At 40.0% G+C, this 140,716-nt stretch overlaps 7 protein-coding genes across 13 annotated transcripts; 5 read left to right on the top strand and 2 right to left on the bottom strand.

The window, feature by feature from the left end:
- Window positions 1-19,844: 19,844 nt before the first annotated feature.
- On the bottom strand, window positions 19,845-25,660 carry lipg (lipase, endothelial). The gene is made up of 10 exons (XM_083912332.1): window positions 25,367-25,660; window positions 24,107-24,294; window positions 23,677-23,856; window positions 22,610-22,721; window positions 22,302-22,520; window positions 21,895-22,137; window positions 21,580-21,700; window positions 20,915-21,142; window positions 20,720-20,824; window positions 19,845-20,591 (listed from the first exon to the last, which is right to left on the bottom strand). Exons 1-10 carry the CDS (start codon window positions 25,455-25,457, stop codon window positions 20,579-20,581), a joined length of 1,500 nt encoding a protein of 499 aa, XP_083768458.1. The 5' UTR covers window positions 25,458-25,660; the 3' UTR covers window positions 19,845-20,578.
- Window positions 25,661-28,921: 3,261 nt separating this feature from the next.
- LOC310946398 (E3 ubiquitin-protein ligase KCMF1-like) lies at window positions 28,922-41,979 on the top strand. The gene is made up of 7 exons (XM_083912845.1): window positions 28,922-29,054; window positions 31,477-31,644; window positions 34,879-35,018; window positions 36,309-36,410; window positions 38,365-38,545; window positions 39,732-40,050; window positions 40,432-41,979. The coding sequence occupies exons 1-7, from the start codon at window positions 29,039-29,041 to the stop codon at window positions 40,757-40,759; spliced, it is 1,254 nt and encodes a 417-aa protein (XP_083768971.1). The 5' UTR covers window positions 28,922-29,038; the 3' UTR covers window positions 40,760-41,979.
- An 8,618-nt stretch (window positions 41,980-50,597) lies between these two features.
- On the bottom strand, window positions 50,598-92,562 carry slc20a2 (solute carrier family 20 member 2). 6 transcript variants are annotated; one of them, XM_083912426.1, is made up of 11 exons: window positions 92,326-92,562; window positions 65,581-66,154; window positions 62,460-62,600; window positions 61,670-61,755; window positions 60,587-60,683; window positions 60,241-60,360; window positions 58,760-58,993; window positions 57,523-58,159; window positions 57,083-57,268; window positions 54,179-54,263; window positions 50,598-50,896 (listed from the first exon to the last, which is right to left on the bottom strand). In XM_083912426.1, exons 2-11 carry the CDS (start codon window positions 65,867-65,869, stop codon window positions 50,732-50,734), a joined length of 2,040 nt encoding a protein of 679 aa, XP_083768552.1. In that variant the 5' UTR covers window positions 65,870-66,154; window positions 92,326-92,562; the 3' UTR covers window positions 50,598-50,731. The 6 variants fall into 6 exon arrangements, with proteins under 6 accessions (XP_083768552.1, XP_083768555.1, XP_083768556.1 ...); XM_083912429.1 differs by lacking the exon at window positions 92,326-92,562 and adding an exon at window positions 92,179-92,308; XM_083912430.1 differs by lacking the exon at window positions 92,326-92,562 and adding an exon at window positions 78,809-78,879.
- Window positions 92,563-98,606: 6,044 nt separating this feature from the next.
- mthfd2l (methylenetetrahydrofolate dehydrogenase (NADP+ dependent) 2 like) lies at window positions 98,607-112,572 on the top strand (the record flags this gene model as incomplete). Of its 2 annotated transcripts, none has more annotated exons than XM_083911947.1 (8): window positions 98,607-98,752; window positions 100,729-100,913; window positions 101,101-101,223; window positions 101,817-101,969; window positions 103,792-103,899; window positions 109,800-109,892; window positions 111,992-112,117; window positions 112,457-112,572. In XM_083911947.1, the coding sequence occupies 8 exons, from the start codon at window positions 98,610-98,612 to the stop codon at window positions 112,570-112,572; spliced, it is 1,047 nt and encodes a 348-aa protein (XP_083768073.1). The 2 variants fall into 2 exon arrangements, with proteins under 2 accessions (XP_083768073.1, XP_083768072.1); XM_083911946.1 differs by having other exon boundaries at window positions 98,610-98,752; window positions 100,729-100,922.
- A 1,943-nt stretch (window positions 112,573-114,515) lies between these two features.
- On the top strand, window positions 114,516-116,210 carry epgn (epithelial mitogen homolog (mouse)). Its single transcript, XM_083912095.1, has 5 exons — window positions 114,516-114,594; window positions 114,849-114,971; window positions 115,080-115,200; window positions 115,377-115,529; window positions 115,940-116,210. The coding sequence occupies exons 1-5, from the start codon at window positions 114,561-114,563 to the stop codon at window positions 115,992-115,994; spliced, it is 486 nt and encodes a 161-aa protein (XP_083768221.1). The 5' UTR covers window positions 114,516-114,560; the 3' UTR covers window positions 115,995-116,210.
- A 2,193-nt stretch (window positions 116,211-118,403) lies between these two features.
- Window positions 118,404-126,117, top strand: LOC310945633 (proepiregulin-like). The gene is made up of 5 exons (XM_083911785.1): window positions 118,404-118,640; window positions 122,803-122,886; window positions 123,773-123,899; window positions 123,991-124,137; window positions 124,868-126,117. The coding sequence occupies exons 1-5, from the start codon at window positions 118,601-118,603 to the stop codon at window positions 124,932-124,934; spliced, it is 465 nt and encodes a 154-aa protein (XP_083767911.1). The 5' UTR covers window positions 118,404-118,600; the 3' UTR covers window positions 124,935-126,117.
- Window positions 126,118-130,863: 4,746 nt separating this feature from the next.
- areg (amphiregulin) lies at window positions 130,864-138,122 on the top strand. The gene is made up of 6 exons (XM_083912334.1): window positions 130,864-130,971; window positions 131,700-131,876; window positions 132,664-132,892; window positions 133,120-133,290; window positions 134,902-135,015; window positions 137,935-138,122. The coding sequence occupies exons 1-5, from the start codon at window positions 130,935-130,937 to the stop codon at window positions 134,993-134,995; spliced, it is 708 nt and encodes a 235-aa protein (XP_083768460.1). The 5' UTR covers window positions 130,864-130,934; the 3' UTR covers window positions 134,996-135,015; window positions 137,935-138,122.
- Window positions 138,123-140,716: the final 2,594 nt, after the last annotated feature.

The following is a 140,716-nucleotide window of genomic DNA, read 5'->3' as shown; positions in this document are numbered from 1 at the left end:
GCTATTTTTTTTGGAATTAAAGATGCAATATGTAATATATGGCAGGATTTTTTGTTTAAAACATTTTAAAAATGAAATAACATTATTAACAGAGTGTGAAGAAGTTTAGCCCTGGCCCCTCACCGTAACGTCCAGTCTGCCAACATGAGAGGACGAAGAAGTAAAGCTGCCCCAGCTCACAGAAGCAACTAAACTGTAAACAGTGCAACAGTTAGCAACGTAAAAAAATAAAATGATTTACACCTGAGCTGAGATTCTTCACCAGGATGGAGCTTGACCCGTCCATTGCAAAAGCTTCTTAAACATGATGTCTTAGTTACATTTTGGAGGATATTGTAAGGTACATTGCATATCTGACTGCACTCGATGTTGAACAGAGTCATTAAATCATGAAATTTGTGTCAACCTTTTTTATTATCCTGTATCTCTGCAAAAATAAAAATATTGAACGCAAACACACAAGTACATCATGTTTACTTTCATCCTTTGCGTTGTTGTTACAGCATGTCCAGAAGAAAAAGTTTACATAAGGACTTAATAGTTGAACTGAAATAGGATGTAATTACATAGAAGCTCCATGTGACTTTCAGACTGCTAAACATGAGTCATATAGTTTAACACCTTAATTCATACATTGCCTCAGGCTACAATTGAACATGTATGGTATTTTTGCCTTTGCAGATGACTGTTAATTATATACTGACTGCATACATTAAAATGGTTCCCTTTAACTGTAAGTCGATCTGCAATGATTATTTCATGCCAGCAGTTGTTTTATGATGTAGACAAGACTTTCTACAGGAATGTGAGAAATCCACCACCAGACAACAAAATGTGTCTGGATGTGCAAAGGCGTAAGTGGTTTTTTACTGTGTTAAAATGGTTTCCATCCATCCAGACTGTCAGCACTGTCCGCAACCACTTGGTGACCATGGTGACATTGTTGTTTGTGAATGTGGTTGCAGCCAGAGTCTACATATTGAAACAATTTCAGCAAGTTTAACAGTGAGGTCAACACCAAAACCATCTTTCCTGAACCAAAGGTAAGTCAAAATTAAAAGATTTGACAGGATATGGAGGGAAACACACACACACACACACACACACACACACACACACACAGGGGGCCAGCCAGCTTAACAAACTCTTTAATCCTTAACGTACTGTACAACAGCTCAAGAACCCCCCCCGAACACACACACACACACATATATTGAACACACTGCAAACAAAGGGAGGTATAGATGTTATTTGGCACTGGAGAACTTGACAGAAGATGGTGAACAATAAAATAACTGAAGGTGAACCAAGAAGGTGATTAAAGATTAAAATTCAAATTAAAAAAACTTCAATACTTCAATAAAACACCCTTTATCTAAACAGAAAAGTAAAAGCTTCAGGGCTGCCTTTCACTGTGTCAGTTACTTAAGAATGACATCTTGTGCTGCACAAGCATGTACACACATAGAAAAACACCTGTTACTGGAGACTCCCTGACCCAATTGGTGAGAGGTGGCGTGATGTGTTTGTGTGTGTGTGTGTGTGTGTGTGTGTGTTTGCAGTTGTTGCAGAGGTGGGTGGTATCAGGGGCTTTTTGCACGACAAATTACGTGACAGACGGTGGTGTGATATCAAGTCTATCTTTCAGATGACTGAACCCACACACACACACACAACACACACACACACCGGAACACACACACACACACACAGGCTCGTTGTGATAACCCCAGTCTGCTGGGAACCCTCGTCTACAGCCAAACTTTTTGTCACAGAGAACAAAGGTGTTATAAGCACGCCAGATTTTTCTCTGAACAATCTGATCTGATGAGCACATTCCTTTCGGCTGCTATTGCCTTCGTTATATAATCGAGGATTATATGCTAAGTTTGTTTTTGGCAATTTGCGGTGGAAAGATGATTTAGGGGAGAGAGATTGGAAACAAAATGCAACAGAGGTCTGCAGTTGGACTAAAACCAGGGATGCGGCAGTGTAGTCAGTGCCTTACACCCCTATGGGCCTCCAGGGCACCCAATGCTTTGGAAAATCACCAGAGAACTCTGGAATAGAAAAGAAAACACCCTGGGAAGTGTCCTGATGTGCAAAAACAAAGGATCAGGTGGAGAAAAGTGTATAATAGTAATAGTTGCGTACCAAATTCAAAACTTTGCCTGTGGTCATGGTTTGGTTATAGTGACAGATAAGTGGTAATGCACCACAAAGTAGATGCAACCATGTTTGAGGTGTCCTGTTATATAATTTGAACAGATACCTGGATCAGAAACAAGTATTTTCCATGATCTTAATATAATTACAGTACAGCCACTTCTTAACCACTGCACCTTTAGCTGGAGGATACCTCACTGACTTGTTGACACTTGATTGAACAATTTCCTTCAGATGCAAAGCACACAAGACGACTCTGATGCGTATCTGAAGTGCTTTAAGATGGTTGAGCTCTCCAGAACTCTGGGTAAACAACCTTTTTTTCCCCCGTCGTTCTTAAAAAGTTTTCCATCCACACAGGCTTGACTCAAGAAATATCTGCGTCCACACAAACCAGTAAAATTGACTAAAACGCTGTAATACACATGCCAGGCCTTGGTGTGGCTCTGTAACTGCCACAGAAATACACCAACAACAGAGAAGAAGAAAGGGAGAGCCGCTGTGTATAATTGTGGACACAGAAACACCGGAGACTTTTTTGCCAAATCTGGCGACTTCCCAAATCCTCATCCATCCTAGAGAGAAATCTGTCGAATGTTTCTGGTGTAAGTGGAGACTTTCGTGTTGTTTTGGACTCTGATGCACGAAACACTCTGTAGTTAGTGTCCTCAACGAGCAGAGGGTGCTGCTGTGAGCCCCTTCCCCGTACCTAAGCACTCATAGGCAGGCACTGTCTCGCTAGAGACGTTTCAGACCTTCTTGGCAACTTTATTCATAAAAAGCTACTAGCGACCAATTTAGCGACTTATTCAGACCATCAGGGAAAAGGGAGAAATATATGGTCGGCCTAATTCATTCCCATGCAAATCGCTCAGAGTACAGTTCAGTATACCACGCAGCAGCACTGTTGTTGTTATGTGACGCCGCAGGGGTTAGAGGTACGAGGTGGAACGATGACGTAATTGTTTAAAAAAAGGATGCGGTTTGGCCGTCCAGACGACAACTCCATGGGGGTGTTTTCAAAAGATGTTACAAGTTGTTACAAAAGATAAAGTTTTCAGGCTCCGATAATGCTGGCTGCGTGTGGATGGTCGGCCAAAACGATACTAAAGTTGTGCGGTTACAGGAAAACGCGTCTTCATGTGGACAGGCCCTCAGTTTTTCTTTTTTTTTGTCTCATTTCGTTGATAATTTAAGTCCTGTCGTTCATTGACGGAGGGTTTGGCTGCAGTCTTGTACATGTGATGGCTTTCTTGTTAGCAGCCAAGATTATTTCAAAGAGGTATTCATCTTGAGCCATGAGTTTGTCTGGCTTAATTTAAAGAGCAATAAACTTATATTCGAAAAATGTTCATAATTTCTTTTGCAATATCTCCCCAGTATGAAAAAGAGAAGGGAGTCAAAATATCATATTGTGCTCTTCAAACAGCTCTCTCCAGAAATTTAGGCTGGTAGTCTAAGTCTGACTTGCCACTTTTGTCCTTATTATGTGTTTTTTATATTACTACATGTCTGACTAGGAAGATGCAAAGGAAAGGGACGTCTGCGCCACTCTGACTTGGATGGATAGATGGGCTTAAAGCAAAAGAGCTCTCCTTTGGTCTTTCTGGCTAATCAAGCGGCAGTCAAAATGTCAAGTTGTTCCTTCAGGCAGACACAGACAGGTTGTGTTTACCATGTAATTACTGTAAAACACCCCTCCTGCACAGTATTGCACGAAGGTAAACCCCAGTTGCTAAAAGTGTTTGACTGAATTAAGTATGTTCTTAATTGACCTGGTTGCACACAATTGTGCAGGAATTCCCCATGAATAACTTCCATCATCTTTCTGGCTTTCAGTTATTAACTTTGCATCATTCACATCATTTAAAAAGAAAAGAAAATGGTGAACGTCTCATCATGGAAAACTAGGCAAACTAATCCTTAGGGGATAGAAGTCAATAGCTGCATGGCATGCTTTTCAAACTGCTCTTTCCTTCAAGCCTCAAAAAAGAAAAGGATTTTTTAATAAACCTTACATGGTAAAAAAAGCTCTAATAGAACAAGTAATTACCTAAATGGGTCAAGGTGTGAAGAACCTGCACTGTGAGGAGATTAAAGACACACACAGTTTTGTCACATTTTCTTTGGCATCATCCGTTGGGTAAGGTGTGCCCTGAATGGTGTGAAGTCTGTGTCTTTTGTGTCATGTGTGTGTGTGTGTGTGTGTGTGTGTGTGTGTGTGTGTGTGTGTGTGTGTGTGTGTGTGTGTGTGTGTGTGTGTGTGTGTGTGTGTGAGAGTGTGTGTGTGTGTGTGTTTGCGTGTGTGTGTGTGTTTGCGTGTGTGTGTGTGTGTGAGCAAGATACATATCCAGAGGTGGACAGCTGCAAGCTCATGTGTTCTCTGGCTGTCCAGAAACAGCCCTGCAGACCTGTCAGTACTTCTGTTAACAATTCGACCTCCTCTCATGTTCAAATCCGCACACACAGATGTGTTTGAAGGGTGAGTCACTAGGTATGCATACTGTATAGTATATGTTGCACACGTGTACAGGTACATCTCTTAAAAATAATTGTTGCCTTTTTTGTTCCATGGTTCTGTGAGGTTTTTGACAAAATAAGACATCATTTCCGAATGTAGAAAATAAAACCTGACCAATATATTGATATATGAGGGGCGGAAATACAGCACTGACTGAACAAAAGCTACAAACGAAAAGAGGCCACATCAACTGGTTTGCTGTAAATTCACGTAAATACACAAAGTTGTGGATTAAACCTCTTCTGATGAAGTCATGAGGCATCAGAATCAAAACTTCTCTCAGGTAAATTCTGGTCCAACCCATCTTAGATTCTCAATTTCAACATTAAACAGCAGTGGGTGAGATCATGACTGCAGGCAAGAAAATCAATCTTTGCTCTGTTAGTGTTGGCAACATCCAAACTGCACAGAGAACTCCAAGCCGAAGGTGTCATTTCACACTCTGTTTACAGGAATCCTGCCTTCCAGCAGTGAAGATTTCGGAGGCCTGTACATTAAAGATACATTTCCCTTCAAAGTCGATGCCTAAGTAATGTTGATGAGACAATCCTTTGAAGTTGCAGTGGTGTTTTAGGGTATCCAGACTTCATAGCTAATATGCCACTTAATACCAAGGTTTTATTTACTTAGATACCACCCCAAAAATATTGAAAAGTTCACAATACCACAGAGAATGCTGACAACCGTTTTTTATTGAGACAATTACCACCACTAAGGAGGTTATGTTTTCGGCTTGGTGTGTTTGTTAGCGAATAACAGAAAAACTACTGGCCTGATTTCCATGAAACTTGGTGGAAGGGTGCAGCACTCGAACGAGGAAGGAATGACACATTTTCATTTAGGAGTGGATGCAAACCTCAGGGTATATACACAAATTATTTTCAACTTTCATTAGCATTGGGAGATAAGGCATGGCCTTGGCGGAGGCCACTCTAGTTACTACTAATATCTTGATATTCACTGCAACTGTATATCTGGACAGACACGTTGCTGTTGAATTTTTTTAATGTTTATTTTAACTTTGTGCACAACACATCTATTCACCTTCATTATATGAGAGTGGAGACAAAATGATTGTAAATGTACATCTGAAAAAATGGTTGAAGTAAACCAACAGTAACTGCAGGTAAGTGAGAAGATATGTGTTTTGTAATTGGGTGAAACAAGCCTTTAACCATTTAAAGCTGAATTAAATGAATTACATCAAATGGCTGAGACAATTATTTGACTGAAAAGCCATTTGTCTCATGGGCTCCTCGACTGATGATTCGAATCATCAGTGTTTCGTGGGCAGCCGAAAATGTTGGTTTGTCTAGAAACAAGACTACACATGAATGCTAATGCTGCTCTGTGTCTACTGGACGTATAAACAGGCAACTGTTCTCTAACACGTGTGCACAAAAAAAAAGTTATTCACAACTGAGCCAGTTCATTCGTTCGGTCATTACTGGGAAGTGTGAAGCAATTATATTTGTAAGTAATTACTCATGTAATGAAGTTCTATTGTGACATTTTCCTCAGAAAAATACGAAGCATGTCCGTAAATTGTAATCAAATGCGGGGTGGTGGGGAAATAACTCATCACCCATCAGCCACTTTCCCACCAAGCCCTCGACTTGGATTTTACACAAAGTCCCTTTGTTTGGCCAAGTGCCACACATTCAATGGCTAACATTCAAAGCCAGCACGGGGTCACGGTCCAGGGATTAGGGTCAGTTTAGAGGTTTGATGGAGGAGAGCGAAGAAGGGGTCAGGGTTAAGGTTAGAATTGTTATGGGGGGGGGGGACTGGCTCGACTACACAGAGAAGGAATGTGTACATGCCTACAAATGAATTTAGTCTGAATGCTGATTTTATGGTCCCTGGTGATGTTTTCTAAGCGATTACTTTCCTTGCCATTGCTGATTACACTGACACACTGCCTGTCACATTCAAATGCTTGAAAGGAGCGACCAAGAAGGAAGTTATTTGTTAAACCTTGCTAATATAACACATCAAACTGCTTTAGCCTTTCTCAATCAGGTCTCTTCAGTTTAAAATATTAGTGTTAACAATGGTCTTCTCTTACAAGTCCGGATCTTTTGCTGTTTGATCAAAAGCTTTCAGTCATTTTCTGTATTAATTCTGTATTCTGTATTTATAGTGAAAAAGGAATACAGCTGTATAATACAGTAACCGAAGGATCAGGAATGCACAGATCGATGCCTGCACATGCTGGAATGTCTACTGCTGTTTTGAAAGATACGCCTTTGTAATGAAGCCCCACCAACACACGCAACACAAATCTCAATGTCATTGAACTAGAGTAACCCTCTTTTAAGGTGAGGCCATACCTCTCAGCCAATCATAACAGACCTAGAATCAGGCACCCTGCCTGAGCCAATCAACACGTTTGTGCTTTTTTCTCCCCCGCTCTCTTCCTCGGCTTCCCCAGCTCCTTTTCATTCTTTCTGAAATACTATTTTGTGAGTAACAACCCACCCCCAGAGCCGGAAGTGGTTAGCATTTGTTGGTGTGTGCCAATCACTCAGTTGTTTTCTCTCCCAAAGCTCTTGTCCTTCTATCTCTTGAGCTTGTCTGCCACGCCATTGTCTGCCACTCATTCATTCACAAAATACACAATACACAGGGGAAATCCCTCAACCTCCGAGGCTATTTTGTTCATGACCATGTCTGTGTTTCCACTGAACTGGACTGTTTGCCGTCCATGGTCACCTTTGATTCTTTCCTCTTTGGAGGGGTTGTAGTGGGGTTATGAGCCGCGTGTGAGCTAGAGTGTATTTAGGTATGTGCACAGATGTCCAACTGGGAGTGTAATTTGAGGTGGGAACACTGTCATCTGCCTTCATGGGTTGCGTAATCTATGTCAAGCCACGACAGGGCTGATTCTTACTCAACACAGATTCCCACAGAATAACAGAACATACAGTACATCTTAGGGGGTCCGGTCCCATACATCAGGACGATAGGAAGGTTGACAAGTGAGCTCTTGATAACAAGTCATTGTTTTAGCTGGAGCTAGGAGGGTAACACACACCTGTTTTTTGGGGAAAATTGTCATGGGAAAGAAAAACTGAAAAAATTATATCAATACAGGTCGAGACAAGTTCTGTTTAGTAGCCCTAAATTAAAAATTGTAATCACTGGTCACAGAACCATTAAGGTCTCTAGCAGAGCTATTTTTTTCAGGTTGTAAAATGCGAAGTGCGCCACAGGGCCTATTTTGTTGAAGCCTACAATCTTGGGTGCAGAGACCGGGGTCCTGTTCCCTTCAATATTTAGAGCATGTGCATTCAAACACACATTTTTGTACGATATCCTATGAACCTGTTGATGAGAATACATTGCAGAGCATTAGGGCAACTGTTGAAATAACAAAGAAATCTAACAATCACAGATTTTCCAGAAAAAAGTCATAATAGAAAGGGTTGTTTTGATTTTTATATTTTAAATTGTCACCTATGTTTTCCCTTGCATAAACAGAAACATTTCCACAATAAATTGTTTCGTAAAAAATCCACCCGAATGCAGGAAATTAAGTGTTTGATGTTTAAAATTTGACGAGGGTGGACCCCAGACCACCACTTAATATGGGCAGGGGTACATATGATGTAAGGAAGCTTGAGATCTTTCCTACAAGTTAGCAAAAATACACCTGTATTAAGTTCTCCATAATACATCCAGGGGCTAACATGTTAGCAAAACAGTCGCTTAATACCACATGCTGAAAACATATAGCCACATTAGCATTAGCTTTTTTTTGGTCACCAGGGAAATATCTAAATACTCCACTGTTTTCACTAGCTAGTTGCTTACTGTGCCTCCTGTCTCCTTAGTCCCTTACTATGAGTTACACTGTCTTTCACATATATTCTCTTTTGACTCATGGCTATTAAATATTGATAAAATATTGATTAGTGCAGCTTTAAAATCCCTTAGCACTGCAATTTAATAATTTGCGCTGGAACAAAGAGCCTTAAACGAACATTTATTAGGACACATCCTCAAACCAACAGCTACATTAATTGCGGTTTGACAAAGTTCTCACGCTTATTGCGCCAGAATTTACCTGGTTTGCCTGCTCTTCCAGGAGGGCGTGCCTCGGATTTGATCTGCTGATTCATTGCTAACACAGGTAAATGAGGACACTTTGAAGGGTGGGACTTCTTTGCATAGAGACAGCAGATAAGCAGTAGTTTCAGGCTCCTCGCTAACAGACAGACGGGTAATATTCCAATGAGAGGTTTTTACATTGGTACATGTGATCGTAGAAACAGAAAGTATTTAAACTGAATGACTGAAAGGCAATCTAACAATAAAGTTCCTCCGTGTTCACCTGTTTCTAATGAAGACAAACTGAAATCTCAGTCCAAAATATACAGAGACACATCTGCTCCTCTCCTCATTGTCTTCTTTTTGTTTGGTGATTTCCTGTCTTGGAAATATAATGCAGATGTACATTTGGATCAAAGACATTATCCTTTTGCTCCACTGCTGTCCTCTAAATGACCTTTTCTTCCTTTTCCTGTAAAAATAAAAACATTTGAGTGTCTGAAGATGCCGTTCTTGCCTTTGGCTGTTCTGCCATTACTTATCTGTTATTGATTATTTTGATTACAAAATTACTTTTTAAGCTGTTACTGCTGCCAGAAACAGAAAAGACATGACATAACTTGTGTAAACATGATGTTTCTGACACAAGTGAGTCACTCACAGAGGTGTAGAACAGAAACGATTCTCTTAACAGCTACGCTACCTGTTATGTTTTTCAGCGCCTATATTTATACTTCTACTGTCTATTATTGATACACGAATGTCACGTGTAAAAAACATTTTTGAATATCTGGCATTTCCACACAGGACATGAGAAAAAACACAAACAATGTATTAAATATGGAGGTAGAAATGACATCCTGTAAAATAAAATGTCACCAATTTATTATTCAAGGATGTAAGCATGTGATGAGTGGATGACCTCTCTGAACCTACAAACTGCCCCTCTCTGCTGTCTTCCCCAAGAAAAAAAAGTGTCTTTGGAGAATCTTGTGTTGGTATTAAAAGATTAACAGTAAATCCTCATTACACACCAGTGTAGCTCTGATGAAAAGAGAAGTTCCCTTTGAGGTGGGATCTGTCTGCTGCTACAGTGAGTTTGATCTACTGTACAAGTGACTTACAATCTTCAAATCATATGAATCAAACCATGTGATTTCAAAGCCGAATACCTTCATATACACTTATTTGGCTCGGCAGCAGGCAGCACAGTGCGTCTTTCGACCTGAATCCCATAAAAGTCCAATGTCCGTTTGCATGTTGTTCACAATTTTTATTTAAACGTTAACATGACCATATTTACAAAACCAGCGAAGAACCGCATGCAGATTAGACTAAACCACAAACAATAGTAAGTGGTTTGTTTCATGCTTTTGTCATAAAGCTGCTTATTGCATTACGCAGGCAAAATAGGGGCTGTAATCATGAGAGTAACAAACTTCTCATGTACAAACCAGCTATTTAAAGAGGTGACTGGTCTTAAATTATTATACTGTGTGTGCAGAAAACTCACAGCATCAGTAGTATTATTATTTTAATGTGAAGAACCAACAGTTAGAAAGCTGATATATATGTCCAAACCCACATTAAGTAAGTCCGGTCAAAGCCTTATCAGCTCCATATGAACTTACTGGCCTTCATTTCTTCTTAAAATCTCAATATCCATGGCCAAGATTATTTAAAATCCACAAAAAACACCAACAAACTTTTATTTAAATCATTAAAATAGTAAAAAAAATATTTTTATATATAATATATATATAATATATATAATTAGTCTCTTTTGCAAAGTGATTTTGTAAGTAGCATCCCATCTATTTGCTGACCTGCTTTCTCGTGCCCAGACTGTTTGTGACCCTAAAGCTGATTTCAATCAGTGGACAAATTAAGCCAAATCAATGTGCCCGCTCTAAAAATTATCCCTGGACGGAGACTGGAAACCTTTTGTAACATGTGAGAATTTTTTATAAATCCTATTCATGGCAGATTATAGTTTTTTTTACCCCCCACTTTTGTTCAGCTAGACGGACATTTCTTTGCATTCCTTAATTCTGGTCTGACTCGTTCTCATGAGAAGTCTCAGCCATATTATTCTGACACCATAAAACGGCAGCGGAGACTCTGTGTGTGTGTGTGTGTGTGTGTGTGTGCGCGTGTGTGCATTTCAATCTGGTATTGTCCCATTAACAGTGAGGTCCTCTGTTATTCTGTGGGAGAGCTTCAGGATGTGAAAAGCTGAGTAAGAAGAAGAAGGAAGCATGAATGTTTGTGTGCGTTTGTGCTCTTGTACTTTTGTAAGGACCAATTTAACAATTCCCAAACTTGTTGGTGCCATAATCTGATATAAAAAAAAGTAGACATAATGTTTAACATAATTCAGGTTGAAATAATTTTAAAGACATACACATTTCATCTACCAGTGATCTCGATAAAACATCCAGGCAGGCGACTCACTGTTGTGGAAACAGTGGCGTCAGAGAACACGTTGCCATGTGACATATTTACCTTTTTGTCTTGGGTTGGACATGCTATGACTCAATTTGACACCATGTTGTTCACAGATATGTTTCCTGAGCTACTTAGTAACCTGAATGAATGAAGGGAATGTGTCGGACCTGTTCATCTTTGACCTCTGGTCCTGTGAGGAAGTGGACAGCGGAGTGACGTATTGTAAAAGGCGTCAAAGATGAAAATGGATTTGTTGAAAATTTAAGGATGCTTTACTCATAATGACTTACAACAAACTAGATTAAAAAAAAATTAAAGAAACAGCTTTTGGGATATACATGTATTGTCTCTTCTCTGAGAGTCATGAGAAAATCAATACGAATCTTGTGTCTTTAAGCTGGAGCGCCAATATGATTATCTTAGCTTAGCATAAAGACTTGAAGCAGGGGGAAACAGCTAGCCTGGCTCACACCAAAGATATAAAAAACAAACACCTAAAGGTTAGTTACTAACACTTTCCATCTAGTTTGTTTAATCTGTACACAAACAGAAATGTAACAACAACAATTTGAGGAGTTTGACAGTTGGGCTCTTAAACACAACCATGCTGGAGATGCGACACAGAGGTGAAGGCCAATGGATAAGCTGATGTTTCTACAGCGTGTAACTCTCACTAAAATTCTTGTATTTACATTTCTGTTTGAGTGCAAATTAAACAAACGGGTTGCAGCGTGTTAATTAGTGAGCTTTAGGGGTAGTAGGCACATTACTGAACTATGTTGAGCGCCAAATCAATTGTTTTTAGTCTTTATTGGCTAATTATTAGTAATAGTAATCCTCTCTGGGGAACCATCCCCTTATCATGGTGGAGAGGTTTGTGTGTCCCTGTGAACCTGAGGGCTGTGTTGTCTGGAGCCTGGTGCTCCTGGTAGGGTCTCCCATGGCACAGTGGTCTCAGGCGAGGGGCCGGACTAAGGACAGTTCACAAAGACTCTATGGAAGGGGTTTGCCACAGAGCCCGGCCTGGCACAGCCCGAAAAAGTGACATTTGGGCATCTAGTAAGGATGCTCCCTGGGCGCCTCCCTAGGGAGGTGTTCCAGGCACGTCCAGCTGGGAGGAGGCCTCGGGGAAGACCCAGGTCTAGGTGGGGAGATTATATCTCTACACTGGCCTGGGAACGCCTCGGGATCCCCCAGTTAGAGCTGGTTAATGTGGCCCGGGAAAGGGAAGTTTGGGGTCCCCTGCTAGAGCTAATGCCCCTGCGACCCAACCCTGGATAAGCGGTTGAAGATGAGAGAGAGTGAGAGATTAATTGTAATTCTAGCAGCAGTGGTGCTAATCTAATCTAATTTACAGAATAAAGTCAATACATTTATTTACCAAAATGTAGAATATTCCTTTAAGAAGTGAAGGACTGTTCACACAAGACAAGATCACAAATAGTTAAATGAAAACTGTCATTAAAATTAACGAAACAGTTATTGAAGTTTCAGCAAAACTTTGCATACATCATGTTCCGGATTTCCCCCGTAAACAGGAATTGCTGAAATGTGATTTTCTGCTTCACTAACAAGTGAGTGTTTTCCACACAGTATAATAGATTCTCCGACAAGCAAGCATTGTACTGTTCGCAAGATCATTCTGTAACTGACATTTGACATCTCTAAGCAATAAGTCGTGGCAAATATGTGACATTTGGACTTCGACAATAATTCTCCTTTTAATTGGGGAAATCCCACAAGAGAAAGTGCTGAGAACGGATGCACACAGCTGACTGGGTCAACTGGGTGCACCATCGCTCTTCCATCATTGGCTCACCAGTCTCTCCAGTTGTGCTTCTGTGTTAGTGATAGGAAGCGTGGTCATGGCTGGATATGGTATGATATAGAGTAACTCCCGGTCCAGGGGTGAAGGGAGGACAGCACAGAGTGGGAAGCTCAGCCAGGCAGAGGTCCAACTGTGTAGGACAACGACCGGCAACCCAACCATGACCCATTTCTTCTCCATTTGTTCCTGTTTGAGAAAATCAATTTGTTTTGCAAGACAGCAAATACAAATACACAAAATCAGATTCCATAAATGAGCTTTGCAGTGATAACAGTCATCCCCAACAGTATCATTTCAAAGAATCATTCCACAGTAAAAATGAGCATCAAGAGAAGACAAAATACGTCTCTCATCATCTCCTCATGTCATCACTTGTTATTTTAAATGAAAGATGTATCTTTTTTTTTCATGGGAGCTGTAAATGATTGAAGAATGTAATGTTATTTTGTCTTTAGTGTAAAAATGAGTCTCATTTATCATGTGGTCAGTTAAACTTACCATAAAGTGACCAGGAACCCAAAATACAAAAATAAAGAGAGACAAATAAAAAGTGTTAAGACGTTACCAACAAGAGTGTTTCATATAACATTTCAGTTACTATATTTTTTTCTGTTAGAAAAGACATATTTAGATAATGTATAAAAACAATGTGTTGTGGCACAAGGCGGCGGCCGCTGGTTCAACTCCATTGAACGGCCCTTTGCTGCATGCCCCCCCTTCTCTCTCTCACCCCATTTCATATCTGTCCTCTGTAATAAATAAAGACTTGAAAACTGCCCAAAAAATAATCTTAAAAAAAACCAATGTGTCATTTGTGGTGCCAGTAGAATATCATGTTATTATAGACAAACATGCTAAATGTTGTTAACCAAGAATAGCTAGAGTTTCTACAGCTGCCATAAAGTCATAACAGCGTTACACCTGTCAGCCTGACACTATGGGAAAATGCATCTTTCATTTAAACCTGATAATCCCAAAATAAACTGTACACCAGACCCCACACTGTAAATAGAGGAGAGTCACTTTCCAACGTCGATAAACATTATATAACTAATCTCCTGAACATTGTTTCTGATGACCTCTGTCTCCTCCATTGTACCAAAGGGTAACCTCTGATTATAAACTTGACCCCAGGAACTCTTGCATGGAAGTCGTAAAAAAAGATGCCTCGACGACGTAAACAACAGCTGAGACCCTGACGCACTTCTCAGGCAGTGACAACAACGCACAACACAGAAGTGATCCCACACGCTCTGGACGCCGATGTAAACACAAAGGAAATGACACCATAACTGTACAGTGGTGTCACGTTCTGACACCAATAGGAGCTGAGGGGACTTGTGGAAAATTGGCCACCCTCACATACAAGGACCAGGTGACAGTGTAATTATAGACACCTGTAGGCAAACAGGGTGTACTGTCAAAACATAAACAGAGACCTCAAAGTATGTGATGTCTGATTGGATATTCAATTTGGCTGGCTATGATTGGTTAATAATTATACTCGACTTGCACCTTCCCCTATAGAAAGAGTTCACACACGTGAACACTGTTCTATGCTTTCCATTTGACGTCATGAAATATATACATACATTATACGGTGCAGTGGGAAAGGGCAGGACAATAAATAAGACAGGGAGATATTTGGAAACTATCTAAAACACGTAGCTCCATATGTAAAGCTTACTTGTCAACATCCTCAGGCTAATTTCACATTTAAATGCAGACGACACAGATGATTATTAGCTAGCTGGCTTTAGTGGTAGGTCAGTCCAACACTTTTTTTAAAAATTGAAAAATCTAAACAACTATTGGATGGATCGGCATGCAATTTGATACATTCCACTGACTGTTCTTGTGTCCTTGGTGATACCCTTAGTTTTAACTAGTGCCATCATCTGATCAAGATTTTATTAAATCCAGTAGGTTGGTTTATGATCAAATACCTGGAAAAATACATTCCCATCAGCTTTTTATCTCCTCGATTTATTAGAACGAGATGAAAAGCTGACGATTCTATCTCGCCGATCTGACCTCAATGTGATGTGTGATTAATATTCATGACACAGACTCACTAACTATTGACAGTTTGGCTTCTTTACTGCCAAAGGGACAACAAACTTCAAGCTTTGTCAGGGTAAAAAAAAAAAAAAAAGAAATATTTTATGGACGACTTATCTGGTGTAACCTTCCACAGCTCCAACCTTTTATCATCACAGCACGTTCCCAACATAAACATTGATTCTCAGATCAAATATCCAATGGATTATTTGTTTAAATAATCATATGTAAGAACATATTCCTTGAAAACAAAAGTCTTCACCCTTCACGCCTCTCACATTCTTAGAAGATTTGGAGGACGTCTTACTTGGAAACACAGAGAGTCCATGTGAGCTCCAGGCTTTCAACTCTGGCCAGAATCTTACTGGCTGGCTGCCACAACCACTCAGCTGACATCACATGAGTACAGTACAGGACAGGTCAACAGCCGGCTCTGCTGAGAGTGTTTTCCACTGTGACCGCTGTGATGTCATGAAACACATGAGAGATATCCTTCAAGTACTTTGTCTCTCTTGATTTACATCTGTGCGTGCATATGGACTGCTGGAACCATATGAGGTGACCTACCCCACCCCAGCCCCCCTCCCGCTCTATGCTGTTGATCCGCAGGCCAGTGGCTGGTGTGGTGCTTGAGCCAACATCCCAACATGTGGCAATGCGTGCACCACCGCCCTTTAATCCGCGAGGCACGTGGCACCAGGGTAACCAGCTACACAGAGCAACTTGTGGCGTGCTGTGCCAAACGATCTGGAAGAAATGACAAAAGATGCTGTAGATTTGCAACCCATTCAAGTTTTTTTTTTTCCTTCTTCACTGATCATGCACAAATGAATTTACTCTACGATTGAAAATGCAGGACAAGTTTGTCTTGGATCTCTTTCAAGATTCAAGATTCTTTATTGGCATTCTAACTCTATACCAGACAGGTACATAGTAGGAACAAAATTCTGTTATACTGGCTCAAGACGCTAAAAACAGAGTGAAAAAGAGAACATACATGAAGGTATTTATACATATGTTAGCAGAGGTATAAATTAATTCATCAATCTGACAATAGATATTATTATTTTTGTCAGTAAGTAAGGGTGGGGAGTGGGTGGGGAGGCGGGGGTTATTATCATGTCTACAAATTCCGATCATGTCTTTCCACATCAGAGGTTTCAGTTTTCATTTTTTTGTAAGTGAAGTTCCCCTGAATTGTGTCAGAATCAGAATCAGGAAGCAACAACTGAACATTTAGGATGATCTACAGTCATATTGCATACAGTATAAGCGTATGCTGCATGTTCATTCAGCTATTTTAAGAAATTGTTTGACATCATTTATTTGAGATACATTCATAGGCACAGTAATTAGTGTGTAATATGCAAGAAAGACCAGCATAATATTGAAATCATTGATATAGATGCATCCATTATTGTAACCATGTTTCCAATATACACAACTTCTATCATCCATCAGAAACTCTATTAACCTAAATAAGTTGTCATCTATGTACTAAAATACCTCTCAATCAAATCCAGAGCAAGAGTGGGTTCTGTGACAGGAATTACAATTATTAGTTTTGGATTTAAAAAAACGTGACAAAACACATTCTTTATCTCCTCGTGATGCAGAGGTTTTCTTTATCTATGCATGCAATGAACAGACCTGTATCTCTTGTGAAGATACTTCCCTTTATCGTGTGATACAAGTGGGACTGAAATTTATAATTATGACTCCATGAAATTTATAATTATGACTCTCTGTAACTCAAAGCACAGGACAAGTCGCCCTTGTGCTCTGTAAACGTCATGCCAGCTGGGCTCTTTACACTATCTGTATTTTAAACTCTACAGATTGGACCTTGGGGACACTCTTGCAGACGGGAGACGATTGTGCAGGCGCCTGGAAGTCCTGATGATGAAATGAATTGGAACACGTAGAAGCCAATCTTATTGTTTCTTCATCTTTCTTGATTGACCCTCATTGACTCATTTTCCCACAACAGTTCCAATCTTATGTTTTGAATCTTGGTTGTGAGACTGGGCTCCTGAGTATCTTTGGATGTTGGATTTTGCCTTTAAACAAAACATCCAGTAAAGCCAACTTCCAAGTAGCAGGTTCACTAAAATATTCTTGAAATGCATAAAATCTTGACAATGGGATGATGTACAAGGACCTGTGCCCAGTTTTTACTTGCAAACACAGTTTTCCAGGAAGTGTATATAATTCCACCTCTTGGAAGAGGCTTTTGTTACATAACACATTTGACTTTGAACATGTCACAGTAATGCTTTTTGTTTTTGTGCTAAGCTAAGATAGCTGCTTGCTGGAGGATCATCTCTATGTTCCCAGGGACCTTGTAAGAGACATAAAAGTGATAACAGTTTACTCGTCTAACAAGAAAGCAAATAAGCTTGTTCATCAACATTTTTATTCAACAACCATTTTAAAGGTACGGTACATCAATGAACTGCCAATGACTCTGGGCAAGAGAGTGAATGAACCAACATCAATTGTCTGCAAACACAAGACCAAAACCATCATCGGCTGAGCAGGCGTCAAAGTCTTCGACCAGGAGTGGACAGCCGTAGAGATATCATGAAGCATCCAAAGACCATCATTTAACAGAGACACTTCAGAGACATTTAACAGAGGTTTGACAGAAGTTCAAACACTTAAGTCATGCAATGACAACTGAGCAAACTCCATCTGCTGATGTAGACCTTGAGATGTAGTTCAAGATCTGTAAAACAAACTAGTAAATTAATCTTGAGTCAAGATTTTTTGTCAGACAACCAAGTAAAACTTTCAAAACACTCCGATTTACAACTATACTACTCTGCTATTATTGCAGTGCTAACATTGCAGTGCTAACTAGCTTGGCATTTTGGTGGGTGGCACTGGGCACACTGAAGTTGAAGTTAAAGACTTAAAACGAAGCTTCACAGACGATGACTAAAAGAGGTTGTGGTTTGTTATGAATCAGAGCCAGGTGGCATCAGGGGGGTTAACATGCTTCATGGCTTTGAAAGTGAAATGAGTCACGAAACCACCAGTGGGTGGTATGTTTGTTAGTGTGGAGGCACGACAGCTTCAGTAAGAGACAGACATGTGGGGTTACTAGGTCTTCCATCTCAGGCGAAATGGGTCGCTATGTGAGGGACAAAAAGTTGAAGGCATGGATCATTTTTGCCTCAAATTGCCACAACAACTAAAAACTGACATCATAGACAACCACCTGATGATAAGTGTACAGTATCTTTAAGATATTCTTCCTCTTACTCATCTTTAAGGTATTTCAGTGTTACATGATGAGGCAGGAGATGGTGCGATGCAAAATATTTGAGTTTCTGTGATGCAATTTTTCTGGCAGGAAGTTCAAACGGAACTGGATGTTCCCTTAATCACTTCATGCATCAACATATGCTCACTTATGTGTCCTGCATTCCTAATGTATCACTATTACCACAATCCAAACCAGTGTATTACAGGGAGGTTTTACTACATGTTGAAAGATGGGATTGTTGATTGATTTATTTACCGAGGACACTGCACATCAATCAACACTTCATGTTGTGTTGCATGTTTCCAGCCAGAGTAAGCTAATGAGTTCATTTAGTCATCCCTGGGCAGGTTATCACAAATGGTATTTTGTAATGTATACTATAGTACAACATAAAATAGCACAGCACAATACAATACAAATATATATATATATATATATATATATATATATATATATATATATATATATATATATAGCGGTAGTTAGTGGTGGTAGACCAATAGCTCTGGTGTTGTGTAAAATGACAGCTTTTGTCATTTAGGGTAGGGCAGTCAAATGTCTCCGTTTTAGGGTATAGTGGTGATTTTTGGTAGTCTGTCTGAGGCTGGCCTGTCCCTGAAAATGTCCCAGTCTTTGACTGTGTGTTAAAAACAGACAGCATTATGAAATAATATTTCACATGGCACAAGAAGAACTAGGCAACAAGTTGAGGTCTCAATCACATGCTTTTTAATAACAGTTACCACGGTCATAACACATGAAGATGGAACTGTTTCCACGTTTTTATGCCATTACAGTTTATATTGTAATAATATATTGACTGCCAAACTGGAAATGTCCCTGTTTTTCATCTGTTCAGCTAATCAAATGGCTTTGATGAGAGTATACAGCACAGCTTTATTCCCCCGTGTCAACTTAAACAAGTCCGTCATATATTGTTTGAAAATATTCTAAATATAGGGTACGCCTAAACTGCTATTGTTTTTGTTTTTTTAGATGGTCAAAATATGTTTAGCGGCTGCCCCTGTCCACAGCAGTACATTGCTTCTGTGCTTCCATGTTAGTTCTCCTAATTGCTCCTTTAATTTGGGGGGCAGGGGTGTCAACCGCCATCTACTGTCGCTAATACGCTGACTATGGATAAAAACCTCATTGTAATTTAAAAAAAATCCATGTTAAATCCCTTTAATATGGAACAATAGGTTAGTTTACTGAGATGTGATTGTTTAAGGCTGCAACATGTTTCTCAGGTCAGATGCTCTCAGTTTTGTAATTGTACAGATTTTGAGCACAACATTAACATGTTTTATGGAAAGCTTATGCTCAAAGGGGGTTCGATCAAGCAGTAGAGCTTTTTTGATGCTAATGCATCAGTTTTACAAAGTAATTTACAAGAAGTTCCAAATGATGTCATGTCATGTTTCACAAATGACCGTCACTTTGCGTTTTGCAAACCCACAAGCAAAGGAAACACTTTTTTACAAATAACAGGTGAATTTATTTCTTCCAAAAAGTTATTTACATTATGTACATAACACACCCAAAATAAGCAACATACAGTAACACTATGCACAAACCCCAGAAAGATTGTGTGCAATGAGATCAGGTATCCCCATCAGTTATACAGTGTATGAGTAATCTCTCAGCAGAAAGGCACACTTCTTGGTCACAACACAAACACCCGCACATGAACAAAAACACACACACACACACACACACAAACATACACACAAACATACAAATACTGCATCCAGGAGAAATGCATTCAACATATGCTTCATTAAAGGGATGTGCTCTGATAAATAACGTTGGTCTTGCAGTGCTTCCATTTTTCTCATAAATAAAAAATATTTTAAAATTTACAGTACAGTGACTACAATTGCTGGTGTATGTCCACTGGCACAGATCTGTATTCTACGTCACTAGTCCACACACAAAAGGAACGTTTTGCAACTCCTCGGGCAGCCTTAACACATTTAGGACTGCCCTTCGCTTCCAGCCTGCGCGCCATTTTCCAGCAGTCTCATATACGCTGGACCGACCCCTGACTCCAGAAACCAAAAGAAACCTTCCAGGTGCAGTTAAGAGTCCAGTCTTGCCCCTCCCACCGTGCGCTGCTCAATCTTCCGCCTACAAAAAGTGCTCAAAAAAAGAGAAGGCAGTGCTTCTCGCTGATCCATGTTGGGTCCCCCATGGTGATGGTGCATTGGTTGTTGGAAGTGCTGAGTTGTTACATGAGCAGCCTGTTGATCAAAAAACAGGTTTCAATAATAGGGTTAATCACATTCAAACAGTTTCTTAATTTACGGTATTATGAAATATAAATTTAATTCAAGAGTATTCTGACAAGACATCCAACATTTTGTCGTACCGTTTTCTTGGCTTCACTTCCCAGCCATCACGACATTTCACATAAGTTATGGAGTCCCCTGGTGAAATTTCAGTTTTTGCAGGATCTTGGGCACAGAACGTAAACCTGTGGCAACAAAAAGAAATTAAAGTGTAAATGACGGTCAGGATATAAAAAAATCCTGCAAGTGTCGAGACATCTGCTCCCCCTACTTACTTCTTCTGAGTTTCCCCAGCTTTCACACGAATCCTCCGGACTTCCAGTACAGGTTTGGGAGGCTTGGTGTTCCAGGCCCAGAACGTCTTTTTAATGTTCTTCCAGACAGAGTTCCAGGATTCAGAATCACCTTCCCAGCTCAGACGGATCTTCAACAGGTCGCCGATATCCTTCTCAGTAAACACCAAGAAGGTGTTGGTCAGGTTCAGACCGACAGTCTCATCATGGCTGCACAAAGGGAGGAGAAACCTGGTTAAGTCTAGCAGTTGTGTGTCCAAGTCAACCATTGTAATGCTGCATTAATCATAACTAGTGAGTGATTAAAGCTAATCACATGCTGACCAATCTGCACTGCTGTGGTGCCTGTCTGTTTGCCATGTTGGGGAAAAAGACCTTTAATAAGCATTGAACTCAAAGTTCCTCCTACAGTCTGAGCTTGTTGTACATCGCAACCTTATGTGACTGGCACTTTGAAAAGGTCAGGACAAACAAGGTTCAAGTTCCAAATTTATATCACAGCAGTCTGTGTGCGTCTAAATATCACAGGCAGCGCTCTGCTGGGTTGTACATGCAAGTGGACAGTCGGTAAGCCAGTGCAAAGTGGTTTTATGGGTTGTCATGCTGAGGTGTTCTGAGAATGTTTGCAGGAAGAATTTTATACTTACACATCAACAAATATGTTTTCTGTATCAATATTGGCTCCGTACAACTTGACATGGAAGGTGGGATCAGCATTGTCTGCCTTTTTTCTGTTGAACACGTGCATCTTCATCTGGTAGTGGTAGCCTTCAAAGAAAACATAAAAACAGAGTTAATGTTTGACCCACCGCGGAACTGTGTACAGTAGTAGTTCACACTGGCAACTGTAGAATCATAAAACGTGGAGGTTGTAGATAGTTGTTTTACTCGAGGAAGTTATCATAGTAATAAAAGATTAAAACTGGTAATGCATTTTCAGGCCACCAAATATTGTGACTCACCTCCGAAGGGAGTGTCAGCATTTGTTTTCAGATACATTTTACTGTTGCTCCTCTTGCGTATCTTTCTGGTGTTGTAGCCAATGTTGTTGCAGCGATTTTTGCGGCAGCTGAGGCAGATGCCCTTCTTGAATCGATCAGGGCCGGTGCACTGGTAGGCAAAGCTCATGTGGTCCTTGCTCATCAAGGAGTCCACAAACAAGTGCACAGCGCGCTCATGCTCACACTTCATCACCTCCATGAAATCTGGAGAGAAAGTGGGAGGCGCAGGTTAGATGGAATACAGTTGAAAGATAAAACAATGTTGCATGTAGATTAATATAGACTACAAGATGGGCTAAGATGCATGAACTAATAACTCTTGCTGTTGACAGCTGAGGTCGACAAACAAAGATATTTGAAGCACTTACTTCCAGCCACTGCCAGCACGTCACCCAGCGCACACCCAGGCTGCACTTCACCACCATTGGGGTAGATGTCAATGTCCCCTATTGGCTGCTGGATCCCAATGCTCACACCCAAAGCCTCTCGAGTGTATGTGTGCAGAACGTCCACAAAGTCTGCATCATCAGAGGAGAGGCGCTTCCGTTCCTCTACACCCTCAAACATTGGTCCGGCTGGATCTAGACCTATTAGAAATAAAGATGAGATAGAAGGTCAGGACAATGAGACTGCACCATTTTTGAGGGGATGCAGATTCATGTTGCACTCAACTTACCAGTGATTCTACCGATGGTCCCTCGCACAAACGTTCCCGCGTAGCCAGCTACATGAGCGCCTAAACTGTAGCCAATCAGGTGCACCTTCTCCAGAGGCAGCTGCTGCTCATCCTGTTAAGAGAAAAAAAAGATGCAACACTGACATCAGCAGCTGCCACCATGAAAACTAGCCCGCACTGAACTAATCCTGGATTTCATCCAGTGATGATCAGCAGAGCCTGCAGCTGAGCCAAGCTCGGTTAACCCGGACAGAATCTACCAACAGTCCCTTCCATGCAACAGCGCCTCCACCATCTGTCTCAGTTTGTCTCCATGAAATACCCTTTGTCCATGTTTACAACTACATGGCAGGGTGCCTCCTCACTTGCCATTCGTGCACCAGTCCAATTATGTGACAGTCATGTTGAATGGGTGTTGAATGGGAATAGTTGCCTCTGCCTTAGAAGTACTAAATGGACCCTGATCCTTAGAATATATCAAATATCTTAAGCTGTGATGACAACATACCAGAAGGAAACTGAGACACTGCCTCAGGGCGGCTTGGGAGTTCTTAAGACATCTGACATTAAGACAACAAAAATGTATATTTCACACAACGTTTCACCTCTTTAGACACATTGTGACAGTTCTGTCATGCTGAGCAAAAAGGGCTGTGATCTCTTAAAATCACTCCAATTGTTAGACAGAAGGGGGGCAGGTTTTATAGACTTGCAGGTACTCAGTTGTCTTGTCATGCAGCATGACTGCCAAAATAGCTCAGATGACGCACAACACCGTAAATCATTTATAAATATATCATCCTCAAAACATTTGAGGATTTATGAGATCACTTTAGGCTTCTGCCCTACATATTAAAAGACACCCTGGCTTTAGGAGACAAGACTATGTAATAGGTGGGTGGAAACACGTGCACGATGGTACTGTGGTATTCGGTGGAGCGTTACAATGAACTGGTTCAGTGTTTCCTCTTATGTTTTGCATGAATTGATCACAGTTTCAGCAGAACACTCAAATCTGGATTCATGAGTGCCTTTTAAGGAGAATAAATGACTGCGCGTGCACACACCTGAAGCCAGTTGAGCATGCTGGCAATGTCAAGGCCGACGCCGTGGGTGTGGTTGACTGCATCGGGGTACAGCTGCTGAGCCATAGCTATCCAATCCACAACAACCACATTGGCCTCACTTTCCCGCTGCATCACCGCAGAGACCAGCTTCTGCATCCAGCTTTCGAATATCCCACTCATCTGAGAGAGAAAGAGACAACAGGAAACAGTCATTCACTCATACGGACTACTTTAACCTGGTGGTGACCTCTCGGACACTCAGTTCACGTTCACATGATAAATTCCAACAATCAAAGCGGTCTGGATGGAGAGACAACGCTTCGAACCCAAGTGATACACAAGTTCCCTTCATTCATTTAGAGGTGAGGTGACCTAGATAGAGAAAGAAAGGGACTGAAACTGGATAATATCAAATAAAATCAACTCGTACCGTCCAGCCGTGAATGATGAAGATTGTCTTGGCTGTAGCATTAAAACCACACTCCTCTAGACACTCCTTCTTGCCAGTCTGCAGGTAGCAGCCCTCATGGTCCAGATCTAAATTCTTCCTCATGTTGTACTTGACGACACCATGGCCAGTGTTGCTCTCTGACAGTTCATCCAATCCACCGTCTTCTCCTGAGGGAAAATGACACAGGGTGGAAATGCTCAGGTTAACTTTGTCGCCCATGCTTTTCAGATGCCTGCAATCTATTAAACAAAAAGTTAAATCTCACTAAAAATAACTCAATTTTAAATACAGCTGGAAGGCACTCAGCCAAATGCCTCACACATGCATAAAGCAGCTGAGACGGCCAATCAACCTGCTTTTGTAGCCAACATCTGCTACAGGTTTGGGTGCAGGTTGAACCAGGGCCTACACGTCAAGCTCCTTCTCTTCTTTTATTTCATATCCCATTTTTTTCACAAAGCTTCAGCCTCTGACATTAACAGAGTGCGCTCAGGCCCGAGAATAAACTACAATTAAAGCATTTGACCAATGCAAAAAAAGAAATTAAATAAAAAAATTAAAAAGGCGAGTTTATACACATGATTTCAAGAAACCATGATTTTGGATATGTTGTAATAAAGGGTTATTGACTGCCCAAATGTGGTCCCCTTGCGTTTTATTTTTGCTTAAGGGGATGCTTTAATTTAAACCAGTCTGCGTTAATCCAGCCGCTCAGAGCAGAAACGCCAGGTCTGAATTTAAATGAACCCAACACCCTTTGGTAATGGGCCACACACACCAAAATGACTTCAGCTGGGTAGTAAAAGGCTGGTGAGCGGTCCGTGGCAAAACGCGGATTCAGCGGAACATCCTTCCAAATAGTTCACACAGACGTGGCGTTGTGCGTCCTCCGCTTGGAGCACCAAGACTCCTGCTGCTCCCAAAAAGGACACGTCTCAGCCTTGGCTTTTTAATCCATCCCCGTTTTTCTGGTTCACTCAACCCGCCACACTTGTTCGCTTTCACTTCGCCTAATAGTCTAAAAAATGTAGATTAATCAAGCGGAGATGTGGGGAAACTGTGAGCAAATGTGAGGTTTAGGCAACAAATGATATCTTTCCATTTAAAGATTTTTTTCCCCACAAGCGCGTTTGCCCTACTTTACATTCGTGGTTCTTAGATTCTCACACTTCCCTTTGAGGCTGCGAAAGAAATACATGACAGAAATGAGTGAACAATAGACACGAAGCCATTTCTTACCTTTGAGAACAGCGTTTTCCCCAACAGCGGATGAAAAGAGCGCAGCAGCACAGTGTAGGAAAACCCACAATAAAAAGGTTTTATGATTCATTTCTTAGTCACAGACGAGTGTGGGAGAATTAAAAGCTTCCTGGCGATATAAAACGTCTTTTTTGTGTGTGTTGCCGGTGGTGACGCCCAGAGTAGGTGAGTGAGTTAAGATCCAGTGATGACAAAGAGCAGCAGAGCCGGTGAGTGCGTTTTGGTGCGCGCCCGTGAAAGCACCGCTCAAGAATTGTATAAACTTGCACCAAGTGTCTCATTAGAGTTTTAAATAGTTTCCCCTTTTCAGTCATCTGATCATCGGCTGATCTATCGCGAATCTTATTGGTCAAGCCCCCATTTGTTTACGTTGAAAGGCGTGGCAAAGCTGAATGAAGTCGTAGTAGGCTTCTCACGTTGCGCGTGCTTTAACCCTTGTGGGGTGTGTGAGCTTTAAGCGCAAGCAGCTATGTGACGTATCCAGAGGTTCGGTATTGGTGTGAAGGTTATCGGCCACCCCTCTAGCACATTGGTTGCCCTGTCGGATCCAACCAGTGTGAAATAATAACCACTAAACAGGCAATGGGCGATGATGAGGAGTGGCTTCAGAAAATTTCAAACTATGACTTTTTTTTTTTAATCTTACAATATCAATAGCTCTGCAAAGTATAAAATGTGGAAAAATCCACAACCCCCCTTCTATGGACTCCGACCCGTGTTTGTGTGTGTGTAGGATGGTGAGCCCCCCCCCACCCCCCCTAAAGCATCGTCTCCTCTGCCTGGCGCGCTGCCAAACCGTCAGCTTAGCTCACCGACCAGTTTCAATTGATGAGGCGAAGAATGGGCGCACTCACGCAAGGATCTCTGCTACAATAACACCACTGTTTTGTGTACATACATCTGCGCCCACGTCCCAGTAGGAAGTGTCACCTGCTGCCAACCCCTGCAGCCTCCGGTACCTGCTATCTTGTAACAGCTTTTACGCTTCCCTGGGAACAGAGTCGTGCCTGCATGCTGGTTACAATGTGCAGTAGGTCAGTGGGTTTAAGGGCTCTGTGAGGTCTACGAGCCATAAAGATATTTAACTATTCAGTGACTGTTCACGCTCTTATTAGAGTCAAAGATTAAAGTCCTGCCTTTAGTATCCATTCTAATCTTGTTGTTTTCCAATCCAAACTATTCCATATTACCAGCACCGTGACTTGAACAGACTAGAAATTATGTTGTTTTTGTTTTTAATAAAAAAAAAATCTAAAGCATTATTATTAAAAACACATTTTTCTAAAGGATGGTAGTGAGACAGTGGCGTGATACAGGCGCATCCAAAATAACTTGTCCTATTTTTACTCACGTATTAATAGCCATAGTGCTTGTGAGAACAGGGCAGAGCAGAGGGAGTATCTTGAGAGGGCACTGGAGTTCAAATAATGACATGATGCACTGCAGCATGGAGCGTAACATCCATCCTGCTCACTCATGGTTATAAAAATGATTTTGCCATGGACATCAGGGATCTCTGGAGGGCGGTAGTCCTTGCTACATCACAGGATGTGCTGAATTTTGAAACACTGGAAGATCTTTCAGGAGATGTTGAAATTGTAATGTACCATCCCTGGAGTCTATGTACTTCACATGAGGTTAAGAAAGTATTCATGTTTATCATCGCTTTCATTAAGTCCCTATTCAAATCTACATTAACAACATTTTATATTTTAGAAGGACATAATCTAAATGTTAAAGACACAAAAAGTCTATAGTTCTTCCCAGAATTAGTCTGTTGGACTGAAACTGATGTCAGACACTGGCAGGTATATTTACTTCAAAGTTAACATTGCCTCTCATGTAGTGATATTGTTATTCTTTCCATCCACACACCTCAGGCAGCTGCTCAGTCTGAGTGCCAGTTTGATTCTGCGCTATGCTGACCTGTTCTGATTTTGCCCTCCAAGACCCAACAATGTGCTGCTGTAAAATACTTAAACAATCAAGTACATACAGGCTGTTCTGTGGGGAGAGCATAAAGAGCATCATTTTAAACATCTTTGTAACTTTATTCTATACTGAAGTTATTGTCAAAAACACAGAAGTCAGAGCAAAGGCAGTGTCTGCAAACCTCTGAGTAGTGTTGGTGGGAACCTTTTCTCAAAATGACTCACACAAAGCTTTTGGATGCCTTGTAATTCTTGGTTTGTTAATGAAAAACTTTTTAAATATTGAAAGTTTTAAAGCTGCTTACGTGCTTTCATCATGTTTCGACCTGCTCTCCCCTTTTAAAGAATGGCCATGGAGTCGAAGGCTCTATTCCAGTTTTCTTGTTTGTAGGACACGTCAAGGTAATCATACTGTATATTATGTTTATTTTAAAGGGTAGCTTTCATTAAGAAAAACCTGGGAAACATATTTTTTCTGTTTAAAACTAATTCTACTTGAGTAGAAGTAGTAGTATCAGGTACAATTTAGTCAAGTGAGAAGGTCTACAACTAGCCCGAAGGGACCATTAATATCTCATAAGAACCATCCGCGTAAGCAGAGATGATGGGAGAGCATATGTTATTGCATTTTGCATTCATTTTGATAAATGTAAATGAAAGCATCCAGGGATGCCTTCAGTGCTATCTGTTATAACTATTTGTTAAATGTTAATTTTAATGTCAGCAAGACCCAATCCAGGAGTTTTGCTTATTAAGGGAACAGGTGAGGTCAATTTAACACAATGTACAATATGTAGGTCCAAGTATTGTGGCCTAGTAGTATAACCTGCCTGACATTCAAGTATATTTGTCTTATAGAGATCTATAAGCTATCCTTTCTAAAGCCTTTCTGAATAAAATAAATTAATATTGCTCTCTGGTTAGTCCTGTGTACATATATTACTAAGACTAAGGGTTTTCTATATAGGCATGGAGCCCCTTCAGCTCACAGGGAAACACATCAAGTCAAGTCAAGTCAAGTCAGCTTTATTGTCTGTTATTTCTGCAATATGTGCCAGTGATAGAAAAGAGGAATCAAAAATACATTTCTCCCCGACCCATGGTGCTATAAGTACAGAAGTAATATATACAATAAATCAATTCTGAATTCTTAATGGTGCAAAAGAAATATAAAAAACAGAAACTAAATAGTGCAAAATAATAAATTAATAAATACATGCAGAAATAAATTAATCAATGAATAAAAGCATGAATAAATGGGACCCCCTGAAAATGCAGAAATAAATGAAAAGCATGTATTTATTGTTTTGTTCATTTATTTCTGCATATTATATATATATATATATATATATATATATATATATATATATATATATATATATATATATATATATATATATATTATTATTTGATTGGATTGGACATTTATTCATTGCTGTATTTATTTATGCATTTATTCCTATATTTATTTAGGACCAGCCAAGGCAACCTCACCTTCGCACCAAACCTGAACCAGCACCGCCACCGTGTGGACGGGGGTGTGAAGTGCACTGGACAGTGACACAGCAGGAGGCGGAGGGGAGCCAGACCGGATCCTTCATGAGGGAAGAGGCCAGGGACAGCCAACCAAACCCCGGCTTCTCTTCTCTCTTCACTAATATTATTCTGTATTGTAAAGCCAGGGAGCCCGAGCAGGGGGGCTGCGCTAGTGATTTGTAGGATGTCCCGTCATGAAGGTAAGAATACACTTCGACACTGACAGAGGCGTAAGTTTGTAATAAAAACGTTAACAGAGCACCGCGAGCTAACGTGAGCTAATAGCCGAGAATGTCTTGTTTTTGCAGCCCACCCTAAGCTAACGTTAGCAGCAAGGTTAGCAAGGTAATTTCGTTATGGCGGCCACAAAATGTGTGTATAATCCAACGGACATTTGCAGTTGACGTTTACGGTGCTCAACATGTACAACAGTCAGCCGTTGGGTGACCAAAACAACGCGGAAGAAGCTTGTTAACGTTTGGCTAAGTGTGCTAAGCTAGCCTGCAAGCTAATGGGTTATTATAGCTATTTAACGTTAACGAGCTGGGGAGCAAAAGGGGGAGTGCCGAGAATAGGAAACATAGGAGAGAGAGGCGAATCCAAGGGTTTGTGTTTTTTGTGTATGCTATCTTATTTTCTAACCTCCTTTTCTGGTCTAAAAGTTGGCCTTTTTGGATTCCCAGTTTCGCCAGCTATCATGCTATTACCAACACTCACCTCGTCCTTGTGGCCAACCTTGTTGTTGGGCTTTGAAGTTCGTTGTTTGTGTCAAGTAGTCAATTAGATGTTTGAGCTCACCAGCCAGGTTAAAAAGTCAAGTCTTAACACAGCTGTCTTGCTTTGTCAGCTAACAGTTACAGCTACCTGGTTTGTTCTTTAAATGATTAGCCAGCACAGCGATGGTTAGTCAGGCCTAGGCGGCCTTTGAGTTTCCATGTCTGTGTTGTTGTCAACTTTGCCGTCATTATATAGTTATTTATGTTTAAGAAGTGGTTGTCGTTGTTTCTGTCAGTACAGCCTCTGCAGCAGTTAGTCGTCAGCTAGCTGTACATCAGGATCAGGGTGGCACTAAGCCTTAACAATTCAATTGTATTTACAGTGTCAGATCATAACAAAAGTTATCTCAAGACACTTTATATACAGAGTAAGTATAGACCACACTATGACTTGATTATGATTTACGGAGATCCAACAATTTCTCCATGAGCAGCAGCAAGTCGCAATGTCTATCACAACAACAATAATAATAATAATAATAATAATATCTATATACAGTATTTATCCAGCAATCTTGTGCACACAGTGGCAACTAAAACCTTCCTTTTAACAGGCAGGAACATTGAACGGCCATCTGTCTTGACCACAGACAGACAGACACAGAATTAACATTAACTGTAATAATAGCTATAGTAATGGGAATATAACTAACAAGTTGTGACGTAAATATACTAGAATTATATTAGTAGTGGTAAAACTGGGAGTAAAGGTGATAAAGATATGAATAATGATAATTCTAGGAATACTAGCAATAATAGCTGTACTACTAGAAATATGATTAAAAGTATTAATATAGCAGTGATTATTGGCACTAACAGCTCACTAGGTATGAATGGAGATATGAGGGAGTTTAGACAGCCCGGTGTCATACAATACACCGAGGCTGCACGACTGTCCTAGTCAATCAAGAATTGCCTCGGCTTGAACACAGAGGGTCCCCTTTACACTCCATGTGTCACAAAACCCTTTAGCCTATATATAGTGTTGGAATGAATATAGTGATGAGGATGGCTTTATGAATGAGATGGGTGTTGTGATTTGTGGTTTTATCAAAAGGTGAGTGTTAGTGACTCTTGAGTAAGGGGATTGCTGCATGGGGTGGACTAAGTGACATACTTGTAATACATGATGCAATGCAATATCCCTGCAATGAATACACAGCGTGACATTTATAATGTTCATTTTTTGGCTGGACTGTGTCAAAGAAGTGTTGTTTTTACTCTTCTTTCCATTTACTGCATTTATTCTAACATAGCCTTCTTATTGTGTTGCAATCAAACAACACAGATCCAGTCAACCTCACCCATGTCCCACGAGTCGCCGGAAAGACATTTACAACAAAACCAACAAAATACAAATAGTGCAATAAAACAGAAACACTTGATAATATAATGCAATTTATTACAGTCCAATACCAGAGCACCACAATTAGAGTTCAACTTCTGTGGCAGCCCCGATTAAAACGTAACAATTCTGAATGCAGATGTAACATTTATTGCAGGGCTATCTTGGTAGGTTATCTTATAATTTTCAGGTATTAATGTTATGTCCACCACATGCACAAAACCTTGATTGTTTTATTCTTGAATAGGTATGTTTTGAAGTTAACTTTTTTTGTATCAAGTAGAAATATAAAAACGTACATTCATTGCAATTCATTGAGCATGGGAATAGATCTGAATTGGTTTAGGAATTCCCAGTTGAATCATCTAATGTAGGGTTTATAGCATCTACACGTGTTGGATAAAATCATCCTTAAAACATTAAATAATGTATTTAGACATGAACTGTACATGTTATATTAGCTCTCTTTTCACTTGTCATGTCTCCCCTTTCTTCCCTCAGGCGTGAGCTGCGATGCATGTTTAAAGGGAAACTTCAGAGGTCGACGATACAAATGTTTAATCTGCTACGACTACGATCTGTGCGCTTCATGCTACGAGAGCGGTGCAACCACAACCAGACACACCACAGAGCATCCCATGCAGTGTATATTAACCCGAGTTGACTTTGGTAAGTAGAATTGATATTCACATCAGCAAAATTATGAGCAGTGTGCCTGTCCAGGTTGTGAAAATATGAGCACCTGAGCTGTCTGTCATACAGCATAGTGATATTTGTTGTGGTTAACAATGTTTGGTAACACTTATCTCGATCGACAGAAGATAGGGCAAGAAAATCCAGATGTTAAACACAATGTATGAGTATTTTGCTACACCTCTCTACAGTTCTTTCTGAGATTAATGCCAAACTAAACACATCATATAAACATATATAAACTGATTCCCGTAGTGGTTTATCACCTCAATGGAGTCAGACATTATCATAAGCTGAGGATCAACATTGAATGATCGGAAAGAACTAAGACTATCTGCATCTAAGGAGAGACTCTAAGTGCGGATAATGGACCAGGCAGAATATGCCAAAATAAAGAGAATAAAACGCTTTATAAGTAGGGCTAAGCAATTTTATCGATATTTGGTTTCCCAATGAAGTATCGATTTCGTGTATGGTTTACCCCCGTTCGCTTTGCATGAAGAGAGATTTGGTCCGCCAGCTGCTGGTGTCGCTTTAGAGCAAGTTACCCGTCTAGATACCCCCCTTGCACAGACACTTTGGATTTAAAAGGAAAGTGAGGACTTAGACAAAAGCATCGCGGTCTGCAAGCTGTGTCACACAAATGTGAAATACTCTGGAAACACCACCAACCTACGAGCCCACCTAAAAACTCACGTCAGGTAATGTTAACTGTGGATCCCAACAAGCTGACCCAAAACAAACGATGCTGGACATGGATGGCGAGTCCATTGCCTACTTTATTTGTCAGGATTTGAGACCGTATTATATATTCAAAGGCTTGTGAGGTAGTTTGCACTGTTTCTATAAATGGAACAGATTTTCTCAACGCATCTTTGATTCTTTTTATCCAGCATTTGCAAGCTGTAGACTCCCTGTCCAGTCAGACGCATATTGTGTAATTGATGTTTTTAGTTTTCAGTTCAATTAATTCAATCCAAGTAAATGGAAACACTCACAAGGTATCACCAAAATCACACTGTAACTTTTAAATCTTTCAGAAACTGATGTGCGTTTCGAATCATATCATTGACTGAATATTGTGATATATATCATATCGTATTGTGAGCTGAATATCGTATGTATCCTGAGATTGGTGTATCGTTACAGCCCTATTTATAAACAAAGGGTCTGGAAGTTTATATTGGGGTTCTTACACTGAATCACAAATGATCAAGTACTGGCATTTCTTGTTATGTCATAGTTAAGATTAACCTCTAACCCTGATTTGGATCAGTGGGTTTAATAAGCGTGCACAAGTTAAAGTGTTAAAGTGTACGTTATCTTTTGCTGCCGCTGGCTTTTGTTTTCAGACGGGAAGGCTGCTCCCAAATGGCTTAGTGGTGATTGATGTGACCCAGACAGCCTGAGGAGTTTTTGGTAGTGTGTTATCGGGCCACTGGTCGGATTTATCTCTACATAAATACAATTGTTTGTATTGGCAGCAATGAAGATGGAGATATTTCAATCCTAAATAGACCAGACTTATCTTAAATTCAGCTACTATTAATAATTGGCAAACTTTGGCATTATGATAGATGGTAGTAGATCGAATGGACCATTTCTCTTGCTGTTGGACAACCACTTCTACTATTATTCCATTCAGTGGTGCTGTGAAATATGTTTATAATCAGCTTTTAACACATTGGAAATTCTGTTTTACAATCTGTTGAAAAAGAAATAAAAAGTATTGTGGAAAACACAGCAGGACGTGCAAGCTCATAAAGATTTGTGTGTTTATTTTCAGTTTACCCGTTGGTCCTCTACCAACTGAGCCAACTGTATTATGGTGGCCATCAATATTTACACAAACAGTTTAATGGTATAATCAAAAAAGATGTATTGATTTGAAGGGGATCTGGAAAATAAAGAAGCTGTTATATGTTAGACTTTTTAAGTGGACAGTTGTATTTTTAACTACTAATATGCTCTTGCGGTAGACAGGCTTCTTATAGGTGATTTTATATGCAAACAAAGTTTTATTAAAACAAATTCCTTTTTAAAGATGCGCTAGTCAATATTTTCATATTGACTATGTGTAATATGAAAAGGCTTTCTCAAATTGAAGAAACCACAAAGAATTATTACCAGACTGCAGATGCACTCAGCTCTATAGAGCATCTAACAGCCTACAATCGCTACACTTTTGCTTCAGTCTCACCACTGTCATCAACACTGTTAACAGCAGGTAAACCCACAGTACCTCACCTGCTCAGTACCAAATGTCAGCCAGGCAAAGGTAGCGACTAGCTGGTTGGCATAGTGAACCATTTATTAATGAAAGGACCAGACATTTCCCACAGAAGTTGGTGGAGATCACAACAGAACTGGCAGGAAAGTGGAAATTACATTCATCGATTGGACACAAACACGGCTTCAAACTAATTTTAACAGTGTTCTGGGTCTACAGGATGTTTAAATGGGCAATTGTTTGCTAACACATTCACCATTACAACTTTTTAAGGTGATAATATGTCAGTGTTGTGTGAACAGCTTGTTTAAACGTCTCCCGGGTGGATTTTATGTGAGTGGACTGGAGAGTTTCTTTCAATGTGGCTTCGCTAAAAATAATGTGGGTATCTAGAAGGTGTCTCTCATTGCCTGAATTGAACCAGTTGATCAATTAATCTTTTCCAAATGAGCTTGAGCATGACTGTGTGGTTACATCTTCTTAAAATACACCTTCTGAAAGTTAACTTTATTTTACGCCGAAAGCTGGCAACACGTTGACAGCGTCTGTGGAAAGATGCAGCAGCTGTTTGAAATTGAGGAATTGAAGTGCGTCCAAACTAGAATTTTGGGATAGTTTAACGTTTGGTGGCAAATTGCGGCCAGAGAATACCTGCAGCCTATCAGTAAACAGGACCTATATTACAAATCATTTATTTCCACCAGAATATGCTTCACAGCTGCAGAAAAAAATCATTATTGCAACAAGCTGTACCTCTCAACTGTTTGGTGTGTTCTCAGCATTATTGTCAAACTCAGTCTTCACAGATCTTGACTTTGTGATTTCATACTGGAGTTTTGCTCGTGTATGATTCTTTGGCAGCTGTGATAAGACTTTGATCATATGTCGGAGAAACAGTGCAATTCCAGCGCCTTAAATAGACCTTCAGCTAAAGCATGCCAATACATTGACTCTGAATGTCCCTCTTGATTTCCCTCCAGACCTGTACTACGGTGGAGAGGCGTTCTCAGTGGAGCAGCCCCAGGCCTTCACATGTCCCTACTGTGGCAGGATGGGCTACACAGAGATCTCCCTGCAGGAGCACGTGGCTGCAGAGCACACAGAGACCTCCACAGAAGTGGTAAGTTGGTGCTGACTCATCACACACAGCCATCTATGAAACCTTGACTAGATGTTTGCACAGATCTTAAGACCTGGAAATATTTACATTTGTGTTGATTTTCCTCACATACCTCAGAATGTTTTCCCAATTGAGTAAATAAAATCAGCATGTGAGAATGTCCCTGTGGGTTTTTAAAGTGTATGTCTTCATCATCTTGCTTCACAATGTCACAGTCGGAGCTTAGTTCCAATGTCTGCCTCTGATGCTGCAAGAATAACTGATCTGCAAGTGACGTCAGGTAGACTGTGCAGCTCTATTTATAAATGCACACTGTCTTTCTTCTGACATAAAACAAAAACACTGGCTTGAACTGCTCAGAAATAATTAAAAGAACTTTAGCCCATGTACTGCACACTGCGCACATTACTGACTTTTTTTTCCAATGCATGAAAATTATTTTAGATTATTTTGGTTGGAGACTTTTTCAGTCTAGACAAATAATCCATTCATTTCAGGGTCATATATAAATCAACTAGTAGATTCTACTAACCTGCTGGAGAGATGTCCAAACAGTTTCAATGAAGTGTGTTGGAGCGGTACATTGAAATTATGTTATACAGATTGGAAAAGAGTTAATTTTATATAGTTTTTGGTTAGTCATGGCATATTCATTTACCACAATGGGACTAATAGTTAATATTAAGTTATTTAGTTTGTTTAGTTAATTTACTTTGAATATCAAGACCATGAAGCAGGTTTTCACTTGTGTGCTCAAAAACCCAAACAAACTGAAATATTGTAAAAAGACCACCTGAAGCTGTGGAGGAAAGTTGTTGTCACAGTGGGACTATTCACGAGTAAATGACTGTCAGGTTGGGCAATTCATGTCAAAGAGGGAATACCTTGTTCTGAGACTTGTCTCCCACTGTAGCAGACAGGCAGCAAGGGTAGTGTGAAAGTCATAATGTAGTTCATAACCTTGTAGTTTGTCACATTATGAGAGCCTAAATGGTAATAAATCAAATTTGTGTAACAAGCTCCATCACAAAGCTCAGTCCCCCTGTCTCTTTTCTTTCTCTCTTTCTCCGAGAGCGTTTTTAATCGATCCTTTAGCTTCACTTTATATCTGTTTGAGTTTTGACACACTCAACACGGAGCTGGAACGAGACTGCAACTCTTCATGTTTAAATATGGCATTTATTCAGTAGATCTCAGTGTTTGTTCAAGAGCCTGCAGCACTAACTGGTGAATGTTGAATGTGCAGTGAAGCTGATATTAACGTGTACGCTCTCTCTTCCTGTCTTCTAGATCTGCCCAATATGTGCAGCGTTGCCAGGTGGCGACCCGAATCATGTGACAGATGACTTTGCTGCTCATCTCACACTTGAACACAGAGCACCCAGAGACTTAATATCCTTTTCAAGTAGTAATCCCTCCTCCACAGACATGACCATACTCTGGCTGCTGTAATGACGGTAAAAAAATGAGTTGAATTTGTGTTTCAGTTGTTCAGTTATATGACGAGAAACAGATATTACTGTCTTTATATGTGGAAACTTTCCAGATATTTATGGGTATGCAGTATGTGTCATCCAGATTGTTTTGGCATTTTAAAGATTAGTGCACTGGGGAGGTGATATAGATACTTCACTCATATTATTCAGTTGCACTTGTTCAATGCATAGAGGAAGAAAGGTAGAGTGGAGGACAAGTGTGCTCATCTTCATGCTTTCATTAAAGCTTGCTTGTGTGGCCTCATCCTTACTCCCCTCCTTTGAGTGGCTCTCCACAATGAAAGCCACGACTTCATGATCACAAATAATGTGATGGAATTAGTGCATTGTGAAATGTGGTGTTGAGTGATCAAATGCAGTCCAATGTTGCTTTCATGTTGTTATTTTTGGGATTACTCCTAATGTCTGCAGTTTTGGGAGTGTGTAGAGCTGTGCTAATCTAGTCGTGGTTGATATTGACAGTGATACTGGCCTGATTAAGATGTCTGGAATCTCTATTTATTTTACCAATCTATATTACAAACTTTATATAGTTTCTTTGTCATCATAACCTTTTTCCGCTGCAAACTATATTAATTCAGTCACACAGAGACGCAAACTCAGTTTTTAGTGCCACAACAATCCCTGACCGCACACTATGTATCCTACATTAAAATATTTTCCAATGACTTTAGTTTTGGTGCAGATGGAGAGATTTATTATATTTAGAAATGTCGCTTGGTACCCTGGCGATACCCTGAGATGAAATTGCATCTGGCAGATAAAGAAGAAAGATGTTGTATTGGTGCATCCCTGATAGTTTGCATTGTTTTTATCATCTGCTCTAATGGTGTGTCACATAAACACCGCAGTGAGGTTACACACATTTCTGCAGAAGGCAGGAACAAAAAGTAGTAATGTGCCAATAAAGGTGAAGACTACAAACCGTGTAGACAATGCAGGTAGTGTTTTATTTAGAGAAACACATTCACATGTGATTCCTGTTTCAAATCAGACCAGTTGGGAAGACTGCAACTAAAGCAGAAGTCAATTTGAGCTTGAGGCTTTGTGTAGTAGTCCATTTTATCCCATAAATGCATACTAATTCTATTTATTCCATTTTGAGGTTGAAAATGTTATTCCTATAGGTATTTAACTACATGTGAGTTGAGGAGCACTGTACAGGTTGTTCAGGAAAGCCGTTTGTCGAGGATCAAATTGTGTGAAGGGGTTCACGGTAGCATCTGCGTTTGCCTGTCGGGAAACCAACTGAAACACTCCATGTGAGTTGCACTCTGGAAAGACTCAGATGATTGATGAGGCAGTCTCGCAGTCTATTTATATACTACTTTGAATAAGTGCTGTTGAGGAAACAAAAGATGCAGAAGTGTAGTGAGATTAAACAGAGCAAGTGCACCCTAAGCTTCACAAAATAGAGCCATGGCTTTTGTTTGTGGGCGTGCCCTGTGGTTTCTTGTGCATAGGTTTGTGGTGACATGAGAGCACCATGTGAATATGTTAACAGGTGGCAGCTGGATCAGAAGGCCGGAGTATAGTGAGCACTTGGCAGTGTCAGTTTCTATGTTGAAACGACAGGTTTATTTACACATTTGTCAATCAACCGAGAATGAATTGCTGATTTTTGCTGTGTTGATTTATTAATCATTTAAGTAATTTTAGAAACATAAATTCTACATATTTTATGTTTCAGCTGCTCAAATGAAAATATGTTTTAAGTTATATATCTTTATGTTTCAGCACATTTTTGTTTAGACTGAAAGTGTGTGAAAAGATAATCAAAATTGTAATGTAATTGTAATGACTTATAGCACCATTATGTTCTCGATGTGCTCCTTGACGGCAAGCTTCACGATGAGTCCAGTGGGGTGCGGCATGTGAGGAGGATGTTTCACCCTGGGCGTGGGTTGGGGGGTCCGCGAGCCCGCAGGTCTAACATGCACTTCACCAGCAGCACCACAGGGGGGCTCTCCACCAGCCAGAGCTCCTCACAGAGCACCAACTACAGCAGGGAGGCCATGGACCCCATAGCAGGTCGGTCACACAACACACACACACGGAGAAGTCAGGATGACATGTATGATCCAAGCTCCCGCTGAGGCACACAGCTGCAGAACAAGAAGCTGTGGAGTCTGATGAAGGTCAGACAATAAATAAAAAAAAACATGTACTTGTTATCTGTACTGTCAGGCAGAAACCAATTAAATTCAATATCATGCAGCTCCAACCGCAGGAAGCCTCACACTGGTCTTCACACATTTAATAAGTCATCTTGATATAAATAGTTCCTGACACACAGTTGAGTTACCTGCAGTAGCAGAGATGATGTATTGAACTCAAAGCCTTTACTTTATAAAGTTGTCTTAAAGGTAGTCTGGATAATACAGTAATGCGTGGGCAGAGTTGTTGCTGTGGCAATTCCTTGTTTATCCTGTTCCCAACTTTAATCCGGTTCAGTGCTTGGTATTCGCTGTGTCAGCCCCAGCTGTGCCATAATGAGGGTCCCTGTTCAGTCTGCCTCACAAACAGCCTCCTCGCTAATAACCCGCTATACCCGCTGGGTCGTTGACCCGACTGGTTGAATTTTGGCCTACAAACCTCACTTCTGAGGGTCTTTTGAGTTATAGTGCTGCAGTACAGTCCATTGTGAATGAACAGCACACATGCTGGAGAGATGTTCTGTAACAGTATAGCTCATTAATGCTCGTTTTTAGGGACAATAAATGTGACCAATTTATCAGTGCTGGGGGTCAGTGCGTTACAAAATAACAAGACAGAGTGCTCGCATTCCGTTTTTAGTTGTAATGAGTAACGTAACAGGTTAGTTTTGCAATTCAAGTAATCAGTTGTTTAGTTATGTTTTCAATTAATTAATCCATTACTTTTAAACCATTATCGTATTTCCCTGCACCACTGAATTACCACCACCTGTCATCGGAGGAGGGGTGACCTTTTTGCATTTGAGACAGTGTGGCAGTAACCTTCCAATGTAGTTACTCTTAAAAGTAACATTAGCCAACACTGCCAATTTTACACATTTTCTTATTTATCTATGACAAACGCATTCTTCAAGAGGTTGTATTATTTTTATTTAATTATGAGTTTGCGTGATGTGCTTAAATACATTTTTATGAAAGTCTGATCAACTGACTTGAGTCTTTTCTCCGCGTTGTAATCATAATTTGCTGACATTAAGCTCTTCTCCTTCTTGTTCCTCCAGAGCTTTTGTCCCAGTTGTCAGGGGTCCGGCGTTCCGCGGGCGGACAGCTCAGCTCGGGCCCCTCGGCCTCTCAGCTCCAACAGCTTCAGATGCAACTCCAGTTAGAGCGACAGCAGGCCCAGGCGGCGCGACAGCAGTTAGAGACGGCCCGAAACGCCACCCGGGGTGGCGGTAGAGCCAATGCAATCCTAAATACCAATTCAGCCGCTGCAAACCCCAACCCGAGCGCCAATCACAATACCAACCCCAGTCCTAACCCGGGTCCACCTGAGTCCAACACACAGCATACTGCACATAGCTCCCAGTTTCTACTCAGCAGGTGGGACTATCTACTTTGAATGGCTTTACTTTGACGTAAAATGTTACTTCACTTGGATGTTTGACCTTTGCTGTGGACATGTATAGACTTCTCAGTGAAGTAGAAACCATCTTGTGTCCAGTGGTTAAACTTTTCAAAGGAATAATATTTGAATAATATATAATATATTAGATTTTGGATTTTTCAACGAGGATGGAGTAGTAGTAGAATTTTAGTTTAGAGTTTTTGGAGTATTTTTTAAACATGTCTGGAGGGAATCTTTAAGCTGTTCTTTTTATTCTCTGCAGTCACATGATTCGTTGTCCATCTGTCGTCCTTATTATCAACTATTACATGCTTCTCTTGTCTTTGTCTCATCACTGTTCACTCCCTCTCTCGCAGGCTGAGCGAACCGCGGCTGTCTGAGGCAGAGCGGCAGGCATGCGAGGCCCAGTGGGCTGACAGGAGCTTGTTCGTGACGGAGCTGCTGCTGTCCACGCTGCTGCCCGACGAGGATGCCTCAGCCTCCTCCTCCGAGGATGAGGACGACTGTCACGGCTCGTTGCGGAATTTCGCTGACTTCGAGGCCATGGGCTGTGTTGAGGTCATGACCTTGGACGTGGCACTGGAGAACCTCAACCTCAAGGAGATGACCCCGACTACCAAGGCGACGAAAACGACGACTAAAACAGCACCAACGAAGAAAGAGCCTCCTGCGCCGCCCCTTTGATGACATGGCCACTCCCTCCCCTCGAACCACCATTGTACGTGGCCGACTGCTGAGTCAGTCCAACTGCCAATGGATGACAAAAAAGACTGCAGTTCTTTTTGGCTTTGTTTTATTTTTATTTTTTTTTCTCAGTGATTGTCATTTCAGCTCTGTCGTTCCCCACTCAACCCCTTGTTTATTACGTTGTGTACATTGAATAAAAGTAGTGAGACGAGAGAATGTGAAAGCAAGCAAGCGTGGTGGGTGCGTGAGAGAAAGGAAAAATAACTATATAAATATATTATAGAAAAAACTATATGAAAGTTGATAATCAATTCCACATAACCCGTGTTTCCTCTAGCAGATGAGCAAAGCGTAGTTAGCCGTTTTTAAGAGATAAACACGTCACACACTCACCCAGGGAGAGGAGGCAGACAGAAACCTCTCCGGTAAAAACGCTGCTGTGTATTTATAGTTATTAATTAAAGAAGTGCTTGGATGGTTTACCACAACGTGAGCATGAGCTTAAATCACCATGTGCCCATTTCTAACTGCACAGTCACTAAACGGGGAGGTCTTTCTCTTTTGTTCTGACACCTGAGTAACTGTAAATTAACGGTGCTGAGTACCACACAACTGGCATTTCTGCACCACACACACACACACACAAACACAGACTGATGGCCGACTTTGGCTACATGTCCAATCTCAACCCCTCCCTCCCCTTTTGTGTGACATCACCTGTTTTGGGTCATGTGACCTTGCTTTATATTGACTGTGGGCACTTTGGTTTTGAATTGCATATCCAGTGTCCATTTATGTACACTACAGATGCTCTACATAAAGGCGTTACACAACTCGGAGGCAAACGGAGATGAAACAGTCTCTTCAGTGTGACCATCTTCAGGCCTTTTCTAACATGGAAGAAACACAACCTGGTCTTCAGTTTTATTTTTTTCTCTCTCTTTTATGGAAGACCAGACGCTACTTTCTCAAGCTTCCCGTGATCTGAAATTAACCTTCTCTCCATTACTCATGAATGCAAAGATTACTCATCATGTGACTTGAAGGAGAGAATCCTGTATTGCTCTTTCCATTTATTTCTCTCGGTCAAAAGATCTTTGTATGCCTCCACAGCTACCTGAAGAAATGCAATGTATGGTTTTGGCTCAGTGAACGAGCCAAATCACAGGGTAAACCTTTTCGTTTGGAGGACAATAAAAATGTTTTGGATGGAAATAACTAACCCAATCCTACTCTCTTGTTTGAGTTTTTACATTTTTTTTTCTTCTCAGTTGCCTCTTGGTGAGCATGAACAGTGTATGGTAAAAATAAACACCTATCTTACAGGTCCAGTTCTATCTCAGTTAGTCTTGTTATCTCTTGATGCATGTCCTCATTCACTGCAGCGTGACATCTGATTAACATGCTAGACTAAATTAAGTTCAGGGGGACTGAAATGAAGGACGGCAGAATATTTCAGACCATGTTTCTATCTATTTATATTTATATATGAAGACAATGGAATAGAAGTGCTGCTGGGTCTTCGTGGTGAACACATACAGATGCTCTTTGGAGGGAGCTCATTTCTATGGACTCACAGGAGTGCCATCAAAAAGAATTAATACAAAAGAAAAATAAATGGGGAAAATGTGGAAAAAAAACAATAGGGGAGACTAAGGGATGCACATTGATTTATTTTTTAAATAGAGATTTATTTTAATTTATGCAATAAGTACATTTATATTTTAAATTATATACAGGAATAAGTGAAAAAGCTTATGATTTTATTTATATTTCCACATCTCTATTTAATGTTATAATTATTTATTGCTCTTCCCACATGTGTTATTTTACAGATTTATTGTTTTCTATTGCATAGGTGGAATATGGCCTTAAAAAAATGATAATATACAAGTTTCGTTCAGGAATGATCCAAGACACACTGTAAGGTTTGTGGAAATTTAAAATGCCTATATTTTACATGGCAATATATATTTGACTAAAATTACTGCTAGAGTTTGTTGGGGCCGGATAGATACTGACGGGGAGACCTGCACAAACTTTAGGCCTGACACAAGTACTCCTCTACATCTGCATCATTTTGGCAAATTTAAGGCAGTTAAGCACAAGTCTTTTTTGTTATGATTATTGTGGAAAGCAGAAGACAGTTTCTGTGCAAGTGACTGATTCTTGGTGATCACTTTGGAGGAAGTATTTTTACAGTGCTGTTGAACTTTATTGCATTATACTGAGGGGTGTTTGTTATTTATCCTACAAACTAATATAATAACCTGTTAATAATACACAATACAACAGCACCACAATCTGCAGCCTCCAAAATGATCACCAAGTTGAATTCATCCCCCTATAAAACAGTTTCAACAAAAAACACAATCTTCATAATGGTAGAATTTACTGCAGGACTGCTGTATCAGCTCAAGATGCTTGTTTGTCCTACTCTCATATGCATAAACCTTTAGACACGATGAACCCAGCTGGGATCTCCTAAGAGGGACATGATGGAAAAAAAATCAAAAGAGGTTTATTTGGTTTATCTCACTGCGAACATTTAGTCATGCAAGAGAAATATCTTTGCTGCTCAGACGATAAAGCAGAAAAGAACATTATAATTAGTATGGTTTACTAGTGGGGAAACTGCAACAAAATAATCAAAAGGTCCACTTACTTGCTTTCTAGAGCTAAAAACCTCAGTAGTCTTCTTTTGATGGTGTTTTTCTCTGCATGGTCTCCCAACATCGCACACGCTGTCGTGGCTGACCCTGCCAGGCTGAGGAATTTAAGTCATTTCAAGAAGTATCAAGTCCGCATTCAAAATATTTAGCCCAGATTTTGCCAACACTCAGCTGGTTTTAAAGCAGGGTATGCCAAGAAACACCATAACTTTTAGATTTACTGAAACATCAGGAAAAAGTATTTAAAATTATGTATATAATCAGTAAAAAAAAAAAAGTACCTTCACTTAAAAAGATATTTCAGTTTAAAACAGTGATGAAACTGTGATTGGTCATGTGAGAATAAGCTTTACACCCATGTAGACTAAAGGTAAATGGTTGCAGACGGGGAGCAATCATGAAACCAAAAAAAATGTCTCGGAAAGCAGATAAGTAGACTTTACTGTAGCAGGAGAGAGATGTGCTACTTTATTTCAGCTAACCTTTGAAATCATGCCTAAATCTCAGGGGTTCGGACATCAATTTAACACATTCGATTTTCAGTCTTTACCGATGCCAAAAAGAGATCTGATCAGAAACCTGCTTTCAGAAACACTCTGATCCTCCCTGCGTGAGAAACATCTGTCTGAAGTGGATGTGATTGTCACTCAAAAACAGAAGGGTTGATATAATTACATTTGATACATACCACAAATGACACTGAATGCTTCAAGTTAAAAAGCCACTATAAACCTCAAGCTGGGTTTAAGTGGACTTCCAGCCTGATCCTGAATGAGTGCAGGAGCCCCATACTGAACAGCTTTCTGTTGTCAATTAAGTTGAACACAAGAACCACAAATAAAGAACTCAAGATGAACAAATACCTTTCACAAAACATGGGACAATGCCTGCTTCCGAGACCATGTGACTGCAGGGGGCTTATGGTTTCCATCTTGTCGGTTACTGATTTGACCAACACAAAATGGAAACCATTATCCCATTGAACCTAAATGGTGTCACTTTCTGTGTGCCAGCACCAAACCAGCATTTTTCAGCGTTACTGTAGAGACTTCTTAAATTAAACCCAGCACAGACAGCCACAGTGCTGGGAACTTAAGAGAGCATGCTGTGCCAAGTCACTGAATTATCATCTGAGCTCAAACCCCCTAAATAACAGCAGCCTGAAAAGATCCGCCACATTCATTCAGTCTTTAAAGAGGTCGGTTGCTGTAGGAAACCGAATGCATGCAAAGTGGTGGGAAATGAGCGGAAACAACCGCAACACTAAATTGCAGATATATTGTTACAAAACCAAAAATAAAGTTAATATTAGATGAATACACGTTATGAAATGTCAATATTTCAATTCACACTTGTTTCAAATTCACTATAGTTCCACGAGGGAGTGTTTAAAAGAATCAAGTCTTGGTCATTTAATAAATAAATGTTCATGGGAGCATTATCTGGTGTGCAGACTGTTTTTCTGTCTTTTATATCTTCTTCTGTCCAGCACCTAGTATTTAATGGGTGGACATGTATGCTTTTGTAAACCTTTTTTTTTTTGCAGTATATCAAAGTAACATGAAGAATAGGACAGGAAATATATAGCAATTGAAAATGCTCCAGAGAAAGTGGAAGCAAATAAGAGAAGTTGATGAAGAAGGTGTTTCTATATTATATATACACACAACTACTAGGTGACTTTAAGAATCACTGCCTAAAAGAATTCTGATGTGTAGCCTTTAAAATATGGACACTTTTCACAAGAACCCCATACAATGACTTTGAAAAGCCAGACTTAGACAAAGATTATAACAATTCCTGGCAAATTGTTCTGCATACACAAGTCATTGAACACTCTCAATCCTGTCATCTCAAATATCTGATACGACACGAGAACATACATATATGTTGACAAAAAGCTACATTATAACATCTTGTGGCACATGTGCAGTGTGTTTGTTGAAGGATAGTTATAAACAGTTCCTAGTTTGCAGTTTCCACTCATGCACATCGTTCCAAAAATAAGACACAACTCGGTGGCTTTTAGGTGTTCTTTGTAATTTTAATTCCCATGATTTAGTTTAAATGCAGACATTTCTTCACTAAAATCTTAAATAAAACATTACAGTACTATATATGCAAATCATTAGAGCTTTAAGATTTTGTAGAAGCAGGCTACGGTTTCTTTAGATTTTTTATTCATTTAGCTTTTGAAGGACCGGACAGTTAAATAGCAGTAAACAGTAAAAAGACAACACGGAGCTATAAAGCCTGCAGGCCAGCCAAGGAGCACATTCTATTACGAAACAGACCGGAAAACTAGAGACAGCACGCCACATCCAGATGAAGGTCTGAACTGATGCCCCTCCACCTCTGTGAGGTGGTGCTAGTTCCATACAAACAGGAGAGGGCGCTATTACACCAGAGCAGGTGGAGCTACACGACCACAGAGTGACAGCAATGTAGTTGCACCTTCACAAGAGACAGCTTGTTGTTGCACATTCAGGGAGAAAGAAATGGCACCTTCTGTTTCTCCGCAAAGAGGTCACAAAACCGTTCTAATGCAATAGAAGCACAATAACTCCCCAAATGGCAATTACACCACTCGACTGGTACTGATCAGCTGAAACTGACTGGTCTAAAATGCTGTCCCTCTACGGGGAGGGAAAGTGTCGGACTACGCCATCTAGTGGCTGCGTTTATACCTATTTGACCAATGGATTTATTGGCTTAAAGGATATGATATAAACTCAAAATGTGTCAATAAAGGTTCAGTTTGACCACACTCAGTGAGGTCCGGTTCATTTAAAAGCCCTGACCACTTTTTTTTTCTCAATCAGCTTCTTACTATTGTGTCTTACATTAACACACAATTTTATGTCAAAGTTGGAACCGTTTTCGTTATTCAGCATGAGAGATGTATTTATTTTTTTTATCTCTACACTGGTTTAAAGTGGGCGGGGCTCAAAAAGTGATGTCGCATATTTGCATGCACCAATCAGAGACATTTGAATGAATGCAATGATAGTCGTTGGGTTGTTAGCTAACGTCTGCTCAAACCAGATTAGCCGAGTTTTCAGGGTTAAACTTCTGATTAATACGTTTGTTTTTTTTGTTTTTTTTAAACTAACTTTAAATAACGTTATTTAATGGTGTAAAGAAATATTTGAAATGGAAGTTTTCAAGGGCTTTAATACACTGAGATAAATGCTACTCTAATATTTTCCATGTAGCATTACTTGCTTTAATTTAAATTTGGCGTGTGCAACTTTGAGCCGTAACTATCAGATTTGTTTAACGCTGTCACCAGAAGACGATTTTCACTTTCCCCCCCTATCTTGAGTAATGCATCCCTTTTGGCCTATCAGGACGGAGAATGCTTGGGAAAACAAAAAAATGGCAGCGTGAGTTACAAAAGGGGGGCCTGCAGAGCACGGTGATGCGGCACAAACCAGATGTCTGAAGCATGCTGGCTGACCTCAGTCCAGTAAAGCTCGTAATCCAACACGAGGAAATTGGATTCAGTCTTATTTCATTGTTTACTTAACTTAACAAGAGCAACAAACATCCACCAGCTGCAGCCTGACAATATTATTTGCCACAGTGCGTCTCTCATCAGCTGAAATGTGATTAGCTGTTTTTTTTGTCCATATTCTAAGTTAAGGGTTCCTAAAGCTTTCAAGTTGCTTAAACTAAATGGCCACTCTCAAACCTTTTAAATTGATACTATAAATGCAATCGTGAAAAATCATATCATGAATCGTATACTAACCTTGTACTAACCTTGAAAACATAAACTGTGAAAAGTCAGTATTTTCCAAACCTTCAAGACTTCGTATGAACCCATTAACTCAAATATTTTAAACATGAATGCATATTTTGTTAGCATTCAACAACATATTGCTTACTGCGCACATGTGGCTCAAGGTAGCTATTACATGCTTAGTCTTTTGTTGCATAAATGACAAGGTGCTAAAATGTTATTTAATATTTCATGTTAAATTTACTTTATAATATGAACAATATAAACAAGTATTAGCTTTTTCAGTTTTTCTGAAAACAGATGAAAAAAGCGGCAAAAATTCATTGAGGATAGAAAGCTAGTGGAACTGAAGCTAAGGTAGCCTGAAGCTAAGGTAGCCTGTTAGCTAAGTTGTTAGCTAGCTTGTTGCTCTCCATAAGACGATAAAATGTGCATTTTAAGTCAAAGTCACTTTGATATAAATTGAAGTATATGAGTATATAATCTAAATGATACATGTAAATCACTTTAAATCCAAATACGGGTGCAGGGGAGAATCATATTTATAAAATAATCTACTTCCTCCAGCTTCACTGTACCGGAGTAGGCTACAGAGAGAATTTGAACACACCAGCTCCGTGCAGCCCCTTGTGTAACACACACCCCGTTGAAGAGTGAAAGGTATGAGCTTCACGAGTGGTTACCTGCCAAAACAAGGAAACAAGTGTCCTCATAGTCCGGTTATCAAGTTTAAGATTACAGTTTCTCGCCTAGAGAGATTATGCTTCTAGATTTCGCCTTCAGTGAGCAGTCGTCCTGGTTTTAGTGAGGCACCGTCCTGCTCTCACAGCTCATGATCAAAAGCAGTAGGGAAACAAAATTACAAAGTGTTTTCATCTAAAATTCAAAAATAAAAATGGTAATTTAAAAATCTGATCTATTGGCAACCGACACGTCAATCTACATGTTAGAACACACTGGGCTTAGAGGAAGTGTGGCACATGGCACCAGTGAGGCCAGACACTTGTAATAAGAAGGAGATCTTAGAACAACTAGTCCCTGTTTTCCAGTTTCCCATCAGCCCCACAGTGTGTCCTCCAAAGTGTCTGAAGCTCACCCAGGTTAAAACTCAGATATGGTAGAAAAATATATAGTTTTGATGAAAGTTCTCTAGTCATTCTCTTCATTACTGAATTGCACCCATACATGTAGTGTCAACGCATTGTAGTAGCAGTGTAAAGTGATGGGGATCATGATTAGCACTACTACTACTAACAAAAACAGAAAGAAAAACAAGTCATCGCGCGCACTCTCGCTCTCTCTCTAGATTATTTTTTTACTTGCACTTTAAAAAAAAATCAGGGTTAATAGTTTGTCTTTCATTGGCATCATTAGGCAACAGTTTTTTTTCAGATACTCTACGATATGGTTACGATGTAAACACCACAGTACTTAATTATTTTACTGTATCTGCACAAAGTAAAACACAATGTTACAAGGCAATTGGCTAGTTAAGCATAGATTTGTTCATGAGACAAAAAAAATAAAATAGGAAACACACCACAAGAACAACAACAAAAAAAATTGCAACACCTGGCATCGAGTTTCTTCAAATAAAAAAAGCTTTAGACTTTGTTCATCTACAGGTCAGGTGACCCTGTTAAAAAGCTGGTGATGATCAGTTCTATCCCCTCGCAACCATCTCATTCAATGATCCTACGACAAAAGCCATGTGATATTTCCGTGACATGAGCAGCCTCGAAAGCCCCCACTGGGCTTCCATTCAGCCCAAAACTTGATATCTACGTTAGCACTTCGATTGAAACACAGGTGATCAATAGACTTAAATGCTTCTGCGCTTCAAACAACAACCAGCCTGTTTTAAGGAGCTACACGTGTGGCTGGGGGTTGTATCCCCTTTCCTTCCACCTCTGCTTAACTGGCTGAGTTATAGTACAATGTGTTTGATATGACACATAATCGCCGTCTGACATGACAAGGCTGGCCAGGGCTATGAGGCCAAGGTTAAGGGCTACAGAAACAGATAAACCCTGGACTAAGACATGTAATCTGACCGGCGAAAACAGGGCGGGAGATCTGATATGACTCAAACATGGACACTGTAGAGCCCCATCATTGGCAGGGAGCCTTCAATATGAGGAAATGACTCCAGTAGCTGAGCTTTATATATGAAAACAAAGGCATACGGATGAAGATATGTGAACATTTTATGGGACCTTTTTTGTCTCTGTTTTGTTTGCGTTTTGGCTTCTGCGTCATCTGAAACCCACCTAAACATTTTCTCAAGGAGGAAAACATTTAACTAAAAGAACTTTCTGCCAATACTGTTGAATTTACTGATACGATAAAAATCAGAAGGAATGAAATATCTCCAGTTTTCCCTATTGAGAACGGGTTAATTACTATTTATTTAAATACTGTTTTCCACTGAATATACTTCTGCAAACCTCCGGGAAAACAGCAGCTTGTCAAGGTTGTACGTTCTTTGAGTGTGTGGGATGAAACACACTGTATCATATGACATCATGACACCTCCTTACTACGTTAAAAACAAACCATGATTCCCCCCATCCCAATCCCCTGGGACTCTTTAAGAACAGTATTTACAGTACAAATTACAGTATATTACATCATTAAAAAATATGAGATCGATCTCTAAAAACATACAGGAGCTCTTGACAAAAATCAACTCTTTAGCAAATCAGGTTTCTGTGGTATCATGTGGAAAATAAACAAAGTAGAGTGACAGTCCCACCACTCCTCTCTGAGGCGTCCTTTCCATTTGGCCCTAGTTGTACCTAGCTGGCATGTTAAACGTGAGATGATGATGGATGGGTTGGTTTGCCACACGCACATCTTTTTTTTTTTTCCTCTAACTTTAAAGCAAGCCGCAATACAACACATCACACTCAATCCAATACAACGATATGTACAGGGGTTTTTTTTTCTGGCGTTTTGGAACAATAATAATGAGCACTTGACAGACTATGCTACATGGGAGTGCAGGCAGAACCTTGTAGTTTTGCAGCAGTTTCGGTGTGCAGAATTAACTGATTATTTTCAGCCGTCTTTATTTTTTTTCAACTCATGATTTTTTTTTTCTAAAAAGGAAGAGACAGAAAATATCCGCCACGGTTTCTCCAAAACCATAATTATGTTGAAGAGTTATTGGAAATCTCCCTATTATTGTCATATTTACAGCAGATTGAGTGGTATGATGAACACGCTGGTTACACATTTTCTTATGCACCCAAAAGAAGAGAATAAATAAAAAACGATCGGAAACTCAAATGAGTATTAAAAAAAAAAAAAGATCTCTGGACTACAGAGCCCGGCAGCATATGAACCAACCCTCCTCACATCCACAGTACAACCAAGTCCGTCTGCAAACCTCTGCAGCTTCTTCTCTTCCGCGCTGCCTTTGCCCTCTCTTCATTTCCATTATCTGCAACCCTGACCCTCGAGCTATAATTTTTTTTTAACCCAAGTTTCCCTCCCTCTCTTTCTCTGACTTTCTCTTCCTGCTCTGTTCTCCCTCCCGACCGTGCGCCCTCAGACGTAGGGCAGGATGCCGTAGACGAACAAGGCCATGACGGCAGCGCTGAACAGGCCAGCCACGGGCACCGTGACGAACCACGCCAGGAAGATGTTCCTGAAGAGGCGCCAGTCCACCGCTTTCTTGGAGCGGATCCAACCCACGGCCACGACTGAGCCCACCTAGAGGCCGCAGCCAAGAGGGGGGAGAAAGAAAACAATCAGCAGCAGCCCAGAACACAATGTTTAAAGTCAAAGACTGTGAAGAGCTGCAGGTTGTTCAGGATTTTCTGACGCTGCTCATGTCAGCTTGTTGAGAAAGGCATCTGAATTCTTGCCTACTTCTTACATAAATTGCTAAAAATAGCCATTATTTGTCCATATAGCTCTCTCTAGATATAGATGATCACATGATTTATGTGAAAATCTTAATCTACAAAGTAACTTTTAACTACAGTTGTAATACAGATAATAGTTGAGCAGACCAAAAAGATCAACAGGTAAGTGAACAAATCCGAACAGAAAAGCCTGTAATCAGCCTCCAGCCCTTCAACACCAGCTCCATCCAAAATGTCTGTGTTAGTCAGAGCAAGCAGGTTGAAAAAAGTTACTACTAACTAAATAGAATGTTTGGGTGTGGACATCTGAAATCAGCAGTTTTTTTTTGTTTGAGTTTTCTAATTAACCAGTTTAATTATTTCTATGCTTATGTCAGACTTCCACAAATAAACTCATCCCTCACCTTTATTCAGGTTATGACATCAGAACAGTGCAGAGTAAGAATTAGTTTCGGAGAAGAGATATAAACTAATTTCAGACACCTCTGTGTGTTGGAGAGCCATGTGCAGTGACTAGTTTCAGCTCCGGTTGTGACGCTGCGGGTGGGCGGGGGTTAAAACTGTGCCTGAACTTATACGGCCAGAGAAACATGAGAACCCTTCTGTCACATTCACGACTAAATGTGGAAGGTCAACAAAGAGCAACGGTGTTTGTGGGCGATAGGTCAGTCTTACGCAGAGTTACACTTGTGCCAGACTAGACTACACAAAAATATCATTCTCCTTCATTTGGATAACAAGCATTATTCTAAAAGCAGTCATTCAGAGGCTTGTGTGGAACAATATCTAAACTTTGTGGTAAAGATGTTTGTTTACAGTATTTCAGGCATGCAGCAGCAAAGCCTGAACTCAGTGCGACCTCACTGTTTGTGCTTCTGACTGTCTGTAGAGCCTCTGAAACGAGTCACTGCACATAATCTCACCAGGGCTGGGTGATTCAGTTTCATCTTCACAAAAGTCAAGAAGCCAAATGACATGTAAAGAAACAGTTAATCTAAACAGAAACAAAACCAAATGGATGCCCATTACTGCTCATTCACACTCACTTTCTCTCTGGGAGATGTTTACAGATGTTGTTGGCTACTTTCTGAAAACCTCAGTGTCGCTTCCTTAAATTGAGAAACTGTATTGTGTACTGTACAAGTTCATTAATATCTCAAAAAGGCAGGTTTCGTCCAACAGCGTCTGTGCATCTCCCCGACACAGTCACTATCTCAAATCACCACCACCATTATATTCCTCTAACATCAATAGATTTAGCATTTTGGCATAGCAGGTGATTATCAGAGGTTTTAGGAAGAGACAAGGGCATTTGGAGGTGAGAAGTGAAAATAATGTATGGATGATGATGTTGACATTTAGGCAAATAGTTTATCAGTAATTTAATACCAGTTTTGAGTCGTGCAGTTTCCCTTCAGCAGCCTGTTGGAGTATTTATCTCAATCATACTTTTGTGTTCCCAGATGCAGCTATTATGTAGTAAAATCGTATCCTTTGTTTTGACTTGTGTCACTGACATGATTCAACAATAAGACGCATTTGTTACACAAAATTTCTCCCCCCAATACAGGCTAATAAATCTGAAGGTAAAACGCTTATGTGCTATATGGCAGAGTTTCACAAAGAGATCAATACCACTGTTAAATATGGCTAAGTTAGCTTAGTGGAAACAGCTAGCCTGGCTCAGTATCTTTAAAACCCACTTATGAACATATTAAATCCCATTTGTTTAATCTGTACAAAAACTGAAGTATAAAAACTGCAATGCGCCATATTACTCTTTTTTTTTTGCCACATCTTGGCTTGGAAGAGTAATGTCCTTGAATCTCCACTGGTTGCCTGGCAACTGCTCAGAGCCAACAGGACCCAACTTTGTTTACAATAAAAATACATGGGTAGAAAACAGGCGTCCTGTATATAAAGTTCAACGACGCTGCGCAAACAGAGGAGAGGAACAACTAACCTACCAACTTTCTTCTCATTCATCTCGAATGCATGTTTGATACCCTTTCACTAAGGCTAGGCTGGAAAAAACATTAGCATGACGTCAAATAAAACCCCCATAAAACAGGAAAAGGCAATGTATGTGTGGATAAAGATAGAGAAGAGTGTGATTCTTCTAATCTAATCAATAAATGAGAACGTGATCAAGTAGATTCAAATCTACAAACATCTCAGGTTGATACTTTCTCTAGTCTGTTTTCAAAAATAACATTAGTGATATACTGCTCTATATCTAATAGGCTTGCATAGAGTTTCATCAAATTATTAATACAAAGGCCCCTTAAAAGGCAAACTTGGAGAGTTTGCTGCTGGAAGAAAACTGCAGGAGAAGTCAAAACAGCAACTTCGTGAGTTGTGATTGGCTTTGGCGATTGACAGCTACAGGTGAAGCGATGAAGTGGCTTCACTACCAATTACACCAATACCTTGCAGTGGGTGGAGCTTATTGGGATGCCCACATTTGATGCAACAAGCACTGTTAGCGCACTCATTACTTCAATGCAAAATCCGCTGTAGAGATAGATGAGTGGAGAGACACAGAAAGATAGGGAGGGAGAGGTAAAAAAAAAGTGGAAAACAAGTGTGGCAGGTGGGGTCAGGGGGTGGGGGAGTCTGCTTGTAGCCAAACACAGGAGGGTGGAGGACCCACACGCCAAACCATGCCAGTGCTGAGATAACAAAATGGAAGGTGGAAATGAAACAGAGGTTGTGACATCACATTGATAGGGAGGGGGGAGCAGGGCAGGGTTTTGGGCTGGAGGGGTCCGCCATGTCTTCCAGCCTGGATCGGACGTTCCTGAAAAGAATACAGGGAGAGGGGCTGCACACTGTTGCCTGGGGCTGTCTGCAGCGGGATGGGCACGGCTCGGATTGTTTGATTGTCTTTCTTGCAGTGAAAAGAATCTGAACTTTGCCGTCTCTCATTAAATACATTTTGCTTTGCATAAATGTGGCTGTAAAAAAAAAATCTACAGAAATTATCTGATTGCAAGAGTGCTTGATTTGGACTACAGTGGTGTGTGCATCTCCAACCCGACACCCTTGGAGGCAGTGTGAGCACCCTGTCCCTCAGAAATGCCTGGAGGGGAGTTGAGAGGCCAGCTGGAGGGCCACTCAGTCATACCTTGCAGTGGGTGGTACTGACAGGGATTCCGATATTGGAAGCAAACACGACTGTGAGTGCAGAAGCCAGTTCAATAGTGAATCCACTGTGGAAGAGGGGGGGAGAGGAGGGGGGGAACAAAGAGACATCCTTCACTGTAATGTGTTATTATTACAACACCATAATAGAACAGCTCTTTAAAAGTAGAACACGCATACACACAATGAAGACAGTATTTCTATCAGGTAAGTTAAGAACATAGTTGCATGATACAAATGACAGAGTGTTGTGTGAGTGGGTTTCTGCCTCGTACTGACTAGGAGACACTTGGTCTGATGTCATGTCATTATTCACACTTTGAAACCAGACCTGTGGGCACACCATCCCGTCACACAAAGACACATTCACTTGGGATGGAAAACTACAAATCGGAATGAAGTTACAATGAGACCAAGAGAAAGCAAAATGAAGAAAGGCTGGATGGGTGAGAAAGCCATTTGTGACAGAATAATTAGCCGGCGCTTCTTTCATTGAAGTTGCTTAATAAAAAAACAGTAGCCTACAAACCTCAGCAACACTGAGATAGGGTTCTGGGGACAGGCATTGTTGAAATTTAATTGGTCATGAACAGCAAGGGCCAATAAGTTTTACAGCGGTGTTCTGATGTTTTGACTTGAACCATCTGTAAAAGGGCTTTCGTGCTCACTGAGAGCATAGAATAAAATTAAGACTGCATAGGTGTGGGACGTCCTGGTAGGCTAGGGGTTTAAGAATCTGACCAGGTGAATGAAAGGGCATAATCCCCATCTCCCGCTCTACTCACTGAAAGCCAAAAACATCAAGAAGTACCATCATTAATTTTTCTAATTTAAACCTGTGCATTTCCTACTATAACGAGTTAAAACATCTGCTGTGAAAAAGGCCAAATTATCAGGAATGGCAGAGTAGAAAGAAGGGTCACATTTGTTAACATCCCAGTCCGCTACAGATAAACATACTAACTCCGCCCCTAACGCCAACTATAAACATTTGTGTAGCAGGCCAACTAAAGTGTGCCACACAGGATAAGCTCATCCTTGGCGAGGCCAGTAAGATCTGCAGCAGTCCGTCCCTGTAGGGGAGCTGACCAGAATGATGAAAATCTAGTTTTAATGTTTAAAAAACTGGTTTGTGATACATTGCGCCCACTACCAGAATATATGCTAAGCCACATCTCTCTCTCGCTCTCTCGCTCTCTCTCTCTCTAACAGTCTTCTTTGTCAGATTGATGCATGGAAACAGACAGTGGAAGAAAAAGAGGCTTTAGAACTGTGAACCAGAGCAAATTTGTCTTTCAGTTCTGGAAAAAAAGACCAAGCTGGTGATGGAAAGAGGGTGATTAAGAAAGGAAGAAAGGGAGGCACACAGCAAGAGAGGGGGCCAAGGAGAAGGGGAGAGTGATAATGAGAGTGAGAACAATTGGGGGACTTTAGGGAAGAGAAAGATTTAGAGGTGAGAGGCCAATAAAAAAACAAGACAAAGAGGCAGCGGGGAGATGAAAATAGGAAGGAATGAAGTAAAGGAAGAAGTGAGGGCAGCTAGAAGAAGAAGAGGGTTAACTGCAAAAATAGAGATTTACAGGAGAGGGTAGGAAGAAACATGAAAAAAAGGAGGAGGACAGGGGGGGAAAGAAAATTGCAAGAGGAGTCAGGCTGGCGTCCCTCCCTGCGGTTGGAGAAGAGAGGCCAGGGTTCCCCATGTGGCTTTGCCCCTCCCTTACCCTTCCTGCTCTACTTCTCTTAATCCAGAATGCCAAACAACTTCCTGTTACCCTATGTGATGTTCCTGCCAGGCAACAGAGAACGCACTCACGCACGCACACACCCCTACCTTGGAGGAACAATTAGACCTGCGTGAAACAGAAGAACAACAATACTTTTGTCGCACAACTTCGGCTGACACGTTACACACAAACATCCTTGAGGTTTGCACGCTCACACACACACACACACACACACACAAGTACTCTTCACTCTAATGTGTGGTAAGATGGGTGGACAACAAGAGAAAGATAGAGAGAGAGATCGATCACAAGGACAAAAGAGCAGTGTGATGCGTGATGTCTTCTGCTTAGGTTGTAGGACGAAGTGTGCCCTAGGGCTTTATGTGTTGTAGTCCACTCCCCCCCCCCCCCCTCAGAATTATTATATAATAAGTCTGGCTGAAGACAAATAGAGTGTCATTCCAATTTCATTCTCTGTGCAAAGGGCTAATACAGAGAAAGGTATTGCAGTAGATTTCTACTCAAAGAAGTAAAGAATTAGTAGAAGAGTTGAAGTTTGAGTGGGACGAATCACAAATAAGATATATTTAAAGATACAAAGACTCTGCCCTCTTGATGAGAAATAGATATATCCCACATATAAGCCTTCACAGATGCAAACGACATAGAACATGTGCGCTCAACCTTGTACTTGCAGGTTGCCTGCATAGAAAAAATGGATTTTGCCTGCAGCAGCAGCTCTGTTTGAGATGTAGAGATTGACGGTTAACCAGGGCACACTCGAGACAAACATTCTTGATTAGTCAGACAAGTTTACTGTACCTGTAAACAGGGAGCACTCGAGGCAACAGGGGAGCCGCTCTAAACGTGATTGTACTGCCTCAGGTTTATGCACTTTACTGCCAGCATAGTAAGGATTTATGAATATCAGTTGAATTGCAATAATTGCGTGCATTCTAATACAGCTGGGTGCACGTAAACACTTACCCAGGACGCTGGTGCAACGGATGGAGTCATGTGTCAGCAGGTCGAGGCTTTTTTGGAACAAGTTGGAAAGCTCACAAACAGTCTCAGTCTCTCACCCTGATCCATTTTCCCCCCTTTCTCACCCATTTCTAAAAACACAGACCCACACCCACTCTCCCATGCGGTGGCTTTCTCACCTTGAGGGGGTGATGGGAGTCAGGTCTTTCCCCATAGTCTGAATGACGCGGCGGCCCCACACCCACAGGCCGGCGCAGATGCCTATACCACCGTAAAACAGTAGCCAGATGGGAGTGGCAGCGTCCTGCATCACGCCGCCCTGGTCATAGATCATCCACAGCGCCACCAGGGGCCCAATGGCATTACTGCGAAGGTGAGAGAATAGATAACAACCTCAGGCAGCTCTTCTAGTATTTATGAGACTGAACATCACAAGAACAAAATTATGTAGCAGAGTAAAGCTGATTTATCCTTTTTTTGCTACAGAAACATTACTTGTATGCAATCTTATAGGGCAAACAGGTTTAGGAATAACTAAATATATGATCAGGTCCCAGCGAAATGTAATGATATTGTCTATAGGTCACAGGTGTGCCATGTGAGCAGCAGGAGGCAGCACCTGACATCGTTGCCTCCGTGGGCGAAGGAGCCGAAGCAGGCGGTGAGGATCTGCAGGAAGTGGAAAAGCTGGAACACCTCAGGCTTATCCTTCTCCTCGTTATCCTCCTCGGCCAAGTCGTCCAGAGGCATCGGAGCAGGAGCCCCGTCTTCGTCCACTCCCTCCAGCTCTGTGGCCAGCTTCATCTCCACCCCACCCTCCTCTGCCTCAATCTCAGCCTCCGCCACAGCGTTACAGTACGAGGAGTAGCTATCGTAGCGTACCCTCTTCTTGGAGTAAGACACGCTGTTGCTCCTGCCACCTCCCTCTCCAACCAGCTTTTCACTGTCATCGCGTGACTCAGAGCGAATGAGAGGCTGGACGGGCATGCCACATATAGCTGCTGTGTAGCAGGTGTAGCTGTTATTGCGCCGCAGCAGTCGGTAATTGTTGTCCGGAGGGCCGGCGTTGGAGCCTGAGCGATCGTTGTCATCCATGCGGCCAAGGTGGATTTTGTGAAGCAGGTCTTTATACAGACCTGAGTCCTTGTGCACTGTGTGGTACACCTGGCCATCGCTGCGCATGTGGCCATCGAAGCTGAAGCTGCCGTTAGAGATCGGTGACTTTAGGCAGCCGTTGGTCATTGAGTGGGTCCGGCCTGAAGGAGAGGAGAGAAAGAAGTGGGTGTAGATGCACAACAAAAGTTATCTTAAGAGAGAAGGGGACTTTAGCACAATAAGCCAATGACTTGAAACAATTTCTGTAAAGTTCAGTTAATAAATATACCCTGTTTTTAATCTGAAAAGGTATAAAATATATCCTGTTTTGTACAGAAAAATTGAGACTTTTGCCTCAAGATTTTCTGTTAAATTTTGTTTCTTATTATAATAATGTCTATTATGTTTTATATTTATTGTAATCTATATATATATATCTTGTTAAGTCACAAGAGTAATCAATGAATTGTAAAGAAAGAAAGCAGGAACACCGTCAAAATGGCTGTAAACATTTGGGAAATACAGCCCTTATTCTCACAACTCCAGTTCAAAAAACACCATTAATGTTTTACTTTTGCTTCTTCCTTATATCCTGACCTCTAAAACGGCACATGAATGCAGCAAAAGAGCAACATCATCCACACAGATTACACAATGAACAGTTCCCATTCAATGTTTTTGTCCTTCACAAACAGATATATTGATCTACTATCAATCAAATCAACTGTGTCTTTTAAAAAACAATAATATTACAGTTTTACCATACGCCCTGCCATTTGGCAGGACATTGCCTCCGTTAGCAAAGTTTGAGAGCTCTCCGCTGGAGTCGCGGGTGCTCCGTTCACTGCTGCCCCCGGTGAGCGGCAACACAGCCTCATCTGTGCCCTTGGCCCCTGGTAGCTCCTTAAAGACGGGGCTCTCCTCTTCCTCCTCAGGTATCTTGTCCAAACTCTCATCAGAGATCCTGGATAGAGCCTGCTCCTTCTTTAGACGACCTGGAGGAAATCAAGTGATGGAGGGTTTAGTTAAGAAAGACAAAACATCACAGTAACAATGCTAACATGAAAACATGACAACTGTATTTACACATCAGGCTTATACTCTAATATGTCTGAGTGATAATTTAAAGTATGACAGTGAAAGATAGAAAAGATAGAAAACACTTAACTTTATTTTTTAGTTATTTAGATGATTTTTCTAATTAGGCATGCAGATCGTATTTTTTATAATCTAATTCCTCCATGCATGTTTTTCTTTGTAATTGTTATCAATAATAATCAATTAGAAGAATCCCATTTTCAGGTCAGAGAAAAAAAAACTCAGCCACATTCCACAAACACAAGTATAGCCATCAGCTGATCAAAACTAATACCAGTGATGCCAAACCTGATGACACCCCCCACCCAACTACTCAAAACACCTCTCAGTGCAAACACATAACCTCAGTCATCATGGTTCACTTTGACGGATGCAGCAATATCCAAGATTAGGTGGATAATATCACCTATAATCCTCTCAGGCATTCAGAGGTCATGACACGTTAAGCAACAGATCAAATCATCCGTACTCGTGTGCGGGGTCAAAGGAAAGTCTAGGAAAACAATAACGCCTTAATGTGAATGTTACCGCTTCGATAAAGGTTTATAAATCGAGTAAAAACTATTTCATATTATCTTTGTATCCATTGATACGGAAATATTACTGCCTTAGACTTAAAGAGTTAGCAGCTTAGTCTATGGATTGTTGCAATAAACAGAAGTTCTTATTTATCCTGCATGACATCAAGTTTAATTTAACAGACATGCTGCCTTGCTTATGTCCACCGCTCTCGCCAGCTGCTGCTCTTTCCACTGTTCTATTTAACGTGTCAGGTGTTTTATAGCATTGTCTGCTTTGCTGCCGGCTGATTTTCCCATTAGGGAAACATTTCCTAACCTTGATCTGAAAGCTTTTTACACCGCAGGCTGTGATCTTAACCCTTTGTGTCTGGACAAGTAGCCTAAAGCAATCTAAGTGTCTAAGAAAAGCCACCGGAGCACTACACAGAGTTCACAGGGTTTTTCTGGTGGCTTTAGTGGCTCTGGCAGAGGCCAAAGAGAAAACATCCGCTGGCATCCCTTGTTTGGTGTCAGAGCACAGAGTTTGCAAGCGGAGGCTGAGGCTCTGTTGTCAGGCACGGTCAGAGTGCTGGGCTTTCAGATGGCGTGAGAAAGACTGGACACAGACACACACAGATACCTACTTGCTATTTTCCTTCTCATCCAGGGACAGACGCAGAACCAGACCAGAGCCGCACAGACGAGCGACTCAGCTAAAGTGATGAGAAAGATGGCCCACACCGGTAGCATCTCTAACCCAAGCACTGCAATTAGAACACACACACACACACACACACGTATGAGGAAATAACATCTTGCAAGTAATATCACAGTATTATAATTTACTTTTACTCTCGTCACACCTTCAAAAGGAATTTTGAGCGAGCAAACGACATTGGCACCATCACCCGTTAAGACTGAGATGATAATTTGATCGTACATCGGTGCTAGACTAAATAAAATTAGGAATAACTGCCGTTCAGCACTTACACGGGGCTCCAGTGTACAAGATGGAGAATGTGTTGATCCCGATGGTGGAGGCATAAAAGAGGGGCAGCGCTCGCAGGCCATTAGGTACAGAGTCATCCTTTGGAGCAAACACATGGATTTTTAGTACAGTTACTGATATGATGAAAGTTTATGTCATCCTTGTCATTTATTAACTTTTGTTTCATTTCATGGCGATATGATCGGATCCTACAGTATCTGTGTCACTGTTTTACAATAAGGAAGGATTCCAAATAAATTAATGAATATACATTGAAATAGAAAGGTAAAAATGTCTCTCCATATTGATCACTGAGCCTTTTTGCAGTGTTTGCGGTATGTGTGTGCTTCTGTTGTAATGACAATCTGACATCTAATAAAACCACAACTTCCAATTGAGGTCAGAAGTTCAGCTCAGGTCAATTCAAAATGTGTTGAAATAGTGAAAGAGGTAAAACAATTCACTCTTGCACAATGTGCGATTTACTATTATGGAGGAACTGATATGCAATATGACCAACCTACTGAGGTTTAAAGTCTCACATTTACAAACTCAACATTGTCTTAAAAAGTAACAAATCTCAACATAGTATACGTATAACAGAAGAAGCAAATATTCCTGATGCAAATAGCCTGCAGAGACAGATGAACTCATCCTGAATTTGACCTATACACATACAGTAACGCACTGTCCTATGACTCATTCAGACATAATCCTGCAGTCATGACCTCGGGGTGATGTGCACCACTTTTCTCATCCAGGTCTGTCAGAGATCACCTGTTACATAACAACAGATCTGACTGCCGGTGTTGCCAAATCAAATGGATTTTTATCTGTGCTGAAGTCCTTTGGAAAGGTTTGTGTGTACACATGTACAACTGTCTAAAACCTGGTATTTAAACTCCTGGACCAACAACTCCCTCTGACCATTCCACTTGCCCTGATTTAAAGGCTTGCGGCCCATATGTATATAAGGTTAAACATGTAATTGAGCCAGAAATACAAACAAGGGATCTATAAAATCAATGAGGAGTGCTTTTTTGTGTTTGTGTGTGAGTTAAAACAGTATCGTAATGTGAGCCCACCTTGTTGAGGATGAAGTGTCTGATGAGAAGGAAAAGGAGTCCGGACATGAGTCCAGAGAGCAGGGGAGAGATAAACCACGATGACACTGGAGAGGAATGGAGAAAACCTCATCGGAAAGTGTTACAGCTGTCTTTTTGTTCTTGTCCCCCCCCCCCAACACGACTCATCTTCTGTTCTTCATTTACCTCAGTAATTACCTAGCCTGGGAACCAGACAAATCTGTAGAGCTCATGTTTCATTTGCTCTGGCTCATACACCCGCCCGCCCTCCCATTCCAGAAACTTGAGATCTGATGCGCCAATCAAAATGGCTTATCTAATGTGGGGCGGGTTTAAGATCATGACTGACGCTCCATCACCACTGTGTTACCTTGTTCTGCAACAGTGACTTAACTGACATTTCTTTTAAGTAAAATCTTTATTATTACTGGCCTATTGTGACTCTTAATGGTGGAGAAATTGCTAACTTCCAATATTATAGTTTCTGTGTAAAATGTTGTTGCTGGAAACAGACTGAGGATTGTTGTTATGTGGTTCTGCAGAGTTAAAAACCTTTCTGATGTCAATCTCCACTGTAGCTGGGTGATCTAGTTCCTTTTACTTTTCAATAGCAAATAACATACAAATTGTGCACTGAACGTGTTCACCATAAATATACATATGCAGGCACGAGGACATACAATACCCCCCCCCCCCCACACAAACACACACACACACACACACACACAAACACACCTCCCCACACACACATACACAGACACACTGGTCTCAAATAGCCCCTGGCCATTACCAATCTTGACAAGCTGCATCCACTGTACGCCCTTGGTGCCAATTGCCACCATGGAGAAGCCGATGGTGGCGCCAACAATGCAGTGAGTCCCAGAGATGGGTAGTTTGAGGAAGGAGGCGATTAGCTGCCAGACTGCTGACCCTGGGAGTGAAACAGAAACACAAGCTTCAGAAAGATTTCACATTTATATTGTTTTCCATCAAAAATAACAAAAGGAACAAAGAGAAGTACAACTATAAGCTAGAGAAAACAATACCACATTAATTATCTGCATCATTGTGTCTTTTTCATGCTCAAAAATGTGAAGTACTGCCATTTAGCTAAACTTTGGTGTGGTTTACTTCACTGGATTGAAGACCTTTTAAAAACTGCAGCATGTGACATCTTAAGTGCCGTTTGAGATTAAAAAATTGTTGCTTAGGGTTTGTATTGTTTGTTAAATTTGGCATGCGTGAAGCTGTATTTTAAGGTACAATATAATATAAAAACTGCAGACACATAATCCTCCACAAACAGACTGGTTTTTAAAGAATTTGGGGAAAAAAACATATCTGCATATTTATACTATAAATATCATCATAAACAGACCTTAAATCGTACTACTGTACATGTTTAAGGAATGCATAGTTTTATACACTGAAAGGCTGCTGCGAAAATAAATCTGTAGACAGGCGTCATTACAGAGAATCATGCCTCATTTATCAAGACAAAAATCCCATAAGATCTGTTAATACATCCTTTCCCATAGGTCGGTTTATTCTTAGTCCATTATTTGAAAAATAAGACCTCAGAGTCTCAGTCAGGCTTGGATGCTTTTTTCAAAACCCTAAATTAGACATTGACAAGTATACGCAGGCTACAGTAAAGTATATACCGTATTGTGCTGTTTCTGTGAACTCTATTGAAACATTAAAACCTGCCTCAATTGAACTAAATCAAGAAGCTTTTTCTAGTTCTGTATAAAACAATCAGCCGGTGAAAAGAGTTTCCTGTTTGAGACTAAGAAAAAAACGCTCAGTGTTTCCTCAACATTCACTTGTGGTTGCCCAACACACCTGAATTTTCAGCAACATGGAAATCCCCTGTGCATAATGTCGCCTTATTTATCACCGTTTCCTAGCAGTCATATGGGAATTCAAAAATGGCATTGTCTAAGGCCCGAGTCCCATTGTTTTCTGTTCTGCACCATTAATTTACTGTGGTAATCTAATGTTGACGTGTAAAGCCACTACTGCTGGCTAGCGCTTCACTGCAAATGTGTTTTAATGAGACGATAAAGGCAGGCCTTTTTCTGAGAAACAAACTTTAATTTTCTCATAGGCCCAGAAAAAAAGTGCAGATGTTCTTCAAATTAACTTTGAAAAAGAATGCTAGAGATATGCAATTTTCAAGTTTAGTTTTCGCTAAAGAAAGACAGAAACACTGTTAGAGCCACAGACAGGGTAGAAGAAGAGTAGCAGAAGAAAACATGCAATCCTATGGACCTTTGGAGAGAAGTGTGGCTGCAGCATGGACTCTGACCGAGGCAGCTCAGAGCCTAACAGGGGAAATGTGAGCGTTATATGTATTCAAATAGCCTGACCAAGCCCCCACCACAGCAACTTCCTGGTTGATCCAATACGGAAGTGCCAAAACTGCAGTTCTCCGAGTGTCCACGAGGAGTAGTTTGCACAATAGAGCAGTTTCTTAATGACCTCCATATTAAACAGGCCGTTTTCACAGCATCATTAAACCTGTTTAAGGCCTCGTACAAAAAACATTCTAGTCTGTATGTTTAGGTCATATCTCCATGACAACACTGAAGGGGTGATTTTTTTTTGAACCAGACTAGTTTTTATTTTATTGGAGGTTAAAGTTTATTATTATTAATTAAGGGTGCAGCCTCTTGAGTGACAGCTACCCGCTGGCCCTCACTTCTCCTCTGAAGTATGCGTCAGCCGGACGGACACATCTCCCTCCCTCAACGTCACATCAATGCCCTTTTTTGGTAATTGGAAATGAGGCGGAGTCAAAGTCTGACAAGATGGCGAGTCCTATAAGTCTGACATACCATTGTATCTGCCTTCATGCCAGGATATGAAAAAATTCTGACTTGACTTGTTGAGCAAAAGGTGCACATGAGGTGTTCACAGGCGAAAACATGAACCAACACATGTTCAAATTACTACTAAAAAGGTGCATAGCAGAGAGAATGGCTCTCTACAACAACTAAAATACAGTACATTAAAATCATACATAGAAACACGTTAGAGCTGAAAAGATTTATTGATCAACAGAAAATAAATGAGCGGCAACAATTTGGATCATCGATAATATGTCCTTTATCGAGCAAAAAAGCCAAACTGGTCCAGCTTCTCAGATGGGAGGATTTTCTGCTTTTCTCTGATTTATATCATGGTAAATTCTTCTACTTTGGGTTTTGGATTATTGTTCAGACACAGAAAAGCGATTAGCAGAAGTCACCATGGGCTGTAGGAAATTGTGATAGATATTTTTCATCATTTGCCATGTCGCAGTGTTAATTCCCATCCATCCAAGTAATTCATTCAACGGCAAACATTGACCTAAAGGGATATTCCTTAAAAAGAAATCAAAAACAATAAATCAAGTTTTTGTTGGACTAACTGTTTCAGATCTTCTTTCTTTAATGCTATAAAATAAAACCCAACTATGTTTGCATCTAAAACATTTTATCGCTAGTCAGTTTCACTCCATAATGGAGCCAAGAGGCAGCAATACTTCAGTTGTACTTACACCAAAAGTATCACAAGGCAACAACTGCATGACTCACTGGATTAAGGCTCTTACCAAGGTGCATTGACATTACATTTACTTTTTTTTGTGTGTGTAAAATTGGGAAAAAAGGCAGCTATGATTTCCCAGAGCCCAAAGTGGTATCTTCAAATTCCTTGTTTTTTCAGTCCAAAAAGATAGTTTACTATCATATATCTCAAATAAAAGCAGCAAATCCTCGCAATTATGAAACTGAAATCAGAGAATGTTTGGCATTTTTGCTTCAAAAGTGACTGAAACACTTCCTCAGTTGTCAAACTAATTGCTAACTGAATACCCGTTTCGTCATTTCAGCTTTGCGATGAATGTAAAATTCAGGCCAACTTACCGACCATGGCGCTGACTTCTCCTGCCATGAGTACGGGCACCGTTTCGTTGTACAGGTTGACGTCTATGATGCCCTTTCGAATGGTCTCGCCAACTTTGGCCCCCAGCAGCATTGAGCCCAGTGTCTCAAAGATAGATGCCAGGATGCAGGCCTGCTTCAATGTGACCACGCCGGACCCCACCGCTGTACCGAAAGAATTGGCCACATCATTGGCACCCACTGAAAAGGCCAGTATGAAGGCAATAACGAAGCCAAGGATGACCATCCACAGATACGCATCAAGATCCATCTTGATATGATTTCACCGGGAAAAAAATCCAAGAGGCAAAAAACAAAAAAAGATAGCTTAAATGCTATTTAAAGAAAAATAGAGGTGCTCGGTGCGCTTTTAGGAGGGGACTTAAGGTAAGTCCACTCCGTTTCTTCGTCCCCTGGTTATAAAGAGTTCGAGGGGAGAAGCACAGCTGCTAACTAAGTGTTTGGAGCTCAGTCCAAAGATTGGAGACTAGTGATGGTGGGTGCAGGGAGCATTCCATAGCTTAGTGTGAGACGACCTGTCTGCACGATCCTTCACCTGCCAGAAAAACACGAGAAAAGAGACACAGAAACAGATTAGTGTCATAAGCCATGATTGCTCTTATTCAACAGCAGCTAACATCTGACAATACCTCCCTGTGACTTCTTCAGAAAACCTAAAACAAAGTAGGGGAGGGACCAAGAGAGAGGGAGAGAGGAGGAGAGCTCATGAAGACCTCCCCCCCTCCTAAAAAGAGGGAAACAAAAAAAGTGACACTCAAGGATTCAGGATGGATGATGAAGATGCAGAACTGGCTTTGATGAAACGGGGAGCAGTGCACTCCAGTGTGGAAAGCTGAGGACATTTCATTCAGCCACAATAGGACATCACAGTCTGCACTTCAAAGAAATCAAATCAGACCGTTCAGAGGGGCCTGCTGTTAGTGCTGAGACTATAAAAAGACCACAGCGTCCAGAATGAGATGTGCGCAATGCTCCAAACATTAGTACACTGTTAACACCTTATCCCACACAACAGGGTGGCTGACGTCTCTGCCAGTCCTGCTTTTATTTCACAGGTTTCCCCTTTGCCACAAATCCAGATAGCCTTTGACAGTTATTTATCATTCCTATTTTAGACCACCACACTATCACTTTAATGACTGACAGTGGTCAGGTTTTACATCACAATATTGTAGCAGTCTTCCTAAAATGCCTGAACGCAGTTTGATCATGTGGATCTTACTTAAATAGAAACATGAACCATGAAGCACCTTCACTGACAGCCTGGTGAATCTTTGCATGGCAAACTGCATTACCCTTCTAATCTTTGCTCTTTCAGCCTCAGCATAAGTGTTACGGCGCTCGCTGGGTAACAGTCAAAAGGTACACACAGGTTTTGTAACAAGCTTTTGAGTACAAGTTCAAAACACAATCGAAGGCTTTGGTGCAGTAAATCAAAAAAAAAAAAAATCTCATCTCACTGTGTGGATTTAACTTAAGACTGCAATGCAGTAAGAACAGCAGTGATGTTTTAGTGCTGCGAGAGGTGGGAACACTTCACATACCTGAGCCTCGAAAGTGCAGTTAAGAAAATGTATTGAATATAGAAGAGGATATGTAACTTCGTTGTATTCTCTTGCATTTTTTTGGAAAATAAACATTGCTTGCGAACAACAACCTCAACTGCTGTGACATTAGCTAATTAAGAGGTAGCCTAAAATATAGAAAGGAGGACTAGATAATAATTTCCACATGTTAACAAGCGTAAATTACAACTATTAAGTCTATTAAGTCCAATCTGAAAATAAGCAGGATCTCCTTGAATGGGTCATTGGAGTGGCTGATGATGATGATTTGAGAATACTAAAATACAGAGGAAAAATGAATATTTTCTTCCTTGTTTCAGCTTCAACAATGTGAAGATTTGCTTCTTTTCTCAGTTTTATAACATTGTACTGAAAATCTTATGGTTTTTGGACAAAACAAGACATTTGAAGAAGTGATCTTTGGCTCTAGGAGAATGTAAGGGACGTAAGGGAACGCAGCCCTACTAAAATAAGAGCTCTGGTAGTTTAGTGATCCACTGACTAAATAGGGATAGGAAATGAGAACAGGTTCCAGTTGAAAACCATTAACAAATTGGAAACTGAACCAGAATCGTTTGCCAGTTCATTGGAAAACAATGTAGGGCTGCAGCTATCAATTCTTTTTGTAATCAAGTACTCTACCGATTATTCGGGTAATCGGATCAAAATATATATATATATATATATATATATATATATATATATATATATATATTTGAAAATCTGTTTAACACATTTGAGAAGTGCTGTATAAATAGCACATTTGACAGGCGAAGACCTTGACGGACTAACACAGGACACTGTAAATGTTTAATCGGGGGAAACCTCCGTCACAAGGGGACCATACAGTCAAACACGGCCCTCCACCAAGAACAACCAGGGACTCCACAGAGGAAACGGGCGAACATTACACCAGAGAAAGCCAAGCGGAAGTTTGAGAAGGAGGAAAGATGATCATGAGACACTCGAGTGTGGGCGTGTAAACAAGTACCAGGCCTTTTTAATCAGGTCTACATATAATTTTGCGTAAGAATGAATTATAATAAGCGTTATTTTGCAAAAAAAACCCACGTCTGGGGTAGGCCTATTTAGTGGGGTAATCTAACAGGGGTGTGTGTGTGTGTGTGTGTGTGTGTGTGTGCATGCGTGAGGAAGAGGCATGTGTGTGTGTGTTGAAGGCAAAACACTTGCAATTTACCATAAATAAGTTACTATTTAAATAATTCAAAGTAGTGCATAAAATTATACCTGATACGTGTTTAATCAAACAGGTTTCGAAGAGAAACTAATAATTAATCTAAATTAGCAAATGAATAAGAGATAGATCTTATCAGGAAGAGTGAGTCGCTCTCTCTCTCTGTTTACTGTAACAACAAGCAATGTACAAACGTCAATGACACATTTACTTAAACAAAACTATAAAGACTGATCAGGTAGGTAACGTTATGTTTAACGTCCATGAAAAACTAAACATACAGGCATTCATGAGGACAGCTAATGTTATACATTCTCTTCCTGTTTATCCGTCAAGTTAAATGATCCTCTGCCATTTTCGGATGTAGTGGTGTGCTTCCGCAAAAATGGCCTGTGTGGAACAACGATCCCTGCACTGAGCAGTCCGCATAACGCGCGAGATAGGGATTAAACAAATCATCGAGGCATTTTTGTAATCGAGTACCTTGAGTTAAGAAGGAATCGTGGTGTAATGATAACATTATACCACTGTACAACTGTAAAGCTGTATAAATGTTCTCCCATTTCAAACACACTGTGTTCAGATAATAAAACCTGTGTTGGCCAACGTTGACCAACATTCCCCCCCTCGCACACACAGAAAATTAATCAGGATTCAATAAGGACACAGAAAGAATCGGACCAATAAGTAGAATCGATACAGACATTGGTATCAAACTCTTCTCCCATCCCTAGCGCTAGGCTCTGCACTTGCTGAGATCATGTGATAGAAAGTCGATAGCATCAAGCAAACAGTTTCCCACATCCCTGTAAAGTTCCACGATGACAACATGTTTGAGAACCAGATGATGAGGCCACCAACACTGAAGCCTCTGGTGGTCCCTGAGAAACCTCTACACCACAAATGACTTGCTCTGGGTTCTTTTCTCCTCTTTCTCTTTTGTCTATGCCACATAATCAAAGTCATTTCATAGGGGTTAATGACAGCACATTTCTTTCTATGGTTAAGCCAATTGTTAATGGGGAGCATTAAATGTAAACAGCTTGCAGGCTGGACTAGCACATTCCCTCGGCATGAACCGACTGTGTGCGCCTCATCGCGTGGGGGCACGCTGCTCCTTTCTAAATAGCCTGCGGCACGTTATGGCTCCCTCCTCCCGACCAAGAGCTCCATCTGGAACAGTTGAGGTCACGTACTGCTATCCTTTTTCCTTTGTTGAACCCCAACGCACATAAAAACATGATCATAATTTGTCTCTTGATCAGGCAAGACCTCTGAATAGTAATCAACAGATCCATGGAAAGTTCTTTTTATTCATTTTTTTTTTTAAATAGACGGAAAAAGACTTCAGGGATTGAACTAAACTGATGTGATACTCTGCTGAGCCCTGAGGTGAAATTCTCCTTTCACCTAGTTCCCCCAAGAGAGAAATCAGAGCGCAGGATCAGAGCGGGGGATCAGTGCCCCTGGACTTAGAGATTCAGAGTCTTCAGACAGAGGTCTGAGACTATTGTGCTGAAGGTCCATAAACTGAAGTCATGAACTCATGTCCATCCAGACAATTGCCACTAAAAAGGTTAACCAAGTTAATAATTCATGATCAAACATAACAATGCAACCCTAGGATGTTATCTTTACCTGAAGCTTTAAAATTATATTGATTCCTAAAGTGCTTTGCGTCGTGTCATTGAAGTTCTGTTTCATTAAGTCTGCACCAATATGCAGGCATTTTGAGCATTAAAAGTTAAATATTCTTTCTTTTCACCTCAATTGTTCCGTTCAATAGAATTGCCTTTTTGTTTGAAAATCTGTTTAACACATTTGAGAAGTTATGTACAAAAACATACACATTTGACAGGCGAAGACCTTGAAGGAATAACACAGGACACTGTAAATGTTTAATCGGGGGAAACCTCCGTCACAAGGGGACCATACAGTCAAACACGGCCCTCCACCAAGAACAACCAGGGATTCCACAGAGGAAATGGGCAAACATGACACCAGAGAAAGCCGAGAGTACATCGTTCAAGTGTGTGCGCAAGTATGTGTGAGAAGGAGGAAAGATGATCATGAGACACTCGAGTGTGGGCGTGTAAACAAGTACCAGGCCTTTTTAATCAGGTCTACAATTTTCTAAACCGGGAAACTCAACTTGACAGCTGCAGCTGACACTCGGCCTGTTCTGAAGCCCCCATTCTGCTGTAACACATGAACATCAGCTCACATGCCGCCACTTCCAGCTGTGCACATAAAAACTATTTTCTCCAGGATGAAGTCCTATAAGAATGTAAAAAAGGGAATAATACAAAATGTTGTGACCCAGCTTCATTAGCCTTTGTGAGGGTTAAAGATATCGTCAGTATATAGGGTGAAAACTTAAATGACTGCCATATATAGTACATGTCAACCTTTGCCACAATAATCTGTGAAATATTTTGTTTAACCCCCTGTGGGCCCTGGCAGCTTTTTGTCTCTCAGAGGCTGTAGTAGGCCCATTCCTAAAGATAGAGTGAGGATGGTATATAAACGTAGACCAAGGAACCCTTAGGTACCAACTATGACATGCTAGCTTGTTGGTAAAGGGGCTAAATAACACTCCAAAGCTAGACTAAATGTTGACATGGGGAAAGTGGCAAGGTCATTTTCAAAGCAGTCTCTTAGTAGTAATTTCGTTGCAGAGAGATCATTTTCTGAAACTTGACCTCACTGTATAAAATGAGCTGTTGTGACCTCTAGGATTATCACAGCCTCATGAAACTTAACACCCACAATCTAAAGACCTAGGGTATTCAAAGGCTGGATGGCTTTCCTATGTATATGGAGCAGTGTCCAGTACAGAAGCGCCCACTCATCCACAATGCATTCATATCCAAGCTGTAAGACAGTGTCAGCCAAAAGCATGAGGAATCCTCCAAACTGCCGTCTAAAGTACACCACATCTCCTAAGCAAACACCTGTTTGCTGCTCTCAACATCTGGTGTGAGATTTGAAAACACGTCTAGGGAAAAACAGCTGGGAATGACTGTACATTCCTACAGATGAAGAGGTTTATGACCTTATGTCCTTGAATAGCAAATCCTGCGATGACTTGCTACATACATTGATTTGTACAGAAACCATTGAGAGAACACAGTATGCACCAGGATGTGTGTAATGCAAGCTAAACAGTGCTCATATGAAATAGATTTTTACCAATAACCTGGCTATATGATCTTCAGAGTCCTCACCATCTCGGGCTATACGATCAAGCTATTTGACTTGTGAGTGTTATCACTGCTCCAATAAATGATTCATTGGGACCCTGAATTGTATTTTGAAAGCAAAAGATTATTATAAAGCAAAATACATGTTATGCAACCTGTGTGAAGGTTATCTTTTCTCTTTCCTTCTTTATTTCTTCAAACAAATAAGTCTAATTAACAACAACAAAATCCACAATAGCAAAGATATTAAACATAGGTCATACATTTACTTTCCACCACTTAAAGTAGTAATATACCTTCAAGGATCGTTAAAAATATAATTTTGTAGCACCTGCTCATGCAGGGTTGCAGATACGAAAAACACAGACAGCAGACAGAATGGCTCTTTGCTACCTGGGTATGAATGCACTACATGATTATGCTGCTGTTTTGCTGGTCTGAAAAAATAAACAGGCGCTGAAACAGTAAAATGTTGAATGTAATTTGAGAAACTGGCAGCAATAGTTTCGTAAAGAAGGAAGGAACGACTTGTCTGCTCTATAAAATAATTCAGGAGAGGTGTTTGAGATGTCAGTATGTTAAAAACAATATTGTTTGTTTTTAAAAAAGCTGTACACTGCTAACCCTGTATTGATGTGATATGATTGCTTGATTTTCGTATCTAGTGTGCTAGTCAGTCATGAAAAGAACTTTAAGAAACTACTTTATTTTTGTAGTGCTAAATTAGGTGGTATCGAATTGGTGCATAGACTCATACCAGTAACAGAGTTTTAGGCAGTATCAGAGACTGGTATCGGTACAACTCTAATGATGTGCAGCCAGGAAAATCACTTACAGGGGGAAGTTGGATATGTAGTAATCATTTCGACAAGCACGTATTTTGTGCCAACTGCTTTCACAACTGCACAGAAGGAATTTCAGTTAATTATAAATTTCTAACAGACAACAAAATAGTTTTTTCAAAAGACCAGGCCTGCACAAATGTATTAAGATGATGGACCCACTTATTTTTTATTTTTGAGTGGCAGCAGCTCTTGTTAATGTGACTTTATCTGTCTGAAGGATTCTCTATCACAGCAGGACTATTGAGAATTAAACACTTAAGCAGATGATGTTCAGCTAGGATGAATGGTTGAAACGATCAATAGATGAGGCTACAATTTCATACAGCTTTATTTTTCAGCTCAGGTAAATCTTTTCTAATGTGTTAAGACCGCTGTCCAAGGTGCTGAACCTGGGATGTGGGGGATGTTCGCCTTGATCCCTGTCGATTGCTGTTGTTCACACTTTGATATACTTGGACATCAGTAGATATCCATGATTTTTTTTTATGTAAGTATATCTGGCGATATTTTACTGTGGTGACCTTGGATTAGTTATTTCAGACGTTTATGCCATTATTTTAATTGACAACTTATCATGATATTGTTTTGGTTTTGAAATACTGTAGCAGACACTTTTGGAAACATCCCCAGGAATTTCACAAAATGGGAGATTGCTAATTGGTAGAGCAATTTAGAATATGTAGGTGAAGTTTTCCTTTTATACTGCAACTGTCTTGTTGAAAACTATATGCCATTATTAACACCATTTCAGCTTTTTGGAATTTGCTAGTTTTGCCAATTTATAAAATACAAACTTTACTATCTGGCCGTGCACCAATCATTGGTGGTTCAATCCTCTGCTCCTTCTGTCCACATGTCAGCATTGACCCTGATATTGCTCCCAATGGGCAGGCCAACTCCTTGGCATGACAGTGTTGGGGGCGAAAGCAGTTTGTCTGTGGCGGCTTCTAGCTCACCACATGCTCAGTCCTAGGCAGTGGTCTGGGTTCAAATACAACCTGCTGCGTTTCTGTCTTCCCTTTTCGTGTTACTCTTCAGCCGAGCTTGGAAATAAATGCGAAAAAGCGACATGCTCTTGAGGATTATGTCTTCTGGCAGACACGTTTTGACTCTCAGGGTGCCAGGTGGCAAAACAGCACAAATAATTAGGACACTGACACAAAAACACAACGTAGGGCAACAATGACTATGTATTTTAATCAGGATGTCTAGATGACAAATCCAAGATTTCATCAAGGGAAGTTATAAAATACATGTGGAGAACATTAACATTTTTTTTTACTATTAACTGAAGAGAATTTCCAGCTACATCCCAACCTGAGTGGATCATTTTACCTGTTACAGCACTGACCTCTGGAAGCACCTGTTATGCATTACGACTATAAAGAGATACTACTTACTGTGTGCACTTTTCTAATTGTTTGCTGTCATGGCTGTACAGTGCTCATTAATCTGCCTGAGATGCCACTGCACCACAGCTGGCGCAAAACACTGTGTCACGAGCTACAGTCTGCATTGACACGCGGCTGCACTATCCACACACTGATTCAAAACCCCCACCCTTTCCCCTCATCAACTAACCCTTCATGTCTTGCCACATGCTGACAAGGCCGGAGCTAGAACATGCATGCAGCATCAGATGATGACTCACAGCAGCACCATAACCAGTGCTGCCTAATTGTTACACCTGAAGCATACGCAACTGCAGCCTCCAAGGACACAGGATGCTCACATCTACCAGATGGCTTATAAAGTTAAAAAACAGAGATATGATTAAGATGAAAAAAAAAGAAGAGACAAACAGGCAAGTAGGCCTGGAAATCAACTCCACTCACCTTCATGTCTCCTCACATCAGTGGAGGGTGAGAAAGTGGTGGAGATGAATGAATGTCAAAGACAAGATGACAGTATTGGGGAGAGAAACAGAGAGAAATGGTAGACTGAAAAGGAAAAAAAATAGACCGGGAACAAAACAGGGAGGGGGGGGGGGGGGGGTGAGCATGTGAGAGAGTGGAAGAGAACAGCTGATGACAGGAGGAGTGAAGGGAAGGAGAGGCTTAGTTAGAAATCAGCAGGTTGTGGTGGTGTTGCAGGAGAGAGAAGGAGGGGAAATAACGAGAGAGAGAGAGAGAGAGAGAGAGAGAGAGAGAGAGAGAGAGAGAGAGAGAGAGAGCAGCCAGCAGAGTCTAGACTGCCTCTTAAAGGAAAGTATCCGCATTCGCAGTACACGCCAGCCAATGACGAATGTCAGAGAGACTGAGGTGGATCGCTGACTGGCTGCCTGTGCACAGAGGGGATGTACAGATGGAGAGGAGGCAGCCAATGACAGCAGAGGAGGATAACGAAATGCGAGAAAGATGAGAGCAGAGAGAGAGAGTTGAAGCTGTGTGCGTGCATGTGTGTTGTTCAGCCATAGAAAAGCATGCCGATGGATCAAGGGCATTCTGAGCACTAACATTCCCTTGGTTACCCTGGTCAATGCATTATGCAGATTTTGGCACCTGGATACTGATGCACATGTTCAGAAGGAAAGCAACAGTGTGAGCTTTGGGTTACACAACCATCTATGATGATGGTTACGGGGTATGATGGAATGAGTCGAGCCACTTTGGGCCATTTTTCCTGCTAACACAGAGGACACACACACACACACACACACACACACACACATACACACACACACACACACACACACACACACACACACACACACACACACACACACACACACACACACACACACACACACACACACACACACACACACACACACACACACACACACACACACACACACACACACACACACACACACACACACACACACACACACACACACACACACACACACACACACACACACACACACACACACACTTACTTACTTTCCCTAGCTCTCTCTGCCATAATTGTCCCTTGCAAAAAGACACGCTGAACAGTATGTCTTTATGTGATTTGGTTTCAGCGTGCAGAGACGGCGGCTCTTCGACACAATGAAGAGTGTGGACCAGATTCACTGCAGGCTCAGAGCCCAGCCAGAGGCCACGGTCCTCAACACTCACTGATAATGCAACAAACATACAACAGCAGACAAATCAAACAGGCTAGCAAACTAGTCTAACTGAGATAAAACAAGACAAGCTACTTGTTGAAGAGTTTAAGTTTTTTGTTCTGAACTATGATTGCAGCATTATACTCTGGGCTTTTTAAACAGTTAGCATCTTTCAAAATGTTTTTCAAACTTTGGAAAAAACTGGCTGCTACCCCCCTAACAAAAAGTCTTACAGCTTGTTCTTGCTTGACCACGACACAGTCTTTGTACCAATTAAACCATATACCTAAATAAACTCATTACTCACGTACACCACTGACGCATAGGCAATGTCTGGTGCCACTGGGCAGTTCAGGTCCTGTTCCCTTCGCTGTCACATAATGTGCAAAGACCAGAATAAGGCTGATAAATTCATTTGTCCAGCACCGTTCAGAGGTCTGATCTGGTGTTTGTTTGAGTTCCTGTGGCTTTCTGCTCTATCGTCTCTCACTCATTCTCTCCCTTTCTGTCCCCCCACTGGCCCTGCCTGCTAAAAAGCCTTTCTGCGTCAGCTGCACCTGCTGCCTCTGACTCTTTGCTTCGCAGCAGGGAGGCGCTGTCTCCTAGAACCAAAACACACACATACACGCACACACACATTCTGTACAGTGTTGAGATCAGTCAGCCTCCACTAGCAGGAGGGGGGTCGCTTAAGAATGACAACAACAGCGTGCATGAATGCGGAGAGCATGTCGCTCTCAACGCAGTCTTCAAAGACATTTCCATAAATCCTATCACTCGTTCCATTTTCTCTGTGCCGCCGTGGGTCTGCATTGCAGCACTAAGTCAGGTTGTCAAGAAGCAAGTAACTCTGGTAATCCTTCAGATTGCTTCTGACCGCAATTTAAAGCACACAGGCAATTTGTTAAAAATGAATGAAGGCCTGCAGCTAAATCATTTGTTTTCAGAACACTTTTTTGGCCGATTACCCTGATAGAGATGAGTTATTACCCTACTGCCTCCTCGACACCACTTAAGTCCTAAGGCAGAAGTGAAAGAAAATCCCCTCTTAACTTCATGCTTCGTGATTTTTTATTTTTCCTTCATAGTTTATTTAGTTTTGACATGAACCGACAGCATGTGGTGCCTTTATTAGCTCCAAAAGTCATTTTGGATGTTAAATGTGTATTTTTACAAAACACTGGATTAAAATAGTGTAAGTATATGTTGAGAACTACTGCGTTCATGTAGCTCAAGTTCATGAGGAACATCTGAATATATTGTAAACGCACTGTTGACTAAATAGATTGATGAATGGGTTTATGTCAGCGCTCTCTCACCACCAATGACAAAGAAACAACAGACAATGGTAATAAATCAGTTGAAGTTAACTATCTACATCACATTAAACAGCGACATTCTACGAGGCTGTAAACGGAATTCACAGACGACACACTCTGCTGTCTGTGTGTGTGTTTACATGGGCACTGATAACAGTTTATTATCAGTATCGTGTCGTTTGAGCATGTAAACACCATATTCTGTTTTCAGAAAACTGTTAATGAGAAACCAAAATACGCTACCCAGAGTACTCCAAAAGAAACCGGGATACTGCTGCATTAATACACCTTAACCAGGTTATTGAGTATGTGCGCAGGTGCTGCTTCAGCCAGGTCACCTAACAGAAATACAAACAATGGCAGCAGCGAAAACATCTCATTTTTGGAGCGATGACGAAATTGAGTTAAGGCTGGGCGATAATGGCATCTATAAATTGAATCATATCGCGATGAAATCAAATATGGAGGTATCGTAATACACAATTACATCACCTAAATTGATAATAACAAGCACATACTAACTAAAAAAATTTGCTATAAAAGGTTTCTTAATAAAAGGAGAACTAAACTAATCTGTTAACGTCTTAAATTTGCATAGGGGAATACAAAAATAGGCTTTACCATGTGGTTATTTCAGACTATTATTGTTTCACATATTTCATTTAAATACCATAGAACATGCTATATATATGTAAATAATTATCGAGATATGAAATCATCTATATCGGGATAGAACATTTTGTCCTAAACGGAGTCGTCTCTTTCGGTAATTACAGAGGCGGCCTATCGTCATCCACTGCTCCCCTGTCCTACGCGGTGGTAGTGATGTCTGGCTGGTACCAGTATGGAGGTGGGTTATAAGAGCAGCGTATCATAGCTCCTTTCAAGAATAGTGTGCCAGTTAAGAGAGAGATGTGGATGAACCTGAATCAAATGCTGCGCCTGCAGAAATAGAACGCAGTAACCAGGTTATGAGTATTTATCATGTATACAGGCAATATGAACAACACAGTTTCTCTTATTATATTATTCTGCATGTTATTATTCAACCAGAATATGATCATAACCAAAATAAACCCTAAGCGGGCTACCTTCTTCAATCAAATTTAAGGGATGATAAAATCAGAGGAATGTCAGTCTCATACTCCATAGACTGATCACGGCCTGCTTTAGTGTTGCTAAAGGCTCAGATACCTGTTACAACAGCAAACAATCGAGCCCCCCCTCCCCTTTGGCTATCAGTGTTGAGTAAGCCTTATGTTTAAATACTCTTGAGGTCAGCTCTCTCTGGTTTCAGTGGAGACTGTGCACGGGTTTGACTCCCTCACCCTGAAATGGCAAAGTGGCTCAAGCGACTCCTCCCTATCTGAGTGTCTGTACAACTGTTTTAAAGTCGGAGATAAAAACACTGTGCTGTCCTTACACTGTTTGCCTATAAAAGGCTCCATAAAAGGACACTCATTTACAGCAATACAATGTGTGTCAAAATGAAAGCATACACTGACTGAACATTTAACAGACAATGGAAAGTCATATGATTTCAAGTAGTCTATTTTAGTTAATAAATCTGGGAACACACACACACACACACACACACACACACACACACACACACACACACACACACACACACACACACACACACACACACACACACACACACACACACACACACACACACACACACACACACACACACACACACACACACACACACACACACACACACACACACACACACACACACACACACACACACACACACACACACACACACACACACACACACACACACACACACACACACACACACACACCTTTTAGGCTGGCAGAAATTATTAGTCACCTCTGAGAATAAACCATGTTCACAACAGGGATCTAATTGACCAATCAAAATGTACCTCAAAGATGATTATAGAGCCAACTACTGTATTACCACTACTGCAGTAACAGAGCCGGTTTTGTTTGCTAGCCTTCACATCATAGGACACAATTATGCTTGGTACATACCGACAGCAGTGGGTTTTTGAGGTTAAATCCTGGCTTTCTTCTCTTTCTGCCATCTGCCTTCATGTTCCTGGGTGTAGGAGTCATCTTAGCCTTGACCCTCTCTCTGTTTTCCTATCCCCCCTCCCACACTCAGCTTTAGCCGGACAGCTCCAATTCTCTTCCAGGAATCAGTGTTGGGTGCCCAACAGCAAAGCCGGCCCCATTCACCCCTGTGCTTCCTCTTCTGCTTACCCCTCCCGATCTCTCCTCATCTTCAGTGAGGAAGCAGAGAAATGTTGACCTGGCTAAGTACTCACAAAGCGCCACCAAGACCTCCAACCTACCTGCCTCTTTCACGACTGCTGTGACTGGTAATCTACTGTCAGCACGCTTTGTGGTATTAAAATGTGTTACCGGGGAAAAGTGGGTGCTGGTATTAGTGCTAAAACACAGCACAAAAAGGGCAAGAGAGGGAAGAGGGAGAGGTACAAACCTGACTGATGCTGTTTTAGCCTACATCTACACTAATGGGGATACATGCATCCTGATCTCTCCGTTCTGGATTTTTATCCACAATACGCTGCCGACTGACCAGTGACATCTTAATCAAAACGTTCTCCACAGCGAAGTGTTTTTTGGTGTTTCAGTGTGTAACCGTGAAGTTTCATAAATATAAAGTTTAAACAGCTACCTTGTGGAGACATCATCACTTTAAGGTTCAGTTGTTTTCAGTTTGTCAGTTTTTATTGTTTTAAATGTTGAATCAAAGTAGATTTGATGTGGCTTTTGACAATGATTCAAAAAAGGGCACATATCAAAAGTGATTAAAATTAATTACATTTAATTTCAAGGTAATTAAAGGACTTTTTGTTTTAATCATCTCAATAACAGAAAAGACGAGAGTCTTATCCAGTGATACATGTGTAACACAGACTGTATGTGAAGTTTCTCATAGTGATAACAGTCTGGGAAAGTTCGACATGGTGATAGCGTGCTAAAGGCAGAACAGCAGGTGGTAAAAGGTTAAGGAATTAGACACAAACAAAGTTAAAAGTGTCTGCACCACTTGCTTTCTATGTATTTGTGGACATATTTTAGGAGAAGGTGAATTAATTCAGCAGGTGATGAAAGAAAACAAGCTGTGGAACTGTGGATATCTTTTATGTATTGTTTAAATATTTAAATGCAAGTTTGTTTCTATTAACCACAGTCTGACGGACATTTGTGACCTTGGATGGCTGTGTCTCCACATGTGAGGTTAATAGATGAGGAGAGAAGGGAAGAGAGAAAGAGAAAGAACGCCCCTCCTAAAGCTGGATCCAGTGACCTGTGCCCTCCTGCTCTTAATCCTGGCTTCCAGCACATGACCCAGCTAACAGTATTATGGAGTGCTTTGATTAGACCTGCTGCTGTGCGCACGTTGTGGGGGACTTGGCGGCATAGGAGGGGGGGTCTTGTAGTCCTTTACTCTGCCACCACTTTGCAGGAATGCCAGGCCTCTTCACTGACACATACCTCTGCGCGCACACACACACACACCTACACACACACACGTAGAAATGCACGCACACACACTGTATTAACCATATGTTTAGCGTACACAGCCTGGACGCAGCAGAAGAAAAGACACGTGGGTTGGCCGGATTAACAAGTCATTGAGTCAGTGGATTACCACGGCACTGTTATTCTAGGTGAAAACTAAGAGTAATGCTGAAAAATGTGCTGCTAGCATTAGCCACGGCTAATAGGCCACTGAATGATCTGCAAGAATGGCACTTAGACCGGTCACAACAGGGAGGGGAATTTCACATGACGACTTCAGCGGTAGGCCTTAATCGCATCAAGGGGTCTCGCAAGGGAGACTTTTATTTTATCTTTATCAACTGACAAGGAAGAAAACCATCTTGAGACAAGTCGACCCTGGAATGTGTCCATATCACAAACTACGAAAACTGTCAAACGATTTGGCACTGAATTTGTGGTCAGACTTCTTAATTTAAATCTTATTTGTGTTTATTTTATACTAAATAAACGCAAAGTTTAAGTTCACCCTCTATAGTAAAGGCAGTGTTTAAGTAGTCTGAAACACTGCCATACAGTTCATCTCCTGCATCCAGGAGATGAACTGTACGTTTCCTCTAGGAAAGATATACATGATGTACAGCGATGAATCCTAAAGCAAAAGCAAACCACAAACTACATGTTTAAATTCGCTCTGTCCATATATTGGAATTTGCCAGAAAACACAGATTCAACATTAAGATTTTGAAGCCACTGAGGATAGTGTGTTGTGCAACAGCCGGATCTATTCAATGATTTCCCTCGCAAAAGATTGATGAAGATAGAAACGGAACAGTCCGCAGGCAAGTTGACAGTGAACAAATCTGTGCACCAACAAAATCACAATCTTGAATTGTCAGTAGGTAGTAAAAATACTACCTGCCAGGAGAGTTAGAAGTTACAACTTCTACTGCTGCAACTACTACTTCTGAATCATGAATGAGTTAATCTTAAAATGGCACAGTCCCGACTGTGTGACCAGTGTTATCTATCACATGTTTGCCAGTGTTGCATACTTGCAGCACATGGTGTACAAGCACACGCGCACGCACACGCGCACGCACACGCGCACGCACACGCACACGCACACGCACACTACTTTTCGACAGGTGTTTGTTTTGCATTTGTGTGGCAAATTTAAAGTTTTAGTTAAACAAACTCTTTTTGTTGTCCAATACTCAAACCATTGCAGTACTTTTGATGCAATTGCAGCTGATAAAAAAGAACTGTGAAATTACTTCATTTTACAGACAAAATGTATTATTATTATTATTATTATTATTATTATTATGTCTGAATTATGAGTCTAGGTTTGACCTCTACAAAACAGGCCCATTTTAGACTAATGAACAAAATGCTTTAATACAGCTGTTGTAATCACTCCAGGGAGAGATATTTTTGGGTACAGCATCGTTTGAGGCCGTGTGTGGCATGTGCTACTTTCTTTGTGTCTGACTGGTGTCGCAGCATGGTCAATGCTGAAGGAACTCATTGTGACAAGTGGTCTGCTGGTGTTCCGGTGATGGAGGGTAAATGGGGAGGAGGGTGGGTTTTGCCCGGGTCACCTCTAATCCTGGTGGAATAAATAATTTCCTCACAACTTTTCCATCCATCGCCTCAAATCAGAACACGGTCTCGCCCACCGGGAGGGGGCACAATGAAGCTCAAATCCCCTCATCTTTCTCATGCGCCACTGGAATTTTAAATGCATGGAGTTTGCTATAAATGCCATTTAAAGTCTGAACAATCCATGTCGAGAATGTCCTACAGCAAATGGTTAGTGCTTAGTTTGCCCCTCGTGTGAGCTGCCTCTACTAAAGTAATCCACCATTTTGAATAAACTTGTATATTTTATTTTCCGCCAGGCTTAATAACAATCAGACCATTTCTGCTGTATGAAACAAAGTTCCATTATAGCAGAAGTGAATATGAAGAGATCATTTCATGCTTTCCCACTCCATGTTTCAATTTGCCTCTTTGCTGCCATGCACAAGATGATAATGAGGCGCAATATAAAGCTGCAGTAGAACAAACATTAAGAGCTTCAGACTGTGGCAAAACAAATCACTGGGTTAAGCCTCTTTGTAGACATTAATGAGGATTTCAGGAAATTATCAAACTGTAATTTTTCAGACCAATGTTGTGATTTAGATTGCTATTTGTGTCTATAGCTACAAACCTAAGATATGACTGTACCAACCTTGTTTCTACATGAACAGATTCAGATAAAACTATGCAGTGGTTTGGTGATGAGTACCTCCCAGGTTTAAGTCAGTTAGACAAACCTATATCCCAGTTTTCTTTTGAACGTTTGACCAATTTAGCATATTTAGTGGGATACTTTCTCAATAATATTCAAACAAAAATCACAAAATTCTAAAGTGGCTTTAAATTGGTTGACAAGTTGCATATTTGATCAATAATAGTATAATAATGACAAACGGCTGGTAAGTTTGACGATGTGTTGATAACAGACAGCACCTTTAGCTGCTTCAGCTAAAGTTAGCTTCACAGACTGATGAGGACACAAATGCCACAAATCCTGGAGGCAGGGCTACAGAAACTTTTTTCACTATTTTAAGGTGCTGAGCTTAAAACAATGACATGCGCTTGAACGTTAAACTGGGAGATTCAGACATCTCTGTCACCACAACTGCCCAGCTAACAGCTAGCTTAAAAGACAAAAAAACAAACCATTCTGTTGGTCTTTTATGAACGGCAAAAACATACTCTTTAATCTTAAACTTCCTTTCACCTCCTCAAACATTCACTTTGTAGTTTATTAAGACACTGTTCAATATGCATGCTCTTACAAATAGCACAATCTTATAAAAAATAGTTCACCATAGAGGAAAATGCACCCTTGTATATTTGCCCAAAAACGGAAGTGTTTATGTGTAAAGATAATGTTGACAGGTTTGTTGATTACAGCTCAGACTGAAGCCTTCTCAGCCTTACTGGCAGATGGTAGTTTTTTTAGAGCCACACCGTTGCTGGAATGTGTGAAACATTATGAAGATGTCATCACCTGCTCAGTGCAGGGAACCCTAGAGATTTTCTACGATATTTAATCCTTGTCCCCATAGTTTACTGGCCTTGCATTACCCTAAAAATGCATCTTTGCTAAACCTGTTTATTCTGTACACACTCTACTTTCAGTAAGCCTACTTTCAGTGTTTTCCCCAGGGTTTCTTGTAGTACAGATGTATTTTTGGTGCCAGTGCATTTTCCAGGCTCTGTTCCAAAACTGTGCTCATTTCTCTGTTTGGACTACCATAGTTCTAAAGAGGACCAATTATACAATTTACCATTATTAAAAAGGAGAGCAACGAGACCTTTATTAGACCACTAATCATATCCTCCACTCAGTTTGAATACCCTGATTAAAATAATTCCCCTTTAAAAAATGAGACAAAAGAATTGCCCTCTAATTCTGCGTTAGGCAATTTCAGCTTGTTAAAAGCATAATAACATGACTCAGTGCAGTTATCACATGTGATCACAATAGTATTTCCTCAACACTGTACAATTAAATTTCTCATGAATCATGTTAAAAGGCATCGGCTAATTTACTACTTGTTCATACTATTGGACATATCAGTTTAATTCAGTTAAACAAGACGCCATACGTTAAGGACCAGTTTGGTCAATGCCAGAGATGTTACACAAAACATGAGATGTCACTTTAACTGAGCACAGTAAATGGCGGTGTTAGGGTCAATATTGATTCTTAAATCCCTCCATAATGTAATCAAACATCTACCCTACACAGGGAAACTTGTGTGTAGATTCATAAAATGTGTTGACAAGAGAGAGACCACGATGACGGCATACTGTCCCAGAAACCATGACCCATGAGATGGTGAGAATGTGGGACAAGTAACCTCTACCCTATCAATCAAGTTAGGTAACGCTGCTGATCAACACAATGAGAAAAACCTGGGTTATCAATACCAAAAATAAAAAATCTTGAATTACAGTAAAGACATTCAGGCAGCTGCTTTTGCTTTAGGATTTTATTTCTGATTATTTGATGGGACAGCTAACTAGACTTTTAAATGACAGTTGACAGCAAACTATATCGATTTTTAAATGTTTTTTTAGAACGCCATCGAGACGGAAAAACTCTACACCATCAGCTGTCAACTGGCATGACACGTGCGCCGTACATTCATTTCACTTATCTTAAACAGAATCATTTACATTCGTACATGTCATTGTTCTACCTAGCGTGTTCCCTCACGCATGATAATTACCACTGGACTGTTTCTGACAAAGTGCCCTCACCTTCCAGCTTCACTGCTTTCCGAGGTGTCACATATCCACCACTTGCTCTTGCTGCTAAAGGCAGTAGGGAGGAGGAATGATTTGGCTAGAAATAGCAGTGTCACATGAGTGTGTGCAGTGACCAGTCAGCCAGCTGCTCATCCTTACATGGAGCCCTGCCCCATTCGTACAATCAAACGCAAACAGGCGGTAACATAATCAACAAAACAGTGTGGACCGGTGTGGACAGGTCAATCATTCATCTCCGAGACTTGTCACACCCTCTACCACACTAGAAGAGCAAAGTTAAAATGGACACGTGAGCTCACACCTGTTCAAACATCACGATATATACAAACTCAAAGAGGAGCTTTCACAAGGACAATAGAAACCTCTGAGCCCCTTTTCCCATAAGAGAAAACAAAAAACACATGCAATTTATGAGGTTATGTCTATAGAATTAATTGAGAAAATATTTACACAAAAAAAAAAAATCACAAAATTGAAAAGTGCATTTTTCCAGATCAGCTTTTTGCACAGAAGAATTAGCCCACCAGTCTAAAGTGGATATATGATGGTAATGTTCAGGTTCATACTTGTTTTTTATGTTTCTACTAGAGCATGTTTAGATGTTTTAATGCTCAAAAAACCCATTTATCACATACTGTCTGACTATACCTGTATTCATCCTCTGTCCGAAATGCTTTTTATTCCACTTTTTACAATATGCGACCTTGAAACATTTAAGAGGAAGAAAATCATGACAAATGTTTTCCCAATTTTACCAAACCTCCCACTGAAAAAATACTAAACTACTAAAACTAAATATGTTGACATGACCTGAGCGATCATTCCAAATACCACATGTAACTTTTTCCATGGTTCTCTCTGTAGCGGGGCGGCAGTAGCTCAGTCCATAGGTACTCGGCCGGGAACCGTAGGGTTGCCGGTTGGCGGGAGAGGTTCCAGTTCATCTCCTAGGCACTGCCGAGGTGCTGTTAAGCAAGGCACCGAACCCCCAACTGCTCTGGGCGCCGATCCATTGGCAGCATGCCATTAATTGCATGTATATAGGTCCTGTTTGTGCATGTATTTTCGGCCTGTGTGTGTGTGTGTGTGTGTGTGTGTGTGTGTGTGTGTGTGTGTGTGTCATGAATAATATAATAACAGAGGGAAAAAGTTGAATTTTTCCCCTTGAGGGATGAATATCTCTTTCTCTTTCCTAATAGTGCTTTGACATCAAAGTTTTCCAAAGCCTTGGTGACAAAATCATGACTCATTAAAGTCAAGCAAGCCCTGAGTCCTGAACAAATGTACTTGAGTGAGAAGAACAGGGAAATAATGTCCAATTCTACCTCCCATAAATAAAAGCACAATGCCTCACAGTTCAGCAGTAAGCCTGTCATTAGCATAGTTAACACTAGGCCAGCACCCAAACAAGAGACGCTCTGTGTGACAGCGCTTTGATACAGACCGTGCCGCTTACAGAAGGCCACCAGAAACACTACAAAACGGCTCTCATGGCCCGAGTGGTGAGGACAAACGCAGCCAAAAACACACAACAGGTCAGCGAAAACCATGCAACTAGCATAAGCAGTCACACGCTAACAGGGGTAATAAATGGCTAATAGTTTACAAGACAGTTCGTATGAGTTTCCTTTTCATGGGAAGAATCTAGAGGTCTTTAAGGAGGCCATAACTTAAGGAATACAGGTTTCCTTGTATGCTTCACCGACCCCAATTTAAGTCAGGATCTCCTGCTTCAAAGCAACCAAGACGGGAAAAATAATGGGAAGCCTATGGTCGCCGGCGTGATTAAATAAATGAGTCAATGCTAACTGTAAATGCCGATATTTTTCAAGAAGACAGAAGAAAGCTTCAACAATACCACAAACATTCTGTGAAGACATGTCGGTAAAGAATCTGAGCATTATGAGCTATTAAGGCTCACTTTTGGGTCAAAGAGGAATGTAAGCCTGCGTGACAGTGTTAACAGGAGGACAGAGAAGCATTATGGGATGCACGCATTTTTATCGGTTGTAAGCTTGCCACTAGACAGGAGTTCCCTGAAACCAGCGGCATACATATACATGTGTACAAACCAAAAATGTTTAATTGTTTAAATGCAGCCTCAAGTATTTCAGCGTTTAGGCATCTTGGATCTAGTTAAATATTGGGAAATATCTGAAGTAGTGGTTTAAAAGTAGTCTAATTAAGAACTGAACTGTATTTTCCCCAAGCTTTAATAGTGCCCTGATCCTGAAGCAATGCTGAAATTAAATGAACCGAGAGACTCACGGAACTGTGATATTTGAAAAAAAAATTGCTATTCTGAAGGTTGTTTTCAGCATTTTGCTCCATCAGTTACAGCTAGCAGCTTGCTTATGTGTGCTTTTCTCAGCTTCCTTTAACAACAACAACGTCAACAACAACCCTGGCATGCAGACCTTTCCTGCTTTCTTCTATCCAGTGTACTCGATTCAACCTCTTTATAAAAAATAAGACACGCTAAGCCAGTTCTCCAGCATTGATTAGGACACACACACACACACACACAGTTATCATGTGATGTTGCCATGGCGAAGGAGGGCTCAGACATAACAGTGTGATTGTGCTCTGAAGTGCGAGGTGGGCCGTGATCAGAGAGACAGACTGTTCTCTGACTGTGACACTGCCAGCCCTGGTGCCAACTGCCTTTCCGCCCACAGTGACACAGACACGCCCACTCACAGAACAGCCAGCCTGCACAGGGCCCTACCGTCATGGAAACCAGAACCAAGTCCAGTGCATTTTTTTCCATACATTGCTTTTTCGCAAGGATCAAGGTCATGACTTCTTTTCTGTTAGAAAATGTGACTTGACTTACTTATAATCAATCTAATTTATTTGTCACATGAAATCATATCACGGTACAACTCCAGGAAATGTAATCCTGTCAGATCCTTTAATTTGATTGCAGAGCGTAGTAATAAATAGGGGTGTATGATCGGGGGAGGGATGTGCAGTCTTAGGTAGTGACCTTATTTAGGATTCTAATATCCTGTTGGTTGAAGCTCTTGCTGAGCCTCTGCCTGTATAAAACTAGAAGGTAAGTCTCCGCCAAGGCATATCCTATCTCACAATGTTAATGCAGCGTGAATTTTCCTAGTCTGGTACTAATTTTTCCAAGTATTCCGACACCACATGAATGCAGCAAAAATGTCCTATCTTGCAATGTTGATGAAAGTGAAAAATAAATTGTGTACTGTGATTCGGATTCACTCCCTAAGCACACGTTACACCCTTCCACCAAGTGTCAAAATGGGGCCAGAGGTTTTCTGCGATTCTGCTGAAAGACCAACACACAGACAAACCGAGCCTAGCAGATTTTATTACACTACATTGTAGGGCAGCAACTAACACTGATTTTCTTTACTGATTGCTTTTATTTAATGAATAATCCATCAATTGTATGGCTGTGTATAGCTGTGTGTGCTTGAATATTTCTTTGTGTATCTGTGTGTGTATATTTTTGGGGCTGGGAGGTTTGGGTTTTCATGTTTTTCTTTGTTGTTCATGTTTTGTTTTTTGTTTTGCTTTTATTTTCTGTGCTACTGTTAAAAGTATGAAAAGTGCCATATAATATAAAGATCGATTTGATTTGAATTATCTACCAATTAATCAGCTAACCGTTTAATCTAAATGAGACATGTCTACATGCAAGCAGGTCTGTGAGACTGTACCCAGTGGTGGTTTGAGATAAATGTTAGCACATTTGGCATGCTAAAATTTGCCGATTAGCAAAAAATACAGACTACATCTGAGGATGATAGGGATTTCATCAGTTTTGCAGGTATTTAGTCATCAGAGACCCAATGATGACACTACAGGGAAAGTAGGGATCAGTTAAATTATTGTTATCCATCCTGATGGGAACAAGAATGTCAGCAAGTTTCGTGTCAATCCATCCAACTGTTTTCGAGGCATTTCACTCAAAACCACAAATGTCAACCTTGTGATGGTGTTAGACAGGGGACAAAAGATTGGGAAAACTAATTCAGATAAGAGTTTTGGCACTCTGCCTCCTTCAGTCCAGGCTGGCACTTAAACCAACTGGGACAGGTGCTCCTAACCATGGCAATCACCTATAGAGGCCACCTAAGGGGGGGCTGTGACCACACAAGTCTGTAGGGGAAAAGTCGGGGGATCATCTGAGTCATTAGGATCCATCCTCTGGGGATCATGCAAGGCTGTACAAAATGTGATCTTAATCCATCTGATAATTGTTGAGATATTTCAGTCTGGAACAAAGTGGTGGACTGACCGACCCTGCCATAGCAGTGAAAATCTGTTGGTCTGACATACCGTCCATAGCTAGACCAAGACTTTAAAATCAGACAATACTTAACGAGACATCACACTGCAAGAATGGCAAAAAATATGTCTGAGGTTATTTATTACAATTACCAATTCATCCATCTAATTCTAAAATGCAGATAGAGTCAGGTCCAAGATATATATTAAGTTTTAAAAACAAAAAGGCAGCAAATCCCTGTTGTGCGATTACATTTCTTTCCAAATCAATCCAAAATGTATATGTTTGCTTTGTGTTTTTTTTTCTTTTTTTTAACTATTGACTAAATGATTAACAAATTGTTGCAGAACGATTTCCCAATTATGAAAATATGGCTTTGGAAGTGCAATCATGAATTAGACTCTGTAGACCAATCCTGTCACACTGATTGTCTCACAGGAAAAAAACATTGAATGCAAAGTCTTTGAGGAAAAAAAAAAAGGTGCACAGAGGGAGGCTGAAGTAATGTGGTGTGACCTGCTCGCCCATGGAAAACATTCTTGTCAGGAGCGAGAGGCCTCAGGTGAATTTAACATTGACCTGGAAGTATAGGTGGAGTCATAGATGGCAGAGCTTCTTAGAAACACAAACTGCCAGTGCACGTGTACTGGGAAGGCAAAACACACCTCTGTGAAAAAAAACTGGTCTGACTCTGCTTTCTCAGCATCGTGTTGAACATGATAACATTACACAATATACACATACCTCCCTTTTCTTCCTTGACAGCCAGCGTCAACGCAGGACTTCCAAAACACAGGCTTAAGCTGCCTGACTTCACTGCTGCTTAACTATGCACTGCTCTGTGTCTGTTATGAAGCATATGGATTTATGGGTTAGCATAAAAGAGAGACTATTGACGGTGTGGTCTAAGCTGTGGCTGCACCCTGTCGCCACTGAACTGCCAATTTAGCGTGAATCACTCCGCCTCGATTGTTTCCCCCCCCCCCAAAGGATTATACTCACAAAAGGGCAGGTCAAAGTACAGTCAAAATAAAAATCGAATCTGTCCCTAACGTTTCTGTGAACCTACCTTAATACCACAAGGTAGTGATAAAAAAAATGCAATTAAGGCTCAGTCAAAGGGAGGGCAACAATGGCGATATTACTTTTTTTCCTCTCAGCTGAAGCTGTCGGATGAGACAGAGTCACTACAGCGAGACTTGCTGGTGTTCAACACACAAATTTAACTGAAATGTGTGGAAAGCCGGCTTCAAATGCAAAAACAGCAGATTAAACTGTGTGTGCGGGTGCAAGAACTTTGATAAATCTCCTTTAAATACTTCTACAAATAGTGTATCTAAGGTATAAAGATAAGTAAAGCTGCAAATACATTCTAGTGCAAGTTTTTTTTTCTTCATAGATAAGTAGCTATGTTTTCTAAACAATGTAGCGACAAGACTGAGACTGTGCACTCATATGTTCACATAAAGCATAAAAGGTGTGTAAAAAGAGGGAAGTCATTAATCAGCCTATCTTATCATAAAGCACTTTCATGTCTTTCTTTATGGCTAGACAAGATACAGTGTACAATCAGTGTAAATGATTTGTCCAGTTCCCTAGCCCCTGCTGTGTAAAAGACCCGATGTCACCGTTTTGCAGCAAAGAGAAAACAACTGAAACATGGAGGTAGTTGCAGACACTGCCACATTCCTCTTCCTCACTTTCTTATCGTAATATGAAGATTAATCATTTACCTCTTCTGGCCGCTTGAATGCTATCTACTTCCACTGCCTGTTATAGTCCACAGGATAAGATATGTTTAGTGTGGGGTATATGGTAAATAAAAAGAAAATGATATGGAGATTGGATATGAAATTACAGGGAGTAGGCAAAATAACAGGAACATGTGACAATATAAAGTAAACTATAATAGGACTGGGCAGTAATTCAATATCATTTATAAACCACTTTCAATGGTATTTTATCGTGATGAAATAATAGTAACAATTATGTCATCTACATTGATAATAATGAGGATGATGAATGATGAATATTTTTAAGGAAGATTGTTTTGTTTTTACACGTTCACACTATTTGTGTGCAGGCAAGTAAATAGAGTCAGTGGAAATCAATATTCATTCATTCCTATTATAACAAGAACAAAACAAAAAATAAATGAATAAATAAATAAAAGGGGGACTGAGTGGTTAGAGTAGTCGCCCCATGTAAAGAGACTGGCTGCCCTCTCACCCCATTTCCTTTCTATCCCATATAATAAAAGGCTAGAAAAAACTACCAAGAAATATGACATGATTATAACACAGGAACACTATTTTAAAAATTATTGATACATTTTCCAATTTTTTTCTCCTTATTGATTCACAACTTATTGTGATGTATGTTGTCCACATCACCTGCAGTAACATTTTCAATAAAGAACTTTTAACAGTGCGGTATTTCTACTTTTACTTCAGCACCTCCTGTTATCCTTTCCACCCATCTACTGTATGTTGATCGCACATGTTCCAGTGTTTGTGATTTTTATTGTTGGAAAATCTAGTTATCTATCATGGTGACAAAGGAAGTGCCTTGCCCGAGGCTGGTGGGGTCCTCAGTAGCAGGGACATACTGTATGTCATAATGACTGCCTGGCTTTCCATCACAGATGGAACAGATCAGGTTTGGCGATGAAACAATGAGACCATCCACTATCAAGGTAGATACGCCAGTGACGTGACAACAAAAGCCCGAAGCTCAGTGAAGTGACCTGAGGCCCTTTAGAGATGTTTGGGATAGGCTAGTCCCAATGTATTATTATTTTGAGGCAATGGAGCGTTAGTGGCAGCAGTGCACAGTGCGCATGCCCAGTTGTCGACCCGCCTTGTCGTCAAACAGTGTCTGCTCGGCAAAGCTCAACAGAGTGAAATTAACTCGCGTGACTAGATTGGCTGCTCATTGAAAGCCGTGCACGCGTTGCCTTTCCTTTTTCAAGCTTGCCCACACTGGTCCTGACCGGCGGACGGACCAGCAGACTGTGCATCTCGCTTTGGGACGTGGAGTCACACAAACACGTGTAGCAGCAGCAGCAGCAGCAGCTCCATTCACTAGTATAGTTGCGCGCGACCACTGGCAACAAATCACGAGCACGCTAAAACAAAATGTAGCCACTCGCGGTGAAATGAAACATTTATGCCTGTCACATGAATACAAGTGATAACACTGCGCGGCTACGAGCTGCAGCGGCTGGTTTAAATACACGGACATGTCTGTGTTAAGATGTGTACACACTTACCAGGCCCCGTTCCTCCTCCTTTTAAACGCACAGACGCGCTCACACCACAAAGAAATGCCCGAAGAAAGTGGCCAAACAAGATAGGAACCCCGTCGAAGGGGAAAAGACACAGGGGCAGCGTTTTTTTGCGAGACAAAATGTACTTACCAGCGAAATAGGACACCACACAAGGGGGGAAATGCGCCGTTCCTCTCCGCCTCCACGCCTCTATCGCTGACTGTATTTTCCCAGAACCGTTCTCCGTAGGTTGCGTCGAAAATGTCACAGATTCCAGCAGTGCGACTGTCGTCCCCCCCACCGGTATGGTTGCCCCTCGACTCGGCCAACTCATGCGACCATGTTGCCCTGAGTGTCGCCTGCTGCTCTCATCCGGGCGTTTTCGGGATTGAAACGTCGTCTCAACACTGTTCAGGATGACAGCTAGATGAAGGAGGGGGGAGAAGAGGAGGAGGAGAGAGGAGTAGTGGTCAATCTGATAAGGGCATGGTGACACTATGTAGGGAGAGGAGGGGGGAATACACTTAATACCGTTAACGTGTTTAGGGATATCGCTCGATTGACATATTAGATGAAATGCATTCAAGCATGTGAAAGCATTTATCTTAAATCTGATTTCTTTTTAAATGCAGAATACATTGAAGTGATCAGCATACAAATGTTTTTATTTAACAGCAGGGGCATTTCCAGTGTTTAAACTCTGCCTTAAATGACACTCACATAACTGTATTTTTTTCCTAATATTTCTATAATCTTATAAAGCCTTTAGAAATAATAAGTAATAACACTTAACGCGTTTTCCCCGAGCAAAAATGAAAACCAAAACATAGTAACTAAGTGTACCTTCACCTCTAGTTAAGAGCAAACACATCGTGCAGTTCCCTCCCCAAAGTTTGCTTTCACTGTGGATTTTTTTTTATGGTGGAGACGTGCCGAGCAGAGGAATCCGCCTTGGCAAGTGGAGTCATTTTGATGGGAAAAATGGGTTATTTCAGCAGAATTCTCCCTTGACCTCGCCATTATTCTACGCCTCAGAGGTAAAGGATGGTTTGCGTGAACGTTATGATCACTGAGTCGACGGTAATGTTTAATCCGTCAAAAATATTGCCAGCTATTATGTCTGCGGCCACGTGCGTAAAGCATAAATGTGTTACGTAACCAGCCCAGCCAGTCAACAACCGTGTGTGTGTGTGTGTGTGTGTGTGTGTGTGGGTGGGTTGGGAGAGAGAAAGGAGGGGTCGCATGGAGGTAATTAAACCAGACGCTAGTGTGAAATTACTGTGCAAAAGCAGAGGTTTGTTAGTTTCATTAAAATATATAGAGTGATTAAACAACCCACAACAACCTCAAATGTTTTCAATTTGCACATTTTCACCTTTTCTTCTTCTTCTTAATAATTATATAGAAGCACGTGTGTGTGTGTGTGTGTGTGTGTGTGTGTGTGTGTGTGTGTGTGTGTGTGTGTGTGTGTGTGTGTGATCTGAGAGATTATTTCCCTTTTGAACTGTATAAATGCTTGTTGAGACATGACTTCTTCATTCAGCCAGTGTTTGGGTGGAACAACTGACTCTTACTAACCCTCTATACAGATTTTCACCCACGCCTAGCTCAGCCTGCCTCATTATTCCACATTGGACCTCACAGGCATGTGCACTTTCTCAACCTACACAAGGTCGCAGCCGTAACATATTACAAGGCAACACCACAAAGTATTTAGCCTGTTGGCCAACTCTCTATAAGCCAACATACACTCCTTAATCCAGCGGGGCTTTTCCTGTCATCATAATCCTGCAGTCTTGTAAGAGAATTGAATGCTCAACCCAGTGAGGATAAAATAACAATTACATTCAAATGTTATTGTTGTGTTTACATATCATTTCAAAGCCCCAAGTTCCTTCATCCCAGCCACATCATCCCTTAAAAGAGCGGCAAACACTCACAAGCAGGAAAAACAATATGTCTTGAGCCATAATAGACTTGACATTAACATGAAAAAGGGACTCTATAGTAATTGTACAACATTGTAGATATGAGTTACGAGCGTTAAACTATAGATTTCTTTAAGACACATCTTCATGAATGGTTGCCATACTTGAAATAATTAATTGAACCATGAGTAGTGCATTTAAGCTTGTCGAACTTCGGATCCATTACCATTGGTGGAAGAAGTATTGAGGTATTTTGCATTATTTTGCATACTGTACTCCTAAAGTGTAGAAATACAAGTAAAAGTCGTGCATTCAAACTTTTACTGACCTAAAGTACCAAAAGTAAATATACTCATAATTGCCTATTATAGTTAGTGATGCATTAATGTGCGCATCGCTTTAATGTTGAAGCTGGAAGCGTTTATGACTCTGGATATAAGCATCACAGCTTCTGACAGGAAGAGACTGAACAAACTGATTAGAAAAGCCAGCTCTGTCCTGGGGGTGCTTGCTTGACCCGGTGGAGGAGGTAGGTAACAGGACCACTGTCACACTGTTAATTTCCCCCTGTGGGACTAATAAAGGATCATCTTATTTTGTCTTATTTTAAAGTGGTTTTAATTACTTTTTATACTGCTGGGTAACCTTTTATAATATATCACAATTTATTAGTTGATTTATACTTTTTATTACTAACAGAGATAGATAGATAGATAATCCCTGGAGATAAAATCAATCAAAATACAATAACAATAGGTGCATAAAATACAATAGAATAAAAATGCAATAACAGGTAGATTAACAAGGCATACAGTGATAATCAAAATGTACTTGTGTGCAAAGAACAAGTAGTAAGAAAGAGAATGGTAATCAATAATCCAAAGTAAGCTTTAAAAAACATGTAGTGAATCATTACCGTCTACCCAGCAGCTATGTATAGGAGGAGCAATATATTAACTATTGTATAATTAGACGACTTGATAAAAGCAAGGAGAAGACTTGGGAAACATTTAAAGCATCAAAAACTGCCTAACCTCCTTTCTGGGTCTAATCTTATATGGAAACATTTCAAAAACTGTATCCCTGAATTGGTTCAAACCATGGACTGCACAAAATAAGTTCAACTTAGACCAAAGACCAAAATAAACTATGTTGGTGCCTGGTTACATCGATAATAGATTGGATCAATTTCTGAGTAAAGATGGCAAGACTTTGGGGCGGCCGGTGGCTGAGTGGTTAGAGCAGCCGCCCCATGTAAAGAGGTTGAAGGTCCGACTCCGACCTGCTGCCCTTTGCTGCATGTCTCCCCCTCTCTCTCTCTCTCTCACCCCATTTCCTGTCTGTCCTATATAATATAGATTGAAAAACGGCCAAAAAATTAATCTAAAAAAAAAAAAAAGATGGCAAGACTTCTAAGATGCAGTTTGTCAAATATTTGAAATTGGATTAAACTGTCTGACACATAAGGAGGATGAAGAAGAAGAAGACTTTATTGATCCCTGAGGGGAAATTACATTTTTCACCGTATTACACACACAGACAGTCCAGAAATACATGTAAACAGGACCTATACACGAATGATGTCAGAGTGTGGCTGCCCATGAAGGACACTCCGAGCAAGTTCTGTGCCTTGCTCAAGGGCACCTTGTCAGTGCACTGACACGTCTCCAGCTACCAGTCCACTTCCATATGATCCAAAAGCAATTCATTTTGGTTCAGAAGCTTGTAAAAAGAACTTTTTTTTCACCGCAGCACCTGTCAACCAAACACCGAGGGTCAACCGCTTGTGCCTCAGATGTACGGTCTGCTCTCTTAACAGTCACACAACAAATATCACAGCTTCATCACACTTACAGGAAATCGATCCTCATTTTTTCTTGCTTTCCTGGAGTCTTCTCATGCCATGTTGTATTCGGTTGGCAACTGCACTATTTACTATACAGTCTGTGTTGTTATAATAAACTGGATCAGAAAACCTTAAAATGTTGGGGTTTTGCAGCAGATCACATGCATGTTGCTATGTCAACAAATAATGTAAATTTTCTTTTTTCTGTTTTAAAGGAAAGTTTTTCGAGTTACGCAATTAACCTATGGATTGGCAAACAGTATGTAAAAGCCATTAATTAGGTAAACTGCAGCTTAGCTTTGTCACACGGGATAATGAGTACATTCTGTATTAGTCTCGTGTGCGGGCAAGCCTGGTTGGGTGCGGTGTTTACCACATTTTCTGAATACACTCCCACCACTCAAACAAACCTCTATTCTACATGTGTCATATGTACTTTAACCTTACCTATAACCTTTATGACTTCAGAATGATGTGATACTTGCATGTTTTAACAGGTGTTTTCTGTTATTTTTGAATTCTTGAATCTACATTTTAGATGTTATTTGTTTATGATACATTTAAGTTTTCTTTTCTTTCTTTACCAATGCTCCTAACTGAAGTTTTTAACACCAATATGCTGGAATCCAATTACATAACCCACAGTACTGTGATCTGTAAGTGTTTAGTCCTCACAGTAACCATGGTGTTACATCTGTACATTATCTCGCTTACACTGGTGACTTCAAATATAGCTGGTTCATGTTAGTTTGTTTGCTCACACGACTGCGAATATTTCACGTGCAGCCATTTTTGGTCATTTAGTTTGTGGTAAATTAACATGATACAGACATGGACACAAGATTTTCAGGTATTTCACATGAAATGTAAGAATAAGTGTGTGGAATAAGTGAATTCACATTTAAAACAGCATTTTGTTTGTGATTAATTTATGTGTGTTCAGACTTTTATCAAAAGTGTTATTTCATATGTGAAATGTCCCTAAACTACGTTCTCCCGTGAGAGAATTCATTGTGAAGTTTACAATGAAAACATGGATTTCATGTGTGATTTTCTTTTAAACATATGCTGCAAAACATCTTGTCTTCTGTCCAGGTTTTCCCACCCAGGTTAATTTGTCAATGACAACCAGTTAACAATGAACATATTTAACACAGATATTAACTTTTAGGTTTTTATATTAGACAACTTAACATTTAAGTTTGGTCTTGATTAAAGATTGGAAAAGTAAACCCTGACTTGAAGCATGAGACTGGACATAAACTCCAGTCAAAGTCATGTTCATTGTGCACCCACCCAGGCACCTTTCTTTTAGTTGCGTCATTTATAGAAGACGTGCTTCTTTAAGTGAAACGTCTTCCAATGAACCAGCAAGCTTTGGGTCATAGTCATTTTTTCCTTTAATACAACAACCAACATCCAGTCAGCTATTTAACATACATGTGATTTGTACATTATCTTCTGAGTGGACACCTGATGCTCATTCCCTCCTTTTGAAATGTCAAGCATTTAAAATGGACCCAGAACAATTGAGTTAATGCACCAAATATTTGCTGCCATCTTGTGGCAAAACAGGATGTAGCTGTGACACGGACTGCTTTTCATTTTTGGCTATTGCTCCGTCTACTGTGACATTTATTTGGCTAAACTTGGATTTACTCTTAAATCTGCAGCCATGAAATAGGAACCCAAATATGAAATAATTAAAACACTAAATGCCACTGGAGACATACTCCAATTGATGTGTAGACAACAGTATGCATACAAAAAAGAAAAGGAAAGACTGAACCCAAAGTATCTAAAGAAGACAATTAAATTTGGAGGAGGAAGTGTCAGAGTCCAGATCTAAACTGGAATCTCTGGAAAATCCTTGTTAACAAAGTAATGTCTAAGAAACCCACTACAGCTATCGAACTGTGGAAGAGGCTGAAGAACAGACCAAGATCAAACCAGACAAGCGACTCTAGTCTTCCTATTCATTTTTGAATCCTATAGCCCTTATACCCATTGTTTAGTATCTTCTCTTCTGACACAATGGTTACCGTCCTCTAATTGTCATCTCATCTCATCTTCAACCGCTTATCCGGCGTCGGGTCTTTTATTTTTGGTCACTGTTTTTTTTTTTTTCACAAAATAAAGGCTTCTGTTAAAGTGCCTAGGGTATTTAAAACAAAAACATGCAGCAGTGGTATAGCCACAGCAGATATTCTATCAAATTATGAACAAAAAATATTATTTATTATTATTATTTAAGAAAAGTCAAGTATTAATAATAATCTAATTTTGCTCTCCGGTGTATATAATAATTATATTCAACAGGGTTAACCTGTTTTCACTTCATTATATATATATATATATACTGTATATATATATATATATTTTTTCTTTTTTTAACTTGTGATAAAATGTACTATTTTCCAATTTTGTAATGTTTCCTATTTCATTCATTTTGCAATAAATAATAGAAAAAAAAAATCACCTCAAACCCCGTTCCCTCTTCCTCACTAACAACAGTATGCTCAGTGTGTGTGTGTGTGTGTGTGTGTAGGACTAACTGCCCCATCATTCATCCGCTGCACTGCCCTGCCCCCCCATCTCCTCGCGCACACACGCACGACGTACACACGCTCCCCGACACACTCACACACTCACACACAAACATGGCGGCCTCTGTTTCACCGCTACGCTCCTCCTTCAGGATTTGTAGCCCGTTAACGTTACACCATCACTGCTGTCGGGCCAAACTGCGGATGCACAGAAAATGCGAGAGTCAAAGGAGACATCTTCACCAGTCGGCGACGAGGTAAAGTGCACCCCCTGTTCAAAACACCGCTGTTTGTCTTTTAATCTTCGGTAGTACTTTGCAGGAGGGGATGATGATGATGATGAGCAGCACCGGTGAAGGCGTGTGTAACCGTCACGTGTCCGAGGATGGATGATGATTGACAGCAGGTTTCACCGTTCACGGTAGAGGGCAGGTTTAACGGGCAAACCTTTCGCTGAGGGAGCAATTATAAACGCGATTCGCCGCAGTTTCACCGGTTGTAGTCCGTCCACCGTTTCAGGACTCACTGCATTGCTACAGTGGATGTTGGCTGTTGCTGCTAGAGGATGGTTAGCGTCAGTTTAAGCCGTTAATGCGACTCACAGGTGACGACAATGACCGTTTTTTAGGCCTCCGCAGTAGTTAAGGCTGCTTACCACCAGAGGCGATTCTAGAGTCTGTTGGGGCCCTGGGCAAAAATTTGCAGGGGCCCCCCTCGAACCAGCGTTTATCACCGTTAACAGATTTGTGTCAACAGCCGGACAGTTTTTGGCTAAATTCTGGATCGGTGTCATTCCAGCGTAAAAGCATCCCATAGTCTTTTGCGGTATGAATGTACACCAAATAAGCCATCAAGAGAGTTTTTTTGTTGATCATGTATTAACAGAGAAATCCCAGAGAGTCGCTAGCAGCCAGACATGGTTAACACCGAGTAGCTCGGGGCAGAGCGCTAATCCATCCAAACGGCTTTTTTAAATCACCAATATTGCTCAAAATAGCACCAAACCTCTGCAGTAGTATGAGTCCCTACACATAAAACGAAGCACCAATAACGTAGTTAGCTAACCCAGAGTTTATTAAAAAAAGAAAATGTTTTACAATGCTACAAGCCTTAGCAGCTGATTACGTGCATATTGAGAGGCAGTCCATACAAGTCAATGACCGAATGTACTGGAGTTCAGTTCAAGGACGAAAGTATCTGAGAAGGAATCTGAATCATGAACGTCACATGCAACGGGAGGCCAGGTCTCTGCTTAACACAAAGGCCTAACTGCCACAATTTCAAAAGAAAAATCATAAATTGACTCTGCTCCACTCGGAAGGCAAGAAAACAACACCAATTTGTTACTTTAACATGACTTCTGATCGTTTCCCTTGCAGCGGTTGCGGTTCTTAAAAAAAAAAAACACCCAAAAACCCGTGGTTACTCAGACCAATGCTATTTTACTTGATATAATTAAAAAATATCAACGTTAAGCCGTATTACTAGCTTAAATGAGTAGCATCTACTTGACTTTTTACTAAGAAAACGGTTGTTTTGTTTCTAGCAGCAGGTGTATTAGACCGCTGAAGTGCTGCAATTAGCTAACTAGCCTCCTGAAGGGGACATGAATGTGTGTTAGACATTGTATGCAAATCCAACCCAAATTTTCAACCTCATGGTAGCGCTACGTGAACAGTCAGAGCTATTACTGAAGTCAGTAGGATTTTTCCCCAGAGGACCATGACCACATTGTCCATGGACATTTAATTCTGGACCAAAGCGGTGGTCACACTGACACTGCCATCCCTAGTGCCATAATTACAAACGTGTTGAGTTGATCTGTGTGCATCTTTTTCCTAAACACATTATAATCTACTGTACAAACCGGCTGGCATTATAATGATGTGCCCAATGTACATGGTCAAAATAGAGTTCATATAATCAAGCATGGTAAGTCTAACCTCAGATTCATTTCACATGTTGACGTGTTAACATAAATATATCAGTATGGTTTGCTGTTCTTATTATCTTAAAGATGTACATAGATGTGACTGATGTTGAAAATTTAAATATTGGTACCTATGACACATTTGAAACAGACTTTTTAAATTTTTGATTAATTTGCCGATTGTTTTCTTCAAATCCCAAAATCTTGCTGTTCAAGTTTCTGCCGTTTCTGACTAACTGACACATTGTCTAGGCTTTATTTGAAATAATGTGTTAGATATATTTCTGCGTCTACCCCCTCCAGGCACACCGCTGTGGTGATTTCGGGGACAGAATTGGCCCGTCAGCTCCACAGAGAAATCCAGCGTGATGTGGAAGAGCTCGTAGCCCAAGGCAACATGAGACCCCACCTAGGAGTTGTCTTAGTGGGGGACGACCCAGCCAGTCGTACCTATGTTAGGAACAAGACCCGGGCAGCCAGCATCCTGGGTATGAGCAGTGCATGCAATCCTGAACCATGTATGCATAATGTATCATGCAGGTCAACAAACATACAGACATATAGATACACATGGATAAACACATTTTCCAGAACCAAAATCAATGTATAGTAACTACAAATGAACATGCACGTGGCTACATTTTGAAGTCTGTGTGATGTGTATGTACTCACCAGGTATTTCCAGTGACACAGTGGTGCGGCCTAGCTCGGTTTCCCAAGAGGAGTTGCTGGAGCTGATTGACAAGATGAACCGTGACTGGAGGGTCAGTGGCCTGTTGGTGCAGCTGCCACTTCCCGGTAAACACAGGCACCACAGCTGCACATGCGTTTTCCTCACTGACATCAAAGTTAAACAAATGAGCCAGTCTGTACAGTTACATTTCCAATGATCGTGTCTCTACAGCATGTGTAAAATCATTGCAGAAGCAATGTGAAAATCACACTAAGGTGGCCTTTTGGTATATTTCTATTATGGTAAAAGTTTGGTTTACTACACCTCATTTTTCTTACTTGACTTGTCGACACAGACGAAGTTTAATAGCTTGAATGAAGTTTCTTGCCTTTGATCGACCTGATGTTACCCTGACAGGCTTTTCTCTCAGAAGACATTTTGACTTGTCATAGTAGGATAAGCACAGGTGTTACCAATAACACTAACGATAGCTTCTCTCTGTTCAAGTGTTGCAGTGAGAGACTGAGTGAGAATCCATGACAACAAGAACCTGACATCAATGCAGCTCAATGGAATTCATCCATTACTAGTTTCATTATTTACACCTGTGCTTTTCCTATTGTGGTCATGATGTAGTGGTCAACAATTAACCGTTATGTTCTGAGCATTATTGTGTGTAATGCCAATGAGAATCTGTTTTAATCCATGTCCTCTCTAGAGCACATAAATGAGCGAGCAGTATGTAACGCCATCGCTCCAGAGAAGGATGTGGACGGCTTCCATATTGTGAATATTGGTAAGCTGTGTCTGGACCAGAGATCCATGGTGCCTGCCACACCTGCTGCTGTCTGGGAGATCATCAAAAGAGCAGGTAAACCATAAAAACCTCTTCAAACTTCTGTATTATTCATTTTTTTAAATCAATCTCAATATTACTTAATAGAAGCATGTTTACAGTTAATCATTCTAACTGCATGGTCATCCCTCTGTAATTTTGCTCCATAAATCATTAAACCTCTGCGTATATTTGCTCTTTAATTCCAACGTTTGTAAAGTCAACTCTGGAGGCAAAGGGAAGAGCTGTTGTGTGCTCCTGTCTTTTCATGTGGGTTCCACTAGATGGGGCCTAACAATAATGATCCTAACTGCACTTTAAATCTGTCTGCTGTTTGAATGCACTGGACCACGCGGCCAGCTTTTTGACCAAGTTAAAAATGTAGATATTTCAATAATTAAGAACTTGGGGTGAACAGCTGTGCCAAATGCAAATAAGTAGTGAAATGTAGTGTAATGTTGTAGTCTCAGTGCGGTATCCATAACTACTTTTTGGATTTTCTTGTGTAATGAGCTGCAAAGTAAATTTCCAATAGGAAAGAAGCCTTTCTGAATAAAACGGCGATACATGGAAATATGCTATATCAATCCTTAAAGAGCAGGCTCGGTTGGCTAAAATAATTCTTAAAAAGATGTATTTTTATTATTTAAATAAAGGAAGTCATTACTAGATCAAGTGTTTGGACATTTTCATGCTATGTAGTGGTTTAGCTTCTTGCTTACTGAGTATTCTTGGAGGTGCCGTGTAAGAATTAAGAAATGTTACACAAAAAAAAGAAGTAACTACTTTGATGCTATACTTGTTAAACCAGGTACAGAATGCTGTTGTTCATATACACCCACAGCTTAACCATTCAATCAAAATGAACTGCTGATTTGTTCGGTTAGTTCACTTCAGGTAGCTGTTGTGGCTCAGAGGCCGGATTGCTGAGTTGCATAGTCACATGAAGAGTGTGTGAGAGCATGGGGGAGAGTCCTTAACAATGCTGGCGGTTGAAGTGTTTATGATGATCATGAAGGTATGACAGATAAGTGCCCTCTACTCTATAGAGGAGCGAGAGACCCTGATGACGGTTTTCACTATCAGCTACTATCAGTGGATTTTTGTAATTCCCTACCAGACGGTGTTGAAGCTGCGTAGTATGCTTTCTGCTGTCCTTTTTAAGAACGCGTTGAGGATGAGAGGGTGAAGGTTAATTTCTCTCTGTAACAAGAGTGTTTTTTTCTCAGCCTTCCCTATGAACATTGCTCAATTTAAAATTCAGAATTCCAACTAATCTGAAGATGCTCCTGAAGGTGAAAAAGCTGGTATTCTCGGAGAACATTCTTCAAGCAATCTCAGGAGAAAAGGCCTTCATTTAGTCAGACATTTTAACCAGTATTGTTGACAGGGGAAGCAGAAAGACAATACACAAAAATAATAATATATATAATATAATCAAATTTCATTGCTGTAGTGTGTTGGTGTGTTTGTCAATTGACAGCACAGCTGGCCAACATTCGTATATTTAGAAACTTTATTAGCAAACTGAAATATCAGTCCAATATACCTGTCCTCCCTCTATCAATCACTTTAATGACTTTGGTATCGACTGACAATAGATGTAGTAATTGTCACAGGCGCGACATTGTGGTGCCAGGCTGTGGTGCAGCCGGCAGAATAACCTCCCTCCACATGCCTATTTGATCAGTCAAAGGTGAAATACCACCCTGGGCTCTCTGTGATGTTTTTGTTCAGCATTATGTGTTCATCACACAATTTTCCTCCTTGCATGCTCAAGTTCTCCTTTATTTCAGATCATCAGTGAAGTGAATCATAATTTATTAAATATTTCCCCCTGAAAAATGTGTTTGTGCAGGTATTGACACAGTGGGGAAGAATGTGCTCGTAGCTGGTCGCTCCAAAAATGTCGGAATGCCCATCGCCATGTTGCTGCACACTGATCGCAAGCATGAACGCCCCGGAGGTAAGTGTCTGTGGGTGTGCATGTATGCACGTTTATCTTTGTCTGTGCAGGTGAGTCAGTATTGTAATAAGATTTGAGTGCTGCCCTTGTATGCAAATTATATTACGCCATCTCGGCTTTCCATGAAAGATAGGTGTTGCTTTGGTCGTCAGAATGTGATCGTTAAATAAAGGCTTTAATGATTCCTCACCTTTTTAATCAAACAATAAATGCTGATGCACATCCTGCCGGAGGAGTTCCAAGAGGAAAAAAACAGGGACTGTGAGGGAAGAGTATGAACAGGGCGAGACTTTTGGCAGACGGATCAACTGTCCTTATATGGGTATAGGAAGAAGGGAGGGGATTTGGAAGGGTATTGCATGGAATTTGCTGTATGAGATGAAGCAACAAGATATATTAGACCTGTCAAAGTATAGCAGTATTACAGGTCAGATTAACACAAAGATGTTAACAACTTAGTAGCAGCTGAATGCAAACAAACTGTATAATAGTCTGCGTAGTAATTACAAGTTTCAGCTGTCAGGGAAGATTGTTTGAAGTTTTTGTAACAGAAGGAACAGCTAAAAAGAATGCTTTGATGCAAAGGTTTGACGTACCTTATTACTAATTCTGTTTGTTAAATATAATTTAAGTGGTTGGTGTTCGGGGGTTGTCTTGAACTCCATCAGACATAAAGGTCATTAGACCGAAACGTAGCTGCAGTCCCTACTGACCGTCATTCAGGGGGCTGCGTCATACCGGAAATCAGTGGTGGTCTTAGCCAGCTTGTGTATGTAATGCCATTCAAACCAGACCAACCCTTTTTTAAATTATGCATGCAATTAAGCATGTCTGTCAGAGGAGGAAGAGGAAGAGATGACCGCTGTAGGAGTGTAACACAGACCAGACCCCATTGAAGTCTCTGGAACATTACTCTAATAATCCCGATGTTTTCTTCAATGTACTGTATGTATTTTCTTACTCATAATGGGGGATTTTTCCTTCATTAAATACTCAACACTGAAGGACAGAAAACATGGAATGAGAGAAAAGGAGGAAATACCAATATGAATATTAGTCCCTTGCGGGAGTTAAACTGGAGATTTTGTATTTATACTGTATATAATGTATCATAGACTGGTGGTTCAACAGGATATCTTAATTTGTTTCTTTTAGGATTTAAAGGAACTTTTTTGACGTAAAAAGGAAAACTTTTTTTTCCATCAAGACACTTTCACTTTGCAATCTTATATACTTGTACACACTGAGTATCTAGGGTCCCCGTTGAAGCTATTATGTAACTCTTAGATTTCATTATTTGCAAAGCCAGTTGTCAACACACAAAGTTTACTTAGATAATGTTTGACAGCCATTCTTTTTACTCAGGCCTTCCATTACATTTCATTGAAGTGGAAATCCAACAAGTGAAAGCATGTCAAAATACAATCCAGATGCATCTTAAACTGACAATACTCTCAATCCACAGAGAAATGCACACACATCGTATTCAGAAAATGTCCCTTAAACGTCAGGACTTCATTTCATTTTCATTTTTATTTCATTCATTAGAAAAGAAATGAAAGGGAATAGAAAGAAGAAATAAACTTATAATGTCTGCCCCTTGTCAGCATTTCACAAATAATGAAAAAAAAAAAATCCAATTTGGTGCGCTTACATATGTCAACTTTGCAGAACGAATACAAAATAAATCACTTTTTCTGCTAAATAGCATCATCATATGTTTCTAATAATAGCGCTTTTAAACGTTTTTTGAAAATAAAAAGTCATTCAGAAGTTTTAATTTCATTATTTAAATTGTTCCACAGACTGACACCTTGAATTGAGATGCATCTTTCCTTTGGTTTTATTCTAAACTCTGGTTTAGACTTCAGTTCCTCTTAATGTGTAACTACTTTCTCTCTTAACAAATCTCTTTTGCAAATTTTCCGGTAATGTATATTGGTGAGCTTTGTACATTGTTTTGAGAAGGCTAAATACTCGTAATTCATTGAATTTGAGAATTTTTAATTGTATAAATATTGGATTTGTATGATCCCAGTATCCACTTCCATTTACGACGCGAATGGCACGTTTTTGTAGTTTGAAGACTGGATCAATATGCGTCTTATACGCACTCCCCCATGCCTCAATGCAATAGGTGAGATGTGGAACAATCAGTGAATTATACAGCAAAATCAAGGCACACTTATTAACCAATACTTTAACCTTGTGCAGCACAGCTATGTTTTGGGATACCTTTTTCCTATAAACTCAAATACATGGGTCCTTTCAATCTCCACACCTTTTACTGACAATGCTACATCAAAGTCCTTATTTGTACAACTAAAAATCATAAATTTAGTCTTACTAATATTTAAGGACAGTCTATTTGCATTGAACCATCTCATAATATTCCCAAACTCATGCTCTACCACGTGTAACTCCTCTTTTATATTTTGCCAGCATAAAATAAAGTAGTGTCATCCGCAAACAAAATACATTTTAGTAGACTGGAAACATTCACAATGTCATTGACATAAAGAAGGCAAAGTACTGGACCTAGTACCGATCCTTGGGGTACACCACAAGTTATTTGACAACTTTTATATTTTGTATTATTGATTTCAACAAACTGCTTTATTTCATTTAAATAGCTTGTGATCCACTGATGAGCCATTCCTCTTATACCATATTTACATAGTTTTCTCAATAATATTCCATGATCTAAACTAAAGTATCGAACGCTTTTTGCAGGTCAACAAAAATACTAACAAAAACTTGGAAACCATTTCCAAAATTGCTGTTGCAGTTGAATGACCAGTGCGGAAACCACATTGACTACTGTGTAATGTTTTATTTCTATCCATAAAATTTTTCAGTCTCAACACAAAAAGTTTTTCTAAAATTTTAGATAACTGAGGTAGTAGGGATATGGGTCTGTAATTGGAGCCATCATTTTTATTTCCTTTTTTAAAAAGTGGAACCGCTTTGGCTATTTTCATGTGGTCTGGAAATGTTCCTGTTGTAAAGGATAGGTTGCAGATATATGTGAAAGGCTCAGCGATAACATCTATAATTTGTTTTATCAGTGACATGTTCATATCTGCATAATAATTTGACTTTTTATTTGACAATTTATTCACAATTGACAAAATTTCACTTACTTGGACACTCTCAAGGAAAATGCTGTTTACACTATCAGGAATAATTCCACCGTCAATGGTTTCATCTGGGATGTGTTGCAATAAATTGGAGCCAATATTTGCTAAATAATTATTGAACTTGTAAGATATTTCCTCTGTTGCATAAATATCCATATTATTCTTGGTGATGAACTCAGGAATAATAGGTTTGGCCTTGCCTTTATTCAGGACAGTATTTATCACACCCCATGTGTTTTTGGTATTGCCTTTACTTTTATCTATTAAACTGGTGTAGTATTTTTATTTTTACTTTTATACCGGCTCTCTGCGTCTTCGGTTCTTTTTTTAAGAAACATCCTGTACAGATAATTTTTTTTCTTACAAGCATTTCTTAACCCGTTCGTCATCCAAGGGTTATTTAAGGATTTTTTTACACTCTGAACACAGATTTTGATGAGTTTGCAGTTTTTATCATCTAAATTAATAGCAGACGGCAACACCCGAGTGGGCTTGCTGCTAGTCAGTAAACGTGGTATAAATGTGCTTCACACTTGTTGAGGATTTATGAAGAATCTGAGATGTTCTCCACCCATAAATATATGCAGTATTCCTTGTCATAGTTAGCACATGCAGGATGTGGGGCATTGGCACACGCACACACAGACACATTAATACTATTCCCCCCAGAATATTTCTTCACGTATAAACACTTTCTTTCTCCCTCACACACACGCACAGGCGCTAAGACACAAACAAGACTGTACGGTTGTGATGTCATAACTATACTATATTACGGTTGGACCCAGATATTTGGATTTTCATTTATTATTGTTTTTTTTTACACATTTGTTAAAAAAAGAATGCCTTTTATTAAACCCAAAAACATGTGTTGCGGCACAGTGTTTACATTTCAGCTGTCATTTACAGACGCTTTTCTCTTTTCCATATTCCATCCAGATATTCGCTGTTGGTTAGTAGCCAATATTCGGAGCTCAGTAAAAGGTAGCTGGGGCAGCCCTGATATAAGTAGAAAGTGCCGCTTCAGGGCTGTGAGTCATTCCTTGGCTGTACCGATGGTGCTGAGACGCAGAGAGCACAGATGCAGAAGACCTGGAAGCTCTGTCCAGTCAGAGCAGATTGGGTTTATTCTGGAGGGGGTCTTAAAGATGCAAGCACTGAAACAGAGTTCCATACAATTAATGTAGAAGGAGAAAAGTAGAAACCTAAAATACAAGTATGAATCTGAAAATGAGCATAATATGTCCCTTTAAAGAATGTTGAACATGCATTCTTAAAGTCCAACATCAAGTATGATTGTAGAATTTTGTGTATGTTAGAAACTCTGGCTTTTACTTTTTACTGTTCCTAGAAAGACAAGGGGAACTGAATGTGCACCAACACACAATGACAAGGTTACAAGAACTAAAAACCAACACCTGATATAACTGGATCTCTGATAAACGTCAGTGTATTGGGGGGGATTATATCATTTTATGGAGTTTTAATGTGTTTGTTTTGATTTTGAGGTCAGTTCACTTCCTTTTCTCTTTCTCTCTTACACACACTCATCAAACGCACATCAAACCTCCAGGTATGCGTCCTGGAGGTTTGATGTGCTGTGACTTGCCTTTCCTTCCCTCTCATTCTTGGCTGCCTAGAAGCCTTCCTTGTGCGATCCTCTTTTTCATGCTCACATCTGTACTCCTGGTCTCAGTTCACTTGTGACTATGCCGGATGTTGTCACACTGACGTCATGTTGCCTATGCTCATTGTGAAATGTACCATCAGCCACATAGTGCACGGGAGAATGAACCACTGCTTTGATGAGATTGAAGAGAATTTTAGGACCGAGTAATATGATAAACAAGGTGATAATTTCTCTAATCGTTGTCTTACCTATTACTACTGAGCCGTGAATTTTGTACCATTCACAGCAATAAGAATTGCCATACCCAGAGCAAAAGCTGTTAGCTTCTACCTTTCCAACCTTGTAAAAACTCACAGTTTTTTTTATACTGTGGCATGCTTCATGGCATGACTCTTTACTGTCAATGTGCAGTGTGATCAATCAATACCTGTTTTCCACCTGGGCTGAGTCAGACAGATGAATATAATAAAACAAAGCTATGAAAGGATGGTAGGATATGATATTAACTTTCTTACAGACAAATGTAAAAACTAACAAATAATGCAGTTGTTTTTAAATCACCAAAATGCATAAAACATAAAGTTGTACAAGTTTCATGTAGTCCATGCACAATATTCATCAGCTGGTTCTTAAATGTTACCTAATCTTGATTTCTTTTCAGTATTTTATATGAAAGAAAGGACATCCTGCTACTATAAGACATGTTTGAAATGACAGCTTTTGATTTAAAAAAAATGCAGCTGTTTTATTAACTGGAGCTTGTGAGGTTTAGAAAATATTGATAAACTTCAGCTCCACCTGAGTCATTCAATAAAACACCATTTTTGTGTGACATAATGCCTCTGCTCTTTTCCCCTAAAGGTTATTGTTTCATAAATGTGTAATGTGTTTTTCGCAAATTAGCAGGGGTGGTCTTTACTGAAGGCACGCCTCAGGAAACCCTATAAAACATGCCAGTGTTAGTCAGGGTAACTGTCACTGTACGCAGTTTTGAGAGGGACTGCTGCTTCATTAAGTAATTCCAAAAGAGATCTGTTACAAATAAATCTATGGCTTTTTTTTTGTACAATGTTTCACTGCTTTAAGCACCAGACATGACATTAAATCATGGAATCTCTGTTTCCTCTCAGGTGATGCTACAGTGACCATTGCCCACAGATGTACACCCAAGGAACAGCTGAAGGAGCTCACCAGCCTGGCTGACATTATTATTGCAGCTGCAGGTAATTACACACCACATGCCTGTCAATAAAACAATTACTAAAGTGGCACATCTGATATAGAGAAAAGTCTTTAAAGTTATAATTATCAAAAATCACGCTGAGGGTTTCACAACATATCAGTCAGTTTTGGTCAATCTGATATTCATTTCTCAGTGATTCACAATTTCTATTAGCTCTGAGGTGCATCTGTGTAATTACCTATTTCTGTCCAAATTGGCAATTTCAAACCAAATTTGAATGGTGTCAATTAAGTTGATACAAATTATAAAATTACCTGATTGTTGCAAAAACAAATGTCTCTTCTTTTCCCTTGAATGTGACAGTCTGTGCAAGAAGCTTGGTAATGTCCACTCCAGCCACCTGTTTTATTTTAAGCACCACTATAATAAAAACATCAGAATAAAGATGACAACATAATGCAAATTCAAATGGACATTTGTCTGAGTAATAACATCAATCATCAATAATATCAATCATCTTTGTTTCACTTTCAAATGAGCTAATAATGTTTGCAACCACTCATGTCGGTTTCCCGCATGGACCATACTTTTACATGTATTCTATTAACTGCAATTCAGCATTTCAAATTAGACACATTTTACTTTAACTGACTACTTTTAATGGTATTACTGAAGCAGTTTAATCGTCAAGTGTACACTCCTTAAACCAGTGTCGGATGCAGTTTTATTATGTTGGAAGTGCAGTAGAGGCAATCGTGTGGCCAGGTAAACCAGGACAAATTGTGAAAGTGCTAACAAGCCCTTACTTGCATTGATCACGTCAAAATCAAAATAATCTGCTCTGGAGTTTCAGGATATTTGCCCTTTTGCTCTGCCCCAAGTGTGCTCACAGCTTTTCAATATTACGATAGTGATGTGTGGCAGCTGGAATGGGAGACAATCCATCAATGCAGGTTCGGATTTGAGTGTCTGTTGAAAGACCAGCAAGTGACTGTGAATGCCTGAGGGGGTGCCATGTTGTACACGCTTTGGAGGAAATAGGAGTTGTAGGAATCAGTTTCCTAATGACTGAAAGCAGCCCTCTGGGAAGGGCAACTCGTTTTCTTTTCATCGAACTGTCAGGTTTGGAAATAAGGAACTGCATTTATGCTGCACTGTATGATTAAGTGAACTCTATCCAGCCACTGTGCAACTGTCAAAAACTGTTCTCATGTCACTTGGGAATTAGTGTACGTCTGGGTTTAATATTGAAAATTAAGTGTGTGTTGGGGATATAATTGTTGTAATTGCAGTTGGTAAGAAATTATAGTCTGGGTCTGCTTGGGGGTTAGCGTGTCAGTGAGCTCCTCTGATGTCTGTGTGTTTTACTGTATATTATATATGTTTTCTAAGGTTGGTACTTAATTGTTATTTGACTCTTTGTTGACTAGCTCTACTTGCAGTCTGACAGCTTTGTGGCGGCTGTCTTCAAAGTGGAGTGGTTATCAAAATAAATAACCAATGCTTAATTATTATTTCCTTCCTCGTAGACAGTCAGCTGAGGCCACAGTATGCTGACTTCTAAGTCCAAGATGAAGTGTTAATTTGTCCACAAGAACATGTAATTAATAGGAGAGTTGCTGTTCAGTGAAACTTACTGGAACCTGCACAACTTGTATCTTTGTCCTGATGTGGGTTCATTACGTTGGTGGTTGGAATAGGAACATCAGATGCTTTTTCAACCGACTGGAGTGCTGAAATAGTTTTTGAGGGCTCAAACTTTAATGTCTATCAAGTCAACATGTTGAGCAGCAGGTGTTAGTGAGATGGTCCAACAGTAAAGTGATGCAGATCTGTTCGTAAACATCGATTCGGCCAAAAAAATAAAACTTCCTTGAATCACCAAGGCCCCCAGGGTGGGTCCTGTGTAAACATCTAGTTTTAAGATCACAATTATTTCAAATAATATTTTGCTTACGAGGTGCATATTAAATTCATTTTATTATAGACCACAAAACGTGCATGAGTCTAGGTAGTTCTCCAGGAGTAATGCTGGTGCTGGTGTCCCCACCCTGATCTGATGGAATAATCAAAACAGTACAAGAACTAATGAAGCTGTGTCTTCTTCTAACTGTAAACCCCTCCATGATTCCTGTATAGGCGTTCCTGGGCTGATCACAGCAGATATGGTGAAAGAAGGCGCAGCAGTTATTGACGTGGGAATAAACCGCGTCCAGGACCCAAACACGGGGAAACTCCGGCTCATCGGTGACGTGGACTTTGAGGGTAAATTTAAGAAGATTTCTATGAAATAGAAATAATTTCAAACAAAGCCGTAAAAAATGTCTATTTCTAAGCAGATGTTTGTTCAGAAGGGGCACAGCAAAACCAAATCGTTGAACAAGGTCTTTTTACTAAGAGGTGTGTTTTATGTCAAACTTTTGCTGATCATTAGTTTTACCTTTTCATTTTATAATTGTTATTAGTTATATTTTACTTCAGGACGGTATACATAGTATACCAAAACAAGTAAAGTTAGTGCCCTGCTGATATCACAGTTCTTATCTCTGGTTCTTGGTATTAAACAGTGTAGCTTGATTACATCTCAATGTATTTGACTTGTAGGAGTGAAGGAGAAGGCAGGTTTCATCACACCTGTTCCCGGAGGCGTCGGTCCGATGACAGTCGCCATGCTGATGAAGAACACTGTGACCGCAGCCAGAAACGCACTGATGCATTAAATACACACACACACACACACACCTACACACACACACACACACACACACACACACACACACACATATATTCGTTTTATTGAATGATATACAGTACAACATGTATTGTATACATACACACACACACATGCATATACATATAAATTAATTTAGGTTTACACACACTTGACCAAACATCAAACATCATTTTATTTCAAAATCCATGAGCTCAAGACTTCATACCTGCTGGGAAACTTACTTGATATATACTTTGTTTATATTTTTCAATCTGTTCATTTATTTATTTATTTATTTATTTATTCAAGTTATTTATTTCAGAGTTCACTTTTTAAGATTAATATTTTTTCTACTGAAGTCGTTTTGGTTCATTTTTGAACATTCCAGATTCACTGGAAAAGGAGTATTAAATGAAAAACAATGCTGTGCCAGTGCTGCAATCTCTTAGTCTTTTTTCCCCTGATTCCCAGACACCTGTTCTTATTGCATTTTGTCTTTATTGGGAGGTCTTCACAAGAGAGAGAGGGCTATGACATGCAACAACAGTCCTCGGCTGCAGTCGAGACATTGTGGTCATGAGGTATTAAACCCAAGTACTGCCAAGAATTTCTTCTTGAGCTTATTCCACACACAGCAATTTCTCTGCCATCACACAGTTCTTCCTGTAAAAAGCCCTTTTGACGTCAAATGAAAAGTGAATATGATTCAGATTGTTATTTTAAAAAGTGATTGTGGTACCACTCGCTAGTAAGGGAGCTTTTATAAAGGGTTATAATCTGAAATTATTAATTTTTAATAATATTAATAAATACTTTTAGTAATGCTTTATATGTTAGTTTAGTAGAATTAAAGTAAGACTTTGCCGATTTAAATCCAGCTATGTCATGGGTGTGTGTGCCGATGGACGGTGTTTGATTTCCCTCTGTGGCAGAAATCTCTCAGGGACCTCCAAGATCTGTGCATTGTGGCAACAGAAGTAAGCCAAATACAGTTCATCGACACATACTGTCCACATTGCCATGACACATAGCTGGGTTTAAATCATCAAAATATCTCTTTTAGAAACAACTTTTGAGTTGCCAGGTTTTGGAAAGTCATTCTCCAGCATGACACCTGTGTCCTTTTTAGCAAACACTTTCATTCCTCAGAGAGACCCCCTCCAATGCACTAAGCCTATATTAATTAATGTCAAGATTTTCATGTGTTTACCAAGTTAGCCTGTGGTGGGTGACTAGTTCAGTAGATCTATCATTCTGATCTACTGTAAGTTACTTAGAAAACAGTACAACAAATGTATCTGAAAAGAAAAAAGTGTCAAACTGAATGTTCCGTCTTATTAATGGTGTATGACTGATCTATAAAAACATGCCTCCTGGAGGTTTATTAAACATTAATAAAGGTAATTACAGCTCAAAAACCCTTAATAGTAAGCATCCATTAAACAATTCTTCGCTTCATCTTTACAGCATCTGTTCTTTGTTTCTATCTTTCTTCTCTTTTCTTCTTTTCTCTCTTCACCTGTCATACACAAAGTTAGAGGCAAAAGAAAATCCTTTGTTCTTTAATCACCACTCAGAAGAAATTGAGGCTTTCACAACACCTGTAATCCTCAATGAAGCAACCTCTTAAAACTGCAAAGGAAGCATTTGAGTGAAACTATCAATCTGCCAAGTGATTGCGTGGGTTCAGGAACTTCCAAGGAAGAAAGCACTTTAAAGTACTTCTGGGCAGAAACATGCCCCTACCACCACCATCAAACCCTTTAGACTCTGCCTCTGCATGCAGACAGTTGGGGCACATAAAGGAAATGATGCAAATGAGATTTATCAAAGGAAATGGTTCTCATTTTTCACAGGGAAAAAAAAGTATTCGGTTCATTGATTGGCATTTTGAGTGGTTCGGATCTCAGCTATATAAACTCAGCAAAAGCCTGTTGACGATCACACACAAGGAGTTGAACTGAGAACACAGACATCACACCGACAGAAGACAAGATGTTTACACACGGACAGAAATGCCTGGAAAGTGGTATGTCCCCTTTTTCTTTCTCTTTGGTATCAAATTTGTAACTAGTGGAGTTTATGATTTGTTAAATTAGTTGAAGGGTACTTTAATTGTCTTTGATTATAACAAAACTATTGAATCATAGTGTTTTGGTGATGAAGCCCTTTATATAATGTTAAAGCAAATTTCAGGAAATTCTTTTTCTCAGAGTTGTAAATATGAATCTTCACTAGAAAACCCCAATTATCTGAACTCATATTTTCTGTTCTTCCCTCCAGTCCTCTCAGCAGTTGTGCTTCTCCTGACCACAGCAGGACAATCTGCGATGCTGACTCAGGACCTCCAGACCACAGCAACTCCTGCTCTGATAAACTCATCTCTCACCACACAGCTCATCAACAGTAAGTGTCTTCATTGGAGTCTCGATTTGCCTTTTATCAGTTTAAATCTTTCGTCATATATCCATCACTTTTGCATCCTTGATCTGATCCTGATCTCTCTCTCTGCAGGCAGTATGGACGAACCTCCGGTTCTGCGCTCACACAGAGCTTGTGGAAGTAAAGACGAATCATACTGTAAGAACGGCGGAGAGTGCATGTACCCCCAAGACAGCGACAAACCCTCTTGCATGTAAGTAGTGTTATCTCTCACACACAAACACGTTTAAACCTAGCCTATGTGCTCCTCGTGTATCCTGCATATGTTTTATTTATAATCAGTATAAACATAGCGTCTCATCTTTATGCACATGTTGGTTCGTGTTCAGCTCTGGAATGCACTCACATATTTGTCTGTGTGGTTTGCAGCTGCACATCCTCATTCCGCGGACCTCGCTGCATGTTCCTCATTGATCACACCCGTGCTCTGCCTGAGTTAGAGAAACTGATTGCCATTGGTTTTGGGGTAGCCATGCTCATCATTGTCCTGGCCATCATCATTTTCTGCTGTGCTTATAAGAGGTGAGTATCTGCAGGTTTTCTCCATACAATGCTGTGCTTCAAAACATTTGAGAGAAGATGTTCTAGGAACTTTTTCAAATGCTCTTTACTCTCCTTGCTAAGTGTACGCTGCAGTGAATCAGTCAAACATGTTCAAGAGATCACTCGTCAAGTCATGGCATATGTCTTGGCCTTCTTCAAACCATCCAACAAAAATGTTCAATCATGTAGTTGTTAACCCTTTTGATTAAATGATATATATCTATATATCTATATATCTATATATAACAGACTTTTCAAATTGTCAGTACTGATGTATTTACAGTTATAGTTGGGATACTTTACAGTGAAAATCGAGGCTTTTGTTTAAACATGTCTTTGTAACCAAGAAAAAGAGAATGTGTTCTAATTCAGAGGATTTTTTTTTCCAGGTGTACAAAATCAGCTCCACTAATTAAATCTGCACCGTCTGAGTCGTCAGTGTGACCCCCTACAACTCATCTGTTCATCGTCTACATCATCACTGTCACCATTATTAGTATTTATTAAACATCTGGCGTAACATTACATCATACTGTATAATAATAATAATCCACTGCATTGGAAATGATTTACAAAGCAATTAAGAGACTGTATAGATTTCTTTCTTTATTGGACATTTCATGTGCATAAGGATGCCTACTATTGAGTTTGACATCATTCCAACGAGTGCGGCAAGATGAAACTATTTATGTTAAACTGGGTCGATATTGATCAGTTATCCTTTAAAGAATGAGGGAGAACAAATATGACTATTTATTGTAATGTAGCAACTAACTTATTGAAAGTGTTAAATGTATTTAACGTGTAATAAATGTTTAAAAATGTATATATTGCTGAAATTTCTTGTCAAAAATATTTTAACACACAAGGAGATGGAGATTTTGTCTTTGATTGATTGGTTTTCTCATTGAGTATGTTTTGTTTTGGCAGGTGATACTGTAGTTACCATTTTGGAATTCTAAATGTTAGAATAAAAAGAAAAATTGAATCGTAACGTCCCCGTTATAGTGTATGTAGCCAACTATTATTTAGGAATAGTGTATGTTTGATTGTCACGTGTTTCTCCCTTGAAGGGATAATGCCCATTGATCTACTGACACACTGTAACTGCAACCTTTATTTACCCCAAAAGACTACCAAAAACTTAAACTATACTATCAAAAAAGTTAACATGTGAAAGATCTACATGCATGAGAAGAAATAACCCAAGGCTGTTCAGGGGAGGAGGATGAAACATCAAGTTAACGAAGATGTATCTTGAAATAGAATAAAATCTGTTCAAAACAATAACGGGCAGAAAACAAACAGTTAAAACACAAGGAAAGAAATGGCAAAGAGAGTTTATATTCTAAATAAATAATATATAAACACATAGTTCAACCAATAAGTCTGAACACTGTAGCAACTCTCAATTCAAGTCTTTATACTTAAGACGTCCAGAGTGCTTTTAAAACACGTTATAAGGAAATATTCTTAAACAATAAAGAGATATTAAATATACACTATATGCTTTATTATCTTTTTTTCCATCTTATGCTTCTTTACATACCCCACTACATTTCAGACTGAAGTATTGTACCCTACTGTTTTTTTTCCCACTGCACTACATTTATTTTTCAGCTAGTTACTTAAAGATTTTTCAAACAAAAACATGAGCTTGTAAAATGCGCTGTTACAGGTGTTTGTACAAAACCCTTAAAGTGAAATTCCGGTGTAAAATCATCCCAGGGTCTTTTTTTGGCAAATACACTCAAATAAGCCATCGAGATAATTTTTTTGTGTAACAACTTTTAACAGAGAAATCCCTAAGAGTCGCTAACAGCCGCATGTGGCTAACAGTGATTAGCTCGGGGCAGCAAGGTGAACGCATTAAAATATATTTTTTAACCACTAATACTGCTCATGATAACACCAAACCTCTGCAGTAGCATTATAAGCGTCTCTACACATTAACCGAAGCACCAATAATGTAGTTAGTGAACCCGGAGTTTATTAAAAGAGTGTTTTAAAGACTTACCTACTGGCCCCTGTACCAGCTCCTCTCATAGTAAAGTCTGTTCACATCGATTACCAAAGTCAATCCAAAAGGAAGGAGCCCATTGGTGCTTCGGTTAATGTGTAGGGACTCTTATCATGCTACTGCAGAGGCTTTTAAGCTTATCTGGTTTCATTTTCCGTGAATTCTGTTTTATCTACCTCATATATATTTAACTAAGAGTTTATTGTTTACTATTTATTGTTTTTAATACTTTCTGTATGTTTTTTTTAATCTAAGAGTTTATTGGTTATCTCATACAGTATTTTTTTTTCTTATACCTCCATTGTGTTTTTGTAAGCTGCTGGAAATTCAATATCCTTGTGGGGGTCATCCCAAAGGGATCGATAAAGAGACGTCTAAGACTAAAGTGTTATTTTGAGCAGTAAAATTGATTAAAAAAGCTGTTTTAATACCTTCATATTATTTGCCGAAAAAGACCCTGGAAGGATTTTACGCTGGAATTTCACTTAAATATGATATATACTAAAGACAACAAGAATCGTTCTGCTCCATAACTCATACTGCAATGATAGCCCCATAATAAACATGTTTTCTGCTGATAACTTTAACTTTTATTAAGCTGGATTTTGAATGAAGGACTGTTACTTGTAATGGAGTATTTTTACATATAGCTAGGCTACTTTTTCCAAAGTAACAGATCTGAATACTTCTACCTTTGTAAAAAAAAAAAATATGAGTACTGATATTCCCTCTGCATCTACAGAAGTGGATGACGGAAGCAGCTCCTCCTTTTTTGGTGAAACGATGCCTTCAGGGCCCCTTTTTTTATTTGGACGTTTCAAGTGTGAAATTCTCCAAGTGACAGGAGTCTGTCACCACACCCAGAGAGCAGGATAGAGCCCATTGGTTTCCAGGTTATCTGTGCCATCAGAGCCATCTCCTGCCCCCTTTAACTAATAGTTATTTTGACAAATCGGAAGCGTCTCTAATCCAAACTGGTTCTCACCTGCGCGCCCACCGAGCCTCCATCAGCGACCCGTCGGCTCTGAACATGGGGAACAGCAAACCGTCAGCGCTCCTCTCACTTATCGGTAAGTTGAGTGTGTGTGTGTGTGTGTGTTTTTTTCCTTTTTAATGTTTAGAAAAAAGTCAAGATCACACATTTGTTTGAAACTTATTTGACGTGTGGATTAGAGCTGTTAGGTTCAGGTGTGGACTGAGTTTAAGTGCCCATCTGCGGAGTCAGGTCAAAACATGACATGTCGGCTAAAACGTGTTGAGTGCGGTCTATACCTAGTCTGTAAAGTGTCCTGAGATAACTTTTGTTATGATTTGGCACGAAAATTCAAATTGAATTGAATTAAAACACATACAAGGTAGTTAAGGGAAACAAATGCACCAAGAGGGCACACGCTTACTTTACTTATGCTACTTTATCTATCTTATACTTTTACTCCACTCCTTCAGATCGAAATGTTTTTTAGACCAAGATTTTACAAAACATAAAACCATCTTATAAAATAGAAAGCACTGTTGTAGATTAAACTACCCAACAGTAAAGTAGTTAGCTCCATCTATCAACAAAAAGCAAAATGCTTACACATTAAAGGGGATATACGTCCATTTTCAAAATTCATAAATGTTATTCCAATAGTCTAAGGCAGTCCAAATAATACAAGTAAACATGAACAGCTTTCTCCAAAGTCCAAAAACTAGAGTGCTAAAGCTCAAATTTGTGATGTCACTAAGTATAAATTGTAGAGCTGCTCCATAGACAATGAATTTGGAAAGATGTTACAGATGACACTGATGTGGGTAGGCCTACACTTTCTGTGTCACAACTGAACACTACAATAGAATACAGCTCATTTGAGTATTTGTTTTTCCTGGGTTCACAAGAATCAGTTTCCCATTTGTCTGTGGAGCAGCTCCGCACTTTATACGTCATGAATCACATGTTTGATACTTAAAATTGCAGTAGTATAAAGCGAAAAATGCTAGAAAGCCAGAGAGTTCTTCTTGCAGCTCTCCCTCTCTTCAAACATTACTCCGTTCAACCGTGACAGCACATATCATCACCACTCCCTCTCTTCTTACCTTTCACAATTAAAGCCGATGTTCAGCTGATAAGGCAGGCCGGTTTGAATATTCACAGACGAGCATTATTGTGGCACCCGGTGTGTAAAGGTTTATTTTCCTGGTTTATTTCTTTGAGAGACATTAATATTCCAATAATGTCTAATAACACTCACAGGGGCCATTTTCCTCCTACAAAATGAGTACTTTTACTTCATTTAATAAAATGTTATTTATAGTGCCAAATCATAACAAAAGTTATCTCAGGACACTTTACAGAGTCGGTAAAGACCACACTGACTTATTTATGATTTACATAGACCCAACAATTCCTCCATAGAGTACGGTGGCAACGAAAACCTTCCCTATTACAGGCAGGAACGTCAGACAGACCCAGCTCTATGGAGGACGGACATCTGTGTTGACAAAATCATCTTAAAAATAACAACGTAGCTAAGGGCTCGTAAGCCATAGCTGTAAAAGTTTTAAGTTACTCTTAAATATGGGGACATCGTCTGTCTTCCGAATAACACTTGGGAGTTGGTTCCACAGTAGAGGAGCTTGGTAGCTGAAGGCTCTGCCTCCCAGTCTACTTTTGGAGACTCTAGGAACGACAAGTAGCCCTGCATTCTCAGAGCGCAGCGATTTAGGCGGGTAATACGGTACTATGAGCTCTTTAGGATCTGACGGAGCCTGACCAATAAGAGCTTTAAAGGTGAGGAGAAGAATTCACATCTAGTGTAGAAACTTTTGCCCAGAGTAGTCCTGTAATAGGAATTCAAAAGTTATTAAATAATGGTCTGATAAAATAGTATTCGGTGGAAAGACTATTAAGTCATTGATTTCCACACCATAAGCCAAAACAAGGTCGAAGGTGTGATTAAAACAGTGAGTAGGTTTATGCACACTCTGACTAAAACCAATCGAATCTAATAGAGGAGTTAAACGCAATACTAAGGCTATTATTAACAACGTCCACATGAATATTAAAATCTCCTACAATGATTGCTTTATCAGATTTAAGGACTAAATTTGACAGAAACTCTGAGAATTCAGATAGAAATTCAGAGTACGGACCAGGAGCATGGTACACTATATACACTATATACTAAATACTTAGCCAAAGTAACATTTTGAACATGTGGCTTTTGCTTGTATTTTAGCATATTTCAATTGAGGTACTGCAACTTTTACTTGAGTGAAGGATCTAAATACTTCGTGCATCCCTGCCATTTTGGGCAACATAACACTTTGACTCTACTGCATTTGAATCCACATTTATCTGACTGCCAATTACTCTTTTTGTTTTGCAGCTTCCAGTGTGATGGAAGAAATATCAAGATCCTTTACTCAAGTAGTAGTAAACGAAAAAAAATACTTAATGTACTTAATTAAGTAGTAACCTCCTTATGCTGACTTAATGTAAAGCATAAATATAACTTTTTAAAAATACAAAGGTTCTGCAGCAGTTTGAATTTAAGGACTCTTGTGGATCAGCTCCAATTAAAACCCTTTTAAATTGAACAGCAGATTAAATGAATAGTGTTACTGGTAAACCTCTGGTTAATTTTGCTTTCTGATTTCCTCTTCTACTACTTGTTGAGTCAAATAATCAGTTGCCGCTGAATATGAAGCCTGTTTGTTTAATTATAATTTCAGAAGTTTCTGGAGTCAGATGAAGGACCCATGCATACCTGTGTTAATGAGCTGACGCACATGCTGAGCGCAGAGCCTGAGGGATGCTGCAGGATGTTGGCAATTAACCCGTACATGGATGATTAATTATTTGAAAGCGCGTGCCATCTGGTTAAATCTGTCATTTGCTTGTTGTTCGGTTTCATTCTTATTTATTATAATAGTCATATAATAGCTTGTGTAAACTGATGAGTACCCAGTAGTGGAGGAAGAACTCAGATCCTTTCCATAATCAAATGTAACGGTACTACTGCTTAAAAAATACTTTATTACAAGTTAAAGTCCTGCATTTAAAATGCTGCTTAAAGAATTATCTGCAAAATGTAAAGTAGTATATATAGCTTTGTGATTAACCAGTTATCTATCATGATAGGAGTTTACCAGCACTGATAACCATCCCTCCTTTCACTGCCCTCCTTTATGTGAGTCATATATAGTGAGCTCGTTGTAGCCCTGCTCACCTTTACCCTAGATTTATATACATTTGTATTAACCAGTTCAGTGTTGAATATTCAACTTTTCACAAAGCCAAAGAGTCAAATGTCATTGTGGTTGTGAAAACTGTTGGAAAAATACAGGTGCATTTCCCATCCAAATGAATGCAGCGGTGAGGTAAGATGGGTATCGGATCACGTTGGCTCTTGATAGATTAAAGTGGGTCAGTGAGTAAATGATATAAATTTTGCTGACTGCCCAGTGATTAATTTGTAATAATGAAAAGTTGCTTCGTCTGTTCTTCCAGCTTAAGTGCACTATGTACTTTACACCAATGAGCCACGTCAGAAACACCCAACAACCAGAGTCTCTTCACCGAAAACACAGAGGAAAATATCTCTGCAGCCATAACAACAGACAGAAACCCAGAGAGGGCGCCGTGGCCAGGCTTTTATAGAGAGTTTAACCAGATTCATAACCAGTCATAACCGGACACATCTTGCATCCAGGTTCATGTGTTTTTTCTCTCCTGCCTGCAGGAATGTGGGTGTACGCAAATGCAATGCATTATAAAGTTCTGCAGGCTGGTACAGGCATGTAGGCTAGGCAACACGAGCCACACCACATTCTCGCCAAAAAAAAAAAAAAAAGAAGTTATGATATCTGAATGTTTCTTTCATGCTGGTGTGGTGTCTCATCTCAAAACAGTCCGCATACATAAGCAAACACTTTAAGGTTTAAGGGACTAAATGATCCAAATAATTCGAAGCCTGTCATTTTTCATTTGTAATGACAAGTGGAATTAGGTCAAAGTGTTAATTTGGGAAACACTTAAAAGTAATGAATATAGAGGGTTTCCTCATCTTGAATAAAAACATCATGTGATGTGAAAAAAATATATGTTAAGCAACATGTCTTAAAAGCATTTTAAAAGTGATCCTTCAGTAGTCCAGTAATAAACCGGTTTAAACTCAATGTCCCCACAGAACTGACATATTTACCTTATTTTTAGTGTAATTAATGACATAAACGTTCTTTGTTCAACAGGTGTCCTGTTGCTCTGGCCGAATGTTCTCACCAAGAGCGTCTCATCCAAACTGCAGACTGCACACAGCACCTCTCTATCTGCAGGTATTCACTGTGACTAATCACTTTATTTGTCAAGAATAAGAAATGTGCAGAGATTTGTCTTTGAAATATTAGTGCAAACACATAATTCAAAGCATTGTAATGCATTTGCATGGAAGTAACTCATAGTAAGGGACATTATTCTTTTGATAACTATATAATTTTGGATTTTCTGTTTGGTCTTGAAACAAATGCTATGGGGGCTGAAATGATTATCCGACTGACAGAAAATGGTTAACTTTTTTAAAAAGTGTTTGTTTGAGCCACTTTTCAAGTTTAAATCCCAAACATTAGATAAAATATATATATAAATAAAAATAAAGCACCTCAGCTCTACAATGTAATACAACCAGAAACATAGAGGAGGAGAAAATATGATCAAGAAAAACACACCACAATAAAGAAATAACATTAGAGTGTCAAGTGTCTTACTTTGTCCAACCAACACTCCCAAATCCTAAAATATTAAATTGTAATGCAACTGGGGATGGTTTTTGTCCCTCAACTATTGTGTTAGGGCTCTGACACAATGTACCCTTAAAATGTACCATAAATTGATGTCATATAAAAGGAGTTCAATTGTAACAACGTGGCCCACTACTGGGGTAAGTTAGTAACAATAACAATTAAGTTATGAACAATAAGCAACTAATTGTTGCAGCTCTAAAACAAATGAACGAATGAAAAAATGGGCCTAAGTTGATATTTATGTATTTAAAAGATGTAGCTGATTCCTCAGATCCTAATGATTACACAATGATTACAGCAAAACTCAAATAACATATTTATTTCATGTAATATATACAGCAGTGGCTTTATACCTGGATTTGGGGCTTAGTTGACAAGATTTGTGAGGTTTTTCATCAGCTGTGTGTTCTTGGTGTTTCAGGGCAGGGAGAAGAGCGCCCTCATGTGGTGAAGCGGTCAACGCAGAACTGCGACAGCACTTTTGACAGCTACTGCCTAAACAAAGGCCAGTGCATGCTGCTGGTGGACATCAATGAACACCATTGCAAGTACGGTCCTCTTTGTGCGTATGTGTTTGTGCGTGTGCTGGTCTTAGTCACCAGGTGTGATCATGTATGACCCGTCGCTTTGCTGTTGCAGGTGTGAAAGGGGCTTCTACGGCCCCAGGTGCAGCGACCCGGAGCTTGTCGTTCAGCCGATGGGAGAAGAGCAGATAATTGTCACCGTGTTCTGTGTGGCTCTGCTGATTATAGGTTTGGCCGGAGCGCTGTACTTCTGCTGCAAATGGTAAGGCTTTAGTCCGTGTGTGTGTTTGCAATGATTACTTTTAATGTGAATTTACTATTTCGGAGAGATTGATGTATGCAGGGCTAATTAGATTTGGGACGTCGAAGGTCAAATATCTCCGAAGATAAAATGATGAAGTGATGACAATTTATATCCAAAAGGTCAAGGGTCAGCTTCACTTTGACATCATAATGTTTATGTCCATTATTCAACACCAACTCAGGAACAGAATCTTGAAACCATGGTGATATGAAGGATCTTCTGTGCTTCCGGGTTGAGGAACAATACATTTTAACACTTTTCGCTAAATTCCTTCAAAGTCTTCACCACATATATCATGTCAGTGTGGACAGTTTGGATGTAAACTGCAACTTGTTGGCAGAATCTTAAATCCGCAAGGTGGTAGTTATAGTTTTGTTGATGCATTTAGTTCTTGGCGTGCAAATAAAGTGTGACTGTACTGTAGATTTTGAGTGTGACTCAGACACAGCCTGTCATCATGTGAACCAGGTGTACCTTGTGTTTCAAATCAGGCCCCTCATGACATAAAGTCTGCCCCAACATCCTGTTTCATGCAGAGACACGTCAAACCACAGACAGAGATTATGACATTTAATCCTGGTCACTCTGCAGTTTTATTTTAGGATGGTAGACAACAAAGTTAATGGTTTGGTTGGCACCTTTTTAAAAATCAAATAAATCATGTTCTGTGTGTTTTTTTTTTTAACAGGTATAAGAAAAACAAATTCCCACGTCAGCAGAAGCGGCAGGGTTACAAAGGAGTCCAGACAGCTTAGAGTGCCACACACACCCGCTGCCTCCACCACTAGAAAAAAAGGCAAAGCAGGATTTTTTTTTTTTAAAACCAGTTTCCTAAAAGCAAATTTCAACATCCCTGATGAGTTTACACTCAGTGGCTGGTTTACTGGATGGATTACACGGTTTGTGGATCACTTTATCAAGCGGGCAGATTGGCACAAAGAGATTAAAATGTGTTAATAAAAACAGAAACAGCTTTTGTGCGGTGCGATTGTTGTTTCCAGCTGCACTGGTTCTAGTGTTTCGGCCCCTGCTGCCCTCATGTTTGAAAAGATGAATGGTGTGACATACAAAGGTAGTTTCTGTGGGTGGTAATGATGGTGGGTCATGGAAAAAATCTGGATGAAATGTGAAAGTCTGAACAAATATCTAAGGTAACACGATCACTTCTCATAGAGATCCAGGGTCTATAAAAAAAGAGGTAAACCTAATCACATGCTTTTTAAACTTTTAAGGCAACAGCTTAGCAGGAACGGACATTATATTAGCCAAAATTAGGCCTTTACAAAGCAATGAGGTCAGTTAATGTGAGATTGACTTCAGAAAGCTTGTTTTTCATGGTTTGGGGAGGTTACAGCTCTTGTCACATCTTTTAAATCAGCTCCAGATATCAAAAAGTAAAACCTACTGATCATGATAATAAAGTCTTAACCACCTATAGCTTTCTTTCTACAGTACAGTTCTGCACAGTTTTATATTTTTTAAGTTAAATCTCACACTTTTTCTAGGTTTAGCTTGTATTTATTGTTGCTTTTTGTAATAGTCATTATTGAACTGGCCACTGAGTGTAACAGTTGTTTGTTTTATTATTTGAAACTTTAAGTCAGAAAGTATTCTCATTTTGATAATTTATTATAAAGTATTAATGTTTACACTGGAATATTGTCTTGTTTTGGAAGCTCTGTTACTGCCACAAAAATTAACTTGTTTTTAAACTCCTGTATGAATTTCTGCTTCATTGACCTTGGTCTCACTTCATATGATATTGTTGTTGTTGGTACAGCTAAGAGTCTTCACACTTTTCTTAAGTCTTTGTACAGTTTTCTCCAAACGTTCTCCTGAAAGAAAACATCTCTTTGTTTCTTTGTGACATTTTTACAATATATATATACCAGGACAACATGTTTAATAAAATATAAATTAAAGCAAATACCTTTCACAGTTGCAGCTTGTACTCTTCATTTTAAGTCTGTCGATCATTTTTGGGCTTGAGATTTAGGAATCAAGTGTAACTTATATTTTAAATATTGTATGCCACATCCATGTTCACAGGTGCTTTGCCACACTTTGTAAATGTAGGTCTACAGGAACAGTGAAACATTCAGTGAATACCAGCTGCATTTGATTACAGTTCCATGGCCCTGGTGTCATTAATGTCACATTTGCTTTCCCTGCAAATACTGTATGTGCAAATATTTCTAAAAACATGTAGGACTAAACACACAGGAAGAAAACCTTTTATTACCAGTATATTTGAATCACAAGTAAATCTTATAGTTTGTAATACTGTAACATACATTTTGTCATGGTGAACAGTGCAAATATACAAATTTATGTACCCTTTTTTGAATATGAACGTTGGCCAAAGATTCAGATGGCTGTTCACATTCACAACCGGTATGGCAATAAATTAACCAGTTATCTGTAGAAAGCAGAGAGAAAGAAAGCTCTTAACCGAGATAATCTACACATAGATATTTAATATATTGCACAGCTCATTTCTTCTGTTCTTTTATCTTTTCTACATGCTTTGTGAATGGACCTTAACATGTAAGAAGAAATAGCGGTGTCCTGTAATCCCATGTGAGATGGGCCAAATGTTTGACACAGAAATATAACGCATAAAAGAATGAATGAAAGCAAACCATTTCACTTTCACTTCTGTTGTACTATCCAAATTTTATCCACACATTGCTAAACACACTCAAAATGGGACACGAAAAAAACACTTTTGATAAGCTCTCAGGGTGGATGAAGGAATCTGTGAAAGTTATGACGGGAGCCCTACTTATCAGACAACAGAGTCCCCTTTACTGACCCTTGGAGACAATTACAAGTATCAGTATCTTATGGTTGTGCTTTTATGTGTGTTGTTGCACTTCTACTTTCACATCAGTGGGGCACAGAAACCTGCAAAACAAAAACCATGATGGCAGGTCGTTTTAATGACACTTAAGCTGATAACCGCATTGACAGACTCGTGAAGGGATAGTGTGGATTTTTTAAAATGGGGTTGTCTGAGGTAATTAGTTCCTAACCTTTGAAACACCCAAAAGTCATACAATACGAACCGACAAACAAACTAACCGACAGAGGCGGCGGTATACCTGTAAATTGCATATTCTGCAATGTTAAATCACTGTCAATGGAGTACAGTGGTTTTATTCAGATAACAGAAACGCTTCAGATCCCGCTGTGTAAACTTAAACAGGGAAACTGATGGCAAGCATTCATTGGATTTCATCAAGTGATACTATTTTTTTTAAGCGGCTAAAACTGCTGTCCTCCTTCCTGCGTCTCCAAACTTGGGGGGTGCTGATGGCCATCTTTATCTGATTGTGAAACACAATTATTGCTAAAAGGATTTCTAAGGACTTTTACGTTAATTTAAACATGACAAATATTTGATTGCAAAGTCACGCTAAACTGTGTTTGCATGGCAGTCATCGTCTGACCTACTGGATGCAGCCTCCGGTGTCGTGTTAATCTATAACGCCGTTTTACTCTCTGCACCCTCATTAGTGCTTCAACAAGAGTCAATGAGCTATTTTAACCCTTGACTGAAGCATCTTTATGCCTTCTGTATGCTAACGAACAGCAATGAGCACACATAAACATTAACTTACTTAACTTAAGATATACGTACTTAAAAGCACATAAGCACGCACTTACACACACAGAGTCACAAACACACCCACTCGATGGCGTGCATTTTGTTCTATATATAGAATCTGTGGATGAACACATCTGGAATTCAGGAAATACTTTGCTAATCTCCACACTGCGCTCATCCTGTCTAAATGTTATAACTTAATTATTGCATGAGTAATAGCAGGTTGCTCATGCAGTGAGTAATGTGGTTGGTGGAAGCCCTGTTAAGCTGCACAACACAACACTTCCACGTGTACACATTTGTTTTGCAGCTCAAGGCTGGTTCATGTCAAATATTCACTGTTATATTATTAGCCATGCTCCTGTAGCAGCATGCTTCTAGGGGAGGCAATGTCAGTCTGTCGGCCCACTGGACTGAAATATCTGGACAGCTATTGGATGGATTGCCATGAAATACAGAATACCATGATCCCCAGAGGATGAATCCTAATGACTTGGGTGATCCCTTTTCCTCTAGTGCTACCAAAAGGTTAAAATGTCCACTTATCTATACTGAAATATCTCAGCATCTGCTACATTGAGTCGCATAGACATGCATGTTTCTTGGAATCCTAATGATCCCCTGACTTTTCCTCCAGCATTTTTTATTTTAGAGAAATGCCTCGAAAACATTCGTATTGTTTGCCATTCATTTTTGATTGGCAAACAATACACACACAAGTTCCCCTCAGCAGCAATTGTAATAACTTTGATGATGCCTTGACTTTTCCTCCAGCACTATCATGTCACCTCTAAAATTACATTATCGCACAGCTGAAACGCATTCTCAATAACGTTTCGAGGGAAAAAATTTCCACCTGGAATACGGTCGCTTTACGTTAACATTGCGAATTAGAGCTGTGAATTGCTACCAAATCACTTTATTAGGTTTAGGCAACAAAACTTCCTTAGGTTTCGGAAGAGATCTTAGTTTGGGTTTGTAATACGTCAAAAACAAACATATTGGGGCTCCTAGTAGCTCACCTGGTAGAGCAGATGCTCCATATTCAGAGGCCAAGTCCTCTGACCCACAGCCCTTTGCTGCATGTCACCCTTTCTCTCCCCCTCTCTCTCTCTCTCTCTCTCCTCCATTTCCTATTCATCTTCAACTGTATGTTCAAATAAAAAAGGCATAAAAAGCCTAAAGATCACCTTAAAAAAACAAACAACATAATGCGGGAGAAAAAATAAATTACAAACCTAATTTGAGAATGCAGTTTAGTAATATGGGAACGAAATTTTTGGGGGACCCGGCTGATCGTGTCAACATTTGATTTGACATGAAGATGCTAAACCTGCTAAACATCCGCATGTTAGCATGTTGATATCAGCATTTAGCTGCAAAAAAAGAAGAAAGAACACAGCTGCCTTCTTCACGATAGAATATAGCTGTCAACTGAAAGGCATTTATACCAAGAGTCTAAGGAAGGCCTGCGACCAAACAAAACTGGGTGAAACAGTGGTTTAATCCTGACAGCTACTGAGCTTGGAGCTGTTTTGCGACAATGCATGATTCAAATTTTTACCCAAATAGATACAGTTGTAGTTGTGTGTCAGAAAGTTTTCCTCCATCATGCCGTTAGCTACATAGCAGTGTGTTTACAGTGGGCGGCTGTTATGGGGTGCTTCTCTCCAGGCTTGTGTCAGACTTTCCACACATTCATATCACATATCCCCAATGCCATTACACATAATCCAAACAATTCAATTCCACAGCCGTTACAAATCACACGAGTTCAGAGCTTCTGGTCGTTGCTGAGGCCGAGGAATGAGATAGAAAGGTTCCCAGCATTCCTAGCAGGTTTCTATTGGATTCCACCGGAGCACGGATGATGTGACTCTGTCAGTGTGCAGACACAACAACATTACCAACACACCCATCCGTGCAGCATCCCCACCCAAGCCTTAAGGTCTCCTCTTAGTTACGGTGTGCTCAAATAGTAACATCATTTAATCTAATCATTCAGACACAGAGTGACTCCCTGTTGAACAACAACACAGAGCATACATGGATTATAAAAATTGGATTTGGTGTGCTTTTAACCATACAAATAGAAATTAAATAATGTTATGTTATGTAATAGTGGGAGTTATTCTACCTGCAGTTCACTCATTTATTTAAGAAAGACCATATCTCTCTGCAAAACAACCAAATTGAGAGATAAATTTGCTATGATTTGGTTTGGGATCAACATCTCGAGACTTACTTCTCACAATTTGTCCATACCCCCTATATGTATTCCTATTCTATATAAACTCTTTTTAATGGTGCACAAATTGAAGGAACTGGCTTGATAACACTTCACTGGGATGGTATCTTATATGATTAAATGTGACAAAAATAAAGTGGCCTCGTTTTCATGTAGTTTCTTTCTATTGACCATCTTTGTACTTTGAGTAAAGTGTAGCCATGACCGCATTGCTTCAGTTCACTACAAAAAAAGGTAGTATTAAGTACAAAGTCAAATAATTCAATACAGTTTTTTTTCAGTATTTATACTGAGTTTAAAGTTGACACAAGGTTTGGTAAGAGGGTTATAAGGTTGTTCGTATGTGTGTGTGTGTGTCACTATTGTATTAACGCTGTTATTATGGCCTAATTTGTGATCAAAGAGGGAGACGCACGGAAGCAATAACAGTTAAGTAAGAAGGAATGAACGTTTGTGTGTGCGTGTGTGTGTTTTAATGGTGACGAGAAACAAGTCAGAATACATCAAACTGTTCTGTGTCTCGATCGCGTTCTCACTTATTATTCATGTGTGAGAACATGAGGTGCAAAATGTGTTGCCCGAGGCAGATTAATCATTACTAGACACACACACACACTCACACGCACAAATGTGTACATGAATTAGGACTACATGTAATACACACACACACACTGTCTGTTGCGCCCTCTCTTTCTAACAAACACACACACACACACACACACACACACACACACACCCTTCTTTCTCCTTGGAGTTGAGAGGCAGGCGTTGGTCTATAAAAGCTGCACCCAGTGGAGGTAAAGAGAGCAAAGCACAATCTCAGCAACACTCCAACACACACACTTGCACACACAGATTTGCGCAGGACTGTCATACACACAACACTCTTCCTGGGATATGAACCCTCTCGTTCTCACCTGTCTCTTGTGCTTCGGTAAGTCTGGGCTTGTACTTATCTTCTGTGTGTGTGTGTGTGTGTCTGTGTGTGTGTGTGTGTGTGTGTGTGTGTGTGTGTGTGTGTGTGTGTGTGTGTGTGCAGAGAGTGTGAATCAATGAAATGGAAAGAAGGTATATGTAAAATGGTATGAGGAATGGAGGGGATGAAGGAAAGAAGACATTTCTTTGCAAGTAAGGACTTGTCGAGCAGGAGAGAGATATTACTCAGGTGTTTTAGAGGAAATTATTCGTGTCAGGAGTGCAGCTCTGTGAGAGTTCCTTATCCCTTGGTTGGGTCTTGTTCATCATTGTTCTCATGGTGTGAACAATGAGTTCAGGTTAAGTGCAGTTCTAGATGTGGACTGGTTGCACTGGTTTCAGTGCGAATACAGTGTCTAATTTCCAAGCTCTTAATATTTTAAGATGAACGGATGAGTCAGACGAAAATAGGACAAGAATGTACAACATAATGCCAATAGAAAGTAACTAAGAAACCTTAAATGCCTGTATTCATGTCTGGAATTAGTTCTCCCGGACCTCGTGGATAGTTATAATTCATTTAATGTCTCTTTGACAACCCAACAAAGCCCCACAATTAACTGCATGATGTTAACTTCGAGCGCTATTCTTCTTTACTGCTTATCATTCTTAGATCTCTTTGTATTGTAGATTTGATGTGATCTCACTCATTGTTCTCTTCCTCTGTGTGACCTGTTGCTTTTACAGTAGTCGCTGGTGCTGTAGGTGCTCAGGGATCTGAGGCCACGTTCTCCGGTGAACTAGCCGGTGTGACGGGGGGTCCGGCCTCCGGGGAGGGCCTCCAGAGGTCGCTGAGCGACGATGATGACGAGCTCGAAATAGACGAGGAAGTTTCAGGGGGAGACGGAAATATCAGCCTTCTTGGTACGACCACCAAAGCAAATTCCTTTTTTAAAAATGTCATTTCTTAATCCTGGCTAGTTTGGGTTGAAGTTCATATGTCACTGTTAATAGAATGACTAAATCTTTGATAGGTAAGTGTATGTTTCCTGAATGCAACGAAAAAGTGAAAAAAACAAACTGGCTGATAATATTCTGTATCAGTTTAGATTATGGCAAATGGGCCCATAAAGTGTCAAGACATTATTTTTGAAAAGTGTAAAATAAAAGACATTTTAGACTATTATAAGAAAATTCTTACATTTTTTAAATAGTATGGTACAGTAGTTTATGATGTATGCAACTTCTCCGGATGGCATTTTCTTGACTTAAACATTTGGCAATACTAGTCATCGTAGAAACATCCAAATAGGAATGTAAACAGCTAAAAGACGATAATATCAAGCAGCTCCTTTTGATGATTTCTAAAAAACATCCAGCTATGATACCCTGTAATGAATAGTTTTAGGTCAGAGAGTATGTAAGACTCAAATAGAAATGTTATCAGAAGAAAAGACACTTATGTTGTAAGAACAAATTCAGTCAATGACAATAGTTTTCAGGATTGCCTTGTTGATCATATAATCCTTTTTTTTTACCTAGAGTCTTGAACTGAAAAGTTGTTTTATTTTCACAAAATTAAACACTGTTTGGTTGAGAGTTAATAGACGGCTATTGTCTGATGATCTGATCCTTCAGTTTAGAAACTCCTATAATTTAAACTTAAATGGTGCCTGAGCTACAGTTTCATCTGCCGTTTCTCCTGCTACAGGGTTACACCCCAGTAAAGATGAGAAGAAGAAAAGGAAAGGCAAAGGCAAGAAGAAGAACAGGCACAGGAACAAAAGCACGACTCCTCTCAACCCTGAGCACACGTTCTTCACCAACGACTACACGTCCGCTTTTAGCACCACAGAGGATCCCTGCACCTCCACCCACTTGGGCTACTGCATACATGGTTACTGCAAGTATATAGAGGGCCTGCAGGAGCCAGTGTGTATGTGAGTACAGCATCAGTTCTCTTGGTCTGATTGCATGTGTGAATATCAATTTCATGGTTAATACAATAAAGGAGAGTCTCAAATTCATATTTCAATTTGCCATTTAATATGACACACAACTGCCACACGTCTGAACCAAGTTTAAACCTCTTTCATACATCTTTTAGTTCAATGTCTGACATCACATCTCCTCACAAGCTCATCAATTTCTTCTGTTAACTCTTCAGATGTATGAGGGGTTACGACGGGGAGCGCTGTGGGATCCAGTCTCTGGGGACAATAAAAACGCAGCCTGATCCGATCAACAATACTGAGTTGGTGCAGACAGTTTTAGTGATCATTGCTGTGGTCCTGTCGGTCATCAGCTGCATTGCCATCCTACTCATGACTTGTGCTCAGTGAGTATGCGCACACACACAATCACACACACACACACACACACACACACACACACACACACACACACACCCCTGAGCCAGCTTTATACATCGGCAGATTGCACAAATATGAAAATGCGGTTTGCTTGATCGATCCAAATATGGCACAACAGTTTTTTTGGGGGGGGATTTTAAAACTGTACTTCATGTGTGCATCAATTATCATTTATCTACTTCTTAGTTTCTCCAAGCACAATTTCCTATCTTATTCTCAGCTCTGTTCACAATTTTTGAACATATTTGTAATATTTTTTTACGTAGGATATCGAAAGGTCCCACACTTATCAGGTCATGAACAAAGATGGCAAACTTTCTGGATTTACCTTGTTTCGCAAACATTTTTCTGAAATGTGTCAATGAGTGTGAAAAATGCAAAATGTGGCCTAACCAATATGTTTTCAGAAAACACTATATTTTGGCTTTATTGTGCAGTTTGTACATGATCTCTGGTTACTGAACTTTAAAATTATCAAAGGTTTAACTCAAAACACATGTACCAGATCACAACATTCTGGTTCAATGTGACCTATTTCTCTCCACTGCTTTGATATCACTAGGATTATCCCTATACAGTATGTTCCCAAGACTCTAGGCTCTTGATATTAACTCATATTTAAGAGAATGGTAAGGGCTAGTTTTGCAGCTCAAATTGCAACAAAGGGGGATGGACTTTTTAAATGTTTGTTCAATTTAATCGCGTAGCATCAGTATGCTATAAGCTGTAGGTGAGTGAGTTCAACATCTTGACGCAGGGAAACATACAGTACATTGAACATTTGACATAGAGGAAAACACTGCTGAGAACATACAAGATTTTGGAAGGTCTCCTTAATGTTTCAAAATCAAAAGATATGGAGCTGGGGAACAGGGGACTTTGGGAACATAGATACGCTCCCACGGCAAACACCCCAGACGAATCTCTACATTACACATCCTGCTCAGAAACACTTGCTGGCATTCGATCACACTGACACATCAAAAAGCACATTAACACACCCAAACACGCCCAAACTATACAGGTGTTGCTCACCACTTTCACAAGCTAGCCTCAATGCCTTCTACATCTTTCGTGTACTTTAATTGTAGACTTGTCATTTCACCATAAATTGTGTCACATGGCTGAGTATGTGTTACTCATTCCTTATTTTAAACTGCCATCGATAGCTTACTGTAATTGTGTGACAAGTCATTTACTGCATAGTTACAGTTCCTTATCAGTAGGAAAACATATCACAGCGCTTGTTGGAATGTAAGACAAAGTCAATAGTCCACTGTTTTACAGTCAGCCGAAGTTTAAGAGCGGAGGTGGAGAGAAAGTAAAACTTATTAGCCTACTTTGAGAGCGAAACGCCAGAAAATTAATATTAATGTAACATTTTTAATAAACAATGCACTTTATTCATTCATTTCATTCACGCAAAAAAACCCCACAAAAACATGCCTTTTCATTTGTCCAGACAAGATCCAAGCCATGTAACTGACTCCTGCCATTCAAAATAACTTTATTGCGATCATCTGATAATCACGAGAAATATACTCAGCTTTTATTCTCATGTTGAATGTCTTTTGTAGTTACAGGTCACATAAAAACTTCCTGGCATCCTATCTGGGAACTGGGACAGAGCAGGAGAAGCTACAGAAACCCACCGGGGACGTTGTGGTGTGAGGGCGTCAAAAAACAATGAGGTAGGTTTTGACTTTCACTGTACTTCAGCTCAACTGCACCACTAAAATTGTGATGCCATGTCAAAAACGTCTCAATAGACATTTTCAATGGTAGACAACAGCCTGGTTCCTTATTAACTTCCTGTCAGCTGACGTCATTCACATACACTGCAACAGGAAATAGCTTAGCAACATTGCAGCCAAGGGGAGCCTACCTATGTTCCCCGGGGTCTTATGTTCCCTGCTTTGTATGTGACTGGGGAACATGGGACCCTTTTTTAAAAAAAAGGTCAGATGTTCCCTGCTTGTCACAGAAAGGGTCCTTTGTTCCCCGGTCTGTTATTTTTTCCACAATCGGTGCCAAATTCCCCGGCAAAAAGGCCTATGTAATCTCTAATCCTACCCCCTAACCCTGACCCTAACCGTAACACCTTACCCTAATAAAATGCTAAATTAAATCAGCGGAGGCAAAGGCTTATGTGACCAGGGTACATAGGGCCCTTTTGGTGAAAAGCGGGGAACATATGACCAGGGGACCATAGGGATGACCACCCATCAAGCTATCTCTCATGTTAACATACTCATGTGCATAGGGAGTGTAGATGGTGGTTTCCAAGTTTAACGATCTCCAAAACCAAAAATTTAACAGTGAGTTTAGCTGCAAATGTAAGCATGTGTGGCTAACTAGCTGATTACCTATGGTAGGTCAATAAGCACCATTACTTCCAGGGACATTTCATACAACATTATTTTGTGTTGTTACAGATTACAGTACGTAAAAAAAGAGCCCAATTCGCAACTAGCAGAACCACCACGTGTGGTCATTTCTTGCTGTTCTGTTTCTCGCTATATCTGTGAGTGTAGGCTAACTTTAGCAGCTCCGTGCTACTGCTGTAGGCCTACTTGATTTGGGAAAGTTTACAGCAACCCAGGCCAAAGTTTTGGAGCCTCTAAAGTCTGCAAAATGTGATCATTTTTGTCTTGTACACACAAGTTATTATCTTGTGCAAACGTGATGATAGCTGGTGCACACAAGATAAAAGAATACTATCTTTTGGGGCCCTTCAGGGCCTCCATAGAAAGTGAAACAAATAAAAACAATAAAGCAAAATTTTAAGTCTTTGTTTGTTCAAGGATGTGGGCTAAGCTTATCGGTTTGTTAGAACAAATAAAAATCTGGTATTTTCTTCATCATGGTTATACAAACCAACTATAGCTCCACACTACAATACAAGAATCATTTTTCTTTATTCCAATGTCTTCTATATGATCAACAACTGGTAAAAAGGTGAACTTTTTGCCCATGCAGCATTAGCATTAGTCTTTTAGCACAGTATGTGAGCAATCAAGAGCACATTTTAGACCCCTTTACAGATTTTTCTTTATAACAGGTCAGCTTGAAACATTAAATAGTAAATATTTGATTTCAACCAACTAACCTTAGCTTAACTAGCTAGTTAGCTATATCTGTTAAAATCTATAACTAGATTGGGTGGGACTATGATGGGTGGGACTCAGTAACTATGATGGGTGGGACTCAGTGAGCATCAATTACTTGGGCTCCAACTGAAAACCCAAACCAATTCACCAAGCTGATTTAAAGATTTTTGAGTGATGTAGTTATTTCAAAAGTCTTGCTTAAGTTTTTAGAGGGCGGTGTCGGGCTTCCGCTCACATGAGCCTTAAGCCAAACAGGAAAGAGTGGGCTCAGAGAGTGACAAGAGCCCTGTTGTTGTTATTGAACAAAGCGAGTTGCATCACACAAAGAGGAATCCCCAGTAGATGAATAAGTCTGGATGAGCCTTGGGGGGTGTCTCAGCCTGTCCCATCGCTGCACTGCATACCAGCGTAAAGAAAAACCACACACTTGATCGTACACATTCACCTGTGTCCAAATAATAACAGCACTGACACACTGACTCTACACGTGATGACCCTGATGTAACAGCTTAATTACTCCACTTGCATGTGGTCACATCTCACTGAGAAACACACACACACACACACACACACACACGCAGACTTCACGTGTTCATACAGACATTTTTCTAGCCTGAAGGATAACAATGCAGCCATGCAACATTCTCCTCAGAGCCTGCGTCACTCAGTGTCCACCCTGAGGAAAGCAGGTCTGCCTCACACATACAGTAAAGAATAAAGAAGTGGCAGTCGAAGTCTGTATAGCATTTTCACTTCATAACTGTCAGAACCAAAGAACTTGTCTTTGACCTTGCACCTTGTTGGCTTTTGAACTAAAATTCAGTTTCACTTACTGATTGTGTGAACATGAACTCATTATGGGTATTGGTTTGCAGGCTTTAAAAAGTTTCATTAATGTAAAAAATATGACTGGCGTCTTATTTGGCCATCATGTCTATCAGTTATGATAAGATTTTACTCACTAATAAAGCATTTGCTGAGATATGTGAACTCAGCGACATTGCTTCAACGTATGACAAGTAAGGAGCGGTCAGACAATTAGACAGGTTGTAAACGAGCAAACAGACCAGATCATTTCACTTTATTTGGAGGTAAAACCAAAAGTGCATGCACGGAAAACGTTAATAATCAAACCATGGCGAGTAGTAGTAGGTCAGAGTTGAGCCACTTATTTTTAAAACACAAACTTATTCCATTGGAATAATTAGAGATACGTTGCTATAATCACATAAAATAAATACATGCAGAGGGGCTTTGAAAACTGAATTTGTGTAAATGATTTTACTTGGCTGAAAATCTTTAAGGAAGCAACCAAAAAGTACACAAACAGAATCTACATTATTAATATCCACAATATAACTACTATTGTCTGTGGGATTTCTTTAAGACGTTTTAAACAGCAATTTTGATTTCTTACAAAATAGTTTTCATTTTACATTTAATACCAATTTCTATGTTCACACATTTATTGACTTTTGATGTCTCTCCATCTTTCCTCAGCTAGCTGCACGCCTGAAAGACAAAGCAGACCAGAGGAGTCCTGAGAAAGCAGTAGAGTGAAAAGAGTGCTTCTTTAGATGCTGTGTAAAAAAAACCCGTCCAGAACTTGTTAGAATGTAATTTATTTAGTGTGATTATTTATTGCCTACGACTGTATGAGAGTTTGTATGTTGGACTATTGTGCGAATATGTGCCGTTCGTTATTATTTATTGCACTGCTGTTGTTATAGGTCAGAGAAACGCTCTTCATCTCACTCTGGAAAAGGGATGGAATTTGATCACCAATAAAGTGTCTCAGTGTTATGTGAAAGAGTTATTTATTTATGCATCTCTGCCTGAGTTTTGTGTTTACATTCCCATCTGTGGATGCATCCCATACCTCTGCAGCCTGCTCATACAAACACCTCGGCCTTTTAGCCAAACACAGATTCAGCAGACGAGAATAACCCTGAGAGGACGCTCTCTCTGACATCGGCGAGGAATTCAGAGAATCATGACAGCAACACAAAAGCATGAGAGGCTGGAAAGTCTTTTGTGACAAGCAGCATTGATTTGGTTTCAGTGTTTGACTCTTAGAAGATAAACCATCTTAATCGTAAAGAAAAACAAAGATATCTACACTGTCATTACACCACATGTACAAACTCACCAGTGTTTCTATGGTACTGCAGTGTTTTAAGCATTGGAGAGAGTAAACGGATAGATGACGTGCTGTTGCATGTACAGGTGTACTGGGAAAAGAAGCGGGGGCGTGTCTGGTCGGATCTATTTTGGGAATGTCCAGGTAACTTGGAAGTTATCTCCTAACACAAGTACAAACAAAGACTTGAAGATAATGAATGGTTTAGAACGGAGGAGCCTAGAATAGATTTGTGCACAAAGAGGGTGACATAGTTTCACATAAACACAGGGAGACAGGTTTGTTAGAGTTCAACCCAAATCAGGAGCAACAAAACAAGCTACAAGAAGAAGATTACTAGATTTAAAGCTTAATGTTGACCTTAAAATAAAAGTGTTAATAGCCAAACATCATTGATGGAATTTGTAGGTGTAGGTACTCTAGGTTAATTGGATCAAAAGTGACTATCAAATGAAATATTTGAAAAAGAAAATTAATTTAAAAAAATTACCAAAAATTACTAACTTTAATTTATTAAAACTTCACACGGAGAACCAATTAAATATAGGGCCTTGACTCACATTCAGATTATGAGATTGAGTATTCTCAATACACTTATCGTTAATCAAGTAAATATTAGTTATCACCAATAATTATCAAAGGTAATAATAAAATTTACTCCAGTTAAACCAGAATTCCTCGGGGCACCACCGTCATAGACGGAGTGACAACTATTAAACTACTAAAATATTAAAGTCTCATTAAATATATTAAACTACTAATTAAGGGTTGAACACCGATAAATATAATAGTTTAGTTAGTTGAAGGATTTAGAAGTTCTTTTCTTAGTAGAGGCTGGCTCATTCATCTTTGTGTAATATTAAATAAACAGACATATGGTAAACACAAACATTTATTAACAAATTAATAAATGCAACAGACAAAACACACAATAAACTAACTAAAGCTAACAGCAAATGTGTGTGTGTGTGTGTGTGTGTGTGTGTGTGTGTGTGTGTGTGTGTGTGTGTGTGTGTGTGTGTGTGTGTGTGTGTGTGTGTGTGTGTGTGTGTGTGTGTGTGTGTGTGTGTGTAACAAAGAGGAGAGGTGTGGGGCTTGGACCCCTGTAGAGATGGTGTGAACATTTACGTCACACAAAAGCCAGCAGGCTGAAGACCTAAGAAGTTCTCAGTCAGGTTATAACAAAGTTACAGTTCTATGCTTAGCCGTTCATACAGTCTTATAACATGTAGTAAGTTGCGTTGCTTCGATGCCAGTGGCTGGTCCTTGTGAAGGAAGCTGGTTGAAGAAAGGCTCTTGTCCTTGTTGAAGAGGAATCAGATCACTCTTTGTTCTGCTCAGTTGGTTTGGTAACCAGTTGGTTAACCTGGCTGATGATCCTACTCCATACAGGCCATGTTCAGGGCCTAGGGACAGCAGGCAGCTGGTCCCTGGATCCAGCAGGAAAGCGTCAAGTTGAGTGTGGAGATTCGAAGAAAGACTCCAAGAAAGAGAGTGAGCTGGAGGTGTCCTACAGTTTTATAGAGAAAATGATGTCACTGGTGTTAGGCAAGGTTTGACCAATGACCATTGAGGACTGGTGTCTCAGGTGTGGCTTCACAAGGGTTCTTTGTTCTGTGTCAAAATGGAGGCCACATGCGGCCTGTGACTGGGGGGTCAAAATGGCTGCTTACAGACAAAGGCTACCAGGCTTTTGGGCCTAGACTTTTCCTTTGTGTGATCAACTGAGGCCTTCTCATGATCAAACTGAAAGTTCACATTGATCCAGAAATGAACAATCATCTTTTGGATGCCGGTTGCCCCTACATAGGTATGAGGTTAATGTCCCTTGAATTCATTCTTGGAACTGCATGGAAGTGATCAGCAGAGAAATATTCATTCAAACAGCCGTCACCAATCTGCAGTTTATGATTTACATTGGTGTCCATGTCCCCCTGCTTTCCTTTTTATTTCCCCATAAGTAGCTTCAAAGGCACTGTCCTCGATATTCAGCACTTTAAAAAAGCAGCAAACAACAATTTTCTATGTGAAGATTTCATGGAGTAATTGCCTTCTGAGCAGAGAATGAAGTCGCTTTCCCTCTGTGTGAGTTGTAACTTGTAATTGAGCTTCTCTGTTGTTTGTTGCGACAGACTGTCCGGC

Source organism: Echiichthys vipera, assembly GCF_963691815.1.
Source record: "Echiichthys vipera genome assembly, chromosome: 4".
Lineage (NCBI taxonomy): Eukaryota > Metazoa > Chordata > Actinopteri > Perciformes > Trachinidae > Echiichthys > Echiichthys vipera.
The sequence above is the reverse complement of the archived record's forward strand: the minus strand, read 5'-3'. Positions and strand labels throughout refer to the sequence as shown.

Excerpts from the sequence above, each read along its gene's own strand:
- lipg (XM_083912332.1), bottom strand. The coding sequence starts at position 25,457 with ATGAATCATAAAACCTTTTTATTGTGGGTTTTCCTACACTGTGCTGCT. Across the intron at positions 22,722-23,676 it reads GCATGCTCAACTGGCTTCAG|GATGAGCAGCAGCTGCCTCT; the intron begins GTGTGTGCACGC and ends TTCTCTTAACAG. Across the intron at positions 22,138-22,301 it reads CGTGCTGGCAGTGGCTGGAA|ATTTCATGGAGGTGATGAAG; the intron begins GTAAGTGCTTCA and ends CTTTCTCTCCAG.
- LOC310946398 (XM_083912845.1), top strand. Across the intron at positions 35,019-36,308 it reads CAGAGACCTCCACAGAAGTG|ATCTGCCCAATATGTGCAGC; the intron begins GTAAGTTGGTGC and ends CCTGTCTTCTAG. Across the intron at positions 40,051-40,431 it reads TCCCAGTTTCTACTCAGCAG|GCTGAGCGAACCGCGGCTGT; the intron begins GTGGGACTATCT and ends CCTCTCTCGCAG.
- slc20a2 (XM_083912426.1), bottom strand. The coding sequence starts at position 65,869 with ATGGATCTTGATGCGTATCTGTGGATGGTCATCCTTGGCTTCGTTATT. Across the intron at positions 60,361-60,586 it reads CTTGTACACTGGAGCCCCGT|TGCTTGGGTTAGAGATGCTA; the intron begins GTAAGTGCTGAA and ends TTCTAATTGCAG. Across the intron at positions 57,269-57,522 it reads CACGGAGGCAACGATGTCAG|TAATGCCATTGGGCCCCTGG; the intron begins GTGCTGCCTCCT and ends TCACCTTCGCAG.
- epgn (XM_083912095.1), top strand. The coding sequence starts at position 114,561 with ATGTTTACACACGGACAGAAATGCCTGGAAAGTG. Across the intron at positions 114,972-115,079 it reads CACCACACAGCTCATCAACA|GCAGTATGGACGAACCTCCG; the intron begins GTAAGTGTCTTC and ends CTCTCTCTGCAG. Across the intron at positions 115,201-115,376 it reads AGCGACAAACCCTCTTGCAT|CTGCACATCCTCATTCCGCG; the intron begins GTAAGTAGTGTT and ends TGTGGTTTGCAG.
- LOC310945633 (XM_083911785.1), top strand. The coding sequence starts at position 118,601 with ATGGGGAACAGCAAACCGTCAGCGCTCCTCTCACTTATCG. Across the intron at positions 122,887-123,772 it reads CAGCACCTCTCTATCTGCAG|GGCAGGGAGAAGAGCGCCCT; the intron begins GTATTCACTGTG and ends TTGGTGTTTCAG. Across the intron at positions 123,900-123,990 it reads ATCAATGAACACCATTGCAA|GTGTGAAAGGGGCTTCTACG; the intron begins GTACGGTCCTCT and ends TTGCTGTTGCAG.
- areg (XM_083912334.1), top strand. The coding sequence starts at position 130,935 with ATGAACCCTCTCGTTCTCACCTGTCTCTTGTGCTTCG. Across the intron at positions 130,972-131,699 it reads CACCTGTCTCTTGTGCTTCG|TAGTCGCTGGTGCTGTAGGT; the intron begins GTAAGTCTGGGC and ends TTGCTTTTACAG. Across the intron at positions 133,291-134,901 it reads CTACTCATGACTTGTGCTCA|TTACAGGTCACATAAAAACT; the intron begins GTGAGTATGCGC and ends TGTCTTTTGTAG.